Source organism: Kogia breviceps, chromosome 1, assembly GCF_026419965.1.
Source record: "Kogia breviceps isolate mKogBre1 chromosome 1, mKogBre1 haplotype 1, whole genome shotgun sequence".
In the NCBI taxonomy this organism is placed as follows: domain Eukaryota; kingdom Metazoa; phylum Chordata; class Mammalia; order Artiodactyla; family Physeteridae; genus Kogia; species Kogia breviceps.
Window position 1 is genome coordinate 83,572,114 of NC_081310.1, and position 138,568 is coordinate 83,710,681.

The 138,568-nt window shown below is 42.2% G+C and overlaps 3 protein-coding genes across 18 annotated transcripts; 2 read left to right on the top strand and 1 right to left on the bottom strand.

The window, feature by feature from the left end:
* The first annotated feature begins 1,255 nt into the window (after nucleotides 1-1,255).
* SNX27 (sorting nexin 27) lies at nucleotides 1,256-82,289 on the top strand. Of its 2 annotated transcripts, XM_059080240.2 has the most exons (12): nucleotides 1,256-1,735; nucleotides 26,068-26,299; nucleotides 51,121-51,313; nucleotides 52,929-52,993; nucleotides 54,556-54,660; nucleotides 57,606-57,684; nucleotides 59,945-60,108; nucleotides 67,814-67,903; nucleotides 76,251-76,400; nucleotides 76,725-76,853; nucleotides 77,238-77,297; nucleotides 78,415-82,289. In XM_059080240.2, exons 1-12 carry the CDS (start codon nucleotides 1,419-1,421, stop codon nucleotides 78,460-78,462), a joined length of 1,632 nt encoding a protein of 543 aa, XP_058936223.1. In that variant the 5' UTR covers nucleotides 1,256-1,418; the 3' UTR covers nucleotides 78,463-82,289. The 2 variants fall into 2 exon arrangements, with proteins under 2 accessions (XP_058936223.1, XP_066892202.1); XM_067036101.1 differs by lacking the exon at nucleotides 54,556-54,660 and having other exon boundaries at nucleotides 1,324-1,735.
* A 4,893-nt stretch (nucleotides 82,290-87,182) lies between these two features.
* On the bottom strand, nucleotides 87,183-102,132 carry CELF3 (CUGBP Elav-like family member 3). 13 transcript variants are annotated; one of them, XM_067036214.1, is made up of 15 exons: nucleotides 102,054-102,114; nucleotides 101,213-101,318; nucleotides 99,898-99,980; nucleotides 94,708-94,756; nucleotides 94,409-94,423; nucleotides 94,151-94,279; nucleotides 93,933-94,012; nucleotides 92,745-92,888; nucleotides 92,405-92,546; nucleotides 92,009-92,158; nucleotides 91,530-91,595; nucleotides 91,092-91,226; nucleotides 90,700-90,843; nucleotides 89,836-89,972; nucleotides 87,184-88,197 (listed from the first exon to the last, which is right to left on the bottom strand). In XM_067036214.1, the coding sequence occupies exons 4-14, from the start codon at nucleotides 94,754-94,756 to the stop codon at nucleotides 89,845-89,847; spliced, it is 1,182 nt and encodes a 393-aa protein (XP_066892315.1). In that variant the 5' UTR covers nucleotides 99,898-99,980; nucleotides 101,213-101,318; nucleotides 102,054-102,114; the 3' UTR covers nucleotides 87,184-88,197; nucleotides 89,836-89,844. The 13 variants fall into 13 exon arrangements, with proteins under 13 accessions (XP_058936272.2, XP_058936280.2, XP_066892270.1 ...); XM_059080289.2 differs by lacking the exon at nucleotides 94,409-94,423 and having other exon boundaries at nucleotides 87,183-88,197; nucleotides 102,054-102,126; XM_059080297.2 differs by lacking the exon at nucleotides 94,409-94,423 and having other exon boundaries at nucleotides 87,183-88,197; nucleotides 94,151-94,276; nucleotides 102,054-102,096.
* Nucleotides 98,914-129,494, top strand: RIIAD1 (regulatory subunit of type II PKA R-subunit domain containing 1). 3 transcript variants are annotated; one of them, XM_067036246.1, is made up of 5 exons: nucleotides 98,914-98,957; nucleotides 106,915-107,084; nucleotides 107,578-107,654; nucleotides 114,422-114,472; nucleotides 126,971-127,295. In XM_067036246.1, the coding sequence occupies exons 1-5, from the start codon at nucleotides 98,930-98,932 to the stop codon at nucleotides 127,020-127,022; spliced, it is 378 nt and encodes a 125-aa protein (XP_066892347.1). In that variant the 5' UTR covers nucleotides 98,914-98,929; the 3' UTR covers nucleotides 127,023-127,295. The 3 variants fall into 3 exon arrangements, with proteins under 3 accessions (XP_066892347.1, XP_066892345.1, XP_058937032.2); XM_067036244.1 differs by lacking the exon at nucleotides 126,971-127,295 and adding an exon at nucleotides 129,204-129,494 and having other exon boundaries at nucleotides 98,920-98,957; XM_059081049.2 differs by lacking the exons at nucleotides 98,914-98,957; nucleotides 114,422-114,472; nucleotides 126,971-127,295 and adding exons at nucleotides 112,382-112,428; nucleotides 113,555-113,682; nucleotides 114,292-114,400.
* The last annotated feature ends 9,074 nt before the right edge of the window (nucleotides 129,495-138,568 follow it).

Consider the following 138,568-nt stretch of genomic DNA (forward strand, 5'->3'; position numbering starts at 1 on the left):
GTAGCCAAAAAACATCAATTGCTGCCATATGCAAAGAACTCTACTGTGTTGTTGGGGGAAACAAAATGAATTTGAAATAACGGTATCTTCGAAATCATTGCTCAATACTGTATGTTATCATTTATACGTGGAGTCTAAGAAATAAATCAAAGTAGTGAATATAACAAAAAAGAAACAGACTCTCAGTTACAGAAAACAAACTAGTTGTTACCATTGGGGAGAGGGAAGGGGGGAGGAGCGTGATAGGAGTAGGGGATTAAGAGGTACAAACTACTGTGTATAAAATAAATAAGCTACAAGGATATATTGTGCAGCACAGGGAATATAGCCAATATTTTATAATAACTATAAATGGAGTATAACCTTTAAAAATTGTGAATCACTACGTTGTATACCTGAAACTTACATAATATTGTAAATCACCTATACTTCGATAAGAAAAAGAAATGGATATTTTAAAACTTAAAAAACAAAATCATTGCTCAATTGAAATTATTACTTGGCCACTCTAATATCCAGGTCTAAATCACTGAGACCATACTGTTTCCTCTACATATGCTTTTTTACATAGATGGGGCAAGTTTTTATGTAGTTGCAATATATGAAAAGAAAGTTGTGCAAAAATAACTGGGCCTTAGTTCCTGTTACTTAACAGCTGGATGACTTTGGTTCAGTTTCCCAATACGTGAAACAGAGAAGTGAATTCATGACCCAGTTGTCTCACAAGATTGTTGGGGTCATTCAATAAAATAATGTATATAGGGACTTCCCTGGTGGTCCAGTGGTTAAGACTCCCGCTTCCACTGTGGGGGGTGGGAAGGCTCCCATTCCATCCCTGGTAAGGGAACTAAGATTTCGCCTGCGAGCCCGTGGGGCCTGAAAAAAAAAAGTATGTAGACACATAAGGTACTGAGCAAATGAGTTGTTATAATTTAAGACTATGTTGAATCACAAACATCAAGTTGTCCTAATATTATTTTTTAAAGGTTATGAAATGAAAGAAAAATAAAATATGCTCCACGTCAGCAGATGAATCTGTCACCTCCACTCCAGGCTGGGTTACCTGCTCACCATCCAAAAGGACACTCCTAAGGTGAGCTTGAAAGGTGAACTACAACCCCCAGCAGGCTTTGCGCCCCAATTGCGTCATATAACCTCAGCTCCGGCCCGGGCCCAACCCTCTCCCCGCCCCCACCATTCAGAAACTACAACTCCCAGGAGGCCTCACGGCGTGTAAACCGTCCTCTTTCCCTCCGCCCCCTGTCTCCCCTTTACCCGCGCCGGCAGCTCCGTGGCCGGACTCGGGTCCCGCCGTCGGCGGACGCGCGCCGGGGGTCGCGCGGCTGCTGAGAAGGCCGAGCACGCGCGGAGGGAGTGGAGGCGTAGGGTGGTGGGAGTACGGCTTGCTCGCTCGCAAGATGGCGGATGAGGACGGGGAAGGGATTCACCCCTCAGCCCCTCACAGGAACGGAGGTGGCGGCGGCGGCGGCGGTGGGGGTTCTGGGCTCCACTGCGCCGGGAACGGCGGCGGGGGAGGCGGCGGCCCGCGGGTCGTGCGCATCGTCAAGTCCGAGTCCGGCTACGGCTTCAACGTGCGGGGCCAAGTGAGCGAGGGCGGGCAACTGCGGAGCATCAACGGGGAGCTGTACGCGCCGCTGCAGCATGTGAGCGCCGTGCTGCCCGGGGGGGCGGCCGACCGGGCCGGGGTGCGCAAGGGGGACCGCATTCTGGAGGTGTGAGTATCGGGGTTGCCCACCGCCCCACCCCTTCCCCTCTGTCTGTCCCTGCATTTCCCCTCTACCCCTGTCACCCTCAGGCCGCACCTCCCCTCAACCCCCGAACCGGCCCCCCGCCCCTCCATGGAGGTTGGCCCTTTTACCTCCCCACACCCTGGGTTTCTGGGACCCCCGCACCCTCCCTGTAATCTCCAGTGTCCCAGCGCCCCTACTGCTTTTACCCCTGCCCCCATTGCTTTGGCTTCTTTTTTGCACCCTTGCCTTCCCCTTTGGCATGCTGCTTTCTGCTCCTCGGTGCCCCTTGCTTTCCTCTTGTTGAACCTCTTTCTGCTTCTGACTGACAGCATCTCCTTTTCTGACCCAGCCACTGTGTGTCCTCCCCAAGTTCTCATCTTGAGCATCATAGTTTCTTGTTCTCCACCACTCCTTTTAGCCCCCGTGGACCGTCCCTTCTGCCCTCTAAACCAAATAGGCAGGACCTTTGATCGGCTCCTACTTTTCTTCCGGAAGCATCATCCCTCCACGCTGCACTCCTTTTTCTTTCCTTAGTTACCCTCTCATGGTTAAGCACTCCCTATATTTTTCTGTCCTACCGTGTGTCCCTTTCCTCCCCTCTTTTTTGTATTCATACTCTGAGAATACCTTCTTTTCTGACCCTTGCTTTTTTTTTTTTTGATGGTGGTGTCGTCTTTGACACGATAGTTTCTCTTCACAGTAGTCCCCTTATCACACCAGTATTTTGAATCTAGTGTCTCCATCACCACATCCCTCTGAGAGCATCCCTGTTCTGGCCCCTGTCTTCACTCCTGCACCATACTCATATTTCTTTTTAGTCGGGTTTATGGTAGAGCTCTCCTTAGCTCCTACTTCCCTCAAACTACAGCCCCTTTTGGATCTTTGACCTCCCCACTTTTTCAGGGCATGCCGTTTTCATTCTCTCTTCTAGTCTGTTCTCTTGTGATATCATGCTTGACTTTATTTTATTCTTTCTCTCTGAGGTGGTTTTCCCTTCTTTCTCTTTTTAGGCTCCTTCATGTTGAAACCCATCCTCTTTCCTTGCTGCAGTCCCTCCCGCTTCATAGTCCTTCATCCTTACTTCCTCATCGCATACCTTAAAGCTCTGGCAGGATGCTGCCCTGTCTTGCAGTTTCTTTGCAGACCTCCTCCTACTCCTTTAATCCAGGTGTTACATTTGTGTTTTTATACTTTGTATTAAGATTTGTATAGTGATTGCTGATTGACTGGTAGGTGGTGTATGCTCTCATTGTCTCCATTCTCCTCAGCAGTCTTCAATCCTGTATCTCTCTCCTGCTTACTGACTCTATCTTGTATATTCTTTTTTCACACTTTTGCCCTCTCTTTCAGTGCTAGGATTTGCCCTCATGAGTCTTTCTCTTTTTTTGGCCGCTCCGCGCGGCTTGAGGGATCTTAGTTCCTCCACCAGGGATCGAACCCAGGCCCACCGCAGTGAAAGCGCAGAGTCCTAACCACTGGACTGTCAGGGAATTCCCTCTTTCTCATTATTATACATGTTATTTTAACCATAATTTCCATAACCTTCAGTCTTTCCTCTAGTAGAACAGTAGGTTTATACAAGGTTTGATCAAGGTTTCACGGGGATAAGTATTTTGAAGAACCTATAGAGTAGTCTATCCCTTCTTATTCAGCTTATGCCTCTTACCCTTATCCTTGACATTCTTACTTTATGGTATCCATTCATTCTGTTTCCTCTTACCTTCCACCTCAAGAAAGAGTAGTTCAGGGCTTCCCTGGTGGCGCAGTGGTTGAGAGTCCGCCTGATGATGCAGGGGACACGGGTTCGTGCCCGGGTCCGCGGGGATCCCACATGCCGTGGAGCGGCTGGGCCCGTGAGCCATGGCCGCTGGGCCTGTGCGTCCGGAGCCTGTGCTCCGCAACGGGAGAGGCCACAGAAGTGAGAGGCCTGCGTAAAGTAAAAACGAAACAAACAAACAAAAGAAAGAGTAGTTCACCAAAGTAAGTGTTTGAAGCTATTATACCTTTCCTCTGTCCTTCCTGTAAATAGATGTGTCTGTTTTTCTGTTAATGTACTATGACTTTTCTGGTACTCTGGCAATATATTCTTAATTTTTTGGGTGTCAGGGCATTCAAAAACAGAATGCAGTAGTGACCTTTTGCTGTGTACCTGGGCACCTAATTCTTTCTAGATAACTCAAAATCTGTGGCTGATGTTTCCTTCTGATAGAAGCTCTTGGAATTGTCATTTTCCTTTCCCTTTGGAAGTTAACTTTGTATCCAGCTGTTTATTTTTAAATTTAAAACTGAAGTATGTATTTAAAATTATAAATTTATCATAAAGTTCTAAATCATTTACTCTTTACTGGAGTAGAGTACTGTGGTTTTTGCAGCAGAGTCCAGATATAAACTAGGTACTGTAAAGGAGACCTCAGATGATTCCCTAGACAGATAGAAGGACTTGCCTCAGGCCCAGGTTCCAGTCTAGGCCCATTTCTTCTTCTAGAGAAAAAACATTACATTTTAGTGGTGATGAGCAGACAACTTTCTTTTAGTGGGCGGGGCAAAAAGGGCACTCTTTGCTTAGAGAACCTTTTTCTGGAAGGTTGTGATGATTGGACATCTACCTGGCTTTGGATTCTCACCTTCCAACTGTATTTGGATTTCCAAATTCTTTGAAGTTTCTCTGCTACTATAGTGAAAATAGTGATAGTTGTAACACAGAGCCAAGATAGGTGGTAAATTGTTTGGGTCCTCAACTATACAGTTTCTTTCTCTTCCCTTCCCTTCTTCCAAAGTCTACATCTTTTCCTTAGGTTTTCAAGTGAGAGGAGGAAAACAGAGACCAAACACATTGTTCTTGAGGGATATCTGTATCTGCTACTTGTTTTGATCTTGGTTAGGTTTATGCTAATTTTCCTAAAGCATTCTTTAGGCAGTTTTTTCTGTCTCTCACCCAAGTTCCTTAAATTAACCTCTCTGTTGTCCCAGGTAAGCTTTGCATGTTGATGAAGTGCCAAGTAGGGTCAGAGTAGGCATAGGTAGATTATTATTGTGTAGATGTAGTTTGTATCGAGTTAGAGGTGGATGTCTGGACCTCCTTAAACAGATAATTGTTGATTAAGACTTTTCGCTATTTTAGACACTTTCCTCCAATATGCATATTATATTTTATTCCAATTTTCATATATTACAGTAGTTTGGACAACTGATAGAGGTTTGAAAGAACAGATGAGATTTACGAGAATAGAAGCTTGGACAAAAAAGAGCATTATTTTCTGTGCATTTCTTTAAAGGCTGCTTACCAAGGCCTTGTCCTGACTGAATCTTGGAGAAGTCATTAATTAAATTCAGTATGGTTTTGTTTGTCCTTTCTCCCTTCAAAACTGACTAGATTGTAACTGGTTAGGGAAAGAGTCATGTTGCAGGGCTTGGTACTGGAGTATGAACAAGCTTTCTGGGCTCTGAATTTTACTGCAGATGGAAAGTTTTCTTGAATGGCAATGTTAGTCTCCACCTTGTAATTTTTCCAGTGTAACATATATTGAGTGTCTTCCCTTTGATGTGTATACTTGTAGACTAGTGAGTGAAGGATCCTTTCAACAAATAGAACCAAAATAAATATGTCTTTGCACTAATCATATAGCATGTGAAGTAATATTAGACTTCAGGTGATTTTCTTAAGGTTAAGATAGTTTCAAGGGCTCTTGATTGATTTCTTGAGAGATGCCCTTAGGAGGGTTTAAGTGTGAGTGGATATGGATATTGTACTGTCTGTTTTTGAGAGATTAGGTTTGTCTGTTGGCTAGTTTGTTTTGTCTCTTTGGTATTTGCATAATATGGTCTTCAGTAAGCATGGACCCTAAGGTTGGCTTGTAAGCGTTCAATATCATGATATATTTATGCTAGGCAGAGAGTATATGCCTTACTTCTTTTTAAAAATAATTAATTAATTAATTAATTTTATTTTTGGCTGCATTGGGTCTTCGTTGCTGTGGACGGGCTTGCTCTAGTTGAGGCGAGCAGGGGCTACTCTACGTTGTGGAGCGCAGGCTTCTCATTACAGTGGCTTCTCTTGTTGCAGAGCACGAGCTCTAGGTGCGTGGGCTTCAGTAGTTGTGGCACGTGGGCTCTAGAACACAGGCTCAGTAGTTGTGGCTCACGGGCTTAATTGCTCCGTGGCAAGTGGGATCTTCCTGGACCAGGGCTTCTTTTTTTTTTTTTTTTTTTTTCCCTTACGCGGGCCTCTCACTGTTGTGGCCTCTCCCGTTGCGGGGCACAGGCTCCGGACGCGCAGGCTCAGCAGCCATGGCTCACGGGCCCAGCCGCTCCGCGGCATGTGGGATCTTCCCGAACCGGGGCACGAACATGTGTCCCCTGCACCGGCAGGCCGACTCTTAACCACTGCGCCACCAGGGAAGTTCTCACCTTACTTCTTGATAGCTACAAGATAATATAACTTTTCTGTATTAAAGTTAAACCATGAGAAAAAGATGTTTTTGTGTGTATATATATTTGTTTAGTGATAATTTAATTTAAAAACGTATAAATATGTCATGGGCATTCTTTTTTTTTTTTTTTTTTTTAATTTTATGTGAAAATTTGAAAATTGACTAAAAAGAGGTTGGGGCCACACGAAGTATTTTTATGAGTTAAAAAGTACCTTCTTAGGATCTGTTTTCTCAGTTGTAGGTGAATTCTATTTGGCTTAGATTCTCCAGGTAGGTTTTGGAAATGGTGTTTGAAATCATGGTTGTTGATCAAAGGAAGTTTTTATGGCAGTGATTCTCAAGCTTTAGTGAGCGTAAGAATCACTGGGTGTGCTTGTCAAAAGTATGGATTCTCAGGCTCACCCTTTAAAGGTTATGATTCAGTAGGTCTTGCACGGGGCCTAGAAATCTTTATTTTTTACTCCCTGGCTAGGTGTGGGTAATGCAGCCAACATACCCACCCCATACCTGGAGTGAAACTACAAGCCTTTAATTCTCTGTTCATTTTATTGTCATGATTATGTAGAGAGTCATTAGCTAAGACTATATGAACAAAGTGATTTGTTAGGCTCTTGAAATCCCAGCCCTTAGGAGAATCAGTTCAGTAGATAGTGGACTAACTGTTGTATCTAATCATCTACACTTTATTTATTGAATCTTGATAAGCTGTTGTAATAAAGGTGAGGGTCAAGAGGTAGAGCAAGTTAATAATAATTGTTATTATTATATCGCTTTGCAATTTGTATAGTGTTACAGTTTGCACAGTGTTTTTACATTTGATCTTCACAAGAACCTTGTGAGATAGGGAAAATATAAGCTCCTTTGTGGCAGGGACTATGTCTATGCTGTTTCCGTAGCTAAATATCTAGCAGCACATAGAAAGTACTCTTCCATAAACGCTTGCTGAATGAATGTATGAATGAATGAGTATTATCCCTATTTCATAAGAGAGGAAACTGGGTGTTGCACTAATGAATGTTAACCAGAATTAAACCCAGGTCTTTGGAAGCTAAATCCAGTGTATTTTCCATTTCTTTGTTTTCTCAGCTATTCTTGACTGTTATAGTTAGCTATTCTTGACTGAAGTCACTTAAAATTCTTAAAATTCAGTCATATCCCTATGAAGTTGGATGGCAGTTGAACTTTGGTTCTATGATTTTGAAATGTAACTGTGTTATATCTTTATTTACCCTGTCTCTCTTATTGTTAAAATTGGGTAGAAGACAGGGGACCAAAATAGGCATTCTTTGTCCTTATTTATTGCTATCTTTATTGGTTATCAGTGAAGAGAGCATGAAGATCGTAATTGCAACCCCAAGAAATAGTTTTAATTCCATAGGTAGTGGTGGCGGCAAAATAATAAAACTAAATTTGAAAATAGCATTATCTTCCCCACAGAAATGTTTTCTGCAACATTGCTGTGACCACGAAAAGATTTTTTGTTAGTAACGTGAAGATTTGTTTGGGTCATATAAGTTACTGTGAAGAACAATTCTTTTTCCAGCCACCACTTTTCCAGTTTGTTTCAGGAGAGGGTTTATTACCATGCTCTAAAGGATAATTGTTTTTTCAGATAAGTCCCGTTGGGAATAATTCTTATGATCTGGTAGATAAGCAAAGAGACTCTCAGTTGACAAGCAAACATTTACGATTTATGATCACTCTACGGTGCTTTGGGAGCATGATCTGTGTTAAGTTCATTTATTAGATGCTGACATTGCTGGCACAAAGGATATTGTAGTGGTTTAGGTTAGCGCCGGTTAGGGTCATTCTGTTCTTCGACTGTAAGCTATAGAGATGGTTTCTGTGCTTCACTTAGGCAGTCTAGTAAGAGCCAGTGTATGGGTGGTGCAATTCCAGGCCCACCTTTGGAAAAAAAAATTTAGGCAGTTTAAAACCATTTAAAAAAAAATTGAAACTCATAGATTTTATATTACACCCAGTTAAAAATAAAACCACCTGAAACAAGTTTCACAAAACTGTGTTTACTAGTATCATGCACTCTGGTATTTTTTAGTCCGTCAGTATTTTGGGTTTTTTGTTTTGTTTTTTGAATGCTGATGGTGGCCCACTGCATTAATTTCATGACTCATTAGGTTGTAATCCACTATTTGAAAAACAGTGATTTAAGGTATCAGTTTTATGATGTTGGCTAATATCACCTCATGTTCAGCCTGGTACCACAATTAAGCACAAACTATGTGTAAAGTACTGTTAGGCTTGTATGAGTCACAGAGTCCCTGCATCCCTGCCCTTGGGAAACTTACACTGCAGTGGGGAAGGTGCATGTAAACAACTTACTGTATGTAAAGCAAAATGAAATAATGGAGATAAATGAAAAACACAATGGAGTTTAGAGGTAAGAAGAGTGAATATGCTTGAGAAGATTGGAAGATTGGTGGGTGGATAGGTCATAGAAGGCTTTTAAACTGTGGTTGAAGGACAGGTGTAATTTTAGTAGGCAGAAGAGGGGGAAGGATTTTATAGGCTGAGGTAACTGTGTGACCAAAGGGAGGATCTTAGGATAACAAGGAATCTAAAGTTGCTGTTTGTTTATAGACACCTGTGCTTCAGGTTAGATCAAATGGGGTTTTGGTTGCCGTGCTAAAAAGTTTGGATTTTATTCTGTTTTTGAGGACAGAATATCGTTGTATGTGCATTAATACCCAGGACTCCCTGAGAATTTAGGTTTTTTTTTTTTTTTTTTTTTTTTTTTTTTTTTGCTGTACGCGGGCCTCTCATTGCCGTGGTCTCTCCCGTTGCAGAGCACAGGCTCTGGACACACAGGATCAGCAGCCATGGCTCACAGGCCCAGCCTCTCTGTGTCATGTGGGATCTTCCCGGATCGGGGTATGAACCTGTGTCCCCTGCATTGACAGGCGGACTCTTAACCACTGCGCCACCAGGGAAGCCCGAGAATTTAGTTTTTATTTAATTATTTACCTGAAGAGGTTGAATAACATTTCCAAGGCCAAAGAGGAAAATCACTGTTAGAAGAATTTCAGAGCATCTACTCTCTTGGGCTGTCTTGTACTATATAAAGAAGGGAACTAAAGACAACTAAGCTCTAATGCCCAGAGCTGGGAGCAGCTGGTGAGGAGCTGGTTGCCTTTAATTTGTATATGTATTTTACTCACAGCACAGTTCAGCTTCTCAAATACCTGTTTCTCTTTCTCTTATGTTTTATATTGACGGTACTTACTATTGTGTTTACAGTTGATAAGTTTGACCCTATATGCTGTAGGTCCACTTGTGCTCTGCCCTACAGATGTTCTGTTTTAGCTGTACTCCTCTGATTTGAAGATGCCTCCTTTAGTTTAAATCTTTTATTTGCATACAGCATGTTGCTGGGAGTTGAGTGGGACTGAAGACAGACGGGGAACTTAATATGTATAGTACGAAGATTTATACCTGCAGTCTACCTTCAAAATGAAAATTCTTACAAAGATCCTTCAAATAAGGTTATTTATTTATTTGGCTGTGTTGGATCTTTGTTGTTGCGCGTGGGCTTTCTCTAGTTGTGGTGAGTGGGGGGCTAGTCTTCGTTGTGGTGTGCAGGCTTCTCATTGCGGTGGCTTCTCTTGTTTCGGAGCACGGGCTCTAGGTGCGTGGGCTTCAGTAGTCGCAGCACGCCGGCTCAGTAGTTGTGGATCATGGGCTCTAGAGTGCAGGCTTAGTAGTTGTGGTACACGGGCTTAGTTGCTCCGCGGCATGTGGTATCTTTCTGGACCAGGGATTGAACTCGTGTCCCCTGCATTGGCAGGTGGATTCTTAACCACTGCGCCACCAGGGAAGCCCCAGATAAGTTTAAGAATTGGTGGTGACCATACAGTGAATTCCTCCTGTCAGTAATGTGAGGGGTACTTCAGAATTCGATTTTGTGATATGGTATCAGTCAAATGCTAGGTAGTATGTGTGTAGTCTCTTTTGTTTATTATTTATTGCTCCCTGCTAACTAATAAGGTTTTCATAGAGTTGAGGAAATACACCTATCTACAAGGTATTAAAGTTGCAGAGTAAGGTACTGCATTTGAGTACTCTTATGTGTACTTCCTTTAATGAACTTCCGTTGTTATGAAAACATCTTTTAAAAAAATAGTTTTTGCTTAAGCTATCTGAAATTGCAGATTCTTGTGTCAGACCTCAGAGCAAGACTAGAATGACAGGTCTATGTACTCTGTGGACTTGAAGCACAAGTAATTAGTTTACTTCTCTTTGGAAAAGTACAGAGCAGTCTGCAGAGTCAGCTGCTTGTGTGGATTTTCTCCCAGCTGCTTTGAAGAGGCTGATTACTCTTACAGAACTATTCAGTGCGATTAACCAGGAAGCTGTCTCTCTCCCCTCCAACCCCCTGCCCCTGACAGTACTTTTATATCTGTGGGCCTATCTAGTTTTAGTTATATTTATTTAGTATGTTTTGAAAATTGGGAGATTGATTAACTTAATATTTGGAGATGTGATGACCTCTGTGAAAGTTTTGGAAACTTCTTCCACTTCTTTTGCTGATCAGTTTTATCATGATAAAGTTTGTAATTTATAAAGTGTGTAGTTTGTCTACTGAATGTACCATGCAGGTTACTTAATTCTTTTTACCCAAAATTATGATCATTTTGATTCTGGTAGGGTTAAAAACTATTTTTTGGATCTGTTTTCTCAAGGTACGTAACTTGCATCTCTTTTCTTAGAAACGACAATGAGTTTTGTTCTCTCTACCTGGTGTTTTGAATCCAAGGAAATGTGACACTAAAATTTCCCTTTCTGAATTGTGTGCTAATAGATTATTTTAGATTTCCCTGGCCTACCAAATTATCCTTTATGTTGCTGATTTGGAAAAGGTCTTACTGTAACTTTCTTCTTATTCAGTATGCTGGAATAGACTACAACTTACAAAAACTCTACTGTAGTCTTTGTTCCTCAGCTTCCAAAAGAAACTGTGCAAATTTAATTTGGGTTAAAGGATGGTATTTGATTGCTGAAGGGCCATATCACTTAAAAAGTATCTCTCGTTATTCATTTCTAAGGGCTTTTTACATAGATGAAGGTATTTTGAACTGTTTTTTCAGTAGTAGTGATTTACATTTCTCCTCACACTCAAATACAGTACCTCTGGAGACTAATTGAATATTTAGGAAATGGGTGTTGGGATTCAGGGTGCAGTTTGTCACTGCAGAACAGACTTATTAGATCACATGAGGAATCATGTTTTTAATTGCATTATGTGGTAATTCAGAAATAGTAGTGAAATAGAACTTTAAAATATTAAGATTCCTTCTTTGATAATTTACCTGACTTGCAAACTAAGGTTGTTGATAAAGCAAGTAGATTTTATTCTTTAATTAACTTTCACTGTACACCAAACTAAAAACATTGGGGAGTTGCATTTAAATTGGCCATTTAGGCAATGGTTCAAATTATAGCAGAGCTCAAAGCCTGAGCTGATGCTGAGAAATGCTTTAGGACTGATTGTTTGTTTTGCTGGTGAATACCTGATCGAGGGGGCCTGAGAAATAGGGTAGATTGGAGGAGAATGAGTTAGTCAGTCAGGTTAGGGAAACCATTATGGCTATTAGCAACTTTCTTAACCTTTATCTAGCATTCATTATCCGGCAGGGTGAAGAAGTAACCTATTTTCACATCCAGCTTTACATTTAAATTGAACCATAGAGTTGTTATATGCTGATCAAGTTTTTGGTTCTTTTTTGTTTTGTTTTGGTTTCTTTTTTTTTTGTGGTACGCGCGCCTCTCACCGCTGTGGCCTCTCCCGCCACGGAGCACAGGCCCAGCGGTCATGGCTCACGGGCCCAGCCGCTCCGCGGCGGCATGCGGGATCCTCCCGGACCGGGGCACGAACCTGCGCGTTCCCTGCATCGGCAGGCGGACTCGCAACCACTGCGCCACCAGGGAAGCCCCTGATCAAGTTTTTAAAGACAAAAGTTGAAAAGTAAGCAAACAAAAAAATCTTATCCAAACAAGATAAATGTATACTTTTATAGCTTTAGTATTGGAAATTTCTTTAAGACTTTACTGGTAATACTTTAGCCTCTGTCGTGTGAGGAAACCCACTGTGCTTAAATTTTTTAACTAAGTGTGGTGCATTTAGTTTTTATGAGATGAAACAATATAATTATAATAGATTATTCCCAGAATTAACATAAAATAAAGGCTGCTTTTTAAATGTCAACATGTTTATTTCTTATTCCTTCTTCTTACCTCATTTTGCTATCCTTGGAATCAGTGTTTATTTTTTAAAAAATTAATAAAAACAATTAACTTTTATTTTCAGTATATTTCAGTAAAAGAAAACACAGCCTCACTTTGGAATTGCTTACACAATTGAATGTCATATTTTACTCTTAACCATTATTTTTATTGCTACCCATAATAGAAAACAAAATGATCACTAATACTAAGGCTTGAAAAATGTAGAGCTTGCATAATATTTTTAGTACTTCCCTCTAAATAGTGAAACCAGTATAAAAGTTAAAAATAAGGACTGAAATTATGGAAGTGCATAAAGGAAAACCAGTATTGAGTTTATGTGCTAATCTTATAATTTTTTTTCATTCACTCAGGGAAAACTTTTAATGAGTGCTTACTATATGACACATACAATATTAGACACTGGGGATAGGAAGCTGAATGACATGTAGTCTTTGCACTAAGGAATTTTCGGTTTGGTGGAGAAAGCGGCAGCCTTAGGTTATTTCTTAAGCCCAGTTGACCTGATTCTCATTCCTCCTCCCTAACCTCCCCCATCCTGCCTCACCACAATGGGATGAACAAGTTTAGAGCAATTCCTCCAAGCTGCCATAAGTACTTTTCTGCCCTTAGTTATCTATACTAGTAATGCAAGTGCCTAGAGACTATGTGCATATTCACAGGAGTCTTCCAGACACAAAATGTACTAAAACTAGGAGGACTGTATAATTTATTGTCCAGACCAAGACACTTGAAAATGAAAGGGGCCCATTAATTTTGCTAGGATAAAAGGTGTAAACTCGTTGTGTCCTGGCCATGTGGAGCACAGATCCAAAGCCTTAGTAATTTTAATATAGGAGGCTGTTTTAAAATTCTAAGACTAGAATTTTGTATTTTATTAGGAGGGAAATGAACAAGTTTGTTTTTATTCTTGGTGTCAAGTTGTTACATTGGCCTTACAGGTAATTATCAGATAACATGAACTTTTCTTCTGAATAGCTTGATTATAATTTTATATTGATTTTTAAAATACCTTAAAGCCTTAAGCCTTATTATACTTTTTTAAAATTGAACGACAAGATTGATTTATTTAGAAATAAGTCTACCTGTGTAGATTATATTTGTATCCTGATTGCCTTGGAACTAGAAGGTTTGAGGAATCTATTACTCCTTCCCAAGTAGTAAACCCTTGTTACTTGTGGCTGTAGGTATTATGGTCGAAAGATAGATGATGCTTATTTGTACTTTTCCTGCCTCAGGCAGCATTCTTTGTGAATAGAACACCCAGCAAAGGGTAAAAAGTCCCAGTGATGGTGAGCAGCTTATTTGACAAGTTATTTATTCTTTTTTCCCTCTTTGGGAAGACTAGATGCTGATTGACATACCTCTCAGTTTCTCAACCCTGCCAGGACCATACTTTATTGTTATTAGTACTCTCTTTTGCCCAGCATTAAATTTTTGGATGTAGGTGCTTTAAAATATTGGTATAAATATTGAATTTTGCTTTTGATACTTAAAAAAGGCTTTGGTAAGGTTTTGTGAATTAGGGCTCTCCATAGAATGCATAGCCTCCACCATTATAAACATCCCCCACCAAAGAGGTACATTTGTTAGAATTGATGAGCCTACGTTGACACATCATTGTCACTTAAAGTCCATAGTTTATTTTAGGGTTCACTCTTGGTGTTGTATATTCTATATGTTTGGACAATTTGTAATAACAGTATCTGCCATTGTAGTATACAGAGTAGTTTCACTGCCCTAAAAATCCTCTGTTCTCTGCTAATTCATTCCTCTCTCCCCCTAAGCCCTGGCAACTACTGATCTTTTTACTGTCTCCATAGTTTTGCCTCTTCCAGATTATAATACAGTTGGAATCATATAGTATGTAGCCTTGTCTTTTTTCACCTCGTAATATACATTTAAGTGTCCTTCTTGTCTTTTTATGGCTTGATAGCTCATTTCTTTTTAGTGATGAATAATATTCCATTGTCTTCTGGATCTACCACAGTTTATCCATTCCTCAACTGAAGGACATCTTGGTTGCTACCAAGTTTTGGTAATTATGAATAAAGCTGCTTATAAACATCTGTGTGCAGGTTTTTGTGTGGACAAAAGTTTTTGACTCCAAAGAGTGTAATTGCTGGATCCAGGTGGTAAGAGTATGTTATTTTTATAAGAAGCCACCAAACTGTCTTCCAAAGTATACCCTTTTGCATTTCCACCAGCAGTGAATGAGAGTTCCTGTTAAGCCATATCCTCGTCAGCATTTGGTGTTGTCAGTGTTTTGGATTTTGGTCATTCTAGTAGGTGTTTAGTGGTATAAAATTCATTTTTTAAATTATAAAAGTAATGTGTTAGTAATGTTAGAAAATTTGGAGACTAAGGGAAAAAAATCACCCATCATCTTACCATCCTAACACGACTACTTTTTTGTATTTTGGCTGTCTTCTTTTTTTTTTTTTTTTTTTTTTTTTTTTTGTGGTACGCAGGCCTCTCACTGTTGTGGCCTCTCCCGTTGTGGAGCACAGGCTCTGGATGCGCAGGCCCAGCGGCCATGGCTTACGGGCCCAGCTGCTCCGGGGTATGTGGGGTCCTCCCGGACCGGGGCACGAACCCGTGTCCCCTGCATCAGCAGGTGGACTCTCAACCACTGTGCCACCAGGGAAGCCATTGGCTGTACTTTTTTAATGTATTTGTTATGAAGTCATACTGTTACATATAATTTGTGATCTAAGTTTTAGAATTAATAGACCATTTTCTAGAATAGTTTTAGATTTACGGAAAAATTGAACAAATAGTGTAGAGTTTCCATATATACAACCCCCACTCCCACCATACAGTTTCTCCTCTTATATAAGTATGGTTATTTATTAAATGTTTAACATTTGTTAAAATAAATGAACCAATGTTGATCCATTATTACCAACTGAAACCGATAGTTTATCCTGATTTCATTAGTTTTTACCTGATGTGTTTCTATTCCGGGATCCCGTCGAAGAAACCACGTTACATTTAGTTGTCATGTCTCCTTAGACTCATATTGGCTGTGACATTTTCTCAGTCTTTCCTGTTTTTGATGACCTTGACACTTTTGAGGAGTACTGGTCAGGTATAGTATGCCTGACTATTAGAATTTGTCTGATTTTTTTTCATGATTAGATTGGAGTTTTGGTGATTTGGAGAGGACAGTCACAGAGGTAAAGTATCATTTTCATCAGTTCATATCAACGGTACATACTATCATCATGATTTATGACTGTTGATATTGACCTTGATCATCTGGCTAAAGTAGTATTTGCCAGGTTTCTCTACTTTAAAGTTATTCTCCTCCTCCTCTCCCCGCTCTTCATAGTGTACCCTTTGGATAGGAGTCACTGTATGTAGCCCACAGTTAAGGAGTGGGAAGTTATGCTTTTCTCCTTTAGTATGTAGTAACTGTATAATTTATTTGGAATTCTGCATAGGAGAAGAATGTCTCTTCTCCCCTGTGTATTAATTTATTCTGTCATTTATTTATATCAATATGGGCTCATGGATATTTATTTTATACTTTGGGTTGTATAATCTGATACTGCAACTTAATTTTGTTGCTCCAGTTGTTCCAGAATCAGCCATTGGTAGCTCTTTCAGTTGGCTTCTGTGCCCTTTTACTATACTCTCATCAATGTGTGTTTTTTTTGTTTTGTTTTGTTTTTGAGCATTTCCTTACTTTCTGGTACTACACAGTGCTCCAGGCTCATCTTATGTGTTTCCTGCCCCAGTCCTAGAATCAGCCATTTCTCCAAGAGGCACTGGTTCTTTTTACTGGAGAATGTTATTAGAAACCAAGATCTAGGCATTAGGTATGGTTCTTGCTAAGAGGGTGTACTTTCTTTCAGGCCCTCAGAGCAAAGAAATATATGTGTGTTTATTAATCCCTGTATATACATATATGTATAAATATTTCTATATGTAACCATTTGTATCTATATTAAGTTAAACATGAGTTCTTACTGATGTCTCTAGCTTTTCTTCATTACCATATGGATGATTTATCCCCCTCCCCTTGCTGATTTGTACATTTCCACTCCAACAGTGAGACACTTGGCTCCCTACATCCACCATTTATTTAATTTTTCAATTCCAGTATACATGTGTACTAATTCCAGATTTGTTAACCTGTACCCCTGTGGGAAACAACTTTATTGACTAGAATACAGTACTTATGTGCAGTCCCTTTGGCCTTTAATCTTACAGAATTCATTCATTTCCAGTTACTTAGGTCTGTACCTTTTCCCCCCTATATGCTTCCATGAGGTTTTTTGAAATAGATTTGAAATGGAGTTAGATTCTCTTGTTATAGCCTGGAATTCTCTGAACCTACTGATTTAAGAAAAAGTTGCAAATATTAAGGTTTACTCTTTGTGTGGTAAAGTTCTGTAGGTTTTGACAAGTGCATCCTATCATGTATGCAGTGTTACAGTATCATATGGAATAGTTTCACTGCCCTAAAAATCCCCTGTGCTTCACTTATTCATCCCTCCCGTCCCTCCAAGCCCCTGGCAGCACACTGATCTTTGCCTTTTCTGGAATGTCATATAATTAATTGGAGTCATACAATGTGTAGCCTTTTCAGATTGGCTTCTTTCCCTTAGCAATATGCATTTAAGATTCCCATATGTCTTTTTGTGTCTTGAGAGCTCATTTCTTTTTATAGCTGAGTAATATTCCATTATCTAGATGTACCAGTTTTGTTTATCCATTCACTTATAAAGGACATCTTGGTTGCTTCCAGTTTTTGGCAATTATGAATAAAGCTGCTATAAACATCTGTGTGCAGGTTTTTGTGTGAATATAAGTTGTCAACTCAATTGGGTAAATACCTAGGAGTGTGATTGCTGGATATTATGGTAAGACTATGTTTAGCTTTTTAAGAAACTGTCAAACTGTCTTGCAAAGTGGCTCTACCATTGAATGAATTGCTGTTGCTCCACATCTTCACCAGCATTTGATATTATTGTGTTTTTTTTAACCAATCAAATAGGTATTTAATGGTATTTGCAGTTCTCCAATGATGAATGATGTTGGGTAACTTTTATATGCTTATTTACTGTCTGTATTTCTTCTTTAAGAGGTATCTGTTCAGATCTTTTGCCCATTTAAAAAAATTTGTCTATTTATTTAGGCTGCGTTGGGTCTTCCTTGTGGCACATGGGCTTCTCTAGTTGAGGCTCATGGGCTCTAGAGTGCACAGGCTCAGTAGTTGCAGAACTCGGGCTTAGTTGTGGTATGTGGGATCTTAGTTCCCTGACCAGGTATAGAACCCGGGCCCCCTACATTGGGAGCGCAGTCTTAACCACTGGACCACCAGGGAAGTCCCTGCCCATTTTTAACTGGCTTGTTTTCTTATTGTTGAGTTTTAAGTTTTAAGGTTCTTTTATATTTTGTATACAAGTCCTTTATCAAATGTTTTCCAAATATTTTTTCCCAGTCTGTGACTTGTTTTTCTTAACAGAGTCTTTCACAGAGCAGAAGTTTTTAATTTTTATAAAATTCATCTTAGCAATTTTGTCTTTCATAGATCACATTTTTGTTGTCTAAAATCTCATTGTTATACCCATCATACCCATCACTAGATTTTCTCCTGTGTTACCTTTTAGAAGTTGCATTTTTATAATCCACTTCTTAATATAACATTGGCTCAAACATATTTATAGATTATTTTGTTCTTCATATTTACAATTTTAAATGATTGCTTTATAGTTAAATTGTTTTGCTATAATTTTCTTTACCATTCATTTCCCCTTATTGCTGACTTTTTATAAGAACAGAAATTTGGAAACAACCTAAATAATGAACATACTTGTACCTTGCTTTTTCTGTGTTCAGGATTATTTCATTTCTTTCAACAAATACTTGAGAATGGTCTACATGCCACTGTAAAGTTCTTGCCCTCATGGAGCTCATGTTTTGATGATTTCCTTAGAATAAATTCTCAGGCCATTTTGGGTTGAAAGAACATGAACATTTTTATGACTTTAGATGCATATTACCAGTGAAATTGCTTTCCGGAAGGATTTTACCTGTTTATGTAGTCATCGTCTCATTTTCCACATAAGTTAACATTAAGAGTAATTGAGATAATAGTTTTGTGCTTTTAAAATTGTTAACCAGATGGTTTATTAGAAAAAACGCAAGCATTTTAGGAACCTTTGACCATTTACTTTCTCTAGTTGTACTTCTCTTGTCCTGTCAGTAAATTAGGTGTTCTAAAATGTTATTATTTCTGAAACAAAATTCCAAAAAGTTCTTGATGTTTAGTGTTCTGGCATTGTACTTTGGTACAGACACGATCAAGCTTGACTTCCTTTGGCTATCTTTATTGCTTATGCATGTCTGAATCCCTTATCTCCAGAGTGTAAGGGCAAAGTACAGCATGATTGCTAAGACAATTAGTCAGTTATGTGACTTGATTGTTTGCCTAAGTTAGATAGCAAAGAGGCAGAGGTGGATGAAAAGGAGTCAACCTAAGCCAGCCAGATGATTTAACTGAAAAATTTAAAAGGACATGTCTTTACATTTCAGTAGAGTAGTTCCTTGTTTTTATATAGTGTCTAGTATAGATGTCCTCAACAACTGGGCAATGAACCAGTGAAAAGTCAAAGGAAGTGTCGTTCTTTTGATGAGTCAGGGGACTGTTTTTCTCCAACTTGTAAGGTCTTCACCCAGTTTCCAAGAAAATATATTGCAGAGAAGATAGGGAGTTTGTTTAAAAAGCTTTGTGTAATTGAAAAGATAGAAAAGCTATGTTAAATTTAAAAAATTACCCATAGTTCCATAGTTACCCTAACTTAGCTATTTTCATAGTTTACATACTGTGTCTATTTGGGGACAGAAATATCTTATGTGCTCATAAGATCACAATGGACGATATTTTTATATTTTAAATGCAAAAAACCTCAAACGATATTTATAGTCTTTTTTGTTTTTTGCATTTTACATACTAAAGGACTTTTCCATGTTTGCATATAGTCTTCATAAATATTTTTTGAGTTGTAAGTTCATTTGCTTGATGTACTTCAATGTCATTAAAAGTTTTTCTAATGTTAGCTATTTGGCTAGACAAATTCTTTTTCAAATACTCTGTGAGAAGAAAATGCTTTATAGCCTTGAATGCTTAAAAATCTAACAAGGGAATTCTAGGACTCCTAAAAAAGATCAATTATATTTATAATGTAATATAATAGTATTAATCAAGTGTTGAGTGAGTTTGATGTTTCTCACATTATGGCTTTAATAAACTAGACAGAGATGCTGTTGATCTCTGGCTTGACTTTATAATCATCTGTTGCTGACGTTCTTAACTACACTAGGCTTGAAATATGTGTCCTGTTGTTTTTAGGAGGTTAAGACAAAAGGCCAGAGCAGTAGTAGGGGTAAAACTAGCTCTGGCTTAATTTTCTCTTCATTATTTTGTTGAAATAGGCTTGTAAGACGTGAAAGTATTGAAGGCTTAGCTTATTTTCCACAAAGATATGGGAGGTGGAGGAAAAAGGGTGTGTTTTATCCATTAAACAGTTTTGTACTGCAGATATGTGTAGAGATTCATCTATTAGGATCTTCATAACAACATTGTCAATAACAGCAAAAAAAAATTCAGAGTAATCTAAAAGAATAGGTGCTGTTTCACTCTGATGATGGACTACTATTTTACATTTATAAATGAGGATATTATATAATTTTATTTTAAAATCAGCTTTATTGAGGTTTAATTTACATACAGTCAAATGCACACATTTTGAGAGTTTTAAATCTGAGAAAAATACAGATCCATTTAACTACCACCCCAATCAAGATATAGAGCACATATATTACTTCAGAAAGCTTCCTTGTGTCTGTTGTACCCCCTGCCCCCTCCCTGACAGACAACCACTGATCTGATAATTATCACTGTAGAATAGTTTTGTCTATTCTGAACTTCAAATAAATGAAATCAAATCAAACAGACTCTTCTCTGTCTTCTTTGCTCAGTGTAGTTTTGAGATTCATCCATATTGTGGACATCAGTAGTTTGGTCCTTTTTATTGCTGAGTAATACTCTGTGGCATGAATGTGCCACAGTTTATCTGTTTACCTCTTGATAGACATTTGGCTGTTTTCAGTTTTGGACTATGATGAATAAAGCTTCAATGAACGTTTAACTATAATTGTTTGTATGGCCATGTTTTCATTTCTCTTGGGTAGATATGTAGGAGTGGAATTGCTAGGTCATATAGTAAATGTGTTTATGTTTCACATTATAAGAAACTGCAAGGTTGTTTTTGCTTTATGCTTCCATCAGCAATGCATGAGAATTCCATCTCTTCCACATCCTTGGCAAAACTTTTTTTTTTTTTTTTTTATTATTATTATTTTTTAATCCGGTATGCGGGCCTCTCACTGTTGTGGCCTCTCCCGCTGCGGAGCACAGGCTCCAGACGCGCAGGCTCAGCGGCCATGGCTCACGGGCCCAGCCGCTCCGCGGCACGTGGGATCTTCCCGGACCGGGACACGAACCCGCGTCCCCTGCATCAGCAGGCGGACTCTCAACCACTGCGCCACCAGGGACGCCCAAAACTTTTTTTATTTTAACCTTTCTGTGAACATGTAGCCGTTGTGTTTTAACCTACGGAATTGGGAAGTGTCTCCTACTGCTTGCAGTTATAGGACTTTATTGTCTGTTTTTTACAGGCTGCCTCTGGGGGACTAACTACACTTTAATTACTTTCCTGCATGTCACAGGGGGTCAAAATAATATTCTGCTTACCACATAGAATGGCTCCTTCCTGTGGCACGTATAGTGATTGAATGTGTCATATTTCCATCCATGCCTAGTTTCATTATATACAGGTTCCTTCATAAACAGTATACAAATCCTGACTATTTAGAACTTTTATTTCCCTGCTTTTTTTTTTTTTTTTTTTTTTAATGTGGTACACGGGCCTCTCACTATTGTGGCCTCTCCCGTTGCGGAGCACAGGCTCCGGATGCACAGGCTTAGCAGCCATGGCTCACGGGCCCAGCTGCTCTGCGGCATGTGGGATCTTCCCGGACCGGGGCACGAACCCGTGTCCCCTGCATCGGCAGGCGGATTCTCAACCACTGAACCACCAGGGAAGCCCTTCCCTGCTTTTTTGGGAGTGTTTATATTAGCTTTGCAGTTTCCTCAGCTGGCTAACTTTAGTTGAATAAAAGTCTTACTTAAAGCCACTCCCATTAGCTAGCTAAAAGGCCTCTCCAGTGGGGTCAAATTTTGGTCTTATGTAAAAAATGAGGGGCATTTTATTAAAATTATCAAGTGTATCTTTACAATGCTGAAGACACAAAGTAATTGGGTAGCATAGTTGCCTAAGGAAACTAAATTTTGGTCTTAGTTGTGGATGGTTAGATTTTTTGGTTGCCTTCTTTTTTCCCCTCCACATTTTATTTATTTTTTAATTAATTAATTAATTTTATTTATTTATTTTTGGCTGCGTTGGGTCTTCCTTGCTGCGTGCGTGCTTTCTCTAGGTGTGGCGAGCACGGGCTACTCTTTGTTGCGGTGCGTGGGCTTCTCATTGTGTTGTCTTTTCTTGTTGCGGAGTATGGGCTCTAGGCACGCAGGCTTCCATAGTTGTGGCTCGCGGGCTCTAGAGTGTAGGCTCAGTAGTTGTGGCGCATGGGCTTCGTTGCTCCGCGGCATGTGGGAACTTCCAGCACCAGGGCTTGAACCCTTGTCCCCTGCATTGGCGGACGGATTCTTAACCACTGCGCCACCAGGGAAGCCCTCTTCGCATTTTATTTTGAAAAATTTCAAACATACAGAAAAGTTGAAGGAATTGCACGAGAATACCCATTTACCACCTAGATTCTATGATTAACATTTTACTGTATTTGTTTAATCACATATCTGTTGAAAATTTTTGATGGAGTGTTTAAGCCTTTCTTTGTAGAAAAAGCATTAATGCGTAGAGCCTACTGGGCAGTAGTTACTTTTGTGTGGTATAGGACTTAGTGGTTCTCTGATGCAGTAGTTCTCTTTTGAAGTTGACTGTCTTGTATTTCCTATTATCATTGGTTGAGAGCTCAGTCATTTATTTTCAAATGAATTCCATCTAGATTATGTTACAAAGACAAAAGAAAAGCAAGGGAAATTGGTCGTAGAAAGGGTTTGTTTGTATCATCAGGAGGCCAAAATACTACCAACCTGCTTGCCCAGCTGATAGAAATACTGTCACGTGAATAACTACCTTTTATTGAGTGATTACTGTATTCTAGAGCTTTATCTCATTTGAGGTCTTAAAACAACTCTGTTATATTATTAGCCCCATTTTATGAGTTAAGAAATTGAGGCTTAATGAGATTGAATCATTTGCCAAATGTCTCATCTCTTAAATGGCACAACTGGTATTCAAACGGAAGTCTCTCTGACTCCAAAACCCATGCTTTGAACCAGAAGTCTGTAGTGCTGAAGGTTCCCTTTCTGCAGAATTTATAGTTTACATTCATTTATGTCTTCAGAATCAGCCAAATTGGGCCACACCTAATATGAGCCTGGTATAGTAGCATTCTTGTGGAAAAGGGGATATCATATAAACATTTGTATGACTATGAAGGTCTCTTAATTCTTGAGGAGGGAGGGCCCTTTTTGAAATCAGGCATCCTGGGGTTTTACTAACCCATTTAATTCTCTGAAGAATGAAGGAATTTCCAGCTTGTATTAAATTGTGGAATGTATAGCATTCCTTCTCTAATTGAACCAGATAAGTATTAGCAAGTGTGTTTAGAATATGACACTGGTAGTTCTTTCCTGTTTTTGTTGTTATTTTGGGTTTTTTTAAGAGGGTTTTTGGGATGATAGCCAATTTGAAGCTTGGTCTTACTCTTAAAGAAGTGAAACCTAAGCAAGCTTCCTTGCTCCCTGGCTGCTTTTGGAGTAGGCCTCACTTAAGTTTGCTGATTTTCAGGGCTTATTTCTGTGAGTGACCCAAGGAACAGTGTATTCTAACTTGAAAACTGAATGGGTGGAGGTATGCATTGAAAACAATAGTTTTTAACCTTTCTGGAGATTACATACTCCTTTTTTGAAGCTGATGAAAGCCGTGGGCCCTCTTCCCAGAAAAAAATGCATATATGTAGACAAATACAATTTTACATACAAATTCTGTAGGGGTTCACTGACCGCCGCCCGCTCCCAAGCCTATCGACAGAGTAGTCCAGATTAAAAATCCTTTAAAATTAGGAAAAATTAGGGAGCTGAAAAATAAGATTTGAGCATCAGTTCTTAAACTTTTTTCACAAATGCTCATCTCATAAAATTGATTGTACTAACATAAAAATCATGTTTTAGTATCCAAGATGTTTACTTCAGTCTCTACAGTATTAGTTTTCCTCACTTTGTTAAAAAAAAAAAAATTAACAAGGATATTCGTGAGTTAAGCTAAGATTCCTAGGGATAGATCAAATTCTCTATGTTGATTTTTAACTTTTGCCTTTTCAATTTTATTTATTCTACCATCAAAATATTTTCCCAGAACTAGTAATTAGGTCAAATATTCAGATGAAATGGTTTACCAATCCCTAACTTTAGGTTTCCATTTATTCTTTAACCAAAATCTCTTCATAACCCATAGATACATAGTACTTCTTTCATTAATATACTTTCTGATATGAGTGTTCAGGCATTGATCTTGGCAAGTTACATGTTTTTGTTTGTTTGTTTGTTTGTTTTTTTATGGTACACGGGCCTCTCATTTGTTGTGGTCTCTCCCGTTGTGGAGCACAGGCTCCGGACGCACAGGCTCAGCGGCCATGGCTCACAGGCCCGGCCGCTCCGCGGCATGTGGGATCCTCCCAGACCGGGGCACAAACCCGTGTCCCCTGCATCGGCAGGCGGACTCTCAACCACTGTGCCACCAGGAAAGCTCCAAGTTACATGTTTTATTACATTAATCTTCACAACGACTCTGTTAGGGACTTATTACTGTCTCTCTTTTATAGACGTGGAAAGCAATGCTAAGAAAGGATAAATGACTTAAGACCAGTTCTGGCAGGGCCAGGATTTGAACCCATGTAGATCTAGCTCCAAAGCCCATTTTCTTCTATTTTATCATCCTGCTCTGTGGTCAAAGAACTGGCCACTTTTTCTGGCCACTGGTCTGACCTGATCTGAATTTTAAAAGCTCAAATTTCCATCAGTGGAGGGAGCTCTTTATTTTCTTCTATAGCTAGCCAGTTGTAAAATTGCTGTATTTTGTGTGTGTGTGTGTGTGTGTGTGTGTGTGTGTGTATGTGTGTGTGTATATTTAAGTTAGACTTTAGGTTGTGAAATGTCAAGAGCACTGTATTTACTGGCTAGATTGTTAAACCTAGAATAAGGAAGGAGGCTTAGCTGGATGATCTGCCTGTTCTGTTTATATAACTGGATGTTTCAGATATCATACTCCGACAGACAATTCCAGTGATTGAAAAGTTTGTGGAAGGCTTGTTATTAAACCTAGCATCATTTGCAGGAAGGAAAAACCCTAATGGTTTGGAACAAGAGTGAAAAAGACTTTAAAGTGTAGATAAGCTTTTATCAAATTGACTAAAGGCCAGGTGTGTATTTCCTAACCCTCTTGGGATAGCCATGGAGGGAACCTCCAGGTCAGCTAGCTGCCTAGTGGTTTTTGCTGAGATAACGGGCTGGGTCAGCATTCTGGGAAGGTAGTTCAGTTTGCTGAGTTTTGCGGGACTCAGCATCTTTCTTGACAAAATTATTGTTCTTCCAAACCTTGTACTTTTCCTAGTTTCAGCCTTTTTATACACAGTGGAACAGGAAGGAGAATGCGTAGGTTGATTTACTGTGTAAACTTAGTGGTACATTTTTTAGTTTGAACTGGTTACACAGGGCTCTAAGTGAGATAGCACGGAACAGAAAAAAAAGTAGATACTAATTGAAGTGATTGGGAGAACAAAGGAAGTTGGGTCAGATAATAAAATTTTAGAGAGGTTATCTCCTTGCTTTTTAAAAAACTGAGTGATAGAGGAAACTAGTGTGTATGAAGATATATATCATTTAATTCCCAAGGTGATGAAACTTGGTATAAAGGAAAATTAAGTTGACCGATTTTAAGATATGGGGAGAAATTAGATACAAATGTAAAAGAACTATCTTACGTCATACTTTTTGGGTCTTTACAAATTAAGGGAGCATATTTTGTGAAAAATTTCTTTTGACAGAATTCCCAATTCTAAGAAATTTGAAAAGGACAAAGAACAGTTCAAATGGCAGGATTGTTAAAAGCCACTTTATTGTATTGTATACGTGCTTAGTTAGGATGAGGAAATTGGCTTTAAAAGCTTTGTTCCCTCCTCAGCTTCACCTTCATTCCCTTGTGTTTTCCTGAGGCTGTGTGCGAGGTTCTAGCATAGAGGAAGGGTAGGTAGGTCCTTTCACCTGTTGCCATTTTTTCCCCCTGCCATAAGTTCACACACACTTTTTCACATTATGATTTGTAAAAACATAAACAGCTTTTCTGGAACCAAACTGATCTTTTTATTTTGTGGTTCATACTTCATGACACTGGAGTGGGGGCAGGAGGGTGGAGCTATAAGGTGTTTGGACCCTTCTGGTTTATGGGATTGTCTTTTTCCCTTTTTCCCCTTAGGAACGGCGTGAATGTTGAGGGGGCGACACACAAGCAGGTGGTGGACCTGATCCGAGCAGGCGAGAAGGAATTGATCTTGACAGTGTTATCTGTACCTCCTCATGAGGCAGATAACCTAGATCCCAGTGACGACTCGTTGGGACAGTCATTTTATGATTACACAGAAAAGCAAGCAGTGCCCATATCGGTCCCCACATACAAACATGTGGAGCAGAATGGTGAGAAGTTTGTGGTGAGTGTCAGCCCAACTCCATCCTCAAACACCTAGCTTTTGTTTCTCCCAATCTTATCATTTATGATATATATTAGAGCACTAGGATAAGTGACTGCCACCTAGGTCAGTTTGCCTACCAGGAATATGGGTTTACACATAAATAAAAGACACTGGCCCTGATTTATTGCAGGGGGTGAACTACAGTAATGGAAGAAGAGACATATTTCTCCTTAAGTATAATTCCATTTTATTGTAGACAGTTTTAAGTTTGCATTTGGGCCTTTTGCAATCATGTGTGAGTTTATTTTGTTTGTTCTTTTATTGGTTGTCATATCTCTTTGCTAATAGCAGTCTCTCACTTACTGTTGACTGTGTAGAGCTATAGAGCAAGATTAATTTTAAAGTGTGGTGTGTCTTCCAAAACATTTGGGTAATACAGTTTGTCCATGTCAGAACTTACAAGTGCCCTATACCCCCCTTCACATCTTGTTCTTTTTCATTTTCTTTGGAGATATCTGTGTGAAAGATTAATTCTGGTTTTCTCCAAGGTCCTCATTATATTCTGTATGCAATTCACATGGGCTATTTTATACATTTCCAGTTTCTTGCTGTTGTAGATATGCAGGAAAGCCCATCTTGAATTCTGGATGATATGTGCCAGCCCCTTTCCCAAATGCCTTTGTTTGTTCTTTAAAACCTAATTGCAACATTATAGCCCAATCTGCTTAATTTTTCCCTTGGTTGCAGTATTCTTTATTTGCCTTTGATTATTTTGGGAGTGATGGTATAATGAGAAATTCATTAATCTTTGTGGAAAATGCAGTGCATTCTGTAGGTATTGGCAAACAGACTACATGTGTTTAAAGCTGATCTGCTGTTTAATGTTGCAGTCTCTGAAACTGAGATTTTTCCCCTGTATAGGAATGAGCTACTAGGTATTTATGGTACATTTTTTTTAATGGGGAGATGAGAAAAGCAAGCAAGGAAGCCTGAAAAGTTCCAGAAGGATCAAATAATGTTTGACTGCATCTGTAATTTAGCTGGAGATGATAGCATGTAGATTTTATGTCGGTCTGGTCTATGTATTCTCCAAACCAAACACACAAAATGTAGAGTTTTGTGTTTCAGAGGTGCTATACTTTTTTTTAACCATTTTTAAAATTGAAGTATAGTTAATTTACAATGTTGTGTTAGTTTCAGGTGTACAGCAAAGTGATTCAGTTATACGTACACATATATATCTATTCTTTTTCAGATTCTTTTCCATTATAGGTTATTACAGGATTGTTCCCTGTGCTATATAGTAGGTCCTTGTTATTTATCTATTTTATATATAGTAGTATATATATGTTAATCCCAAAATCCTGATTTATCTCCCCCACCCCAACCTTCTGCCCCACTGTCCCCTTTGTTAACCATAAATTTGTTTTCTGTGTCTGTGAGTCTGTTTCTGTTTTGTAAATAAATTCATTTGTATCATTTTTTTTAGATTCTACATATAAGTGGTATCATATGTCTTTTTCTGACTTCACTTAGTATGATAATCTATAGGTCCATCCATGTTGCTGCAAATGGCATTATTTCATTCTTTTTTATGGCTGAGTAATATTCCATTCTATTCATGTACCACGTCTTCTTTATCCATTCATCTGTCAGTGGACACTTAGGTTGCTTCCATGTCTTGACTGTTGTACATAGTGCTTCTATGAACATTGGTGTGCATGTATCCTTTCAAATTAGAGTTTTCTCCCGATATATGCCCACGAGTGGATTGCTGCATCATATAACTTTATTTTTAATTTTTTAGGGAACCTCCGTACTGTTTTTCATAGCGGTGGCACCAATTTACATTCCCACCAACAGTGTAGGAAGGTTCCTTTTTCTCCACACCCTCTCCAGCATTTATTATTTGTAGATTTTTTTTAATGGTGGCCGTTTTGACTGGTGTGAGGTCATACCTCATTATAGTTTTGATTTGCATTTCTCTAATAATTAGCAATGTTGAGCATCTTTTCATGTGCCTGTATGTCTTTGGAGAATGTCTATTTAAGTCTTCTGCCCATTTTTTGATTGGGTTGTTTGGGTTTTTTTGCTATTAAGCTGTATGAACTGTTTGTGTATTTTGGAAGTTAATCCCTCATTGGTAGCATCATTTGCAAATACTTTCTCCCAGTCCATAGGTTGTCTTTTCATTTTGTTTATGATTTCCTTTGCTGTGCAAAAGCTTTTAAGTTTAATTAGGTCCCATTTGTTTATTTTGTTTTTACTTCCATTACTCTAGAAGATGCATCCAAAAAAATATTGCTGTGATTTTTTTTTTTTTTGTCAAAGAGTGTTCTGCCTATGTTTTCCTTTAGGAGTTTTATAGTATCTGGTCTTACATTTAGGTCTTTAATCCATTTTGAGTTTATTTTTGTATCTGGTGTTAGAGAATGTTGTAATTCATTCTTTTACACATAGCTGTCCAGTTTCCCCAGCACCACTTATTGAAGAGACTGCCTTTTCTCCATCATATATTTTTGCCTCATTTGTCATAGATTAATTGATCATAAGTGTGTGGGTTTTTTTCTGCACTTTCTATCCTGTTCCATTGATCTATATGTCTGTTTTTGTGCCAATACTACCCTGTTTTGATTTGTAGCTTTGTAGTATAGTCTGAAGCCAGGGAGCATGATTCTTCTAGCTCTGTTCTTCTTTCTCAAGATTGTTTTGGCTATTTAAGGTCTTTTGCGTTTCCATACAAATTAAAAATTTTTTTGTTCTAGTTTTGTGAAAAATGCCACTGGTAATTTGATAGGGATTGTGTTGAATCTGTATATTGCCTTGGGTAGTCATGGTAATTTTAACAATATTGATTATTCCAATCCAAGAACATGGTATATTTTTCCATCTGTTTGTGTCATCTTCAGTTTCTGTTATCAGTGTCTTATAGTTTTTGTAATACAGATCTTTTGCCTCCTTAGCTAGGTTTATTTCTAAGTATTTTATTCTTTTTGATATAATGGTAAATGGGGTTGTTTCCTTAATTTCTCTTTCTGATATTTCATTTTTAGCATATAGAAATGCAACAGATTTCTGTATATTAATTTTGTATCCATCAACTTTACTGAATTCATTGATGAGCTCTAGTAGTTTTATGGTAGCATCTTTTGGATTTTCTATGTGTAGCATCATGTCATCTGCAAACAGTGACAGTTCTGCTTCTTCTTTCCCAATTTGGATTCCTTTTATTTCTTTTTGTCTCTGATTGCTGTGGCTAGGGCTTCCAAAACTGTGTTGAATAAAAGTGGTGAGAGTGGGCATCCTTGTCTTGTTCCTGATCTTAGAGGAAATGCTTTCAGCTTTTCATCATTGAGTATGATGTTAGCTGTGGGTTTGTCGTATATGACCTTTATTTATTTTATTTTAAAATTTATTTATTTTATTTATTTATTTTGGGCTGCATTGGGGCTTCGTTGCTGCACATGGGCTTTTCTCTAGTTGTGGCAAGTGGGAGCTACTGTTCGTTGCAGTGTGTGTGCTTCTCATTGTGGTGGCTTCTCTTGTTGCCGAGCATGGGTCCACGGGCTTCAGTAGTTGTGGCACGCAGGCTCAGTAGTTGTGGCTCGAGGGCTGTAGAGTGTAGGGTCAGTAGTTGTGGTGCATGAGCTTAGTTGCTCTATGGCATGTGGGATCTTCCTGGACCAGGGATAGAACCCATGTCTCCTGCATTGGCAGGCTAATTCTTAACCACTGTGCCACCAGGGAAGTCCCTATATGGCCTTAATTATGTTGAAATATGTTTCCTCTGTGTCCACTTTCTGAAGAGATTTTATCATAAATGGATGTTGAATTTTATCAAAAGCTTTTTCTGCATCTATTGAAATGATCATATGGTTTTATTCTTCAGTTTGTTAGTGTGGTGTATCACATTGATTTGCAGATGTTGAAGAATACTTGCATCCCTGGAATAAATCCTACTTGGTCATGGTGTATGATCCTTTTAATGTATTGTTGGAGTCGGTTTGCTAGTATTTTTTAAAAAATTAATTTGTTATTTATTTATTTTTGGCTGTGTTGGGTCTTCGTTGCTGCGCAAGGACTTTTCTCTAGTTATGGTGAGCGGGGGCTACTCTTTGTTGCGGTGTGCGGGCTTCTCATTGCAGTGGTTTCTCTTGTTGTGGAACATGGGCTATAGGCGTGTGGGCTTCAGTAGTTGTGGCATGTGGGCTCAGTAGTTGTGGCTCATGGGCTCTAGAGCACAGGCTCAGTAGGTGTGGTGTACAGGCTTAGTTGCTTTGAGGCATGTGGGATCTTCCCGCACCAGGGCTCAAACCATGTCCTCTGTGTTGGCAGGCGGTTCCTTAACCACTGTGCCACCAGGGAAGTCCCAGTTTGCTAGTATTTTGTTGAGGATTTTTGCATCTATGTTCATCAGTGATACTGGCCTGTAATTTTCCTTTTTGTGATATCTTTGTTTGGTTTTGGTATCAGGGTGATGGTGGCCTCATAGAATGAGTTAGTAAGTGTTTGTTCCTCTGCAATTTTTTAGAATAGTTTCAGAAGGATAGGTGTTAGCTCTTCTCTAAATGTTGGTAGAATTCACCTGTGAAGCTATCTGGTCTTGGACTTTTGTTTGTTGGGAGTTTTTAAATTACTGATTCAATTTCAGTACTGGTAATTGGTCTGTTTATATTTTCTATTTCTTCCTGCTTCAGTTTTGGGAGACTGTACCATTCTAAGAATGTGTCCCATTTCTTCTAGGTTGTCCATTTTATGGATGTATTGTTGCTCGTAGCAGTCTCTTATGATCCTTTGTAGAGGTGCTGTACTTTTAATCATAAGACATGTAAGAAGTAGAAATCAAGATTGGGCCCTAAAAATGGAGCAGATTGGATATTGAGACCTTTGGGGAATTACCTAAGACCTCGAGAACCTCTGTAGACTTAGAAAAGGAATGAAACTAATTGTCCTTTTTAAAAAAATAAACTTTATTGAGCATAATTTACTAACATTAACATTCACCCAGGTTAAATGTCTAGTTTTGTGAGTTTTAATTAATGCACATAGTTTTATAATCACCACAATTAAGATATAGGACATTTTCATTGTCCCAGGAAGTTTCCTCATGCCCCTTTGTAGTTAGTCCTCTTTCCCTTCCACTGCCTCTGTCAACCACTGATCATCTTTCTGTTACTGTATTTTGCCTTTTTTAGAATGTAAATAAATGGAAGCATACAATATGTAGTCTTTCATGTCTAGCTTTGTTCACTTAGTGTAGTCCTTTAAGATTGATACATGTTGCATATATCAATAGTTTAATTCCTTTTTAATTACTGATAGTATTCTATTGGATGGATTTACTACAATTTATTTATCTGTTCACTTGTTGTTGCCCATTTGTGTTTCCAGTTTGGGGCTATTATTACTGAAGCTGCCATGAAATAACATAATGTACAGGTATTTATGTAGATTTATGTTTTCATTTCTCTTGAGTACATACACAGCTAGAAGTGGAATTGTAGGGTCAAATGAGAAATTGTCAAACTGTTTTCCAAAGAGGCTGTACTGTTTTTGTATTCTCATCTGTAGAGGAGAGTTCCAGTTGCTCCATAACCTCTTGAACACTTGTTATTTTCAGTTTTTAAAATTCTAGCCATTCTAGTGAGTATAGTGGTATTTCATTCAGATTTTAATTTTGCATTTGCCTAATGACTCATGATGAGTGTATTTTCATGTGCTTAATGGCTTTTCTTATATCTTCATTGTTAAAGTATCTGTTCTGCTCTTGCCCATTTAAAAAATTGGGCTGGGGCTTCCCTGGTGGCGCAGTGGTTGAGAATCCACCTGCCGATGCAGGAGACACGGGTTCGTGCCCTGGTCCGGGAAGATCCCACATGCTGCGGAGCAGCTAAGCCCGTGAGCCATGGCCGCTGAGCCTGTGCGTCCGGAGCCTGTGCTCCGCAACGGGAGAGGCCACAACAGTGAGAGGCCCGCATACCGCAAAAAAAAAAAAAAAAAAAAAAAATGGGCTGTTTGTCTTATTATTATTTTGTTTAGTTATTTATGTATATTGTATATAAGTCTTTTATCAGATAAATGCTTTGTAAAATATTTCTCCCAGTCTGAGACTTGCCTTTTTATTTTATTTTTAACAGTGTCTTTCAAAAAAACAAGTTTTAAACTCTGATGAAGTGTAGTTTGTCAATTTCTTTCTTTTATGGATAATGCTTTTTGTGTTCTAAGAAATCTGCCTACCCCAAGAACACAAATCTTTTATGTTTTCTTATAAAAGTTTTATAGTTTTAGCTTTCTGATTTTGTAGTAACTTTATTTTGAGATATGAATCACATACCATAAATTCACCCATTTAAAGTGTACAATTCAGTGGTTCTTAGTATGCTCACGGAATTGTGCAACTATCACCACAATTTTAGAACATTTTCATCATCTCAAAAAGAAACTCTATACCCTTTAGCCATCATTCTCCAAACTTCCTATCCCCTCTAGTCCTAGGCAACCACTTTCCATCTCTATAGATTTGCCTATTCTGGATGTTTCATATAAGTGAAGTCATATGTATTTTCAAGGTTTATCCATGTTGTAGCATGTATCAACCAAATGACACTCCATTGTATGAATATAACACATTTAATTTATCTGTTCTTCAATTGATGGACATTTGGGGTTCTTTATATTTTTTGCCTCTTGTGTATAATGCTGGTATGAGCATGTGTGTACAAGTTTTTGTGTGGATACCTGTTTTCATTTCTCTTGGAAAGAAATGCTTAGGAGTAGAATTGCTGGGTCATATGGTAACTTATGTTTAACCTTTTGAGGAAATGCCAAACCGTTTTCCAAAGTGGCTGCATCATAGTTTTATTCTTATGTTTAGGTCTGTGATCCATTTTGAGTTGACTGTTGTATATTGTATGATATAAGGGTCAAGGTTATTTTTTTTCCCCATATGGGTATCCAGTTTTAGCAACTTATGTTGAAAAGAATATTCTTTCTGTGCTGAAATACCTTGACATTGTTGTTGAAAATCAGTTGAACATATATGTGTGGTTTTATTTCTGTATACTGTTCTGTTCCATTGAGTGTAGATCTGAACATTTTAATATTTATGTCATTTTGATGTTGTTCTCTGTTTAGTGTCTTTTTCCTTGGGAATGGGTCATATCTTCTTGGTTCGTTGTGCAGTGAGTAATTTTGGATTGTATCCTGGGTATTGTGAATATTACATTGTGTAGACTCTGGATTCTGTGATATTCCTCTGAGGAATATTGATGTATATGTTTTACTTGGCAGTTAAGTGTAAGCTGTGTCAGCTTCTGTGAGTTGCACTTCAAGTCTCATTTCAATTCTTTCAGCTTTTGCTGTGCTACTTTTGAGTCTGTCTTGTGTATATATCATTTAGGGAGGGATCAGCCTGAGATGTATGTGATGTTCCTTCACAGAATTAAGGCATCCCCTTTTCTGGTTCTGTCTCTTTTGGGATTCTCCACTCATTTTGATGGCATCCATGATTGCCCAGAAGCTTTCTCTCTTTCCTCTGGCCAGAAAGATGTCACAGTTTCTCTTGGAGTTTTAGTTGCTTAAGTTATGCTAATTTGTGATTGATGCCCACTATCAGGGCAAAATCCCCTAAAAGCAGGAAGCTCCCCAACTCTGTCAATTGCTTCATGTTTTGACTCCCCTTTACAATTTTAGTGTACCATTCAGAATCCTCAGGTAATTGGTTTTTGTATTTTTTCCAGAGCCTGTAGTTGTTCACTGGGAGGGTTGGTCTATAGGGAGTTTACCTGAAGCAGAATCTTCAGTTCTATCCATTTTTTCTTTATGTATAATGAAGCCATTATGTCTTCTTGATGAATTGACACCTTAAACATCTCTTGTATTGTTCTTTGTTCTGAAGTCTTTCTCTAATATTAACATGTAGCCACTAATAGCCGCTTTAGCTCTCTTTTGGTTATTGTTTTCATTGGATATCTTTTCCATTCTTTTACTTTTAACCTATCTGTATAATTATACTTAAAATAGGTTTCTTGTAGACACCATATAGTTGTGTCTTGCTTTTTTTGTGCAATCTGGCAATCTTGGTCTTTTACTTGGAGTGTATAGTCTGCATACTTAGTGTAATTATTTTATTTTATTTTTAAAAAATTATTTATTTATTTTTGGCTGCGTGGGGTCTTTGCTGTGCGTGGGCTTTGTCTAGTTGTGGTGAGCAGGGGCTACTCTTCATCGTGGTGCGCGGGCTTCTCGTTGCAGTGGCTTTTCTTGTTGCGGAGCACAGGCTCTAGGTGCACAGGCTTCAGTAGTTGTGGCTCGCGGACTCTAGAGTGCAGGCTCAGTAGTTGTGGCACATGGGTTCAGTAGTTGTGGCTCACGGGCTCTAGAGTGCAGGCTCAGTAGTTTTGGCGCACAGGCTTAGTTGCTCCGCAGCATGTGGGATCTTCCCAGACCAGGGCTCGAACCCCGTGTCCCCTGCGTTGGCAGGTGGATTCTTAACCACTGTGCCACCAGGGAAGTCCCAGTATAATTATTGTTGTAGTTAGGTTTAAATCTATCATCTTATTCTTTGTTATCTATATCTCATCTGTTCTTTATTCCTTTTTTCTCCTTTCTTGCCTTCTTTTCGATTAATAGAGTATTTTTAACGATCCCACATTATCTCCATATAATTGTTGTTTTATTTTGTTAGTGGTTGTTCTACATTTACAGGATACATCTTTATAAGTATTATCTTTAAATAATACAATATTACTTCTCATTTAGTATAAGAATTTTATGACAGTACATTTCATTTCCACCTTCTATCCTTTGTGCTTTTGTTATACATTTTACTTCTATATGTATTATAAATTCCATGATATTTTGTTGTTGTCTTTGCTTTAAATAATTAAAGAGGGGACTTCCCTGGTGGTCCACTGGGTAGGAATCTGCACTCCCAGTGCAGGGGGCCTGGGTTCGATCCCTGGTCTGGGAACTAGATCCCACATGCATGCCACAAAAAGGAGTCTGCTTTCCGCAACTAAGAGTCCGCACACCGCAACTAAGAGTCCGCATGCACAACTAAGAGCAACTAAGAAGCCTGCATGCTGCAACTAAGAAGCCCACAGGCTGCAACTAAAGATCCCACATGCGGCAACTAAACATGCCACAATAAAGATCCCGTGTGCTGCAGCTAAGACCTGGCACAGCCTAAATAAATAAATATTAAAAAAATAATTAAAGAGATTGAAAATGAGAAGAGTTTCTTTATATTCAAGCACATATTTACCATTCCTGGTGTCCTTCATTCCTTTGTGTAACTGCAGTTTCCATCTGGTATATTCATTCTGCCTGAAGAATTTCCGTTAATATTCTTGTAGTGTAGATCTGCTGGCAATGAATTCTCTCAGCTTTTGTTGATCTGAAAAAGTCTTTATTTCACCCTTATGTTTTGTTTTTTTTTCGGAGGTTGTAAGTTGTGTTCTGACACCTTTTAAAATGTGTACTTATGTCAGGGACACAACTTGACCCAAACTAAATCTGTGGTAAGAGCTGGGTTTAAAAGGATCTAGTTTCATTTTCCCTTAGGAGGTTTTTATTTATTTATTTAAAAAATTTTATTGAAGTGTAGTTGATTTACAATGCTGTGCCAGTTTGTGCTGTACAGCAAAGTGACTCAGTTATACATACACACAAACATACACACACACAGACACACACATATATATATATATATACACTTTTTCATATTTTTAAAAATTTTTTAATTTTTTTTTTTATCCAGCAGATTCTTACTAGTCATCAATTTTATACACATCAGTGTATACATGTCAATCCCAATCACCCAATTCATCACACACCACCCCCATCCCCCCACCGCTTTCCCTGCTTGGTGTCCATACGTTTGTTCTCTACATCTGTGTCTCAATTTCTGCCCTGCAGACCGGTTCATCTGTACCATTTTTCTAGGTTCCACATATTTGCATTAATATACGATATTTGTTTTTCTCTTTCTGACTTACTTCACTCTGTATGACAGTCTCTAGATCCATCCATGTCTCAACAAATGACCCAATATCGTTCCTTTTTACAGCTGAGTAATATTCCATCGTATATATTTACCACATCTTCTTTATCCATTCGTCTGTCAGTGGGCATTTAGGTTGCTTCCATGACCTGGCTATTGTAAACAGTGCTGCAATGAACATTGGGGTGCATGTGTCTTTTTGAATTATGGTTTTCTCTGGGTATATGCCCAGTAGTGGGATTGCTGGGTCATATGATAATTCTATTTTTAGTTTTTTAAGGAACCTCCATACTGTTCTCCATAGTGGCTGTATCAATTTACATTCCCACCAACAGTGCAAGAGGGTTCCATTTTCTCCACACCCTCTCCAGCATTTGTTGTTTGTAGATTTTCTGATGATGCCCATTCTAACTGGTGTGAGTTGATACCTCATTGTAGTTTTGATTTGCATTTCTCTAATAATTAGTGATGTTGAGTAGCTTTTCATGTGCTTCTTGGCCACCTGTATGTCTTCGTTGGAGAAATATCTATTTAGGTCTTCTGCCCATTTTTGGATTGGGTTATTTGTTTTTTTAATATTGAGCTACATGAGCTGTTTGTATATTTTGGAGATTAATCCTTTGTCTGTTGATTCATTTGCAAATATTTTCTCCCATTCTGAGGGTTGTTTTTTTGTCTTGTTTATGGTTTTCTTTGCTGTGCAAAAGCTTTTAAGTTTCATTAGGTCCCATTTGTTTATTTTTGTTTTTATTTCCATTACTCTAGGAGGTGGATCAAAAAAGATCTTGTTGTGAGTTATGTCAAAGAGTGTTCTTCCTATATTTTCCTCTAAGAGTTTTATAGTGTCTGGTCTTACGTTTAGGTCTCAAATCCATTTTGAGTTTATTTTCGTGTATGGTGTTAGGGAGTTTTCTAATTTCATTCTTTTACATGTAGCTGTCCAGTTTTCCCAGCACCATTTCTCCATTGTATATCCTTGCCTCCTTTGTCATAGATTAGTTGACCATAGGTGTATGGGTTTATCTCTGGGCTTTCTATCTTGTTTCATTGATCTGTGTTTCTGTTTTTGTGCCAGTACCATATTATCTTGAATACTGTAGCTTTGTAGTATAGTCTGAAGTCAGGGAGTGTGATTCCTCCAGCTCCTTTTTTTCCCTCAAGACTGCTTTGGCTATTCAGGGTCTTTTGTGTCTCCATACAATTTTTAAGATTTTTTGTTCTAGTTCCGTAAAAAGTGACAGTGGTAATTTGATAGGGATTACATTGAATCTGTAGATTGCTTTGGGTAGTATAGTCATTTTCTCAATATTGATTCTTCCAATCTAAGAACATGGTATATCTCTTCATCTGTTGATATCATCTTTAATTTCTTTCATCACTGTCTTATAGTTCTCTGCATACAGGTCTTTTGTCTCCCTAGGTAGGTTTATTCCTAGGTATTTTATTCTTTTTGTTGCAGTGGTAAGTGGGAGTGTTTCCTTAATTTCTCTTTCAGATTTTTCATCATTAGTGTATAGGAATGCAAGAGATTTCTGTGCATTAATTTTGTATCCTGCAACTTTACAAAATTCATTGATTAGCTCTAGTGGTTTTCTGGTGGCATCTTTAGGATTCTCTATGTATAGTATCCTGTCATCTGCAAACAGTGACAGTTTTACTTCTTCTTTTCCAATTTGGATTCCTTTTATTTCTTTTTCTTCTCTGATTGCCGTGGCTAGGACTTCCAAAATTATGTTGAATAATAGTGGTGAGAGTGGACATCCTTGTCTCATTCCTGATCTTAGAGGAAATGCTTTAAGTTTTTCACCATTGAGAATGATGTTTGCTGTGGGTTTGTCGTATATGGCCTTTATTATGTTGAGATAGGTTCCCTCTATGCCCACTTTCTGTAGGGTTTTTATCATAAATGGGTGTTGAATTTTGTCAAAAGCTTTTTCTGCATCTACTGAGGTGATCATATGGTTTTTATTCTTCAGTTTGTTAATATGGTGTATCACATTGATTGATTTGCGTGTATTGAAGAATCCTTGCATCCCTGGGATAAGTCCCACTTGATCATGGTGTATGATCCTTTTAATGTGTTATTGGATTCTCTTTGCTAGTATTTTGTTGAGGATTTTTGCATCTATATTGATATTGGTGATATTGGTGTGTAGTTTTCTCTTTTTGTAGTATCTTTGTCTGGTTTTGGTATCAGGGTGATGGTGGCCTCATAGAATGAGTTTGGGAGTGTTCCTTCCTCTGCAATTTTTTGGAAGAGTTTGAGAAGGATGGGTGTTAGCTCTTCTCTAAATGTTTTGATAGAATTCAACTGTGAAGCCATCTGGTCCTGGGATTTTGTTTGTTGGAAGATTTTTAATCACAGTTTCAATTTCATTACTTGTGATTGGTCTGTTCATATTTTCTATTTCTTCCTGGTTCAGTCTTGGAAGGTTATACCTTTCGAAGAATTTGTCCATTTCTTCCAGGTTGTCCATTTTATTGGCATAGGGTTGCTTGTAGTAGTCTCTTAGGATGCTCTGTATTTCTGCGGTGTCTGTTGTAACTTCTCCTTTTTCATTTCTAATTTTATTCATTTGAGTCCTCTCCCTCTTTTTCTTGATGAGTCTGGCTGATGGTTTATCAATTTTATCTTCTCAAAGAACCAGCTTTTAGTTTTATTGATCTTTGCTATTGTTTTCTTTGTTTCTATTTCATTTTCTTCTGCTCTGATCTTTATGATTTCTTTCCTTCTACTAACTTTGGGTTTTGTTTGTTCTTCTTTCTCTAGTCCCTTTAGGTGTAAGGTTAGATTGTTTATTTGAGAGTTTTCTTGTTTCTTGATGTAGGCTTGTATAGCTATAAACTTCCCTCTTAGAACTGCTTTTGCTGCATCCCATAGGTTTTGGATCATCGTGTTTTCATTGTCATTTGTCTCTAGGTATTTTTTGATTTCCTCTTTGATTTCTTCAGTGATCTCTTGGTTATTTAGTAACGTATTGTTTAGCCTCCATGTGTTTGTGTTTTTTACTTTTTTTCCCTCTGTAATTTATCTCTAATCTCATAGTGTTGTGGTCAGAAAAGATGCTTAATATGATTTCAATTTGCTGAGGCTTGATTTGTGACCCAAGATGTGATCTATCCTGGAGAATGTTCCATGCGCACTTCAGAAGACAGTGTAATCTGCTGGTTTTGGATGGAGTGTCCTATAAATATGAATTAAATCTATCTGGTCTATTGTGTCATTTAAAGCTTCTGTTTCCTTATTTATTTTCATTTTGGATGATCTGTCCATTGGTGTAAGTGAGGTGTTAAAGTCCCCCACTATTTTTGTTTTACTGTCGATTTCCTCTTTTAGAGCTGTTAGCAGTTGCCTTATGTATTGAGGTGCTCCTGTGTTGGGTGCATATATATTTATAATTGTTATATCTTCTTCTTGAATTGATCTCTTGATCATTATGTAGTGTCCCTCCTTGTCTCTTGTAACATTCTTTATTTTAAAGTCTATTTTATCTGATATGAATATTGTTACTCCAGCTTTCTTTTGATTTCCATTTGCATGGAGTATCTTTTTCCACCCCCTCAATTTCAGTCTGTATGTGTGCCTCGGTCTGAAGTGGGTCTCTTGTAGACAGCATATATATGGGTCTTATTTTTGTCCATTCAGCAAGCCTGTGTCTTTTGGTTGGAGCATTTAATCCATTCATGTTTAAGGTAATTATCGATATGTATATTCCTGTGACCATTTTCTTAATTGTTTTGGGTTTGTTTTTGTAGGTCCTTTTCTTGTGTTTCCCACTTAGAGAAGTTCCTTTAGCATTTGTTGTAGAGCTGGTTTGGTGGTGCTGAATTCCCTTAGCTCTTGCTTCTTTGTTAAGCTTTTGATTTCTCCATCGAATCTGAATGAGATCCTTTCCTGGTAGAGTATTCTTGGTTGTAGGTTCTTCCCTTTCATCACCTTAAGTATATTATGCCACTCCCTTCTGGCTTGCAGAGTTTCTGCTGAGAAATCAGCTGTTAACCTTATGGGAGTTCCCTTGTATGTTATTTGTAGTTTTTCCCTTGCTGCTTTCAATAATTTTTCTTTGTCTTTAATTTTTGCCTATTTGATTACTATGTGTCTCGGCATGTTTCTCCTTCGGTTTATCCTGTATGGGACTCACTGCGCTTCCTGGACTTGGTTGGCTGTTTCCTTTCACATGTTAGGGAAGTTTTCGACTATAATCTCTTCAAATATTTTTTCAGGTCCTTTCTCTCTCTCTTCTCCTTCTGGGACCCCTATAATGCGAATGTTGTTGCATTTAATGTTGTCCCAGAGGTCTCTTAGGCTGTCTTCATTTCTTTTCATTCTTTTTTCTTTATTCTGTTCCATAGCAGTGAATTCCACCATTCTTTCTTCCAGGTCACTTATCCGTTCTTCTGCCTCAGTTATTCTGCTATTGATTCCTTCTAGTGTAGTTTTCATTTCAGTTATTGTATTGTTCATCTCTGTTTGCTTGTTCTTTAATTCTTCTAGGTCTTTGTTAAACATTTCTTGCATCTTCTTGATCTTTGCTTCCATTCTTTTTCCGAGGTCCTGGATCATTTTCACTATCATTATTCTGAATTCTTTTTCTGGAAGGTTGCCTATCTCCACTTAATTTAGTTGTTTTTCTGGGGTTTTATCTTGTTCCTTCATCTGGTACATTGCCCTCTGGCTTTTCATCTTGTCTGTCTTTCTGTGAGTGTGGTTTTTGTTCCACAGGCTGCAGGATTGTAGTTCTTCTTGCTTCTGCTGTCTGTCCTCTGGTCCACCCTTATGTTTGAAAGATATTTTTACAGGGCATAAAATTCTGGGATGATGGTTTTTTCTTTCAGTACTTTAAAAATGTCACACCAAGGAACCAGCTCTTAGTTTCATCAGTCTTGTCTATTGTTTTGTTGTTGTCATTGTTTTTATTTAGTCTCTGTTTCATTTATTTCTACTGTGATCTGTATGATTCCTTTCCTTCTACTAACTTTGGGTTTTGTTTGTTGTTTTTCTAGTTACTGTAGGTGTAAAATTAGCTTGTTTATTGGAGATTTTTCTTTTTTCCTGTGGTAGGCTTGTATCTCTATAAACTTCCCTCTTAGAACTGCTTTTCCTGCATCACATAGATTTTGGATCATTGTGTTTTCGTTTTCATTTGTCTCCAGGTATTTTTAAATTTCTTTGATTTCTTCAGTGACCCATTGATTGTTGAGTAGCACATTGTTTAGCCTCCATGTGTTTGTGTTTTTTGCGTTTTTTTCATGTAGTTCATTTCTTGTCTCACAGCATTGTGGTCAGAAAAGATGCTTGATATGGTTTCAATTTTTAATTTACTGAGACTTGTTTTATGACCTAGCATGTTATCCATTCTGGAGAATATTCCATGTGCACTTGAAAAGAATGAGCAATTTGCTGCTTTTGGTTGGAATGTTCTGTATATATCTGTTAAGTCTATCTGGTCTAATGTGTCATTTAAGGCTAGTGTTCCGTTATTGATCTTCTGTTTGGATCATCTGTCCATTGATGTAGGTGGGGTGTTAAAGTCCCCTACTATCATTGTGTTACTGTCAGTTTCTCCCCCTTTGTGTCTATTAATATTTGCTTTATGTATTCAGTGCTCCTATGTTGGGTGCATATATGTTTACAGTTGTTATATCTTCTTCTTGGATTGATACATTGATCTTATGTAATGTCCTTCTTTATCTCTTATTACAGACCTTGTTTTAAAGTCTGTTTGGTCTGATATAAGTATTGCTGTCCTGGCTTTCTTTACATTTTCATTTGCGTGGAGTACCTTTTTCTATTCCTTCATTTTCTGACTATGTGTGTCTTTAGATCTGAAGTAAGTCTCTTTTGGGCAGCATATATATGGTTCTTGTTTTTGTATCCATTCAGCAACTCTCTGTCTTTTGATTGGAGCATTTAGCCCATTTACATTTGAAGTAATTATTGATAGGTTTGTGCTTATTGCCATTTTATTGTTTGGGGGTTGTTTTATGACTCTTATTGTTTTTTTCTCTTTTTTTGCTCTCTTTCCATATCTTTAGTGTTATGTTTGGATTCCTTTCTCTTCTTTGTGTGTATATCTTTTATAGACTTTTGGTTTGTGATTACCATGAAGTTTATATATAGCAATCTATCTATCTGTCCATCTATTTATATGGTTATGTTAAGTTGCTGATCTCTTAATTTCAAATGCATTTTAACAATCCTGCAGTTTTACTCCTCACCACATTTACTGTTTTTAACATCATATTGTACATCCTTTTTTGGTGTGTGTATCCCTTAACTGCTTATTGTGATATTGATGATTTCAATACTTTTGTCTTAACCTTCCTACTAGCTTTATAAGTGGCTGATCAACTACCTTCACTGTATGTTTGCCTTTACCAACGAGATTTTTCCTTTCATAATTTCTTCTTTCTAGTTGTGGTCTTTTCTGCATAGAGACATCCTTTTAACATTTCTTGTAAAGTTGGTTTCATGGTGCTAAACTCTTTCAGCTTTTGCCTGTCTGTAAAACTTCTGATTTCTCCTTCAAATCTGAATGATTTGAATAATTATTCAAATTATTGAATAATTTGCCAGGTAGAGTATTCTTGGTTGCATGTTTTTTCTTTTCATCACTGTAAATATATTGTGCCACTCCCTTCTGGCCTGCAGAGTTTCTGCTGAAAAGTCAACTGATAGCCTTATGGGAGTTCCCTTGTGCATAACTAGTTGCTTTTCCCTGGCTGCTTTTAATATTCTCTCTTTATCTTTAATTTTTGCTATTTTAATTACAGTGTGTCTTGGTGTTGTCCTCTTTGGGTTGATCTTGTTTGGGACTTTCTGTGCTTCCTGTATCTGGATGTCTGCTTTCTTTCCCACGTTAGGGAAATTTTTAGCTATTATGTCTTCAAATATGTTCTGTGCACCTTTTTCTCTCTCTTCTCCTTCTGGGACTCCTGTTATATGAATGTTATAAGCTTGATGTTGTCCTAGAGGTGTCTTAAACTGTCCTCATTTTTAAAAATTATTAGTCCTTTTTTCTGTTCAACTTGAGTGATTTCCTCCACTCTGTCTTCCAGTTTTCTGATCCATTCCTCTGTGTCATCTAATCTCCTGTTGAATCCTTCTAGTGTATTTTAAATTTTAGTTATTGTATTTTTCATCTCTGTTTGGTTCTTCTTTATACTTTCTAACTCTTTGTTAGAAACTTCTAACTTCTCACTGTGTTCATCCAGTCTTCTCCAAAGTTCTTTGAACATTTTTATGATTATTACCTTGAATTCTATTGCATAAATTGCTTATCTCCATTTCACTTAGTTCTTCTGGGGTTTTGTCTTGTTTCTTTGTTTGGAACATATTCCTCTATTGCCTTATTTTGCCTAATTCTGTGTTCTTATTTCTATGTATTTGGTAGGTTGGTATGTTTCCTGATCATGGAGAAGTGGCCTTATGTAGGAAATGCCTATGGGCCAGCAGCATACTCCCCTCTGGTCACCAGACCTATATGCTTTAGGTGTGCCATCTATGTGGGCTGCATGGGCCCTTCTGTTGTGTCAGGCTGGCTACTGTGGGTGCATTGGTAAGCATGGATGGCCCCTGATCAGGTTGGTTGCCAGGCCTTGCCTAGTGCAGAAGCTGCCAGTGACTGGTGGGTGGGGCCATGTCCTGGGAAGGTTCTGGGGCTGGTGTCAGCCTGCTGGTGAGTGGGGCCAGTTCCTCACTTGGCTGGCTATGGAGCCCAGGGTTTCCCAGAGTTGATGCTGGCCCACTGGTAGGTGGGGCTGGATCCCCGGGCAGCTGGCCAATAAATATATGGAGAGGTGATGATCAGCATCATTAGTAATCATGGAAATGTAAATTAGGACCACAGTGAGAAATCTTTTCATACCCATTCCACTGGCAAAAATTAAGAGGATCTTTTTATATTATTACTGAAAGGAGTATAAATTGATGTAACTGCTTTAGTTTGCAGTTTGGCATTATCTCCTTAGGTTGAAAATTCACATACTTTATAACTCTGCAGTTCCTCTCATAGGGTATACCCAAGAGAATCTCTTATATGTGTACTACAGGGGACATATGCATAAATGTTCATAGCAGCATTGTTCATAATAGCCAAAACTAAGAAGTAGTAAAACCCAGAAACAACCTGAATACCCATCAACAGAACAGATTTTTGAAAAGCGGAACAATGAAGTGTTGTATACAACAGAGTAAACAACAAAGATATATAACACTGTGGATGAGACTAAGTGAAAAAATAAGTCTCAAAAGGTCTCATTCTGCATGATAGCCTTTTCATAAAACTAAAATACCCTTCAAAAATTAAAATAAAAAATAAAAATATAAGGATTACATATAAATGCAGGAAAAAACTATAAAAAGAAAAACAAGGGAATAATGAAACATGGTTGAGCATAATAATTTTGGGAGTTAGAGAAACAGGGAGATAGGGTGAAGGAGGCAGAGACTATATGGTTAGAAATAAGTTTTTGTCAAAGTCTTAGCTTTTAGTTTGCTTTTCACAATGTTAAAAATAACTAAATTGGGACATCCGTGGTGGTCCAGTGGTTAAGACTCCACGTTTCCACTGCAGGTGGCACAGGTTCAGTCCCTGGTTGGGGAGCTAAGATCCCACATGATGCGTGGCATGGCCAAAAAAATAAAAATAAAGTAAAATAAAAATAACTAAATTAAATATCCAAACAAAGAGTTTGCCAGAATGAGACTGTGTTATGAACCAAGGATTGTGATTAATCCAGTTCTGTACACCTGAGGTCCAAATAAAGAAAATAGCTACCATTCATGACCCACATTAGGGAAAACACACACACACACACACACACACACACACACACACACACACACACACACACACACACACACTAAACCTAAGTTCTTTAGGATCAGGTTGTTTCCTTTGCTTTTTTTCTTTCCAAGAAAAAGCCTAAATACTTCAGTATTTGGGAAGAATCCCTTAGTTAAGGATCTCACACCATTCACCCAGAAATCAGCTAAGAGTGCTGTATCTCCTTTTGCTATTATAAGCAGCTTATGAATAGCCAATAATGTGTCCTTTTGAAGATGAATTTTCAGCTAAAAACAAGATTAAATGGCAAGGTAGCATTGGAAACAATTTGTTGATCATAATGTACATTGAAGATTCATTCAGATCAGTAGCATGGACTAGATCAGGGTCTGTTTGACATTTGGAAGCAGAACTTGGGTGATGTTGTTGTGGCCAAATTGTCGTCATTCTTTTTTTCTAATCACTTTTGCATTGTATAAGGAGAGTCTTCTGTGTGTTCAGTAGCACAATTCCTGTTGGTTACTAGAGGTTTGAGAAAGTGAGAACATTTTAATATTCAGATCCTACGTAGAATGAGATGTTACCATTTAAAAGCCTTAAGAAATCTGTAGGTGGGGATTAAGGAAGCAACAAAATAAAGATCTCTGATATCTGGAATTTTGGTTTTTGCAATTGCATACAGAGCCCAGATATTACTAGAATTGCTTTCCATTCAGTGGTTTGTGCTATTGTGAGAATTTATCAGTTACTGTCTTCTGGCATTCATTCCATAGAATTAATTCATGAGGATAAAGAGAGAAATGGCATGGCATGGATTTTCAACATTTACATATTGAGAAATTTGGAAATTATTTCAAAGCTGAAGTTTGAAACTTTGACTTGCAGAATCCAGAGAGACAAAATTAGATCACTGATCAGATAAGTTGTACACTTTGCCTACTTGTAATTCATTCCTTTTCCCTTATTGGGATCTAACTCAGCAAAGAGTATCTCAAGAGGGCTGTAACTTGTTACCCTTGGAAGCTGGCTTTGCAATCTGAACATTCTAACTTTTTTAAAAAATAAATCTTTATTGGAGAATAATTGCTTCACAATGCTGTGTTAGTTTCTGTTGTACACCAGAGTGAATCAGCCATATGCATACATATGTCCCCATATCCCCTCCCTCTTGAGCCTCCCTCCAATCTTCCCTATCCCGCCCCTCTAGGTCATCGCAAACCACCGAGCTGATCTCCTTGTGCTATGTTGCTGCTTCCCATAACTGTTTTACATTCTGTAGTGTATATATGTCGATGCTAATCTCACTTCGCCCCAGCTTCCCCCTCCTACCCTGTGTCCTCAGGTCCATTCTCTATGTCTACATCTTTATTCCTGCCCTGCCACTAGGTTCATCAGTACCTTTTTTTTTTTTTTTTTTTTTTAGATTCCATATATATGTGTTAGAATATGGTATTTGATTTTCTCTTTCTGACTACTTCACTCTGTATGACAGACTCTGGGTCCATCCACCTCACTACAAATAACTCAATTTCATTTCTTTTTATGGCTGAGTAATATTCCATTGTATATATGCGCCACATCTTCTTTATCCATTCATCTTTCAATGGACATTTAGGTTGCTTCCACATCCTGGCTATTGTAAATAGTGCTGCAGTGAACATTGTGGTTACATGTCTCTTTTTGAATTATGGTTTTCTCTGGTATATGGTATATGTCTGGTATATGGTATTTTTCTCTGGTATATGGTATATGTCCAGTAGTGGGATTGCTGGGTCATATGGTAGTCTATTTTTAGTTGGTTTTTTTTAAAGTTCACTAACTTGTAGAATGTCTTAATTAATTAATTAATTAATTTTTTTGCGGTACGCGGGCTTCTCACTGTTGTGGCCTCTCCCGTTGCGGAGCACAGGCTCCGGATGCGCAGGCTCAGCGGCCATGGCTCACGGGCCCAGCCGCTTCGCGGCATGTGGGCTCTTCCCGGACCGGGGCACGAACCCACGTCCCCTGCATCGGCAGGCGGACTCTCAACCACTGCGCCACCAGGGAAGCCCATGTTTGTAGATTTTTTGATGATAGCCATTCTGACCGGCATGAGGTGATACCTCATTGTAGTTTTGATTTACATTTCTCTAATAATTGGTGATATTGAGCATCTTTTCATGAGCCTCTTGCCCATCTGTATGAATATTCTAAATTTTGAAGTTTTGTAGGATATGGTCAGTTGGAGAAGACAGTGACCAGTGATCATTAAATTCAGCATGCTTTCGCAAGCTTGACAGACATCATCTAATTCCATGTATGAGCCAGCCAGTCTGAGGGTTTACATTAGGTGGAAAAATCCTAGAAGCACTGTCCACCTGTGTATATCTTTAGTTCCTATTTGATAATCTTCCTTCAAGTCCAGAGAATATATTTTTTGACGGATGTTTTCATTTGTAATGAGACCATGGTCATTTCACATGGATCATGGACATTCATGAGTTGATTCAGCAGGGAGTCAGTCATTTTCTTTGTTTGTGTCCAAACCAGGGAAATGGATGCTAATGGATCTTGGTTAATTTTAAGGGCAGGTGAAGAACAAAGCAGTCTCTGTTGTGATCTCTTTTTGTATGTTTCTCATTTGCTAATAAGCACAGTTAGCTTAAAAACAGTTTGTGTTTCCATACGAATTGTAAAATTTTTTGTTCTAATTCTGTGAAGAATGCCATTGGTAGTTTGATAGGGATTGCATTGAATCTGTAGGTTGTTTGGGTAGTACAGTCATTTGCACAATATTGATTCTTCCAATCCAAGAGCATGGTATATTTCTCCATCTGTTTTTGTCATCTTTGATTTCTTTCGTCAGAGTTTTAGCCTGAGAAAACCATAATTCAAAAAGAGACATGTACCACAATGTTCACTGCAGCACTATTTACAATAGCCAGGACATGGAAGCAACCTAAATGTCCGTGGACAGATGAATGGTTAAAGAAGATGTGGCACATATATACAATGGAATATTACTCAGCCATAAAAAGAAATGAAATTGAGTTATTTTTAGTGAGGTGGATGGACCTAGAGTCTCATACAGAGTGAAGTAAGTCAGAAAGAGAAAAACAAATACCATATGCTAACACATATATATATGGAATTTTAAAAAAAGAAGAATGGTACTGATGAACCTAGTGGCAGGGCAGGAATAAAGATGTAGACATAGAGAATGGACTTGAGGACACAGGGCAGAGGGGGAAGCTGGGGTGAAGTGAGATTAGTATCGACATATATACACTACAGAATGTAAAATAGTTATGGGAAGCAGCAGCATAGCACAGGGAGATGAGCGTGGTGCTTTGAGATGACTTAGAGATGTGGGATAGGGAGGATGGGAGGGAGGCTCAAGAGGGAGGGGATATGGGGATATATGTATGCATATGACTGACTCACTTTGTTGTACGACAGAAACTAACACAGTATTGTGAAGCAATTATCCTCCAATAAAGGTCTATTTAAAAAAAAAAAAAACAGTTTGGCTCTTGTGGAAGCCATTCCTACCTGCATTAAAGTATTACTGAACTGTCAGGCATCCTATTTATAGTTCTGTTCCCTTTGACTTCACATTTAAGTGGGAAGAGGTGGGTGGTGAGAGGCTATTTGATGTTACTCTTCTCACCTTATAAGAAACTGAAATTTTAGGATTGAAATTGTCACAAAGGCCTCTCAAGTTGTAGGGTTCTTTCTACCCTAGGAAATGTTTTTCTAGACTTGTGATCACTCAAGTCATCATCATTGAGGAAATCCAGTCATAGTCTTTCTGTGTGTTATCAAAGACCTAGTCTACTCTTCCCTGGAAAAAGACATTGGGAAATACCTAATTCACCAATGCCACTAAAGCTAGCTTTACCTCCCTTCCTTCCTTCCTTGTGTGAGGAGCTCAGACTGATTTTTAACACCAGTAGGGTTGTGGACTTGCTTTTTAAGCAAAGGAATGATGATGTTATTGAGAAATTTGGGAAGTTTAGTTTGAGAAGTAAGTATATAAGACCAGGTTGACTGAATAAGACTTTCTTGAGACTGCCTGCCCTTCAGAGAATGTGTGGTCTTGTCTGAGGGGAAGACTGTTTTCCTTTTAATGCTTTTGTACTTAAGAAGGAATACTTGGTAATATGTGTGATTCATTACAATCAGTTATAAATATGAGTAATAATTATAAGAAGAAAACTCATTGATCAGGATCATACTCATCCCTGGACACTATTTGGTAGTGGTTAGAGGCTTTGCTTTCAAGTAGGGGAGGGATCATAGGAGGAGAGTTGTGAGTTTTTAAATTATTGTTGCATTTAATTTATACTTCCTAAATCACAGAAGCATGGAAAAGATTCTTCCTGAGATTGAAGTAAGGGCTTTGTTGTATACATTCTCAGTGACTAAGTCTTTATTTATTGATTTATTTATTAAATTGAAGTATCGTTGATTTACAGTATTGTGCTGATTACTGCTGTACAGCAAAGTGATTCAGTTATACATAAATATACTTTTTTTGGTATTCTTTTCCATTATGGTTTATCATAGGATATTGAATATAGTTCTCTGTGCTATACAGCAGGACCTTGTTGTTTATCCATTCTGTGTATAAAAGCTTACATCTGCTAACCCCCACCTCCCACTCTATCCCTCCCCCAACCCCCTCCTCCTTGGCAACCACCAGTCTGTTCTCTATGCTCACTGACTAAGTCTTGATTACATGAGTAGATGACCTATTTTGTGCACATTTAAATTTTTGAATGATTTTTGCTAAGCCAGTAAATGTGATTTGGGGCTAATTTTCCCATCTCTGCATAATTTGATGTGTTCTGAGACTACAAAGTAACTTAGATTATTTGATGTTTTTGGATTATGCATCCCACCGCTTCCCTTTATGAGGACACATATTTAAGAATTACACATACATACATTCATTTCTTCATCAAATATTTACTGAGTGCCTACTGTGTGCCAGGCCCTGTTCTAGAAGCTTGGCATGCATCTGTGAACAGTAGACAGAAATCTCTACCTATTTCTTTTTTATTTCTTAAATATTTATTTATTTATTTAGGCTGTGCTGGGTCTTAGTTGTGGCATGTGGGATCTTTGTTATGGCATATGGGGTCTTTAAGTTGTGGCATGCAGGATCTTTTAGTTGCGGCATGCGGGATCTTTAAGTTGGGGTATGCAGGATCTTTTAGTTGTGGCATGCGGGCTCATAGTTACAGCGTGTGGGTTTCTTAGTTGTGGAGTGCAGACTCCTTAGTCGTGGCATGCGGACTCTTAGTTGTGGCATGCATGCAGGATCTAGTTCCCCGACCAGGGATTGAATCCAGGGCCCCTGCATTGAGAGCTCAGAGTCTTACCCACTGGACCACCAGGGAAGTCCCTCTACCTATTTCTTTATGAGAATTATTAACTGTTTATATGAGGAGGTCCTTAGAGTACATTTATTCTTCAACTTTTTGTTAACCCTGTTTTAATGATGGAAGGGAGAAGAACAAAACTAGGGATATCTGACTTCAGGAAAGGAGCTTTTGCAAAAATGATCTATTTGGTAACAAAAATGTCACTATTGCTTACATCATTTTTAGATCTTTTCTTTGGAAGTGTGGTTCACACACAAATATGTCACATTGCTTTATAATCAATTCTAACTTTTTACTTCTCTCTCCAAATTTTCCTGCTTGTTCATTCACTATACTTACCACATTGACTTTGAATGATTTTTAACTTTCTGAAAATAAAATCTACCCTTAAAAGCTGATAATTGCCTCTGAAGATATTTAAAACAGTGTGTTGGAGGTAATTGTAATAGCAAAAATAAGATCATGGGCCCCCTGAAGGCAGTAGCCCTCTTTTGTACATATAATTTCTGGCATCTTTATTAAAAGTAAATCTCGTTTTACAGTGACCTTGAACATATATTCTCTGTTAAGTGTGTAGCAGAATATACCTAACCGGTATCAATCTGAGCCTGACTGTAGGTGATTCTGTGATTTAATTTATAGTAAGTAGGCTTTTTTTGTGTTCTTCACCCTCACCAGGTATACAATGTTTACATGGCAGGGAGGCAGTTGTGTTCTAAGCGGTACCGGGAGTTTGCCATCCTACACCAGAACCTGAAGAGAGAATTTGCCAACTTTACATTTCCCCGACTTCCAGGGAAGTGGCCATTCTCTTTATCAGAACAGCAATTAGATGCCCGACGTCGGGGGTTGGAAGAATATCTAGAGAAAGGTAAGCCAGCCTATTAAACTCTACTATCTTGAGTAAACATAGGGTCTAGGTATATATTGCAGCTCCTAAACTGCATAGCTATGTTTCCTGAAACTCAATAGTGAAGGTAAATCAGATTTTTGACTTAGGTGTTGAATGATCTGAGCTTTGAAGCCAAGAGTGAAATGTTCAGTACAGCAATTAATAGCCTATATTATTGACTCACCAAACACTTAACAACAACAGAAAAATGCATAATTATTTTTTGATGCATTAAGGACCTTTATTTATTTATAGGGTTATATTTTTGCACACAGCAAACATATACAGACTCAACAACATGCTAAATTGATTTGGGAACTAGATGGGCAATATTTAAGACATTTTTATGAAAGTGATTCTTGGTTCACTGGCATGTACTACTTGAAAATTCCTTATTCCTCTTACACATGTCTATGGATAGGTTTGATGAGTTGTAGGTAAGCTAACGTCCCCTTGTTCTAAGTAGGTTATAGGTAGAAATATTAAAACTTATTTGTTATCTCAGGACCTCCAAACAATACATTAGGAGTCTTTGGATGTGGATGCTGAAACATTTGTCTAGAAAGGCAGGGAGAAATGACACAGATCTCCTGAATAAGATGGTTCAGTTTGGGGCTCAGAGAAGAGACCTTGTTTTGCTACATTATAGAGCTACATAATTTGCTAGGCGTGCAATAGGCTTTTCTTTAAAATACTAATTTAACAGAATAATGATCTTATGTGGTATTTAATAATTCTGTGTCCTTGTAGAAGAGCTAATTGACCTAGTTGAATTTTTTTTAAAACTTTGGTAGAGAGCTTTATCCCTGAAGAAAAACTATTTCCCCCATAGAAGGTAGTTAAACTTCATCTATTTTTAGCTTTTCTTTAGCATGGAATGGCCTCCTAACACAGCCTTTGGGAAATGAGAAAGAGTACAATTTTTTTTTTAATAAAATGAAGTAAAATCAGCAGTGTAATTTATTATCCTCATGAGAATGTTAGGAAATTAACTCTCTTAGATTTAGATGATTACCTACCTACCTGCCTGTTTTCCTTTCCTTCCTTCTCCCTTTCTCTCTCTCTCTTTTTTTTAGTTGTAGTTGTTTTGAAGTTAAAGTTAGTGAGGTGAGAAGATGAGAAGATGTGCTCAGCTTATTACTTGATTACCTACCCATTTTTTTCCAAAGTGGCTTTAAATGCTTATGATTTTCTTACTGGCCTGCTCCTAGGCCAAATAGATATTTTTCTTTGTATTTTAATTTTGTGTTTATTCCTAATTGACCTTACCCTTGCTCTATTGTCTAGCTTATTAATAGTTAGCACAAGACAGCAAAGTTAGATTTACTGAACTTTTATTTCTCTTGTACAGGTAACTTCCTTTGTCTATGTTTAATATTTTTAATAAGCTACATCTTTGTACACCCGATTATTCCTCTGTTCTGGTTCATATTTATATAAATGTTTGTTGTGCCATAAATATCATGTGTCAGGGATGGCATGCTACCTCAACACCGCTTGCTAATGATGATTTATACTTAAACCTTGATATGTTCTTGACTTTATATTCTTGATTTTAGGGCCTCATGCCAGATTCTTTCTTTGTTTTCTACAGTGTGCTCAATACGAGTCATTGGTGAAAGTGACATCATGCAGGAATTCCTATCAGAATCAGATGAGGTAGGTGAATACCCACTATAGTGACTACTAACCTCTTGGCTCCTTGTGGGGGAAAATAAATTAGATATCGATGATGGATTGAATTGCCATAAATTCTCTAAATGACTGTTTTTTCAACTTCCTTTTGTTATGTGTCCTGCTTATCCTTCAAGACCTAGTGCTAGGTCCATCTTCTCTTTGAAGCCTTCCCTGATATTCAAGGGATACACATTGATTTTTCATTCCACCAAGAACTTCTGCAGTCAGTACACTTAATTATCACCTTGTTGCTATCTCAGTCTCTAATTTTTTATACATATAGTGAGATGATCACTTTATAATTTTACTTTACTAGTTCATGAGCTACCTGTAGGTAAGAGCTAAATCTTTTTTTTTTTCAGCTTTTTGAGTATAATTGTCAAATAGGAATTGTATATATTAAGATGTACAACTTGATGTTTTGATATCTGTATACATTGTGAAATGATCATCATAATCAAGTTAATTAACCTATCCATCACCTCATTACCATTTCCTCCTCCTTTTTCTCTTCTTTCCTTCCTTCCTTTCTTCACTTCAGATCTACCCCCTTAGCAAATTTCAAATATGGAAATAGTATTGTTAACTATGATCACCACGCTGTACATTAGATCTTCAGAACAAGAGCTAAATCTTGATCATCTTTATATTCCCAGTGCCTTATCACAATGTCAGGCATTTTGTAGGTGCTTAATAAATATTAATTAAATAGAAGAATGACTGTGTAATGCTGCTGTATTAAGTAGTGTGTCATCCACTAATTACTTTATATGTATATGTTTTATTTCCCCAACTAGATTATAAGTTTCTTGCAGACAAGGGCTTTTATAACAAAGTAATGCTTAGGATGGTTTTAGGCAATGAATAGTAGTTTTTTTTAAGTGGTAAATGAAGATGGACTTGTTTCTAAATAGTTGTTTCTCTGTAATAAAAATTACAAGGTCACAAATTTGTTAGAGGAATGTGTTAATTTTCAAAAGCAGTAAGAGAGAAGGACTTCTTTTGATTTAAGGAGGATAAGAATTGTTTACTCTTTGCTAGAAGAAAATTGGACATCAGACTAACTCAGATTCCTGAGTTTCATTAATTTTTCCTTTCAAAAGTGTCATGATTATTTCAGGGTTCAGAAAGGAACTTAGGATACCTCTTGAGCCAATCTAGCATGCCTAACCATTTAAAACCAGAGAATATTTGTTGAAACTACTGCTTTTGGTTGTTTTCTTTTCTCATTTGTGAGTTCTGAATGTTTGAAAGTAAGCCAAAAATCTTATCTGTGTTTGACCTAGACTGATACACACAAGTTTTCTGTTTTGAGATATGAACACGTTGGGTTCAACATAGGTTAACTTCTGCTGCAGCCTAAAGTCAGCTTTATGACTTGAAATGTATTGACTCATGTCTTTTTTCCCCTTTTCATTGGAACTCACTTTCTTTCTATCACAAGTTTATGTTGTTTAGCTAGCATGTTGCAAGGAGAATGAGGATATACTGGGTCACAAATTCTTTTTTTAAAAAAATTAATTCTTTTTCTGCCTTTTCCCCAGAACTACAATGGTGTGTCTGACGTAGAGCTGAGAGTAGCATTACCAGATGGAACAACAGTTACAGTCAGGGTTAAAAAGAACAGTACTACAGACCAAGTATATCAGGTAAATTAAACTTGAACAAGTAGGCTTGACATTGGTTGGTTTAAAACTAAGAGAGATAGATTAAATGAGTTAATACATATAAGGAGCTTGGAGTATCTGGCATGTAATAAATTTATTAAATGTTAGCTGCTGCTGTTGATGTTATGATTATTAACATGGAAGTACTTTGTCCTCCTTGAAAGAAAGGTACAATAAATATCCCCAGGTTGTAACGGTTGTGATTAGCACCCCCTCTTTTTAATTGTAAAAGACTGTCTAATGTATGTGAAAATAGAATAGTACAGTGAAGCTCCATGTACTCATCACTCATATTTAATAATCTTCAAGATTTTGCCACATTTGTGTTATATATCCTTTTTTCCTTTTCCTTTGTTTAAATATTTTAAAGCAAATTCCATGTTTTTCGACCTGTATATATTTCAGTATATGTCTCTAAAAAATGTGGATGTTCCTCTTACATTATCACAAAGCCATTATCAAACCTAAAAAATTAACTACTTCCATGGTATTAACTAATAATAAATCCATAGTCAAGTTTTCCCAATTGTCTAAAAATGATTTTTAACAGTTGGTTTGTTATAATCTGGATCTAAACAAGGTCCATATGTCCTTAAAAAACATTTGGTTTTTATGTTTGTTTTAATATGAGCAGTCTCTCTTCCCTTCCCTTCCCCAACTTTTTTCCCTTATGTTATTGTTTTATTGCAGAAATTGGGTCTGTGTCCTGTGGAATGTCCCACATTCTGAATTTATTTGTTTGCTTCTTTTGTCTATTTGTGTCATTTAATGTGTCTTTCTGTCTACTTGTATTTTCTATAAATGGAATTTTTCTCTAGAGGCTTGATTAGATTCAGGTTCAGCTTTTTGATGAGAATACTTCATAATCGGTGCTATATACTTCATATTGCTTCTCAACCGGAGGAACACAATATCTGGTTATCCACTTTTAGTGATTAATCAGTAGGTTTATGTGGTAATAACCTGATGTCTACACTGTTAAGTTCTTCACTGATCTTTTATCCAATAAGTGTATCACTGATGATTACTATCCTAACCAGTGATTTCATTAAGTGTTACAAAATGCTGATTTTCCAATTTTCTCATTTCTTCACATTTATTAACTAGAATTCTTCTGTAAAGAACTTTCCCTTATCAACTAAGGCTATTTAGTATCCTGAAATACAGTTTATAGGAAAAGGGGGATAAATACTTAATTCTTCCCTTTTATTGCAAATTTTTGGCATAAAGGATCAGTGCCCTAGCTGATTCCAGTGATGTCCAATGAGATAATAACTTTTTTAGTATCATGTGGGTTTTTAGATACTCAATATGATTTAATCAAGAACATATATTCTTTTTGATGCTCACTTTGTTCTGTCTTTGGTCAGTGGAATCTCCTTCACATCTGCTCCTGTATTTTTTTGGTGCAACCCATTTGTTTATGATAGCATCCTTGCTTTTTGGTACAACAAGATGCTCTGGTCTCATCTTTGTATATTTCCTACACTAGATCTTGAATCAGTCATTTCCCCAATGAGTCTTTCCTTTCAGTGAGGAATGGTATTTAAAGATCATTATCCGGGTGCTGGGTATAATTGTTTCTTTTAGGCCTTTTCATTGGTCTTTAATCCTGATTTGATCAAGATTTTCAGGGAGACTAGTGGGTTTCTGGATATTAGTACTTATTTCTCCTTTGTGGCAAACAAAAAATTTACCCCCAAAATATTTACTGTATACCATGGCAAAGGATATGTACAGGATATGAGGTATTTCAGAAATTATAGAATGGTGGATTGATTGCAAGGAAAACATTAATTTTATATAGCTTATTGATGTTTTGTTTCATTTTCAATACTTCTCTAGCAAGGCCCAATTTTTTTTTTCACTTCTCTCCTCACCCTGTTACTGAGACTTCTAGCTATAAGCCATTTTCCAAACCTTGAGAAGATTTCAGTTTCTATCTAGTGCAGTATAGAATGGTAACTTAGAACACTTACAGTCTCCAGTTGCTGCCTCACATCAGGGATGAACCTAGGTCTGATATGTGAGTAGATACGGGAAGAAGGATATAATCATATTTGGTTTACTGAGACACTAATACTCAATTTTCTCTTATTTAATTAACACCTTATTTATACATTTTGGGATTGATCTTGAAAAGGAATTTTGGTACTACTAGTTTGTGTTTTTTGCTTTGTGTTTTCTTGTTTTTTGTATGTAATTTCAATTTTCCTTTATTTGCATATGGAGTCTTTCAATTTCTTTTTATTTATCATGCTGGGACTTTAATTCCTAGAGAGAAGGACTGATACTTTTTAAAAATGTCTCTGTTGTCCCAACATTTTGCTATTTTCACATGGATAAGGATGATGATAATTCTTAGGTATGGAGGTCCCCAGCATGAGACATGGATCATCTGAAAAGTAAACAAGAATAATTTGTGAAGTATGAGCAGAATTGATAAACAATGTTTTAAGCTCAAGAACCAAAGATATAGATCTTGTATGTTAACAGCCTATATATTAAATGTAGGCTGAATGTGTGAGACTAGATATTTAAGAATTTATTTTCTTTTTAAAATCTGTCCTTATGTAGCACATTTTTTGTAAGTGCTATTCAAAAAGATCCTCGTGATATGAAGTCCTATTTCAGAGAGCAAAGCTGATATTTAAGGAGAGACTGTTAATCAGCTTTAATTGGAGGGGAGAAACTCATATTTAGAGATCATAGCTGTTTGGATCAAATAAAGGTATTTTTCTCTTATTTCATGCGTATGTATGCATACATACAAAAAAGAGTAGCTGTGGACCATGAATTTAGTTTATATGAAACCAAGATGGCAAAACCCTTCTCTTCTCCCCACTCCTCATGCATATACCTATCTTTTCCCACAGCACTGTCTGATTTTGTTTTCCTGAAACTAATCTATCCTGTTTACACTTTAGGCTATTGCAGCAAAGGTTGGCATGGACAGTACGACAGTGAATTACTTTGCCTTATTTGAAGTGATCAATCATTCCTTTGGTAAGTGCCAGTGACTAATATTAAGTTTTGTTTGAGGATATTTTATCCTAATACTAAGAAACTGAAGCTCCCAGAAGCTGTCAGATTGAAACTGTTTGCCTAGAGAAGAAGATCTTGAAGACAAGGGGCAATCCCACTAATTGGGACTGTTTCTAACAAGCAGACAGGACAAATCCCATTAAACATAATCCCGCTAAGTCTAGATACCTGATCACCCCTTTTTCCTCTGTTTTCAGTATCAGTTACTTACACCCAACACTGAAGCAGATACTTTCATGAGATTTTTAAAAATCAGAGTTCAAAATTAATATATTCCGATGAAACAGCCTTAAAAAGAGGGGATTTTCTACTTAGCCACAGCTTGTTTTAACGTACTTTTTGTTTTTTGTAGAAAGAATAGCTTTTTGTTTTCAGGAGTTAGAAAGAAATATGTTGATTAAAAGCCTTTGCTTTAAAAAAAAAATTAATTAATTAGTTTATTTATTTATTTTTGGCCATGTTGGGTCTTTGTTGCTGCGCACGGGCTTTCTCTAGTTGCGGCGAGTGGGGGCTTCTCTTTGTTGCAGTGGGCTGGCTTCTCATTGCGGTGGCTTCTCGTTGCCGAGCACGAGCTCTAGGCGGGTGGGCTTCAGTAGCTGTGGCACATGGGCTCAGTACTTGTGGCTCTCGGGCTCTAGAGTGCAGGCTCAGTAGTTGTGGTGCGCGGGTTCAGTTACTCCGTGGCATGTGGGATCTTCCCGGACCAGGGCTCGAACCTGTGTCCCCTGCATTGGCAGGCAGATTCTTAACCACCGTTCCACCAGAGAAGTTCTGCATACCACTTTTGACACGTTTGATCAGTCACAGCACCTTCTCCATACATTGCACAAATCTTTTTTTGCATTTCAGTTGTGTTTTTACCTTTCTTGAAATAATAAAGCATAATATGCCGAAAATGTTGCTTTTTTCTTCCATCTTCAATATTAAAATGGCTACACAAAAATTCACCAGTTTTGACAAGTTTTTTTAAATGCATGCTGATATGATAGCTGTCACAATACAATCTGTTTCGAATGAAGTTAAAGACAACTAAGCGTTACTGGAGCCATTTTATGGAAAAGACTGAACAAACTTTTTGGCCAACCCTGTGTTTAAGTTTGCGTAAACAGATATCCTCTTCCTAGGAAGTTTTATTGCATGGTGACAGAGATTTTCTCTTATATATTCTTTTATAAAAGCTAGGGATGGTTGCACTGAGACCGCAAAGGGGAGGAAGTTGGAAGGCTTACTTTAAATGACAGATTTCCTATGGTTTATGGGTCTTTTCCACATCATATATGTACAGGGCTAAGGCCAGAAACAACAGATAATATTGACTGATCAGAACTTCCTCCTCCCAGAAAGGGAGAGAGTTTGGTAGATTTGAGTTGCCTTGCCATCCCAGGTCAAGGTAGAACAATTTTGATTCCCCGTAAAGCAGCTATCTCCCAATTGTTTAGTCTTCTCAGCTCTCTACAGTCTAACTAGGCAGATATAAATATTACAAAGGATTGCTAAGGACCCAGGACACTTGGATTCTAATCTTACCTTCTTCTCTAAGCTTTAGTTAACAAATAAAATGGGAAATATTAAATCTGTCTTTTGCTCTGTTATAAAGCCAAGTAAACATCAAGAGAAGAAAACTCCACCTTTTAAAAGAAAAACAATATAGAAATTAAAAGTGGTAATGTTTTATCCTGCTTGAGCATTGTTAGGGAGAGGAAGTAAGGCTACCCAGAAGTCACTTTTCACTTCACTTTGGTGAATGTCTTAGACTTGTGGGGGGATGTGGAGAGCCTTTCAGCTCTTAACAGTAAAAGCTATTCATTGAGAACTGCCACATGAGAGACTCTGAATGCACCATAGCTGGGTAAGAGGGGAGGCTTGCTTTAAAGATGTTCAGTGGACATTGCTGTAACTTAACTCAATTATGGATCAGATATTTCAACTTTGACTTTGGAGTAGGTGATGTCTGCAAAGTCAGCATGTTAACTGAAAGGCATGTCATTCCGGTGATAGATTTCAGTTAGCTTGAGGCTCAGTTGGCCAGTCATATTAGAAGGCATAGATTTGGCTAGGCAAATTGATATTTTGTGGTCCCAAGGCAGAGCTCCTGGATGGAACTAAGCTGATGTGCTGGTTAATGATAACCTCCATTCTTGTCTGCTTTACACAGTTCATACTAGGGAGATGCCTTGTATATCTTCTCACTCTGGCTTTCTTTACTTTGTCTTCTCTGTAGTACGTAAGCTGGCACCTAATGAATTTCCTCATAAACTCTACGTCCAGAATTACACATCAGCTGTGCCAGGCACCTGCCTAACCATTCGAAAGTGGCTTTTTACGACAGAAGAAGAAATCCTCTTAAATGACAATGACCTTGCTGTTACCTACTTCTTTCATCAGGTGGGTGAACTGATCTCCCTGGAAAGGCCTGATTTCTTTTTCTGTTTGTATGTAGTGGTCATTTGCCAATCCAGTGTGAATCCTTGAGTAAGCTGTTTTGCCTCCTGGATCTTAGTTAAATTTGTAAAATGTTCTATCCCATTTTGACAACAGATAAATTTAAGAAGGTAGGGGGACTTCCCTGGTGGTGCACTGGTTAAGAATCCGCCTACCAGTGCAGGGGACACGGGTCCAAGCCCTGGTCCAGGAAGATCCCACATGCTGTGGAGCAGCTAAGCCCGTGCACCACAACTACTGAGCTTGCGCTCTAAAGCCCACAAGCCACAACTACTGAGCCTGCGTGCCACAACTACTGAAGCCCACACGCCTAAAGCCTGTGCTCCGCAACAAGAGAAGCCATCGTGATGAGAATCCCTCACACCGCAATGAAGAGTAGACCCCACTCACTGCAACTAGAGAAAGCCTGTGCACAGCAATGAAGAACCAATGCAGCCAAAAATAAACAAATAAATAAAGCCATTAAAAAAAAAGTTTAAGAAGGGGATATCCTGGAGTTCAAAATGTATTTATTATTATTTTTAAAAACAATAACAAATGAACATTATGGGGCTATGTTCTTTTTCAAAAAATTTTTCATCAAAATTATACATACATAGAGCTTAAAGTATCAAATAGTTTTTTTTTTTGTTTGTTTGTTTGTTTGTTTGTTTGTTTGTTTGTTTTTTTGCCGCTTCGGGGCATGTGGGATCTTCCCGGACCGGGGCGCGAACCCGCGTCCCCTGCATCGGCAGGCGGACTCTCAACCACTGCACCACCAGGGAAGCCCAATCAAATAGTTTTACACAGGTTATTATGAAAAATATTAGTTATTCCCACTTTTCCTCTCATAGACAACCACTTTCACCTCTTTTAGCTTGTTTTTTGTTGGTTTTATTTCATCTTTTAAAAAAATTTTATTGAAGTATAGTTTATTTATAATGTGTGTTAGTTTCTGGTGTACAGCAGAGTGATTCAGTTATACATGTATATTCTTTTTCATAGTCTTTTCCATTACAGTTTATTACAAGATATTGAATATAGTTCTGTGTGCTATATAGTAGGTCCTTGTTGGTCATCTATTTTATATATAGTAGTATTTATATGCTAATCCTAAACTCTTAATTTATCCCTCCCCCAGCCCATTTCCCCTTTGGTAACCATGAAGTTTGTTTTTTATGTCTGTGAGTCTGTTTCTGTTTTGTAAAGAAGTTCATTTGTGTCATATTTTAGATTCCACATATAAATGATATCATATGATATTTGTCTTTCTGTCTGACTTCACTTAGTATGATAATCTCTAGCTCCATCCATGTTGCTGCAAGTGACATTGTTTCATTCTTTTTTATGGTCGAGTAATATTCCATTATATATATGTGTGTGTATGTGTGTGCGCGTGCGAGTGTGTATACACACACACACACACATACCACATCTTCTTTATCCATTCATCTGTCCACGGACATTTAGGTTGCTTCCATGACTTGGCTATTGTAAATAGTGCTGCTATGAACATTGGGGCACATGTATCTTTTCAAATTAGAGTTTTCTGCAGATGTATGCCCAAGAGTGGGATTGCTGGGTCATATGGTAATTCTATTTTTAGTTTTCTGAGGAACCTCCATACTGTTTTCCATAGTGGCTACCCCAACTTACATTCCCACAAACAGGTATAGGAGGGTTCCCTTTTCTCCACACCCTCTCCACCATTTGTTATTTGTAGATTTTTTTAATGATGGCCATTCTGATTGGTGTTAAGTGGTATCTTATTGTAGTTTTGATTTGCATTTCTCTAATAATTAGCGATGTTGAGCATCTTTCCATGTGCCTATTGGCCATCTGTATGTCTTCTTTGGAGAAATGGCTGTTTAGGTCTTCTGCCCATTTTTTGATTGGGTTGTTTATTTTTTTGTTATTGAGTTGTATGAGCTGCTTGTATATTTTGGAAATTAAGCCCTTGTCAGTAGCATGGTTTGCAGATATTTTCTCCCAGTATGTAGGTTGTCTTTTTGTTTTGTTTATGGCTTCCTTTGCTGTGCAGAAGCTTAAAAGTTTGATTAGCTCCCATTTGTTTATTTTCGCTTTTATTTCTATTGCCTTGGGGAGACTGACCTAAGAACACAGTGCTACAATTTATGTCTGAGAATGTTTTGACTATGTTCTCTTCTAGGAGTTTTATGGTGTCATGTCTTATATTTAAGTCTTTAAGCCATTTTGAGTTTATTTTTGTGCATGGCGTAAGGGAGTGTTCTAACTTCATTGATTTGCACACGGCTGTCCAGCTATCCCAACACCACTTGCTAAAGAGACTGTCTTTTCTCCACTGTATATTCTTGCCTCCTTTTCAAAGATTAAGTGACCATAGGTGTGTGGGTTTATTTCTGGGCTCTCTATTCTGTTCCATTGAGCCATATATCTGTTTTTGTGCCAGTACCACACTGTTTTGATTACTGTAGCTTTGTAGTATTGTCCAAAGTCTGGGAAGATTATGCCTCCAGCTTTGTTCTTTTTCCTTTTGGATTGCTTTGGCAATTCTGGGTCTTTTATGGTTCCATATAAATTTTAGGATTATTTATTCTAGTTCTGTGAAAAATGTCATGGGTAATTTGATAGGGATCACATTAAATCTGTGGATAGCTTTGGGTAGTATGGCCTTTTTAACAATATTAATTTTTCCAATCCAAGAACATGGGATATCTATTTCATTTTAATTTACTTCCATACCTCTATTATAACTTGATTATATTACTCCTACTTGATGTTTCCGATTCAAGCAATATTGCGTAACTACCTGCTATAGAAGATGGGACTTTAGCTCCACTTCCTCCCCCATTCCACTACATATTCGTATCTTTTCATCTGTCCTGTCTTCTTACTACAGTCAAATTATAATATTTGTTAGATTAATATTTAGTGTTTATACTGCTATGACTGTAAACAATGAATTTAGCAGAGCCATATAGAGAATACTATCCTTACTTTTTACTTTCTTTTAAAATTATTTTGAAAATAATTAACCCATTTCATAACACTTTATAAAGTATCCCATTACAATTCTAATTGGATTTTTGTTAAATTTAGTTTAACTGAAGAAGAGTCACCATTTTTATTAAATGTGGTATTCCCAACTAAATGTGTGATGTTTCTGTTTTATTTATCTCATCTTTTGTTTCCCCAAATAAAGTTCTGTCATTTTATGTTTCACATATGCCCCTTTAAATTATTCCCAAGTATTTCATATTTTTATTACAGTTATGAATGGGATATTTTTTCTTTGTATTGTTGGAATGGAATAATTATTTACCAGGAGTCAGAATATCTGGTTCAAGTACAAGCTCTCCATTGGGTAAATCCTTAACATAGCTTTGCTGAGATCTGTTTTCTGATCTATTAAAGGGTAATAGTAGTACCTCACATTTTTAAAATCAGTATCAAAATATAAACAAAGCAGAGCTTATGAAATTACTTTTTGAATTATAAAACTATAAAGCAAAAATAAAATATTTAGGTATATAGAAAGAAAAGCTGTTATTTTTGTAGCAGTATCTCATATACAACAACTTTTCTGAACTCTTCTGTTTCTTCAGTTTTTTAAACAGCTTTATTGAGGTATAATTGACATACAATAAACTTCACATATTTAAAATTTATAATTTAATAAGGTATTTTTACCCTCTTAACCATTTTATTTTTTTATTTTTAAAAAAATTTTTTTAAATTTTTGTGGTACGCAGGCCTCTCACTGTTGTGGCCTCTCCCATTACGGAGCACAGGCTCTGGACGCGCAGGCTCAGTGGCCATGGCTCACAGGCCCAGCCACTCCACGGCATGTGGGATCTTCCCGGACCGGGGCACAAACCCGTGTCCCCTGCATCGGCAGGCGGATTCTCAACCACTGTGCCACCAGGGAAGCCCTCTTAACCATTTTTAAATGTACAGTTCAGTAGTGTTAAATATATTCACATTATTGTCAGTGGATCTCCAGAAATTTTTCATCTTGCAAAACTAAAACTCTCTACCCATTAAACAACTCATTTCCCCCTCCCCTACCTCTGGCAACTACCATTCTATACTCTGTGAATTTGACTACTTTAGGTATCTCATGTAAGTAGAATCATACATTATTTTTCTTTTTGTGACTTGCTTATTTCATTTAGCATAATGTCCTTTTAAGGCTTTTTCATGTTGTAGCATATGACAGGATTTCCTTCCTTATTAAGGCTGAATAATTATATTCCATTGTACATGTATATCACATTTTGTTTATTCATCTGTGGATGGACATTTAGGTTGCTTCCACCTCTTGGCTGTTATGAATAATGCTGTCATGAACATGGTTATGTAAATATCTCTTCAAACTTCTGCTTTTAATATACCCAGAATTGGGATTGCTGGATCATATGGTACTTCTATTTTTAATTTTTTGAGGAAATCACCACACTTTTCCATAGCAGCTGTACCATTTTACATTCCCAGCAGTGCACAACAGCTCAAGTGATTTTTTTGATTGACTAGGTAAACAATTGTGCCTTTTGGAAAATAATACTAAATTTTTTTCCCTCACTTAATTTTAGTTACTATTTTGTATCATATGTTGATGGTAGGAATATCTCATGCATCTCGTCAATTCTAAGATGCCATCAGTTGTAAGATGCACTAGTATTTTATGTACTGCAAAGAGAAAAAAGCTACCAATTAAACAACACACATTGATTATAAGATGCATCCCAATTTTAGGAACAATAAAATGTGAAAAAATGTGCACCTTAGAATTGATGAAATACTGGATAATAATGATAGTAATGTGCCTTTTCCTTAAAAAATTGATAAGGTCAAAATCCATAGTAGGATATATTTAATTTCTGGCTAAGACTGGCAGACTAAACATACTTTTAAACTACTTCTTCCTGAAAGTAACATTAATGGATTTTAAGAGGCGTAAACCTGCAAAGAGAAGAGGATGAGACACAGCAGATGAGAACAGTCAACATTTTTTAGAAAATGAATGTTTGAATGAATCAACATGACTTTGGTGTTTGGTTATCGTGGAAGAATTGGTGAGAGGCATGTGGAAGGTTACAAACAAACAGGCAGTTAGCCTAAGAGGAAAAAAAATGTACGAGAGAGGAAGCCCTGGTACAGTACATGATTTAGTTGTGAACGATGTTTACATGCTTACAATAATGTATAGATTACAGTAATCAATACTGATTATTGATTTAATTTTTATTGAGGTGTTGAAGGAAGAAGAGTGTAGGAGTGGTATAAGAAAGCTAAAACTTATTTATTTATTTTATTAGTTTTTTTTTGGCAACACTGCGTGGCCTGTGGGATCCTAGTTCCTTGACTAGGGATCGAACCCATGCCCTCTGCAGTGGAAGCATGGATTCTCAACCACTGGACCTCCAGGGAAGTCCCTAAAAGTTATTATTTTTAACAGGAAGTCAACATTGTCTAAAATTGGTAAGTTAGGAATTAGCAGCATAAGCATGACATTTAGAATTATGAAAGGAATGTCACAAAAAACTGTTTACAGTGCTTTAAAGTATCTGTGTAATGAGGCTGTGGAATCAGGAGACTTATTTTTATTAGGCACCTCTTAGTAATACACATTTTAAAAAATTATGTATGTCTTTTACTTTAATAAAAATATTTTAATTAAGGGAAAAAGGAATCTAGTATGGTAATATTTGTGTTTTTCATACAGGGCTAGTCAAGCAGTATAATCTTGATTAGAAATGAGTGAGGAGAGAACATTTTTACTGCCCCATGTGAAAATAGGTCACTTAGAGCTGCTGGAGTAGATGTTCACTCTGTGTAGATGACCCACCTGTGCTCTGGGGAAATGTTCATCAATATTTAAGTGCTATTACTAGTCAGACACAGTTCTAGGTATTGGGGAAACTGAATAGATAAACCAGTATTGATTTGTTTGTTTTCCCTCTTTACTTCTCTCCCAGCTTTTCAGTAACTGGTTTAAATTTGACCTGGAGCAGCTGAGTCTTTTGGTGATAAACAACAGAATGTTCAGGTTCTTCAGGACATTGGTGGCAGTTCTTATTGAGCATCGCCTCTGTGAATATAACCCTCTCTGACTAAGTGAATCCTTGCTTATACGGCTAGGACTGGGGAGACACTGGCATAATCTTTCCATTAGGCAAGTCCCAGGCAGGTTATTAATATCTTGTGTGGTTCTTAGAGGAATTTAACAGCTAAATGATACTAATATAAATGATAGTAATAGTAACTATTTATATATATTTATATACACTTTACAAAACTATTAACATCTTTTATCTCATTTTGTTGTCCACCTACAAGATGAGTGTTATTCCTGTTTTACAGACTGAGAGGGTTTAAGTGACTTACTCAAGTGCATATTGGTAGGTGACAGCTAGAATTTGAACTAGTCTCTTAACTTCAGTCCTGAATTCATTCTGTTATGCAAATATTTTCCCTTAAAAGACTATGGGGAATGATTTCTACCTTAAGGAAATCAGCACTTTTCTGATAAAGATTCAAGTGGGCCCCTGCCTGGTGTCTGTATAGAGTTGTCCTTTCAGTGACTCACTGAGGTTAGATCCTGAATGCCCTGGACAAATGGTTCTATTTGTTCTTTTTCTTTTTTTCCTCCCAAAGATGAGTTTTCCCTTCCATAAGATTTTTTAAGTTTTTCTTGGAGTGGAGGAGGAGTAGAGTAAGGTTGGAAAGGGGATGTATGTTTCATATGGCTGAACCAGGAATAGTTTAGAATTAGCATATTAGAATATTATATCTGGGTACCTTCATGCCTGTATCAAGTCCTCTCTGAAAGTTTTTCGGTTCATGGTCTCAGATTTATCACTTCCTCTCTTCCAGTTGTTACCACCCTAGATTAAGGTCTTGTTTCATTTCATGCTTACAGTACCACAACATCTTTGATCTCCCTTGTTTCATTCTCTCCTTGGCTTAAATCATTTGGGCAGTCATATACAGATCAATCTTTCTTAAAAAACAACAATAACAACAACAGTTTTTTAATTATTTATTTTAGCTCTCTACTCTCCTTAAGTCTAAATTCCTGTGCCTGCTTTTTAGGATCCTTCATACCCCATTAACCTACCCATTCAGAATTATTTTTCATTGTCACCTAACATGTACCCTTTATTCAAATCAGGCAGGTCTGTCTCCTGAATGTATTTAAGGTCAAACCCATTCCTGTTTCCTGACTTTAGCTTGTAGTTTCTTCTATTCAGCCTCTCCTTTGGGGTCCAACTGAGACTTCCTTGATAACTACGGTTAGCAATAAGCTCTCCTGTTCTGGCTTCATGTACCACTTACTATTTATGTCACACATTTTTTGCTACTTCACTGTTATCTTTAATACAGTATTGTATACTATCTTGCAGTGTTCTGTAATTCTTTCTCATGTATAAATTAACCAGAATTTAAATCTCTTAACAGGAGAAACCAGATCCCTCACGTGCCTAGAACAATCCTTGAGCACATACCAGGCACTCATTAAATGCTACTTATTCCAGTAAATATACCCATGTGGCAGAGTTCACTGGTGATAACCAGATGGATAAGAGATATTATGAAAATGAATCTATGTCTCTTTATTTTTATCAAGAATGTACTTGATACTAATTTTTACATTTCTTTCTTCCCTGCCTTGTTTTGGTGACAGGCTGTTGATGATGTGAAAAAAGGTTACATCAAAGCAGAGGAAAAATCCTACCAATTACAGAAGCTGTATGAACAAAGGAAAATGGTCATGGTAGGTTTATGTCCCCATAATCTCTTTATAAAATGCCCCTTCTTATCTCTTTTTTAAATTTAATTTAATTTTATATTGGAGTATAGTTGATTTACAAAGTTGTATTAGTTTCATATATACAGCAAAGTGACTCAGTTATACATATGTCCATTCTTTTTCAGATTCTTTTCCCATATAGGTTATTACAGAATATTGAGTAGAGTTCCCTGTGCTATACAGTATGTCCTTGTTGATTATCTATTTATCCCTATTTTACATATAGTAAAATATAGAGTGTATATGTTAGTGTGTATATGTTAATCCCAAACCTCCTAATTTAATACATATAGTGTGTATATGTTAATCCCAAACCTCCTAATTTATCCCTCCCCCCCACCATTCCCCTTTGGTAACCATAAGTTTGTTTTTGAAGTCTGTGAGTCAGTTTCTGTTTTGTATATACATTCATTTGTATTATTTTTTAGATTTCACATATGAGTGATATCATATGGTATTTGTCTTTTATCTTCTGACTTCCTTCATTTAGTATGATAATCTCTAGGTCCATCCATGTTGCTGCAAATGGTATTATTTCATTCTTTTTTATGGCTGAGTAATACTCCATTGTATATATGTACCACATCTTCTTTATCCATTCCTCTGTTGATGGACATTTAGTTGTTTCCATGTCTTGGCTATTGTGAATAGTGCTGCAGTAAACATTGGGGTGCATGTATCTTTCCAAGTTATGGTTTTCTCCAGATACATGCCCAGGAGTGGGATTGCTGTATCATATGGTAGTTCTATTTTTAGGGGTTTTTTTGTTTTTTTGTTTTTTTGCTTTTTTATTGATAGAATTTATAGCAGTTTCGTATTACAGAAAAAACTAAGGATATAGTACAGAGTTCCTATCTTACTTAATATGGTACACTTGTTATATATTAACTAAGGTCCAACAATGATTAATTTCTTTAGTTTTTTTTAATATCTATTGGAATATAATTGCTTTACAGTGTTGTGTTAGTTTCTGCTGTACATCAAAGTGAATCAGCTATATGTATACATATATCCCCATATCCCCTCCTTGTTGAGCCTCCCTCCTACCCTCCCTGTCCCACCCCTTTAGGTCGTCACAAAGCATTGAGCTGATCTCCCTGTGCTCTGCAGCAGCTTCCCATTAGCCATCCATTTTACATTTGGTAGTGTATATACGTCAATGCTACTCTCACTTCGTCCCAGCTTCCTCTCCCTTCCCATGTCCTCAAGTCCGTTCTCTATGTTTGCATCTTTATTCCTGCCCTGCCACTAGGTTCATCAGTACTGTTTTTTTAGATTCCATATACATGCGTTAGCATACAGTATTTGTTTTTCTTTTTCTGACTTACTTCACTCTGTATGACAGACTCTAGGTCCATCCACCTCATTACAAATAACTCAATTTTGTTCCTTTTTATGGCTGAGTAATATTCCATTGTATATATGTGCCACATCTTCTTTATCCATTCATCTGTTGATGGACATTTAGGTTGCTTCCATGTCCTGGCTATTGTAAATAGTGCTGCAGTGAACATTGGGGTGCATGTATATTTTTGAATTATTGTTTTCTCCGGATATATGCCCAGGAGTGGGATTGCTGGGTCATATGGTAGCTCTATTTTTAGTTTTTTAAGGAACCTCCATACTGTTCTCCAAAGTGGTTGTACCAATTTACATTCCCACCAACAGTGCAGGAGGGTTCCCTTTTCTCCATACCCTCTCCAGCATTTATTGTTTATTGATTTTATTTTTCAATATATTTTTAATTGAAGTATAGTTGATTTACAATGTTGTGTTCATTTCTGCTGCACAGCAAAGTGATTCAGCCATATATATATATGTGTGTGTGTGTATGTATATATGTGTGTGTGTGTGTGTATATATATATATATATACACACACACACACTTTTTTAAACATCTTTATTGGAGTATAATTGCTCTACAATGCTGTGTTAGTTTCTGCTTTATAACAAAGTGAATCAGCTATACATATACATGTATCCCCATATCTCCTCCCTCTTGTGTCTCCCTCCCACCCTCCCTATCCCACCCCTCTAGGTGGTCACAAAGCACTGAACTTATCTCCCTATACTATGCGGCTGCTTCCCACTAGCTATCTATTTTACATTTGGTAGTATATATTAGTCCGTGCCACTCTCTCACTTCGTCCCAGCTTACCCTTCCCCCTCCCCGTGTCCTCAAGTCCATTCTCTACATCTGTGTCATTATTCCTGTCCTGCCCCTAGGTTCTTCATAACCATTTGTTTGTTTGTTTTTAGATTCCGTATATATGTGTTAGCATACGGTATTTATTTTTCTCTTTCTGACTTACTTCACTCTGTATGACAGACCCTAGGTCCATCCACCTCACTACAAGTAACTCAATTTCGTTTCTTTTTACGGCTGAGTAATATTCCATTGTATATATATGCCACATCTTTATCCATTCATCTGTCAGTGGACACTTAGGTTGCTTCCATGTCCTGGCTATTGTAAATAGAGCTGCAATGAACATTGTGGTACATGTCTTTTTTTGAATTATGGCTTTCTCAGGGTATATGTCCAGGAGTGGGATTGCTGGGTCATATGGTAGCTCTATTTTTAGTTTTTTAAGGAACCTCCATACTGTTCTCCATAGTGGCTATACCAATTTACATTCCCACCAACAGTGAAGGAGGGTTCCCTTTTCTCCATACCCTCTCCAGCATTTATTGTTTATAAATTTTATTTTTCAATATACTTTTTATTGAAGTATAGTTGATTTACAATGTTGTGTTAATTTATATATATATATATATATATATATATATACACACTTCATTTTAATATTTTTTCATTATGATTTTTCATAGGATATTGAATATAGTTCTCTGTGCTGTACAGTAGAACCTTGTTGTTCATCCATTCTGTATATAAAAGCTTACATCTGCTAACACCAACCTCCCACTCCATTTTTCCTTCAACCTCCTCCCCCTTGACAACCACCAGTCTGTTCTCTGTGTCTGTGTTTCTGTTTCATAGATAGGTTCATTTGTGTCATACTTTAGATTCCACATATAAGTGATATCATATGGTTGTCATATTTTAGATTCCACATATAAGTGATATCATATGGTATTTGTCTTTCTCCTTCTGACTTCACTTAGTATGATAATCTCTGGTTGCATCCATGTTGCTGCAAATGGCATTATTTTGTTCTTTTTTATAGCACTGAGTAGTATTCCATTGTACGTATGACCACATCTTCTTTATCCATTCATCTGTTGGTGGACATTTAGGTTGTTTCCATGTCTTGGCTATTGTGAATAGTGCTGCTATGAACATAGGGGTGCATATTTTTTTATATAAATTTATTTGTTTTCATTTTTGGCTGTGTTGGGTCTCTGTTGCTGCGCACGGGCTTTCTCTAGTTGTGGCGAGAGGGGGCTACTCTTCATTGAGTTGCGCGGGCTTCTCATTGCAGTGGCTTCTCTCGTTGCTGAGCACAGGCTCTAGGGGCACAGGCTTCAGTAGTTGTGGCACGCCAACTCAGTAGTTGTGGCTCGCGAGCTCTAGAGCACAGGCTCAGTAGCTGTGGCGCATGGGCTTAGTTGCTCCGCTGCATGTGGGATCTTCCCAGACCAGGGCTCTAACCCATGTCCCCTGCATTGGCAGGCGGATTCTTAACCACTGCACCACCAGGGAAGCCCGCATATATCTTTTTGAATTACGGTTTTGTCTAGATATATGCCCAGGAGTGGGATTGCTGGGTCATATGGTAGTTCTATTTTTAGTTTTATTAGGAACTGCCATACTGTTTTCCACAGTGGCTGCATCAGCTTACATTTCCACCAACAGTGTAAGAGGGTTCCCTTTTCTCCACACCCTCTCCAGCATTTGTTATTTGTAGACTTTTTGATGATGGCCATTCTGACTGGTGTGAGGTGATACCTCATTGTAGTTTTGATTTGCATTTTTCTAATAATTAGTGATGTTGAGCATCTTTTCATGTGCTTTTTGAAAATGCCCCTTCTTATCTCCTAAACCTATTCTAGTCATTTTTGATAGATGTTTACAACCTGGTCAGTGGCTTAACTGATTTAAAAAGAAGGAGGGAGTTACAGACCTTGATATGAAGCCCATTGTGTTCCTCCATTTAGCACACAGAAAGCTTATTGTGGTATATATAGTTATATAACTTTATTATTAATAATAACCAAACAGTATTCTTTTTGATAATAAAAAGTCCTAAAATTAAAGATGTGCAAAACATTTAATATGATAAAAATAAGATTCTGTAAGAATTAATATTTGGATGTTTAACATTAGAAATTATTTTAGTTGTGATTTAGCAATCACAAAATCATTTGTTTTCACAACTCCCATCTGTGCAGTTGCTTAAACATTTACTCTCAGTCGTGCTTTTGGTTAGTATATCCTAGAGCTGTGCTGTTTGATTCCATAGCTGCTAGCCTCATGTGGCTATTTAAATTTAATTTTAAATTCATTTAACTTAAATAAAATTTAAAATCTAATTCTTCTGATGCAGTAGCATATTTCAGGTGTTGAGTAGTCATATGTGGCTAGTAGCTACTGTATTGGACAGCTCAGATATGGAACATTGTCATCATCACAGAAAGTTCTGTTGGAGAGGGCTACCTATGATATTCTTGGAATATTTCAAAATTAGTTTTGAATTGGTATCTGCCATAAATAGAGGGATGAAAATTGTCAAAAATAAAATTTGTAAAGAACACTTACAAAAACTTCCACACATATCATCTTAAAGCTTCTTTCTTTGCCAATTCAGAGAGTTGCAAATTTTCCAGTTATAGCTTTTCATAATAGTTTTTGTACATTTTTTATACAAGGCAGTAATTGCATTGGTAATAATTCTGATAGGCCACTTGAATTTCTTTTGTACTTTCTGAGCACTTCTTAGGAGGGAATCTTGATCCACCTTAATTAATTGTATTGGGACTTCCCTGGTGGCACAGTGGTTAAGAATCTGCCTGCCAATGCAGGGGACATGGGTTCGAGCCCTGGTCTGGGAAGATGCCACATGCCATGGAGCAGCTAAGCCCGTGCACCAAAACTGCTGAGCCTGTGCTCTAGAGCCTGTGAACCATAACTACTGAGCTGGTGTGCCACAACTACTGAAGCCCATGCAAATAGAACCTGTGCTCGGCAACAAGAGAAGCCACCGCAATGAGAAACGCGCACACTGCAATGAACAGCCAATGCAGCCAAAAATAAATAAATAAATAAATAATTTTATTTAAAAATTAATTAATTGTATTGGAATAAGAATGGAAGCCCAGCCCATAGTCTCATATCTAGGTGGAATAGTTATTTTATCACTCATGACAAAAAGGGAACTAGTCACCAATGTTCTGCATACCAACAAGCTGAAATAGACAACACAAAAATCTTTTAAATAGAATTAAGTTTTGGGACTTCCCTGGTGGTCCAGTGGTTAAGACTCCACGCTCCCAATGCAGGGTGCCTGGGTTCAATCCATGGTCAGGGCACTAGATCCCACATGCCACAGCTAACAGCCTCAACTAAAAAGATCCCGCACACGGCAACAAAGATCCCGCGTGCTGTGGTGCAGCCAAATAAATAAATATTTGAAAATAAATAAATAAAAATGTTTTTTAAAAAATAGAATAACGTCTTGGCAGAATTTTGGTTAAGGGAATTTTGCTATGTGGGAGATAGAATTTTAAAACTCAACTTCCACCTCTTCTTTAAGATAATAGTATTGTCTTCTATATATTAATGCATGATTCTGACCAACACATCCGCATCTTCTACTGAAAAGGGCTATCCACCTCTGCAATAGTTCTTTGCCTTTGTCAAAGCCAACAGAATCAAAGTAATTTCATAAGGCCTTCTGAATATGGAATACATATTGTTTCTTTGCACATATAGCACTCTAAACACACTAGCTTCCATTTATACATTTAACAAAAAATATTTGTGGAGCATCAAGTGTGTGCCAGGCACAGTGCAAAGTGCTAGAGAAATAAATAGGTTTGGGTTGTTCTGTGGCAAAATATAGAAAATCTGAGTTTAACAAGCATAATAATCTATTATGAAATTATTTTTTAGACCCAAGTTTGTATCTTGTAATCCTTAGTTAAGAACACAAGTGCAGTTAGTACATTGATAGGTTTCCCCATGGGTCATCTGAACTGAGTATAAAATATGCTTCTCTTGAAAACCTAGTGCCAGTGTACAAGTGTGTACCGGCCCCATAATACTGCAGTCCTATTTTAAAGACCTCCCTCCCCCCTGACAAAAGTTTGGGTTTTATTCAGGTATCAGTGTTCAAAGACATTAGCCTAGTCAGTGGTCATGGTCAATACATTGAAACTACCACCTCAGATGGACCCTTCAGAGCCTGTAGGTCTTGATACCATTATGTATAACAACTTAGCACAGTTGATAGGCCTGAGATTAGGCCAGATCACTACGATTAGTTGCCAGATCACTACTTAGTTGCCAGATCACTGTGAGACCTTCAGGAATTCACAAACTTGTCACTTTCAGTTTCTTTTCTGTAAATTGGGATGTTCAGTTTGCTAGCTCTCAAGTAGAATCTTGACAAAATACTCCAAAGTTAACAGATAAGTAAGCTTTGTGTAAGTTCCCTTGCTCTCCAGATACAGAGGACAGCTCATACCTTTGCCATAGTTTGGGCCCTTAGGTCTTCCCAGACAGTCCCTGGTGGCAGTAGAGACAGTCTTAGGTGCCATTCCTTGATACCAGAGCCATGGGTTGCCTAGGATCCTTTTTGTGCCTGTCTCTTCTTTTCTCTTGGTGAGACGGAAGGCAGCTCTCCAGTGTATTCTAACCTCTGTACCCATCTAGTTGAAATCAACTAGGGTGCTATACCTTTGTCTTCTCTCTAGCTCTCTGCTCACATCACCACTATGCCTTGTTCTTCCTGTGTGATATGCAGATGAGGGTGTCACACAAACTTGAGACTATTTGCTTGTTTCCCAGGCAGTCACTGAGGAAACCAGGTCAGAGTCCATGTGTCTTCTTTTTTCCTTATCATCTTTTCCCTATTTCTCTTCTGCTGTCCTTCCCATTCATTCTCTTTTACTCTCTCCCCTCTCAACTCAACATAGTGAGTTAAGTAAGAGAGAGGCCAGCCTTTAACTGTAGAAGAGAAGGGACAAAGAGTTCAGAGACCTCTCTGGATCAGTCTTGGAGCATTGTACCTGTGAGGGTTACATGTGTCACTTCTTTTTGGTCTAGATGCTTTTTTTTTTTTTTTTGTGGTATGCGGGCCTCTCACTGCTGTGGCCTCTTCCGTTGCAGAGCACAGGCTCCAGACACACAGGCACAGCGGCTATGGCCCACGGGCCCAGCCACTCCACGGCATGTGGGATCCTTCCAGACCGGGGCATGAACCCGTGTCCCCTGCATCGGCAGGCGGACTCCCAACCACTGAACCACCAGGGAAGCCCGTTCTAGATGCTTTTTAAGGAGACATATATGCTGGAGACCCAGGGGACAGTGGGGCTAAATGGGACTAGTTGGTAATAGAGAAAGGATCAGAGGCCTAGAAATTAAACCTGGCTTCTAATCCTGGTTGTGCCACTTACTATTACCTGTGACATTAAACAAGTCTCATATTATTCTGAGTTTCTGTAAAATGACTCTTTTTTTTTTGCGGTACGCAGGCCTCTCACTGTTGTGGCCTCTCCCATTGCAGAGCACGGGCTCCGGACACGCAGGCTCAGTGGCCATGGCTCACGGGCCTAGCCGCTCCGCATGTGGGATCTTCTCGGACTGGGGCACGAACCCGTGTCCCCTGCATCGGCAGGTGGACTCTCAACCACTGTGCCACCAGGGAAGCCCTAAAATGACTAACTTTTAAAGTTTCTTTCAGCTTAAACTTTTTATGAATATGAGATTTGGGAGAGCTTAATCCTCATCACTGAGATCATTCTAACTTTTGATTGGAGAAGAGATGAGAAACATTAGCTCTCTTGCCTTAATTATAAGGATAGATTTGATTCCATCCCTTAGGTACAGTGAAAATAGAGGGCTTGACTAAATGGCATTGTGAGTTCCCTCTAGTCCTCGGAGTCTTGGTTGCATATCTCTTCTGGCTTCATTTATATATAAGTAGAGAAAGAGAGCAGGGTTGGAAGTATGGAGTTGAAAGTTAGAAGGATAAAGGATCATCTAGGAGTCCTGTCCCAGCTTGGCAATGGATGTGAGACCAGAGGCAAGGTCTTCAGGTTGGTTGGTTCTTTTGTGTGCCATCTCAGCAGCTCCTGATGATGGTGTAGTTCCATAGTAACACTGTTTCTCTTTCCTCTTTTCTCTAGTACCTCAACATGCTAAGGACTTGTGAGGGCTACAATGAAATCATCTTCCCCCACTGTGCCTGCGACTCCAGGAGAAAGGGGCATGTTATCACAGCCATCAGCATCACGCACTTTAAACTGCATGCCTGCACTGAAGAAGGACAACTGGAGGTGAGAGTTCATTTAGCATGTAGATGGGAAGTCAGGGGGCGTGGTCCACGATCACCGGGAATACTTTGATACTCACTTGCTGTGTTTTAATTCCTCCTTGTGGGGGAAATGATATCAACACTGTTTTGACTGGGGTAAATAGGCTCTGGATCCACACTGCTCCTCACCTTCACTGGCTGCTAACACTGACTTTTATTCTTCTGTCACAGTCTTTTCCCTGAAATGATGTAGACATCTCTACTGATTTCTGCTGTCTGGTTCAGAACCATCTTACCTAAGCTCCCCAGCATTCTCAGACTTATGCTCTTGTTCTCGGTTGTTTAGAACCAGGTAATAGCATTTGAATGGGATGAGATGCAACGATGGGATACAGATGAAGAAGGAATGGCCTTCTGTTTTGAATATGCTCGAGGAGAGAAGAAGCCTCGATGGGTTAAAATCTTCACACCATATGTGAGTGGTAGTTGGGGAAGCATGCACGGGGAAAGTAGATTGGGCTTAAAGTTCTGCTTAAGCTAAATGCGTAAATGGAGAGAGCTGTAGAGCAGTTGTTTTGAGATCTGAACCTGTTTGAATCCTAGAGCCCCAGGTTCTTCCTGTCTTTCCTTTAGGCCTGAGTAGGATTGGCAATTTCATATCCCACTTGACTCACAGTTACCACTAGAAGGAGCCAGAGAATAGCAGATGAGCCAGGCCTGGGTTTTATGAAGCTTGTTAAGGTTTTTCTCTAGGCTGAGCAAGTTTGGAAGATGACTCTGGAAAGGAGTTCAAAGGCATGGTCCTCTGGTGCCTGGTCTTGAGAAGCCAGTGAGTGTTGCTCTGTTTTTTTTTTTTCAGTTCAATTACATGCATGAATGCTTCGAGAGGGTGTTCTGCGAGCTCAAGTGGAGAAAAGAGGTAATTCTAAACAATCTTGAATTGACCTTTTCATCTTTTTTTGTTTGTTTGTTTAAAATGTATAGTCCGGTGACCAAATACCTTGGACCCTCATCTCCATCTGTCTAGAAGTATTAGTTAGAGACTGGTTATCCCATGTGAGCCAGGATATTCTTCCAGAGAGGTTATTAGCCTTGGACGCTAAACGGACTGTGCCAAAAAGCCCTCCTTCCATTGTCTAGAGATTGGCCATTGGCTACAGGCTATTCCGTCTCTCATGACTTCATGTACCCTCCTCTGCTTGTTTTTTGTCAATCGCCCTCCATGTTCTTCCTGACCCAGAAGGGCAGCTGTCCTCAGTTTTAGCCATTCTGACTGGGTGAGACGTGAAAGAGTCTGTCTAGGCTAACCAAGAATGTGTGTGCATGAGAAGGTTTTTGCTGCTGCTTTCCTACTGTCTGTATATGCCAGTGCTGGAACAGAATTTAAAACATTCAGAATAATTAGCTATTTACTCTCAAAGAAGATGTTTCCAAGGTTCAGAGGGTAAAGTCAGGAATAAGAAAGTTTATATTCTTGGTATAGTAGAAAGAACATTGGGCTCTGGGAATCAGATCTGGATTCTCTCCCAGCTTTTTTTCTCTCTGTGATCTTGGACAAATCAGCTTCCCTGGATCTCAGTTTTCTCATCTTTCCTCATCTGTGAGACAGGAAGGCTGAACCAGATAGTTAATATCCTAGGTCCCTTCCAACTCTAAAAGGCTATGATTCTTTTTTGTGTGTGTGTGGTACGCGGACCTCTCACTGTTGTGGCCTCTCCCGTTGCGGAGCACAGGCTCCGGACGCGCAGGCTCAGCGGCCATGGCTCACAGGCCCAGCCGCTCCGCGGCATGTGGGATCTTCCCGGACCGGGGCACGAACCCGTGTCCCCTGCATCGGCAGGTGGCTTCTCAACCACTGCGCCACCAGGGGAGCCCAAGGCTATGATTCTTGATGGAAAGTTATATCAAGTGAAGAGGCCAATCAGATCAAGTCATCCATCCAGTCATACATTTTCTGTGTGAGGGGTTGTCTCTAGATGGGAGGAGATGAGGACACCTAAGGCTTCCCAGTAACTCTTTTCTTTTTTTCCTTTCAGAACATTTTCCAGATGGCGAGGTCACAGCAGAGGGATGTGGCCACCTAGCCTTTCGTTACCCTCTTCCCTTCTCTTCATCCTCATCCTCTTATCCCTTTCGTCTCCCATGTCAGACAGAGTAACCATTAACACAAAAGAAGAGAAAAAGGAAAAAAGTCATTATATTCAAAAGCCCTAAACTAAATATTATTAATAATCTCTCTGAATTTCATATCTCTGGAATTGAGCTGGTAGAGAACAACAGATGGGTCAGCACCAGGAGTCAACTGAGTTAAGACAGGAAAAGAAATAAGCCCAACCAACTCGCCAAAGGTATCTTTGTCTTTTCATCTGGGCCTCATACCAACAGACTCTCCTTGTACTATATTTTTAGAACTGGAACTATGAACTCCATCCATTTGCACTGTTCAGGCATATATATGTATGTATGTAAAAATTATATATACACAAATTAGCTGCACGTATATACATATATATATATTTCTTTTTAAATTTCATATTGATGGCAGTACCTTTTTTAGCTTGTGTTTTTACACACCTTTCACTAGAATTCATGACTTCTCTCTTGCTCTCTTTATTTTGAAACAAACTTTAAAAAGGAAAAAAAAATTTACAGGGAAAAATACCTCTCCTCATGAAGGACTCGAAAAGTTTACAACCTGCTTGGGTTTTTCCCCCTTTTTTTGTATTGAATGAAGATTCTGGATCATGGGTTGCCATAGAGTCTGAGGAGCAAGGAGCATAGTTTCTTTATCTTCCAAGAGGCTGCTGGGGAGGAGAAAGAGGTGTGTTTCTCAAGGGCAGCAAGGCTGCAGATCTGTAGCGAGAGTCTAAAGACTTGGTGTGGTCTCTCTTGATTCCAAGACAACTTTCCTGGTCCATCTCTGTCTCTTCCATTCATGGCTTTTAGCCACATTCCACATCTTCCTGCTTCCCGAGGGCCCCCTGTATGCTTTCCCTCAACAGACCTAGAGTGAAGGGGAGGGCGGGCTCAGGAGGTTGATGCCACAGACACCTGAAACACTTAGTGGTTATGATTTCCCATTTCCCTGCTCTTTCTGAAGCAGGAATGGTACTCGGGACCAGAGTTAAAGCTGATACCTTTAGGCACAAAGATTGGACTTAAGTAGGGGGAAGGAAAGAAGAAAGTCCCTATGAATATAAGCTTTTCCCTACTTCATTGCTGACCAATAACCACCCATAACTACTACATTCTCTGTGACTTCCTTAAACACCCATGTTGGGGAAGGATCTGACAGCATCCCCAAGGCCTTGGGGAAACTTGGAAGGGTCAGTGGCCCATGCCAGGCAAACCATACCCTGTCCAAGCTAGCTGAGGACCCAGGAAGGAACAGTAGTAATATGGTTGATTTGGGTTGGATCTCAGCTTTGAATTAAAAGGAACCTGAAGGAAAATCTTTTTGTCCCTCAAAGAGCTCCTCATCTGATCTTGCAGTTAGACCTTTCGAGATGTGAGAGCTACATCCCAGGGTCTGGGGCCAGGACTGACTGGGGTAGAGCAACATTCTCAACCCCCCAGCCTCCAAAGGTACTGCATTGGGAGCTCTGATGCAGTCAGGCTCTGATGCACCTGAAACATTTTGAGCTTTCTTTACTTTTTTCCTTCTCTACCTTCTAAACAGAAACCTCCATAGAATGGCATCTTTTGCTTTGTCTAACTGGGAGGCAACCATAGTTGGTTGTAGTCAACTCCACTGAGCAGTGTTGGGGTGGTTTGAAGTTTCTGTTTTTGTAACTTGTTTTGGCAGATTGTTGTGAGGCCACTTTGCTTTCTCTCTCACTCTGTTACCTTGGCAGGCGCTTGCCCCAGGGGGTGTGGGATCATATAGGACATCCTATCTTTCCTCACCTTCTCCAAACCCAGGTGGAATCACAGAGTGCAAAATGTAAGAAAGCTGAATGTTTAAAATTGCAGAGTGATCCCTAATTTGGAGGCTTTGGCACAGAAATAACTTTTTCTGGCTTAAATGAACTTAATAATGAGCCAAAGGACCCTGGAAAGAAGGTATGTTGATTGCCCACTCCAAGATGCTGAAGAGGCTTTTGGCACCAGCTTTGTTCAAACTTTAAAAATAGAAGTTTGCCCCTATTCCGTCAGGGTGGGAGAGGAACGAACAAATCCGGGAGTCCGTGGGAAGCCCAGATGCTGACCTGTGATGTGAGAGTAGCGGGGATGCCTTTAGCATGCATAGACGCTGCTCCTGTGTCGTTCTGACCTGGCGCTCACTTGGTGCTTGGAGATTGGGTGAGGACCCTGTAGGTAGTTAGCCTGTTTAGCCCCTGCTTGAGGCTGTACCACTAACAAAGCCCCAGCTACAGTGAGAAGGGGAAAGCAGGGAAGCCCTGGAGGACAGCGCCTTCTCTCCCATCCACAGCAGCGTCCTGCAGTGGAGGCAGAGGTCGCTGTGGCTGTACAGCTCCATCGGGTCAAGCTCTTCTTTGCACGAAGCAGTGTTAGTGTGATACCCTTTCCCCCTTGCTCTGCACTTCCTTTCTCTAATCCCTACCACCTTTCTCAGTCCAGGGTTCTGCCCAGGGAGGCTTTTGCTCAGTCTTTTTTTGCAGTTTGTCTCCGGGAAATAGAGAGGCTCCCCTTTCCCCCTGCTTTGCCCCAGCAGAGCCAGCAGGATCTCCCTGATCTCTTGTTGTCCTCCCTTCCCAACAGAGAGTTTCTATCCTCTTTGATAAAAACTCAGAGTTTTTATGGATCAGGAGAAAATGCAGGCCCTGAGAAACCTATCCCTGCAGAAAGGGTTCCCTTGGGCCATGCTTTGGGTTTTCTGCTCTTTACATTTTTATTTTACTCGCCATTTTTCTGCCCTCCCCTTGCCCTAGGTCTAAGCTCAGCACAGGCGAGTGCTTGGGGCAGCTCCTAGGCCTGGACACCTCTCAGGGAGGAATTAGATAAATGTTCAGCATGCCCGTGCCTGGCCCATCCAGTTTCATCCTTTAGTTACCCAGGCCAGTAGCTTCGGGTTATCCCCTCTTATATCTGCAAACCCAGTGCTTGGAGCAGCAGCATGGGGCTCTAACAGGAGGTGATACCTCTCTCTTTCATCTCAGAATTTGCCAGCTTAGGGGCCTGGCTCTGGAAGGCAGTTTTCTTAAAGGGGACTGCATCCTGGGTGACCCGAAGTCTCCAGACCTAGAGGGACAACTGTGCCCTCCCTTCTCTGCTTCATGTTCTCTGGCTGGATTGATTTAGCGGTAGAAACCATTTGGTCTTTTGCACCCCAACATACCGCTAGGTTCCTTCCAGAGTCACTGTGTCACATTATCTTCCTTTTGGAGGGAGGGTGATGTGGTTGAATACTCAGAGAGCAGAGGCAGTGGGTGTGCGTCTTTACTTCCCCATCTTCCGGTTTCACCTCCTGCCCTCCTCTTGCCCTAAACCTGAGCGCGTCATGCCAGGCCTCACTCATACAGGATGGTGTCAGCTCACTCCTCAGCAGTAATCTAGGGTGTGTGGGAAGCTTAGGGCTCTGGGGAAGAACGGAATCGAAGAGGGGATGATGTGGGTGGAGGCACTGGCCAACTAACTGCTAAACTTGGACACCAGTTTTATATCACATCCCCCTTTGTAAGCCGGTGAGCAGGGCTTCAGTTTTCCCCAGACCATGCACACTTTTAATTTATTTGAGAGAAACTCTAATTGTATTTTCACTGCAGTATCTTGTATTTTTTATTTGTGATTTAAGAAATGTGAAGAGAAAATACACAGACACATAATGGCTAACAGTGTTTCTTTCATTCCTTGTTCTAGAGCTAACCACTCTAAAATTGTTTGGTAATGTCACTTAGTGTAATTAATTGTAACATATTCTTTTAAATAAATTGATTTATTGATGAAACTATTCTTTGGTTTCCTAGACTTACAAATCCTTCGTGTTGTGTGGGAAGAAGTGAAGAAGGACGTTTGAGATTTGAGTTTGAATGATCAGTCTGAAAATGAGAAGGAACATCTAACTAGTTCTCCTGAGCAACTAACTAGTGAGGCGGTTGTCTGAGAGCAGGAGATGGGGAAGGGTGGGAAAAGGAGAAGCTGGGAGGCCCCTGGTCCAAAGTTCTATTTCCAGAAAATTCCTCCTTTGAAAATTCCTTCTTCCCCCTCAACCCTCAGGGTTGGTTGTGCCAGCTTGCACAAACTCCACATTAGACTCAAAGGACTTCTGTTCCTCAGCCTTATGCAGATAGAGCCTGGCAGAGCCCTTGGGACAGATCTTAGCACCGTCCGCCTGCCCCCAGCCACATGTATATACTTTTTCATTTTTCAAGTTACTTTGGAAGCTTCTCTCTGGAATCTGAACTGAACGGTACCTATTACCCCTAACGAATGCCAGCTCAATACCGTGTCCTCTGGGTGATTATATTCTCCCCTCTGCCCACACTCCTGAGAACAAGCGTGGTCTTGCACGTTCTTCGCTCTTGCGGAGGAATCTCAGGTGTTGTAGCCTGAGTACCTACTCTTAAGGGTACCTACTCTACTCTATGTGTTAGTTTATGGGCTGAATCTATTCTGAAAAGCTCAGCATTTGTGTTAGGTCGGATATTTTAAATTATTTTTTATAAACCTTCCTGTTTTGTTTTTCTAATCCCTAGCCATGTGCTTTTGCTCCTTGATTGGAGACCATAAGAGCAAGGAGTAGTTTGACATTTTGTTTGGCAGTTTGGGGAGAGACATTGCTGAGGGTCTCTCACTGAGCCGTCAGCATTCAAGTATTGAAAGCTGGTAAATATTACTGTGCTAATGGGGAAAAAAATTTTTTTTTCTTTAACAAGGAAAGAATCCACAGAGAAGTAGAAAGTGGAACTCCAGAGTTAGAATTATAGAAGTTAAAGTCAAACATTTATTGAATATCTACTGTGTGCAGGGTGTTGTGTTAGATACTGCAATAGATAAAAAAGTGAAGTAAGAGACACTCTGCTAACTTTCAGCCTCTCAGAGGAATGATCATATGACCTAGCTGTGGAAGGGTTAAGTGCCGGCAGGACTAGAAAAGGAGGGGAGAAAGATCTCTGGATGAAGGCAATGAAGGAAATCTTGATGAAGAAAGTGAACTGTTTAGAATGAGCAGAATTTCAACAAGAAGGCATTCAGCAAGCTTTACTGAGCCATTATGTGCCAGACACTAGTAATTGGGAATGAAAAGACATAGGTGTGGCAGGGATCAAACTTGGCCAGATGAACAGCAAATAGTCCTGTTTGATTAGAACTTAAGGTGTGTGTAGGAATAAAACAGAAGATAAGCCCCTCGAAGAGCCTTAAATGCCAGGTGAAGTGCTCTACGTTAAAAAAAAAAAAAAAGGAGGGGGGAATTCCCTGGCGGCCTAGTGGTTAGGACTCTGTGCTGTCACTCCCGATGGCCCAAGTTCAGTCCCTGGTTGGGTAACTAAGATGCCACAAGCCACAGCACAGCCAGAAAAAGAACCAGAGAAGTTTTGTTTTTCATCAGCTCTGGTTTAGAAACACTGATGTTTCAGAATACATACAGAGGGATCAATTAGGAGACTGCCATGATTAGTTAGTAAGTGGAGGCAGTGATAACTTGAAACGAGGGAAATGGGTATGAAAAAACTGTAGAGGTACAATCATTTTTGATTTAGCATTAAAGACTGAGTTGATGTGAGAGGAGTAAAAGACTCCCAAGGTTTCATGGCTAGGTGAACTTTGGGGAAGAAAATATTTTAGCTTTGGACCGATTATAATTCAGGCTTGTGTGAGAAATCTAGATACAGGTGTCCAGCAGTTATTTCTTAATTATTTGCTGAGCACCTTCTAATGTTCTGGGCACTGATGAGGATGGTGGGGGTACAGTGGTGATAAGTCAGAGTAAATACCTGTGAATGAATTCGTAGAAGACAGGTGTCTTCTCTGGAGAGCATGTTGTAGGAGAGGAGGAGGGGAAATGCAGAGGCGGGTAAGGAGGATACTGCAGGCCTCCAGTGGGCAAGGGTGACCTGGACAGTGTTGATGGCGGTGGAGATGGAGAGACAGATGTGAGTACATCACTGATGCATTTTAGAGAGAGAACCAGTAGGGCTTTGCAGTTGGGTTGGATATGAAACGTGAGAGAAAGGGTGTGATCAAACTTTTGGCCTGGGTGGATACACGGTGGTACTCTTTACGAGCAAGGAGGACTGAGGGAGGAAAGGCACTACTGTAACTGAGTTCAGGAGAAACATTAGGTTAGAAACACATAGCTGGGAGTTGTTTTCATTGAGCAGATGGGAAGATGCAACCCCATTTATGGGGAGCAAGAGGAAGCTGACTACTCAGGGAGATAGACCGAAAGAGGGGCCAGAGAAGGGAGAATCTAAGAGCCAGGAGCTTGAGCCAGGGCTGCTCAAGTTCTCAGATTTGGAGACAAGAATGAGGCTTGGCCATGAGTGGGAATTCCTTCAATCACAAATACAAGCAACCAAGGCTGTGACAGCCTTTGAAATTTTAGCAGGAGGATGAAAAGACAAAGGCAACCCTGAAAGAGAGGGTGTCAAGCTACTGAAGGGTCCAACCCTAAGGAAGCAAGACACCTTGCATTACATTCATACATTTTAAAGCTCAGAAAATACAGACGGGATGAGAATGCATTGAAGGAACGATCCAGGGCTTTTCCCCTGGCACATTCTCATCACCACAGTCCCCCCTAACTGGGGATATTTTTCTAAATGTCTGTTTTTGTTTCTAAATCTAGAAGGCTTCTCCCAATCCCTGCTATTAACCTGTCAGCTCCACTCTTCTGCCTCGAGAAGTTATTTTCCTTCTCTTCTCTTTATTCTTCCATTAACATTTGAACAGTAACTTGATTATTTTAGAAGAAACTGGTGCTGAGTTTCATCTTGTTTGGTCTGAAGTTAGGTGGACCTATTGTCATCATTTTCTGTTTCTTCTGCATTTTATTACTGAGGCCTCTTCTGCTCAGAAGAGATGTTAGTGAACTTTGGTAGTTAACAGAACTATCCCTCCTTTATACCCTTCCTACTATATTTGAAGCCAGTATGACATCTGAAAAAGTCTGTGTTCATACAAGAAACAAGTTAGGAGCTTCCTTTTCCATCTCAGATGGCATCCTATGTTTTGCTGTCAAAGGGCCTGGAGAATACCTGCCCAGATGTTGTTTTGATTGCCCAGAAGAACCCTCTGTGTCTTCTTCGTCCCCATAATTCAGCCTGACTTATCTACTGCTCCTCTGGAGAAAATCTGGCTGCTGCCTTGCAGGGAGAGGGGACAGCAATGAGCAGTGACAGACAATAAGTGTAGTCTTCAATGTTTGTGTGAAGGGCTACCACACTGAGGGGCTGCCTGAGATCTGGAAAGATGCCAGGAAGGAGGAGATTTCCTAGTCCCCCCAGGTCCCGCATCTCAGGAGAACCCACCAGTCAGTATATCACTCTGGGAGATGCCCTTTGGTTTAAACCCAACCTTCCATCTCTCTGTCCTGACCAGAAACTGTTGCAAAGCCACAGTGAGCAGCTCAAGGGAAAATTCATAGTGTTAATACTAACTCCTATTACCTTCCTCTTTGCGCACCTCTTCCCATCTCTGCACGCGCACGAGCATGCACGCACACACACGTGCACGCGCACACACACCCATATCTCTATTTAACTGAGATTTCAGATGCTGCGTACTTGGCTCAGAATCCTGACTGGATTCTTTCTTCTGAGTAAGTCCCATCCCTGATGTCTTTCCAATCCAAGAGACGTTTTTTCCTGAAACAATGTCCACAGATAGTCCCTATAGTGCTGCATGTTACTTCTGTTTTTAACTCTTCTTAGTTTGGGGCAGTTTAAGAGAAGGCAGAAGTATGGGGCAGAGGTGGGGGGTGAGTTGTGGGGATTTACTCATCCTGGCCTCAGGCCAGATCTGGGCTGGAAAGTGAGCAAGTTTATAAGCAGGACGTAATGAGGGTGGGGAAGCAGGTAGCTGCCTAGAAGCAAATGGCCCATATGTTGTGAAGTTAAAGACGATCCTGTATGAAGCCCAGCCCATCGGAAAGCAGCCGGAAAGCAATTCACAGAGAGGAATCTAGAAACTGCAGGGACCTTAGGGCTAATGCGTCCACCTTCACTGCTCCAGCCTGCTAGATACTCCTTGGGGATCTTTGCCTCAGGTCACAGAACAGGTAGTTGAAGCTATGAGACAAGCACATCATGGGCTTTGGGGCCTGGGTTCTATTCCTGCAGCCATCCCTTAGTCGCTCTGTGACACTGGGTAAGTTAACTAACCTCCAAATCCTCCGTTTCCCTGTCTGTAAAATTCTATCCTGCCTCATAGGGCTGTTGGGAGGTTAAATGAGGAAATGCACATTACGGGCCTAGAACAGAATCATGTGCAGAGCAACTGCTTCATAAACGGTGGTATAGTCAGCCCCCAGTAGCCCCACTGGCCGGGTGCTGAGACAGCTCCCTCACACGAACAAGGGAGAAGTGGAGGTCTGGAGTGTGAGGCTGCATGTCCTCAGCCTTCAGAGGGACAGGGCTGGATGCGGGAGAGAGGCCTGCTGACCTGCTTTCTTCCCTCTGTGCCCAGCTCTACAGAGCATTCCAGAATTAAGCCCAAAAGAAGGGCGGAAGAATAGGATCATGAAGCCGTGATCAGTGCCTGGACACTGCTCAAAGGCAAGGGCTGGGCCTTCCTGATAAGAGTTTTCTCTCCCAAACCTCACTCTCCTCACCTCCCTCCCACCCCGTCCCCGTCCCCGTCCCCGTGCACCATCCCCTACCTTCAACCTCCCAAGACACTTATTTGATGCTTTTAAACTTTTTCTTTATTTAGACAGAAAAGACCAACTCTTTAAAAGTAAAATGCAATAAATAAATAAGTTAAGCATAGAGAAGTGTCTGAAACGGACTCCCCACTCTCCCCGGACCACTCCCACCCCCACCCCATTTATCTTCCCTAAAACCTCTTTCTAGAGAAAATGATCAGGTAATAAACCCCTTTAGCCCGCCCCACACCCCTCCTCCCAAATACCCAATTACCCCCCAAAGCAAAGGGAGAACTCAAGAGAGAGAGAAAATCCAAGGGAAACATTGTCTAAACCCCCAGAAAGAGAAATGGCAGCGTCCGGGCTGGGCCGGGCTGGATAACGCACGGGTGGTAGTGCTATTTACACGGAGGGGCCAGCAGAGACTGTAAACATTTTTAGGGGTTTGGGGGAGGTCTTTTCCTCGTGAAAGGAGGAGGGTCTCTGTGGCTGACTGGCGGAGAGGCAGCCCTCAGGGCTCCTCCACGTTCTCCTTGGAGGGGGCCCTTGGGGGAGGCAGTGAGTTTTAGGGCTGGGAGCCCAGGGTTCAGGGATATCCTACCTCGAGCTGAGGGTGGCCACAGGGAGTGTGAGAACCAGCTTCTGAGAAACCCCGAATATGGGGGCGAGGCTGGGGCGATGGTGGGCAGGGAGCATGTGGGAGGCCCCCACTGCCCTCCCGGGCCGCACAGGTAGAACAGGCCCGCTGCTGGGGGAGGCAAGTGCGAAGGCTGGGCGCAGAAGGCCCGTCACAGGAGCCCCAGCGGAAGGCAGATACCCCAGAGCCTTCGAGCCTGTTCCTTGCTCCCTCACAAAGGCCAAAAGGGCACCTGGGAGGAAACAGGCCCTTCGGGGAGGCGGGGTGGTGGGAGTGGGCCGGTGTCCTGTGCCCCCAGGGCCATGAAGCAGCGTTTGCCCCAGAGCCCAATCAAGGGCCAGGGCGGATGTGCAGAGAGGGCTGGGGCCAGTCGTGGGGCGAGGGGGTGAGGCGCCCCTTCCTCTGGTGTCTCCAGGCCTGTGAAGGAAGGAAACGTGGGTGAAGCTGTGGAGAAGATGGCAGCTGAGGTAGGTCCCAGGCCCTGGGTGGGGAGAGGGAGCTGGGGTGGCTGAGGAAGGCAGGTCATCAGATAGGCCTCGGTCCAAACTGAACCATCCGGTCCCCCAGGCCGGTGCAGGGATGGAGGAGACGGGAGGGAGGGGCGAATGACACAAGAAACCAAAGGATATTAGGAAGGAAATACTCAAACAGCCCGTGAGAAAAGGAATGTGGAAGATAACGGAGACAGGGACTAGAGGAGGAGGGGCAAAGAAATGAGACAACAAACAGGCAGGCAGAGGTGACTCAGAGAAAGGAGGGTGCAGGGTCGGGACAGACACCTGGAAAAAGAGCAAGGGGGCATCCGCGAAAGGGCGGCAGAGCAGGCCGGGGTGGAACCAGGGCTGGACTTAGGGCTGGAGTCTCGTGGGGGCGAGCGAGACACCCCAGCCCCTAGGGGGCGCTCTCATTCCTTTTTGGAAAGGAACAAAGAAAGCGAGAGAGAAATGCACGGAACACAGACCACAGTCACCAACCACTGTTGACCAAGCACATCCCGCGAGCTGCCCCCGGCCCTGACTCTGGGCTGGGGGGCGCTTCCCTCCGCGGCCCCCTCCCCAAATAACAAACAATCGGCTCCAAAGACAACACGCTCGTTCCATGCAACTTACAGGGGCCCGGAGCAGGGGTCCGGGGATGGGGGCTTCGGCCGACAATGGACACGGGCCCTGGGCTGGGGGGCCCCCAGGGTGGGAGGAGTTAAGCAGCCAGGATTGGGGGGAAAGGGGGAAAAACAGAAAATGTGGGTATTGTTCTTGGGTTGTTTTTTTTTCAGGGGTTTGGTCCAAAGGAGATTAAACAACACAAAAGTAATGAAAGCTCACAGCTCTGTGGCCATGAGGTTGGCGGGTGGCGGGCAGTGGGGAGGAGGGGACCTGTTAAGTGAAATTCACAGGCAGTCCAGCATTCCAGCTGCCTCCACCTGAACCAAAGCTGCTCCCCAGAGCCCTGACACTCGGACTCCCCCCAGTCTGTTCTGTGTACTCTCCCCTGTCCCGTGGGTCTACTGCCACATGAGGGGAAATCACCTGGGGTCCAGGGCACCAGGACCTGATGTCCCCACTTCTCAGGACAACAGATATTCTAGGAGCCAGTGATTCTAGGACCCTCCAGTACCCTAAACCAGCCCCCTATTCCCCAAACCCTACTCCCCTAATTCCACTCCAACCTAAAGGAAAACCAGAAAAAGAGACACACAAGACACATGGACACTGACCAGACAAACGAGACCAGATATTGGGGAGGTTCTAGGGAGTGGACACAGACATATACAGACCTGGCTGTCTCTGGGGTCACAGTGTGAGTGCGTGTGTGCACGCGCACACGTTGTGTGTGTGTGTGTGTGTGAGAGAGAGAGAGAGAGAGAGAGCAAGAGAGAGAGACTTGGGTGATTGAAAAACAGCTGAGGAAGCTGCTCCAGATCCCTGCCTCAAGTGCCCAGAGTCAGGGGTGGGCATCCCTGAGGGTGGTGGGAAAGGGGGTGGGGGCAGTCCAAGTGAGGGCCCTGGCTGCCATGTGAAGGGGCTGGAGAGGTCACAGGATGGGAGCGGGACCCACCTGGGGCCCTCAGTAGGGCCGGTTGGCATCCTTAGGCCGCTTTAGCTGGACTTTGAGGCGCTTCATGCCAATCTGGAAACCGTTCATGGCCTGGATGGCAGCCTGGGCACTGGCCGGATTGTCGAAACTCACAAAGCCTGAGGTGAGAGGGGCATAAGGCCTGGCCCAGCACCAACCCCCCCACCCACCCCACCCTGCCCCACTGTCCTGTGCTTAGGCCGAGGCCTGCTCTTTGCTTTCCCGTCACCACCCTACTTCCTCCAGGTCTCCCAAATGCCCAGAAAACTGCCCAGCACACAGGAGGCTTTCGGTAAGTAGTTGTTGGTTGACAGGCTGAGTGAATGAGTCCAGTCCGGCTTCTCGCACACCCTGGGACATTCCTTTCAACATTCTTTGAGGGGCAGCAGCCCCTTCCTTGGCCTGGATAGCTCAGAACCTGCCTTTTGAAACCTCCACTCTGGACCCTAAATGACTTCTGAAGCCCAGAGGACAAGCACGTCCCCTTTCTCCCCTGAAGCAGCCTTTCAAAGAGTGAAGGCAGCTAAACCCTGCTCCCTAAGCCTTCCTTTTGACAACTGAACTTCCCCAGTTCCCGAGCCTCTTCCAATCCTCACAGAGCATGGATCTGACCAGTTCTTAAGGAGAAAAGATGTGGTTTTCTGGAGGAAGAGATGGGCCTGGGCAGCAGCTGGTATGGGATGTCAGGAGTGTAAAAACTGGTCCTTTCAGACTCTTGGACAATCTGGATTTCAACTACTGGGTCCATTGCAACCATAAGTGCCTGCAAATGCATCAGATCTTGACCTCATCTGGAGTTTGGCCAAAATGTGCTATATTTTATCTTTTAGATCATCATATTCTTACCAAAACACTTGCTCTGATTGGTGGCCCGGTCAACAAAGACTTTGGCTGAGATGACGTGGCCAAAGGGGACAAACATCTGGAGGATCTCTGAGTCAGTGAACTCCTGGGGCAGGTGGTAGATGAAGATGTTGCAGCCATCAGGGCCTGGGTGGCAGCGGAGACAGAAGGAAGAGCTCAGTGACTGGGAGATAGACTCAAGGTGCAGGGGGCTGGGGAAGGCAGCCCCCAACATGTGGGCCAGGGTGCCAGCCACCTCACCTGCCCCCCTCCCCCCAGTTTCATCCCCACACATGAGGCCAGAGCTGGCCCTGGAGCCCACGGCAAGGGCACCCCAGCCCTGAAGGCTCTTGGCTGGGACTCCCCGCCCAGGCCGCACCTTCCCCAGGCCGCACCTTCCCGTTGCTGCTGCTGCTGCTGGGCAGGAGGCGGAGGCTGCTGCTGGGCGGGAGGCGGAGGCTGCTGGGCCACCAGGGCAGGAGGCTGTGGGAACGCAGGCGCCACCAGGCTGTAGGCTGCCGGGTAGGCTGCTGCGGGGGGAGGACAGAGAGAGCTAATGGGATTCCTGAGAGGCCCCTGCCCCACCTGGCCCTCCCAGCCACCGCAGCCCCCCTCTCCCTTGCCCAGGCCGATGGAGTGGACAGGACCTAGAGGTGTCAGAGGGGGAGCTGCCTCAGACCGTGCCCGTAAAGGCGTGTCCTCACAGTTATGGCCTGCTGGGAAGTCTGACGGGGTGGCTGGCAGACAGCACGAAGCCCAGACCCAACTTCTGGGCCTCTTTTGCTCTTACCAACCCTTCCACCCAGACTGGGGCCTGCTCTGGGGCTCCTCACCTGTATAGTGCTGCATCCCCGCGTAGGCCTGCTGCAGGGGGTCCACGGGGGCCGCGGGGCTCTGGGCTGGGGAGAGCAGCACTGACCGTGAGGGTGGGGCTGGGATGCTGCTGGGAGCCCCACCAGTGCCTCTTGGAGCAGAGGCCAGGCAGGTGGGGAGGAGAGCCTCATGGGAGAGCATGGGATGTGAAATGAGAGGGTGGAAATGCACAGAGCCGTAGGGAGAGGGGAGAGCCTGGCGTTAGCAAGACTTGAGTCTGTGACTGGCTGTGCAACCCTGGACGAACTCACTTCACCTCTCTGTGCCTCAGCTTCCGTGGCTGAGACCGGGAAGGAATGTCCCTGCCCAGGGTGACAGAGCAGGAGAAAGCGCCTTATCACCCCACAGCCTGGAGAGGGAAGGTGTGTCATGCCTGCTGGCAGTGAGAGATAGCTGGGATGCTTGCTGGGGAGAGGGGTGGGTAGGCAGAGAGCCCCACCTGGGTAGGGGTGAACCCCGTTGGGATACAGAGCATCAGGGGCAGGCTGCCCAGTGGGCTGGGTGGGCACCGGGCTGTAGCCGTTGACGCCCAGGGCAGCAGGGATTGCAGAGACGGGCGTGGCAGCGATGGCAGGAGGGGTGCTGGTTCCTGGGGAAGAGAAAGCAGCAGAGACAGAACAGAGAAGCAGACACACACATACACACAAATGCAGAGAAGCAGTCAACAAGTCTGAGGACAGAGGGGAGGAAGCAGGCTACTCTCTGACCCCTGAACCCCTCCCAGCCCCCATGGCTTCCCTGAGTGATGCCCTGTGCCCCCCTCCCCTCCCCTACCACGTGGTAGCTCCCTTGACCTGCCCCACTCACACCCAGCCCAGCCCTGCCTGGACCTTACCTGAGGATGGGGTGATGGGGGTGGCGATGAGGCCATTGGCATTGATGGCGGCCATGTGCTGCATCTGCACGGCAGCCATGGTGGCCATGGGGCTGAGGTAGGCACTGTGAGCCGCTACCAGGGCCGCCTGCTGCTGCATCAGCTGGGGACAGGGGAAGAGTGGAGAGTGGGGCCAGCCCCCATGCACCCTGGCCTGGCTCCCCTCCCAACCCTGGGCCTGGGCATTGGGGCTGGGGGTGCGCGGCAGGACACTGGAGAGCGTGGGGATGGGCCCGGCCCAGGACGGGGAGGAGGGGTTGGGGGCGTGAGGGCGGGGCAGGGGGCGGCGGGCAGTGCTCACGGCCTGGGTGTAGGCGCTGTAGGCTCCGAACTGGAGGGCGATGGGGCTGAACATGCCCAGCTGGGTGGCCACCTGCTGCATCCGGCGGAGACCTCGCTCCTTCTCTGTGTCAGCAAACTTCACCACCAGGCTGGACGAGGCACCCTGGGCACCGGCCCCCCATGTGGTCAGAGGGACAGAATCGGGGTCTCTCTTCCCCAGAGCCCTCAGGACCTGGCCTCAGTTCCACCACGCATGGCTTGGCCTCTTTGGGAGGGCAGCCATCACTGTGCCTATGTCATAGCAGGGAGACTTTCATCCCACCCTCCCCCTGTGCCAGACTGTGCAAAAGACTAAAAAACGTAGAGGAATGTGCTGGGAAAGGGAAAGTGCTCCCAGAATGCAAAGGGCAGTCCTGGCTTCTCCATGAAGATTCTGAGCTGGAAATCCGCCCCAGGGTGGATCAGCCACAGCAAACGTTTAACCTCAAGCTCATCTTGCCTGGTAGCTACCCCACCCCCTTACCTCACCCCATGCTCCCACATCCCAGTCCTCACGGTGTGCTCAGGGATGCAGCCTCAAAGTTTCATACCAGCCTATGCCAAATAAAAACCAGCCTGGAACATTTGCAAGGACTGTTGTAGAATCCTAGGGTCTGGAACGCAGTTCTCTATCTGATGCTGCATCCTCTCGCCCAGGTCCCTGCTAAGTGCTCACCCAGCCTCTGCTGGAGAACCTCGAGTTATAGGAAGCTCACCTCCTTGGGAGCCAGCTAGCTCCTTTTGAGCGGTTTGTTCTGCTGGGGGAGCCCTCTGCGAGATCAGTCAGCTGACCCACTGCTAATGTGTGGGGCAGCAGGATGAATGTGCAGAGGCCACGCGGGGCCTCTAAGCAAGTGTCCCGATGCCCAGCCAGTGGGGGGTGGGGGATATGCGAAGGAGGGAGAAGAGGTGAGAGGTGACCAGGGCTGAGGGCTGGAGGAGGCAGGAGAGGAGGGGCTGGGAGATGTTATTGGAAAGGGGAAGCTGTCCCTAAGAGGTTTGATTCTTCTGCCAGAAAATTCTTTTTGAATAATAGTCATTCAATAATAGGCAGTCCATTCTGGATAGTAAAGACCCTATCCAGAACGGACTGCGCCCTCTGAGCCAGGGTCTGGCGTGGGCCCAGCCAAGCTGGAAAAGGCCTGAGGGCTGGGGCAACAGGACTTACCGGCAGGGTCCGGCTGCTGTGAAGGGTGTTGATGGCTGCCTGGGCCTCGGCGTGAGTCTGGAACTTCACGAAGGCGCAGCCTGGGGAGTTCAAGAGGGTGGAGGAAGGGATGAGTGCCCACCCTTGAGCGCCCCAACAGTCCCAATTGCCGACGGAACCAGTGGGGGAGGGGCAGGAAGGCGGAGTACCCGGCAGGGGAAGGGGTATCGGTGAGCTACCTTTGCTGGTGCCGTCTGGGCCCCGGAGCACAGTGCACTCGTCTATGGTCCCGAAAGGCTCGAACATCTTTCGGACGTCCTCATCTGTCTGCTGCTTCCCTAGCATCCCCACAAAGAGCTTCCGGTCTTCTGGCGGGTAGGGCACAGGAGAAGGGGCAGGTTCAGGGCCTCCAGGCTGCTTTCCCAGCCCTGCTCCAGCTTGGGACAGGCAGAGACCCCTCCCCTTCGCCTTCAGCTCTTCCCTGGAACTCCCCTCACCCCGGACCGATGGCTCTAGGGTGTGAAAGAAGGGATGGTTGGGGGATGGGCTGCAGATACATAGACTGGGCATCCCAGTTCTGAAGGACTGACTTGCACTCTACTCTGGGCCTCAGTTTTGCCGTCTCTGCAATGGGCTGGATCATATCCCCTCTGGCCACCCTGACTCCTATGCCCACCTTGACAGGGAACCCTTCAGAATTCTCAGACCTTCCTCAGAAAGCCTGCCCCTCAGCTACTCCAAGTCCTAGGCCTGCGGATTGAGGGAGAAGGATTGAGTCCCAAGGTACAGAACCTACCTCCTCGGCTCTCGCTGTCGGCTGGCTTGACCTGGATCGGCCTGTTCATCTAAAGGAAAGAAGAGAAAGCAACTGCTGGGGACCTCCTCTGACCACCCCAGGAGGCCTCCCCAGGCCAGGACCTGTGGAGAGGCTAGAGGGAGTAAGCCCCAGGCCCAGCCCTCTAAAGTGCTGATGGGAAGGGAGGGATGGGGCTTAATCTTGTTTAGGATTAGGACCTGAGGGGATGAGAGGTAGTGGAAGGAGAGGATGTAGAGGAGGATGCTCCTGGGGCACGAGTCTAAGCTCAGGTAGGGCCCCAGATGATTTGGCCAGGGAGAGGTGCTGCTCTCCTTAGGGGGAGAGTGGGGCTGCCCATAGGACCCGGGTCCTGAGTTAGAGCCCAACCAAGGGCTGTTCAGCAACAGCTGCCTCAGTTCTACAAAGTAAGAGCAACAGAGGCCACCCCCTCAAGCAGCCCCAAGGAAGACTCTAGACTGAGGGAGACCCCACAGATGCCCCGACTTCATTCTGACCCCTAGAGGTGTGTTTGCCTCTCTTTCTGCCCCCCTACACCCCTTGACCCCAGGGGGAAGGCACTCGGGCAGCACAAAGGGAGCAGATGCCCAGTCTCCGTGGCAACGGGAGAATGCGCGCCATGGCAACCGCCCACTCAGCCTGATTTATCCGTCCCCGTCGCCCTGGCGACCATGGTGACGTCATCATTTCTGCTGCTCCACACACCCGGAGAAGGAGTGGGGAGGGGGGTGGGAACAGGGTATGCTGGGGGTGGAGGATTTGGTGGGGGCTGGGAGGTGGGGGAGGGGCCCAGGAGAGCTTCCTGATTCTGGAGGGAGGCGCTGAGCAGGCCCTGCAGTGGCCATACTGTCCAAGCTCTTGCCTTCCTCCTCCAGATCAAATCCTTGATGTCTCACCACCAAGACAGCTCTAAAGGAGGAAATGCTGTCCTGTGCTCTTTCGCGATTCTCCGGGTACCCGGAAGTTCTCCTGAGCTCTACCCTCTCCCTACTCCTGCAGCATCTCCCTTTGTTCAGCCTCCAGTGGAAATACAGACAGTTCCCCACTCCATGTTCCTGTCTGGTAAGAGGACTTGGGAATGACTCCCGCAGGTTGATTTCCTTAACCAGTGTGGGGAGCATCTTAGGAACTGGAGAGGGAGGGAGGGACTCAGGATTTCACATCTGAAAATATTTTGCTGTTGAAGACTTTGACTGCTGGGGCCACACCTGGCCACCCCACTCATATGATGGTGGGGCAGCCCTAGTTCTAGTAACCAAAAAAATAAGTAAACAGAAGAAACCATTCATCCAAATTCTGAGGGTGGGGCAAAAGTTACCCTCAGGAAAGGCACTGGACTTCGAGGACTGGCTCTGCCACTCACTGGCTGGGTGACCTTGGACAAGTCATTTCTCTCCTCTAGGCCTCAGCTTCCTCATCTGTAAAATGAGCTGGGTCAGGCAATCTAGAGTCAGGTTCCCCTCAGCTCTAGTATGCTAGCCTTTAGGTCTTGTGTGTCAGCACTTAACATAGAGAAGTGCAGAAATGATAGTTGCCCCTGCCCCTTCTCACCATGCACCCTGTTCCCAGGTGTCATGCCATGCCAGTCAGTCTGGCTGGACTCTGCAGGTGAGGTATTTTCAGCCTGGATCAAATCTAGGCCCCACCTTAACCAATACTTCCTCCCTGTCCACCCCTCCCCCCCAATCTCTGGATCTGAGAGCAGCTGGGGGGCGTAGGGGTGGAGGGGGAACAGTCACACAAATCCTCCGGCCAATCTGCCCCAGCTTTATCCTCCACCAATCTGGGATTATCCCATCGGAGGTTCAATCTCCTCAGGAGCGCGTGTGAGCTTGTGTGTGTGAGTTTATGTGTGTGTAGCAAGGGGTGGGGGTCAGACACTCAGGACTCTTGGTCTTTCAATACCCTTTTCTCCTGTACTCTGGTCAAAGCCATCAGGAAGTCCCCTCACAGGCAGGGCAGCAGCCAGTCCCCCAGCTCCCACTACAGGAGAGGTAGGATCAGCACTCTGGAGTCACAGCTTCGGGGAATTCTTATGCTAGAGGCACTAACCCCTTCCCAACAGGCCCCTGGGGATTTGCTGCTCTAGTTGGGGGATGGGGACCCTGGGATCCAGAGCGAAAGGTTGGTGTTCCCTCCCTGCAAGGCTCCCAGGCACAAAAATAGCATATCAATAAATATCCACAGCTGATATGGATTTGCACAAAAACACACACAAGTGCGCAGACCACAGCACAGACCACGTTGACGGAAGGCTCTCCCCACTCCCTCATAGACAGACTCCTCCCTCAGTGGCCCCCAGTGCCCCGTTCCCAGCCTCTCCTTCTTGGCCCGGCACTTCCTGTGGGAAGCTCAGCCTTTGTTAGTTCAGCTTGGGCACACCTGCCCCCTCCCCTGGGTCCAGCTGGGCCCTGTTTACTGGGCAACCTGGTGCCAGGCGCCTCTCTTCCCTAGCTACCACCCGCCAGGTGATAAGCCCTCCCCAGGGCCTCCCAAAGAAGAAGGGGCTATTTATACTCCTACCAAGTATCCCTGAGACCCCTACCAATGTGGTCACTTGTAAGTAAGTCCCTCTCACCAATAGCTAAGACCCCACTTCCAAGAAGAGCTCCCCACGCCCACAGATCTAATTTTCCTGAGGGCACAGGCCTGGTGCCCTGCCACTCCCGACTCCAGACTTGCGCCCAGTGTCCCAGACCACACACAGGTCCTCTCCGTGGAGCCAGAATCCACCTGCCCAATGGCAAGATGACCAGGAGGACCCGTGTCCCCAGAGTGGGATTTTGGCCCAAGTAGAGGGGGAAGCACAGGCCAGACAGGAGTCCTTCACACTACCACCTCCAGGAGGTCACACCCTGCTCCTAGGAAGAATCCAGGGACCTGTGACAGAGCCTCTTCTGGGAACTCTTAGGGGAGAGAGAAGGAAATGGTGTTCCATGGCCATAGGCCCAGCTCCCATTCTTTCTCTCTGCAGCCTGAAGCATCACTCAAATATGGTGGCACCTTCCAGATTCTGAGCTTACAAAGATGGGGAGAAAGGAGAGTGGGTAAATGCCCCCATTAAAGAAAGAACCTGCAGTCAGAGGGCATGGAGATTAGACAATAGGAGGAACTTCTCAACACAGTTGTGCAAGAGCTGGCACACTGGACACACACACACACACACACACACACTCACACACAATGACTGTCTGAGGGGAAACACTGCTGCCGGAAAGGCAGGTGGCTGAGAAAAGACCTGGGGGCACAAAGGGTCAGTCAGAGCTTGGTGATAGACATCTGCTCTCCCAAAACCCCAGCACAGGGGGCCCCTTGGAGGATAGAACCCCTCATTTCCTACTAAAGACTCTCTCAGGTGCCTCTGGATTCCGTCCCTTGGGGCAAGGGCCAAAGTGGAGGACTCAGCCTCATCTGAGAGCTTGGGTCAGGGCTCGACAATGATTAACTGGGACTCCCCTTCTCACTCGCCTCCCACCCTGGGCCTTATTACCTCAGGAAGAGGAGGCAGCTCCTTTCCACACCCAGGGCGTAGCCCTGCCTGAGCCACACAGGCAGCTGGAGGGGGACAGAGCCAGGGCAGAAGCCCCCAGCTGGCACAGGTGGCCCTGGGGCTCCTGCCTACCCGGCGCCGTCTCTCTCACCCATGTCCCCACTGCAGTACCTCTGCTTTCTACCTTCTCCCTTGTCCCCCTCTGGTTTCCGCAGGGGCTCTGAGAGATAGGAGACAACAGAAAAAGACAGAAACGGCAATGGAAATGAAAACTGTTGATTTGTGAGGGGCCTCCCCAGAGGAAAGAGAGAGGAGAGTTGTGAGGTCATGTGATGGGACCAGGCTTCCCAGGGATTCATGTGCCCCCCCCCCCCACACACACACACGCTTCTTAGAGCCCGAGCCTGCTCACACATACACAGATCCTTAACTCTCTGGGCGATGGCTGTTCTGGGCTGCCTTGCCCCGATTGGGATAAGATAGTGGGGTGAAGGTGGGGAGCTGGCAGCGGATCTGCTTTCCTAGTGGTGTTTAGGGTTGAGGGCCACAGAGGGTCACAGAGCCATGGAGGGTGTGAAGTTGGGAGTGGTGGAGACAGTTCTAATTTTCCTAGATCCACCCCCCCCACCCCACCCCACCCCCGCCTTTCCCATCTGTTTTGTCTATTTCTCTCCCAGGAAGAGCTGGAGGATCGGGCTCCATCTCCATTCCCACATGAGAGAAGGAGAAGAGGATGTGACAGGTGTGTCTCCAGCTCTCAGACTGTGTTTAGCAAATGTTGGCTGGAGGGAAGGGTGGAGTTAGCTCTCAAGAGGTACTTTCCAGGGAAGACAACAGAAGCTGATAGATACAGAAAGGGAATGGCACATCCTTTCCCCACAGGATGGGTAACTGGGGGGCAGTCTGAGATTCTTTATTCCTGTCCGTGCCAGCCCAGGCCTGGGACGAGCTGCAAGGCTGCCTGGGAAGAAGACAAAGAGCTCTGACCTTGCAAGAGGGAGGCCACGTCAGAGGCACCCCCTGCCTCCCTGGGCACACTTGGTGGGGTCAGGCCTGATCTTCCACACTGGTGGCTGCCCCTGCCCTTGTCTGCTGCCCACTGCCCCCCTCCACAGGGCTTACTCCCAGCCCAGGCCCACCAGGCCCTGACCACCCTGATGCCCTGTGGCACTGTTCCCGCGGCTTTTCCTGGGAGACGCGAGGTGAGCCTGTTCGACCTCAGAAGTCAGCACAGAGATGCCAGGCGGGCAGGCACCAGCTGCCCATCTCGGGCCGCAGGCACCCCTCCCCCATTTCACAGCCAGATTTCCTCCCCAGAGCCAGAAAGAGTGCCTGAGTGCTTCCTGCTCACTGGGCCCTACACTTGGTGTCCAAAGTCTTCTCCCCATGCCTCCCAACCAGCTATTACCCTCCTTTAAGTGCTGCCCCAGGGCAGGTTGGGAAGTGGGGAAAGGGCTACCTCTGCTCTATGCAAGGGTTATATCTACTCTGCTCATCGCTGTTTTCCTTCTCTCTTGGTGAGAAGAAATGCGTGCATCTTCAGCAAGGAGGAGGGGTGCTACAAGAAGCTAGGGGCTTCCTGGTGATGAGAGGAGGTGGAAAATACACTCAGTGTCTTGGGAAGGTGGTGCCCCTTCTAAGGCCCTTCTCAGCCCTCAGGCCTTGAAAAGGCCGGGACTCACCCCTGGAAGCGTCTTCTGTTCGTGCAGGGCGCTCTGGGCCTTCAGGGCTGAATCGCGGGCACAGTATGTCAGGAAGGCACATCCTGAGGAGGGGCAGGGGCAGAGAGACCGGGTCGGGGGTGAGTCCCCGGTCTCCCCTCCCTAAAAGGCCCCCTACCCCCCACAAAACTGAGGACTGGGAAGCTTGTCCCTTCTTGCCACCTTCTGCCTGCTGGGGCGGGGAGGTGTCTGAGAGGGGCTGCACATTCTTCCCCGGAGTCTCTGGGCTGATGAGCACAGGGCAGAGACCCCGAGACCAGGAGGCTTACATGGTGGGGTGATGGAAGAGGGAGAACGCCTGGGCTGTGGGAGCTGGGGCTTTGTGTGGGGGGAGGAGAAGGGGCATGTGATCTCCAGACAAGTACGTGTAGTGTGGTTTTCTCTCTTCCTTAGCTGGTCTCCTTTCCCCTTTCTCCTTTGCTTCCACCTCCCTCCATCTTGGTCATCATGAGCCTTCTCCTCTCCCATTTTCCCTATTTCCTCCTCCCTCTCCAGCTCCATGGGAGGCAGGTGGAGGGTGGAGAGTGGACTAGAGAAGGAAAGGGAAGAGTGGGGAGCTGGAGTCCCTGGGCCGGTGGAGGGGGAGGCAGCGTGGCCCCTCTGACTCCCGGCGTCTGGGGCTCTCCAAGGCCTGACCCCAGGCCTGACCCTGCATAGCTGCACAGCCCTTTGGCCTGAGGCACATCCTCTTTCACCCCCAGCTCCCTTAACTTTCTAGTCCCTACGTTTCCCAGATCTTTACCAATCTCTGTCCTACACTGTTTCCCAGGTCCCCCTCTTTAGTTCTAGAGCTGCCCTGCCCACTCCACGAACATCCACTCTTTCCAGGTTGAACACCTGACCCTGTGTCCCGATCCCCATCCCAATAGTATCTGAGGCTACTAAGACTCTCAGTCTTGTGCGTGCTGTCCCCCCTCCACACACACACCCCTGCCCAGCTCCTTATCTCTCAAACCAGCTCTCTCGTTCCTCCATCCTTCCTTGAGTTCATCCACATCATCCCCCTCAACTTTGGGGTCCACATCTCTGCAGCCACCTTGACAACTCTTCCCCCAGAGAGGCTCTCCTTGGTCCTCCACCTGGGGTCCCCTGGTCACCCTAGCTGAGTTCTCTTCTAGCTCCTCCATCCACACTCCCCAGCCCGTGAACTCTTTTCCTTCCAGATCAGCCTTCTTCAGCCACTCCATCCCTCCAGCCTGGCTTCCCCACCTCCTCCCAGCCTCCCAACCTCCCAGCCCACTCCCTGAAACCTCTCCAGCCTGGCCTGACCCCTCACCCTTGTGCAGCCCGGTGTACTTGTCCTTGATGACAGTCAGCTCGAAGATCCGACCAAACTGTTCGAAGATGGGTTTCAGGTCCTTTTCCTCCAGATGCCTCGGTATCTGCCCCACAAACAGCTTGATGGCATCCGGTTCCTTCATTGGGGCGGCCCAGGAGAAGGGGCCGAGGGGAGCAGGGAGAGGCCCGAAGGCCAGGGGGAGCTGCCCAGCAAGGAGGCAAGTGGCCGGGGCTGGCTTTCCCTTTGGCCTCAACCACAGTGTTGAGCGGAGGGGCCGCTCTTCACACAAAGGAGGCCCAGGGAGTTGAGGTCTAGGGGTCAGGGGTCTAGGCAGACACTGTCAGGCCACCAGGGGGCATAGCCCAAGCAAACGATCTCCCTCCCAGAGATCTGGCAGATATCCCAGGATGGGGGGCAGTGTGGCCAAGACCTGGAGGGTTAGGGTGGTAGCAGGGGCGCTGGGAACTAGGGGTTGAGATTAGAGCTGGAGGTGGAGGAAAGGGCCTGAGGAGGGTGATGGGGTTGCAGGCTGAGGGGTTAGGGTCCTGGTATGGTTGCCAGCAGCGTTGGGGGGGGCACTCCTGATGTGGGGCAGGTGGAGCTCTCGTTGGCTTCCCTGGGAGGACACCTCCCCTGTGGCTGATCCTTCTGCTGGGTCCGAAGATCCCTGATGCCAGATGCTTGATCTCTGATGGCGGCAGGGCGCCGGGGGTCCCTTTGGCCCTGCCGCCTCCCTTCAGGTCCTCCCCTCAGCCCCCCTCCCACCCCCACCCCTGTCCCCGGGCCTGGGCTGCTGCTGGCTGCTCCCGCCGCTGGGGCTGCCTGCTTTCCCGGTCACCTGGGTCCCGGAGCTCTGCTCTCCGGCCGCGCTCTCCTCAACAAAAACCTCCCCCCTCCACACCCCCCTCCCCACTCCCACCTCCTTTCCCCTGACAGCAGTGATGTCAGTCTCAGGGGTGGAAGACAAATTCTCTACCCTGGAGAGGGACGCACAATCCAGACAAGAGCCACGCCCTCTTTCTATCTCCTTCCTCCCTGACTCCCTTCCCACCCCCAGAAGAGCAGCTGGTCCTGTTTATAATAACCCTTCCCCCATCTTGCTCCCTAATCACGAGTTGGGCAAGGCACTAAGATGGAGAATTTATAGAGGAGCCCTAAGGTGGGGTCCATTGTTCCGGGGGCTGGAGCTGTCCCCGGTGCTGGAAGAGAAGACCCAGGAGAGGGGAGCAGGGGGGAGGAAGAGAGAGGAGCTGGCATCTGGGGAGACTGAGAGTGGGGAGCCAAGGGAAGAAAACAGGGAAAAGAAGATGGCATAGAGACGGCTGGGCAGGTTCGGGGCGGGTGGGGAGAAGGGTGTAGCTGGGGAGGGAAGCAGGTCGCAGAGCCTGGGGGAAAGGGCAGAAGGGACCCAGAGAGAAAGATGGAAAGGGGGCTGTGGAAGAGAGAGCAGGGTGAGATGATTGCAGAGAGGGAACTGTGTTTTCCAGAAAGGGAACCAAGAAAAACTCGATCTTGCTGGCCTTTGCCGATGCCCCCTTCTCGCCCTCTGGGGCGTTTGTGTGTATAAGTGCGTGGGCAGGGAGGTAGCAGTGGTGACAGCGGGAACTCGCACTTGGAAGCTGCTTGAAGACCAGGACACTGTTTAATTCAGCTTTTACTGTTCACAGTGTCTAGCACAGTGTCTTGTTCACACGTAGTAGGAGCTTAACAAATACTTCTCGAATAAGTAGTCAATGCCAAGAACCTCTGATGAGAGTAGATTCCTGATTCCTTCAGTGGGCAGAATCACAGCTGGCAAGCTCCCCTTTAGGGGGCAGAGGAAACCCCAAAATTCCTTCCTTCTGCTTCTCCCCTCCCCCCCACCCCAGTTATGTTCCCTGACTGGGACTCTCTAATTGAGTCAGGTAACAAAGAGGGATGGGGGAAGCATATTTGGGGGCCATTACTCCCCTAAACAGTTCAACTTCTATAGATGATCAGTGTGCTCTGTGATGTCACAGGAGCTTGACCCCTCTGTACACTGGGCTCACTCACAGCTCCCCCTCAATGCAGGGAGTATCTGCTGACATCAAACCTCCTGGACGGGGCAGCCCTTGCCTGCCATCAGATGCTCACCGACCTGGGCTTACAGCTTTTATGGAACTCCTTGCCTCCTGTCACCCCTTCTTCACCCCAGAATGGGGCTGATGTCTCCACAGTGATGCTGGTGTCTCTGAAATCTGTCCGACCTGAATCCCAGCAGCCCTGCCTCAGCTCTCTGGACAGGCAGGCTTTTCTTCTGGAAGGGAATTAATAGTACTATCGCTTGGATGTCTCTTACGGTGTTGGTCCATGTCATAGGCATTGTTTAAGTGCTTTATATTTACTAACTTGTTTAAACCTCAGCACCACCCTATGATGTAGGTTCTATTGTTATCTTCGAGTAAAGATGAGGAAACCAAGGCATAGAGAGATTAAATGACTTGCCTAAGGTCACACACTAGAAAGAGGTATAGCTGAGAGTGGAGCCCGGACAATGTGGTTCCAAGTCCATGCATTTAACGTCACTGTCAAATCTCCTCTTGGGAATGGGGGGAGTGGTTGAGCCTGGCCTTTCTTCCTCTTGTGTCTTCATTTGAGCCCTGGGTGAGAGCTATCCTTCCTTCTACTGCTTGATTCTCCATTAACCACCATCCATCCTTCCCTAGCATCATTTCTGTGGCCTGAAGCCACTTTCTGACAGGTATGTATGTTTGAGTGTGAGTGTGAGTGAGTGTGTGTGTGTGTGTGTGTGTGTGTGTGTAGACATGATTACACTTCCTGGTACGGATGTCCAGGTCCTCCCAATAGGGTCCTCTAAAATGGGTGGGTGGGGGGAGATGGAAGAGGACCCAGTGCAGGGTGGTCAGAATATGCGATGGCAGTGCCAGGGAGTCAAGAGTGCAAATACATCTGGAAAGTAACTTTCCACCCATCTCCCCACCCCCACTGCTCCTTCCCATGCCTCCTAATCTGATCTTGGTATTTATGGAGATGCTAAACAGATCACGCCCTCTGAGGATGGAGCCTAGGAAGACCCCATGGCCCTGTTGATCTCATTACTCTGTGTCTTGTCAGCAGATCTGCCGCCCTGCTGCTCATTCAGGCTTGGGGCTAATCATATTAATTGAAATATTAAACATTCACAAAAATGAATTATAATGAACTCCCCTCACTCCTCCTCCCAGTCAGCAATTGAGGAGACAGCTGCAGGCAGTAAAACGCCTCCAATCCTTCGCTTAGTTTGTGGTCCCCAGATGGAAGGCTTCAGCCTGAGAGGAGAGGTGGGAGCTCTCTTCAGGGCGACTTGCTGGGCGACTGTGGGCACATCTCTGTTGTCCTTCAGGCTGTAGGGGAGGGAATCCCTGTGGGGTGAAGACTGGGGGGAAAAAATGACCCAGAGGCACATACCGGGGAATTGCTCTCCAGGAGGAGATGGGGCTTCCAACTAGGTTCCTCCAAGGTACTTTCTCTGCCCACCATCCCCAAGCTCACCCTCTTTCCTATTCTCTGCGCTCAGTGTTAAGATGCCCTACGTTAAAAGATTATTGACTATATAAAGAGAGAGCTCACTCCTGGTTTTAGATTCTTAGGAAACGAGACATGCTAAATAATTGGGGTACTTTTCAGAAAGGTCAAAATGTAGTGATGGTATGTGTGGGCAGAATGGTTACTCGCCAAATACTTGCTGGCCTCACTTATTGAAAACAGAGTGAAGACTTCTGTAGCAGAATCGGTGAGAGTGTACAAAGAATTGATTATATAATCTTCCTTCCCTCAAGTGGCTTCTACCTCAAGTGGAGAGGTAAGAAAGGCCAACACAATTTACAATAGTGAGAACTGAGGTGCTGTTAAAAAAAGAAAAGTAGCCTCTCTCATTTACACGTATGTGTATTTGGGGTTTGGGTCATGGGATGTGGTCAGTCAAGAAAGGCTTGACTGATTCTCAAAGCACAAGAAGATCATAGCCTAGCAGAAGGAAGACATTAATTATTTTATGCATGGGGTGGGGGATGGAGGGAATTGTGCATGTATATGCCTCTGTGTGTGTGTGTGTATGTGTGTGTAGATTTGACAGTCCAGACCAGCACCATTTACTGTAATGCAAGCTGTATATATAATTTAAAAATTTCTAGTAGCCACATTAAAAAAGTGAAAAGAAAAAGTGAAATTACTTTTAATAATATATTTTATTTAACCAGTATATTCAATATATTATTCACTGAGTGTATATGGTATATCCAAAATATTCAACATGTAATCAATGTAAGGATTATTAATGAGATACATTTTAAAATACCAAGTCTTCAAAATCCAGTGAGTGATTTACACTTACAGCTCATCTGACACTTTCAGCAAATTTCAAGTGCTTAATAGCCACAGGTGGCTCGTGGTGACCACATTGGACAGTGCAACTTAGAGGTTCCAACACTAGCTTCTCTGGGGGATGGAGGGGTGGGAAGAGACAGGTCTTGGCCAACAGGAACTATCACCTCTGATTAACCTCTGCTCCTGCCTAAAAAAATCACTTCTGACAGATGGCAGCTTATCTACCTCTCACTATAACTCTCGCTCCTAAAAAACAATCAAAATGATTACTACCCAGATGGGGTTTCTGAGAAGAGGTTTGTAGCCCACTATTTAATCTACCTCTTGAGGTTTTTTTCCTGGCTTGGGAACTGCCAACATTTTCACTTCTTTTCCTCAGTCTTTTGTTTTGGCCACGTTGAGCAGCTTGCGAGATCTTACTTCCCTGACCAGGGATTGAACCCAGCCCCAGCAGTGAAAGCACGGAGTGCTAACCACTGGACTGCCAGCGAATTCCCTCCTCAGTCTTTTCTGAGAGGCAGATCGCAGGCCATGGCCTAATGCTGGGCTTGTTAAGCTCTCTCCTTGCTCCTTGGGCAGCTTTCACAAATCTGAAAAGACTGCCTCCTTTTGGGCCCTCTTCTCTGCCTCTCAGAAGGTCTCTGCTGCTCAGGATCTCTGAGGGGGTGTAGAAATTCAGCACTTGTGTGTATTGTCAGACAGCCTCCTGCCCTTTCTAGGTGCTATTTTCAGCTCTTTGGCTTTCTGTCTCACTTTCTCTACTTAATTAGATAGCAGAAGAACACATCTTGAAGACCAACTGCCTTTCCCCTCCCCTACTCCTTTGGGAGTGGGAGACATGATTTAGACTTTATAAGGAGCAGTTAATCTACACAAGAAAGTCAGTCCAAGAGGGGAAACTTCTGGCAGCATGTCCCCAGGTCCTTTCCAGCATTTTTAGTCTGAGAACATTCCTTCCTTTGTAGAACTTGGTTCATTCCATCCTATGGGGTGCTTTCATGTTGTGTTAAGAATCCAAGACTTCAGGGTCAAGTGTCTGCACTTGAAGGATGGAGGGGCTTGGCTCCCGGGCCGCTGGAAAGGGAAGAAGCCTAGATTTTCCTTCCCCTCTACTAGGCAAGTGAGAGAGTCAGGAACCAGATTCTGGGAGACTCTGCCTTAGGAATCCCTTTTCCTTTATGCTCTAGAGCTAAAGAAAAAACTATTTGAGGTTGGGTGGGGTCAAGAAGGGCTCATTTTCATATGCAGTCAAGCTGGGAATTCAGTCCCCAAATCTGGGGAAGGGGATCCTTTAGACACCCTCCTGAGCTTACTTCTCGGCTTCAGAGTGGCCCCCTTATTGCTTCCCTCAGCCCCGCCCCCTTCTGGAGAGGGCGGGGCCATGCTGGGGCGGGTCCTCACCAGCCTCGCCTCCCGTCGCCATGACGACCGCGACAAGATGGCGACCCTGCCGGGCGGGATTCAAGGACTGTACCCCGAGGCTCTGAGCCCCGAGCAGCTGGAGAAGTTGCGCGGCTTCAAGGTGGGTGCGGCCCCCGACCCCCGCCTCCATTAGAGTGCAGCTCCCCCTGGGTAAGGGCCCCAGAGAAAAAGTACGTGGAGCCTGTTCCCAGATAAAGGGGCGGAAGGCTGGGTGGGTGGGGACACACCCGGCGGACCCCTAGGCTTCTGGGGCCCTGAACAGAGCCCGACAGGCGCCCGAAAGTGCAGAAACAAACTTAAACAGGGATGGGCCAGAGGAATGGACCGAAATGATTGCCGATACTTTAACTTAGATACAAACAAGGACTTCCCAACGGTAGAGACCCGACCTTAGTTAAAGGCCCCTAAGCCTGAGCCGGAGGCAGCATTGAAGATGTTGATCTGTAAGAAAACAGATGGCTTAAATGTTCAAACGTCCTGGGAAGAGACCCGGGTTAAGTGCGCACGTTGTTTCCCCAAGCCCCCCACACCTCCAGGGCTTGAACCCTGAAATTTCTCTTCATGAAGCATGACCTTTTGCTCTTGCCCTCCAGATTCAGACTCGGATTACTAATGAAAAGTACCTAAGGACCCACAAAGAAGTGGAGTTGCTCATAAGTGGTTTCTTCAGGTAGGTGGTTTTCAGACTGTCTTGAGCAAATAGTGGAAATCTCGTTGGGAATAGATGAGTGTGAGTGACCTCTTCCTTCTTTAAACACTACTTGTTGCTTCCTTTAGGGTCTGAAGTTTAGAAAATATCCTGAGATTGAATATTTTCTAGCGCCGGGGTCTGTGGCACCCAGGGTTTTCTTGTTATCTCTAGAGGTTTCCTTCAGTTATCTCAAAATTCTCAAAAATATTAATATGCATTCACTTTAGCTCTAAGGATAAATACATACCTTCCAACACTTGGAAGAGGGAATTTGGCATTGAGAAACTCAGCAGGCAGCCATTGGGTGTAGAACCCTATTCTCTATCAGAGGCATTTAACAAGGTCACTAGAACTTAAAAAAAATTCAGACGTCTGGCCTTTCTCTACCTGAGAACATTGGTGTGGAAAGACTCCCAAGGGTTGGAAGCCCCTCCCTTGTAAGTCATGGGGAAAAGAAAACCATTTTCCACTATGTCTTGGAGCACCGTTTTCCTTGCCCCACACTGCCTTTCAGAATGGCATTTGCTTGAATGGAAAATGTTCCTAATGGGATGAAAAGCAAAGAACTGAGGGAAGAAAAAATCATGGAGCATCAATGGATGAAAACAATAGAGCTATGTCGAATACTGTTTGGCTACAGACAGATAGGCAAGATTTAAATAATAATGGCTTCCATTTCCAGGCACTGCTGTTGGTTTCCTACATTAGCAGTTATCACATCGTATAATTGCATTGTCCATCTTTTCTTTCTCTCCCTGGACCAAAGCTCTAAGCTGGTGAAGCCATGTTTGTGTCCCCAGGGCCCACAGTGTCTGACATTTTGGTACATTTTTGCTGATTCTCCTAGCAACTCTACAAAGATAGTTTATTATCACTTCCATTTTACAGGTGAAATACCTTCCCCAAATTGCTGAACCAGGATCCAAACCCCTGGTTTTTCCACTGTGTTGCACTGTAAGCACACAGGAGCTGGGGAGCCAGAGGTAGGGCTCTCCTTTGTCTTTTTAAAAGTAGGCCTGGAGGGGTGTCTTTTTTCCATGCTTCATTGTTCTTCAAAGTGACAGCCGATTCTCAGAGGGCAGATAGGGGGAGGGGAAAGGGAAAATGGAAACCTGTCTGTGAGGTTTGGTTTTTTGGGGCCAGGGTTAAGGCTTGGGCAAAAGATAGTTTGGGGGTCCTCTGTCAGTGTCAGCACTGGAGATCAGGCCATCACTTTCTGTACCTTTTCTTCTAAAGGGAGATAAAGGATGACATCTTTCCTATCCTGGGGAGCTTGCAATCCAAGTTAGGAATGATTCCAGCAGCGAGACTGGGGATAGATGTTAAAACCTGAATTAACTCACCATTTGCAATGTTCACAAACAAAAGGATTAGAACCCTTGGGGGTGGTGAATGAAGAGGGTGTTGTTTTAGTCACATGGCAGGGGTGGCCCTGCTTCTCTGCCCAGGAACAGATTCCAGGAGGAGCTGGGTGTCTGCAAGGACAGCTCTAGGTGTCTTCCCTTTCCTTCCTTATCATCCCCCTCCCTGGGCCAGGTTGGCCACCAGGCTTCTCCTTTTGCTGTCCTGGAAGGTCCTCTCCTGAAATCCTCCTGGCCGTTTTTAGGCCTTTCTCTTTCTGAGGGGGAGGGGAGAGGGGAGAGGAAGTGTTTGAACTTTGAGGGTTTGCTTTTGGTTTTCTTTTTGGTGTGGTTGTTATTTCCTTTGGATGATACCAGAGTGAACCAGAATCAGCCCCTCATCTTCATTGGATGCTTCAGGTGGTCCTTCCTGTGAGAAAAGAGGAAGGGAGAAGAGGGGACAGAATCCTGGGTAGCATGCCTGTCCTCACCTGTCTGCAGGTCTCTGCTGTACACTCACTGCAAGCCATGAGAAGCTCCACACTGTTTTTGTTGGGAAGCAAGCTCACCACTTGGGTTTTGCAGATCCTAATGATTTATGGCCATTCAGCCACAACTCTCCAGTCTATACTCATATATACAGTATATGCAACTCTTAATGCCTTGAATTTTAGAACTGAAAAATGGAAGAAATAGGGATCTAACTTATTTTAGGCCACCAGAGATCTCAGGTTTTAGGCTGGAGATATGATAATAAAGTGTGAAATTGCAGACAGGCATTATTAGGTGTTTTTGTAAACAGCCAGGCAGATGAATCTTCCCAAACCATAGCACAGATCATATCATTCCTTGGCTGGAAAAATCTTCAGTGGATCGACAATATTGCCTTTTTTTTTTTAAACATTCTATTGAAATATAAAGTACAGACAAGTGGCATATCCTAAACTGGTTGAACTTTCACAAGCTGAGAACACACATGATACTAGCGTCCAGATCAAGAACTAGAACCTGACTAGCACCTCAGACCCTTTGTGGCCCCTTTCAGTCACTTCCTCCAAAATGTTAGCCAATATCCTGACTTCTAATCACACAGATTCATTTTGCCTTTTTGTGTACTTTATACAAATGGAATTCCACAATATGTGCTCTTTTGTGCCTGGCTTCTTTTTGCTCAGCAGTATCTTTTAGATCCTCCATTCCCATTGCTGTGTAGTATTCCACTGTGTGACTCTACCACGGTTTGTTTATCCATTCCCATTGTCTCTCTCTTTTTTAAAAAAAATAAATATATTTATTTATTTTTAGCTGCGTTGGGTCTTCGTTGCGGTGCGTGGGCTCCTCATTGCGGTGGCTTGTCTTGTTGTGGAGCACAGGCTCTAGGCCCATGGGCTTCAGTAGTTGTGGCACTCGGGCTCAGTAATTGTGGCTCACAGGCTCTAGAGCGCAGGCTCAGTAGTTGTGGCACATGGGCTTAGTTGCTCCATGGCATGTGGGATCTTCCCAGACCAGGGCTCGAACCCGTGTCCTCTGCATTGGCAGGCGGATTCTTAACCACTGCGCCACCAGGGGAGTCCCCCCATTGTCTCTCTCTTTTTTAAAAAAAGTATTTATTTTTGGCTGCGACTGGTCTACCTTGCTGCGCGTGGGCTTTCTCTAGTTGAGGTGCATGGGCTTCTCATTGCGGTGGCTTCTCTTGTTGCGCAACATAGGCTCTAGGCGCGCGGGCTTCAGTAGTTGTGACACACCGGCTCAGTAGCTGTGGCTTGCGGGCTCTAGAGCGCAGGCTCAGTAGTTGTGGCTCACGGGCTTAGTTGCTCCACAGCATGTGGGATCTTCCGGAACCAGGACTTGAACCCGTGTCCCCTGCATTGGCTGGCGGATTCTTAGCCACTGTGCCACCAGGGAAGTCCCCCCACCATTGTATCTTGAACTGAGTATGAATGTCTCTCCCTGGTCTTTAAGGCCCTCCATACTAGGGCCTCCTTCGCTTCCCACTACTCCCTGCACATGCCGCCACTCCAGCCAGACTGGAACTCTCTGATCATTCCATCGCCGTCTGCAGGGGCACTGACACTCCCTGAGTGCTCTTCTAGACCCTGGAGAAACAAAGGTGGATACGACCCAGTTCCTACCCTCTGGAGTTCACTGTCGATAGGACATGGGCGGTTCCCGTTAATTTTCGGGCCTTTATTCCTGCTGCTCCTTGGTCTGGAAGGCTCTTGTCCCTCAGCCCTTGTCCCATGTGTACCTCAAGGGTGCTCTCAAACGCCAGCTGCTCTGTGAGGATTTGGGGGTCTTGCCGTAAGGAATCACTCTTTCTCCTGTGATCTCCCAGCATACTATTTCATACCCTCCTGTAGCACTACCTGGAGGTTACTTGGCCTTTTGGACATTTGGGAACTTACCCATTTCCTTTCACTTGACTGTAATTCCTTTGAGGTGGGGCTATATTTTATCTTTTTAAAATCAATCCGTCATATCTTATATAGTGACTTACACAGAATTTGTGCTCAACAATTCTCAAATCGAATTGAAGGAGAAGGGAAGCAAAATTCTTAAAGCTTGGGAAGCAGGGGCCTCCTGGGCAGGGAGGGCCTTCCATGCTGGTGGGCAGGGCAGCCATGGCCACAAGGCCATGTTGTAGAGCACTGGCCTTGGAACCACAAGACCTAGGCCTCCTCTCCTTTATTTACTTGCTTTATGAACTTGGGCAAATGGTCAACCTTTTGAAAGCTTGCTTTCTTCATATGTAAAATGGGGCACAGTCATTGCTGTTTCATGGAGTGTAGAGTGAGATAATGTTTGTGAACGAGCTTTATGAGCTATAAAAGTCGGTGGGCTATAAGGCGGTTTCAGCTTCCCAGTGGCACCAGCACCGTGGGTTTTGTCCCAGTGTCCACTGTATGCAGGGCCAGCAACCATCTCAAGTCCGTCTTCTCGGCATGGTTTACTGTGCCCTTCCCCCAACCCGTGGCGATTCCTGGTTACACTTCCTTGGAAGGTTGTGGGTTGCACATCTGTCCCACCACACGTGAGTCCCTCGAGGATGAGGCAGCAAGCTCTTCAACTTGCCACCTGGCCCGGGCCTGGTCTCTGGTTCTGTGAAATGTTTGTGGAGTGAATGACGAGCTTCACTTGGCTGCAGCACTTGCTGTCTTGTGAGGTGAGCATTCCCTGGGCTTCTTGCCATTTAGAATGTCTTGCTCCTGGCCTCAGATCCTGACTAGAAGGAAAATCACGAAGGAAAGGGTCCTTGGCAGGAGTCCTCTGGCTTTCCGCCTGCCACGACGGGTGTGTCTCAGGTCATCTGCCCCGACAGTGCAGGACCTGCTTTACCTCCTCCCCTTATCCCTTGATGTTTTCCAGAGAAATGTTTTTGAAAAGACCAGACAACATTCAAGAATTTGCTGCAGGTGAGTAAGGCAGCATCCACTTTGGGCATTTGATAAACGAGCACCAGGAGTGTTACTGTGAATTTAGACTCGGACAAGCCCAGGATTCTCCCTGCAGAGTCTGGGGTGCTTTTTTATCCAATGTCTCCCAAGGGAGCTTTTTTCAAAAGGCTCTTTCCTCAATGTCATTTCCTCAAAATGAGGACAGATAAGAAACGAGGCAGAACTTCCTCGTGGTAAAGATTGTTAAGAATTTTGAGATTCCCTAAGGAACAGACTGGCAGCTCTTTCCCTGGGAATCTTAAAGCAGGGTTCTCAACCCTGGATGCACATTAAAATAATCTGGGGAACTTTTAAAAAATACTGATGCCCGGGCCCACCCCGAGAGGTTTTTATTTAATTAGTCTGGGGTGGGGCCGGGCATCCACAGTTTTAAAGGCTCCCCAGGTGATTCTAATGGGCTCCACTGCCCTGAGATGGCTTGAGGTCAATGGTATTTAAAGGGAAGGGGCTGGGCTCGATGATTTCTTGGGTCCTTTTAGCCCTGGGGTTATAGCCTCAAACCGTTTCTGACTGAATCTAAGTATGTCTTTGCTGCCACAGCAGATGCTGCCTCTGATTCACGTTTTATGCTGGGTATATAAAAATCCTCTTCTGTCGTCATCCTGCAAGAGCGTGGCTCTCCTCTGAGAGGATATTCTCAGAGAGGGCGTGATGTCTCAGAGACCGGAGCCAGCAGGCCGAGCTGAGACAAGAATAACACTTGGTATTTATTTGGGCCCCAAGATGGGCCTGGAGCAGAAAACCAGAAACTCCCTCAGCCCTCTGATGGCTTCCTGTGCGTCAGCAAGCTGACAGGCCAGCGCGGGGCGGTGTGGAGGGGACAGGGGCCGTCCTGTCAGCCCTTGCTGGGAATGCTGGAGCTGGAGGCTCAGAACTTGGCGGGGGTGGGGTGGGCAGGGGCGGGGAAGTCAGAGAGCGACCTTGGGATTTGCTGTGGCATCTCATATTACATTGTAAAGCAGGACCACCAGTAACAGTCCTGCTAAGACAGAGCCGTCCTGGCTTTTTAGCAGAGTGAGCTGTCTCTCTCCTAGTCTTTTTCCCTTGGGTTTAGATGATTTCTTCTTTTTCATTCTTATCCCAGACTATTTCACGGATCCAAGACTTCCCAACAAGATTCACATGCAGCTAATTAAGGAGAAGAAAGCGGCTTAATTAGCAAAATCATGATGCTCAGCTGTTGAGAGGGAACAGAAAGAATCCAGCCTCGGGGTGGGTGTTAACCTCACTTACAGTCTGAGGCTTCTTTACTCCTGTGAAAATAAGCACTGGCTCCTCGGCCCAGGGTGTGAAAGAAACGAAACAGAGATGCTGCAGAGAAGTTCCGTACAAGTGTTTCATTTTCCTGACACTACTTTGGGGAATGTGAAGAGAGGCCCAGGGTTTGTCTGGCATGTCCGTGGCAGGGAGAGACATCCGTCTTCTTAATCTAGTGACATGGATCAAGGGAATGGAAGTTGAGTAGTTCTGGAGGAAAGAGAGAGCCAGGGAAATGGGGTGGGATCCATTAGTATCCAGAGCCTGCTCTCAGGCTGCAGAATTCCCGTGTGCTCCTGCAGGTGGCCTTTTCCTTGTGTCTTTGGTGGCGGCGGGAGTAGAAGGGCTTTCCCACTGCTTCTGGAAAGGGTGGGGGCAGTTTCCCTCGTGGCATTTGGATTGGGTACTTTCCTGCCCCCTTCATCGTCAAGCCAGGCTACACCGTGAGGGCCATCGCACATTTTTCAGGCAGGATTTCTGAAATGATTTTGAAGGTTGTGTTTTTAAATGTGAGATGGGAAAGAGCCACACTTCTGATTTAGCAGCACCATTTCTGTTTTGCAGGGTCATCTGGAAGTGAGAGAGCCCTGTTGCCATCAGTGTGGGTTTCCGGGCTGTGTCTGCTGTTGCAAAGGCTTTTAAAGATGCTCATTAAAAACAGACCTCCTTGTTCTCTCTGCTTTATTTCACTTAGAAGGAAGAAGACATCCTTCATGGGAGGCTGCTCTGCCCCTACTTTGACCAGGTAGGTAGCAGGCCTGTTTCTCCGTTCGTGGCAGAGGCCTCTGAGCTAGGTCAGTGGGTGTTTCCACATGTGCCTCAACCCCATGCACTCCCTGCCCCTCCAGGCCACTCACTCCCAGAGCCAAGACCAGACAAAAGAGCAGGGGTGGGGAATCCTGAGAGGAACACAGCTGGTCGTAGTTGTACTCAAGCAGAGTCCACGCTTCCAAGGTGGCTTTTGTTTTTTATCTTACCTCCGGGGTTGCTGTACAAAGTGTACAGGTGATGATTAACTTTTATTTCCATAGAAGCAATAGTCAGAGGAATTGGGTTGGGTGGACGGCAAGAGCGAATGAGATTAGACACAGAAAACCCATTCAGGGCCATGAATATTGTGAAATAAGAGCCCCATGGGTGACTCAGAGGTGGTGGACTTTGTTCTTGAGGATTTTTAGGAACAAGCTGCCCATCCATTTGATTTTCAGCTTAGAGGCAGGAGAGTGGGCCAGTTGGCCTGGTGAAGTCTTTTCCAGGCCTAGGAGGCATGGAAGTCTTGCATGTGTGTGTGTCCTACCTCTCTGGCCTCCACAACTCACTGGCTCCACTGTAGGGAGGACCTCTCACCTGTGTGTCACTTGTCAACTTCACTATGGCAACAGAAGCAACAAATAATACAGACCAAGTGGGGGCTGTATTATTTTTATTTCCCTTTTGTCTCTGCTGTCTTGTTCCCAGCTACCATCATCTGCAGTAGTAGAAAGGGCAACAAAATGGGGCATTTAGAGAACTATTAAAGCTACGCATAGTAAGCTATGGGGTAGGAACCTGAGGAGTTATTTTAAGTGCTTTCAGAATCACACTTCAGCAGCCATGGCTCTGACAATGAGGTATCCCTGTTTAGAAAATCCAAACGAAGCCTTCAGCCAAACACACATCTACTAAGGATCTCTGATGTGAAGTGTTATGTTAGACACTCTTGTTTTTTTGTTTTTTTTTTTTTTGCGGTACGCGGGCCTCTCACTGCTGTGGCCTCTCCCGTTGCGGAGCACAGGCTCCGGACACACAGGCTCAGTGGCCATGGCTCACGGGCCCAGCCGCTCCGCGGCATGTGGGATCCTCCCGGACCGGGGCACGAACCCGTGTCTCCAGCATCGGCAGGCGGACTCTCAACCACTGCGCCACCAGGGAAGCCCGACACTCTTGGAACCTTTTGTAGGGGAAGAGACCTGCAACAGTGTGGGGAGAGAGCAGAGTGTTTTTCAAGATGCTTGAGTGCGTGATTTAATACATGAGAGTACAGTGGCTCATGCTTGGGGAGTTTCCTGGTAGAGATAAAAAATGCATTTTTAGGTCATAGTGCACCTTCTCTGTGTGAGACAGTGTGCTTGGTCCTGGGGGTAAGGCAGAGCGATCGTCCCTCCCGTGCAGTGGTTCATGGTCTGGGAGACGGGCTGCTTTTCTCCCCAAACCTTAACTGTCTGAATATCTCACTTTTTATTTTATTTATTTATTTATTTATTTTAACATCTTTATTGGAGTATAACTGTTTTACAATAGTGTGTTAGTTTCTCCTTTACAACAAAGTGAATCAGTTATACATATACATATGTTCCCATATCTCTCCCCTCTTGCGTCACCCTCCCTCCCACCCTCCCTACCCCACCCCTCTAGGTGGTCACAAAGCACAGAGGTGATCTCCCTGTGCTACGCAGCAGCTTCCCACTAGCTATCTAATTTACATTTGGTAGTGTATATATGTCCCTGCCACTCTCTCACATCGTCACAGCTTACCCTTCCCCCTCCCCATATCCTCAAGTCCATGCTCTAGTAGGTCTGTGTTTTATTCCCGTCCTATCACTAATCTCTTCATGACGTTTTTTTTTTCTTAGATTCCATGTATATGTGTTAGCATACGGTATTTGTTTTTCTCCTTCTGACTTACTTCACTCTGTATGACAGACTCCAGGTCTATCCACCTCATTACAAATAACTCAGCTTCATTTCTTTTTATGGCTGAGTAATATTCCATTGTATATATGTGCCACATCTTCTTTATCCATTCATCTGTTGATGGACACTTAGGTTGCTTCCATGTCCTGGCTATCGTAAATAGAGCTCCAATGAACATTTTGGTACATGACTCTTTTTGAATTATGGTTTTCTCAGGGTATATACCCAGTAGTGGGATTGCAGGGTCGTATGGTAGTTCTATTTTAAGGAACCTCCATACTGTTCTCCATAGTGGCTGTATCAACTTACATTCCCACCAGCAGTGCCAGAGTGTTCCCTTTTCTCCACACCCTCTCCAGCATTTATTGTTTCTAGAGTTTTTGATGATGGCCAATCTGACCGGTGTAAGATGATATCTCATTGTAGTTTTGATTTGCGTTTCTCTAATGATTAATGATGTTGAGCATTCTTTCATGTGTTTGTTGGCAATCTGTATATCTTCTTTGGAGAAATGTCTATTTAGTTCTTCTGCCCATTTTTGGATTGGGTTGTTTGTTTTTTTGTTATTGAGCTGCATGAGTTGCTTATAAATTTTGGATATTAATCCTTTATCAGTTGCTTCATTTGCAACTATTTTCTCCCATTCTGAGGGTTGTCATTTGGTCTTGTTTATGGTATCCTTTGCTGTGCAAAAGCTTTTAAGTTTCATTAGGTCCCATTTGTTTATTTTTGTTTTTATTTCCATTTCTCTAGGAGATGGGTCAAAAAGGATCTTGCTGTGATTTATGTCATAGAGTGTTCTGCCTATGTTTTCCTCTAAGAGTTTGATAGTGTCTGGTCTTACATATAGGTCTTTAACCGATTTTGAGTTTATTTTTGTGTATGGTGTTAGGGAGTGTTCTAATTTCATACTTTTACAGGTAGCTGTCCAGTTTTCCCAGCACCACTTATTGAAGAGGCTGTCTTTTCTCCACTGTATATCCTTCCCTCCTTTATCAAAGATAAGGTGACCATATGTGTGTGGGTTTATCTCTGGGCTTTCTATCCTGTTCCGTTTATCTATATTTCTGTTTTTGTGCCAGTACCATACTATCTTGATTACTGTACCCTTGTAGTATAGTCTGAAGTCAGGGAGCCTGATTCCTCCAGCTCCATTTTTCGTTCTCAAGATTGCTTTGGCTATTCAGGGTCTTTTGTGTTTCCATACAAATTGTGAAATTTTTTGTTCTAGTTCTGTAAAAGATGCCAGTGGTAATTTGATAGGGATTGCATTGAATCTGTAGATTGCTTTGGGTAGTAGAGTCATTTTCAGAATGGTGATTCTTCCAATCCAAGAACATGGTATATTTCTCCACCTATTTGTATCATCCTTAATTTCTTTCATCAGTGTCTTGTAGTTTCCTGCATACAAGTCTTTTGTCTCCTTAGGTAGGTTTATTCCTAGATATTTTCTTCTTTTTGTTGCAGTGGTAAATGGGAGTGTTTTCTTAATTTCACTCTCAGATTTTTCATCATTAGTATATAAGAATGCCAGAGATTTCTGTGCATTAATTTTGTATCCTGCTACTTTACCAAATTCATTGATTAGCTCTAGTAGTTTTCTGGTAGCATCCTTAGGATTCTCTATGTATAGTATCATGTCATCTGCAAACAGTGACAGCTTTACCTCTTCTTTTCCTCTGATTGCTGTGGCTAGATCTTCCAAAACTATGTTGAATAAGAGTGGTGAGAGTGGGCAACCTTGTCTTGTTCCTGATCTTAATGGAAATGGTTTCAGTTTTTCACCATTGAGAACAATGCTGGTTGTGGGTTTGTCATATATGGCCTTTATTATGTTGAGGAAAGTTCCCTCTATGCCTACTTTCTGCAGGGTTTTTATCATAAATGGGTGTTGAATTTTGTCAAAAGCTTTCTCTGCATCTATTGAGATGATCATATGGTTTTTCTCCTTCAGTTTGTTGATATGGTGTATCACATTGATTGATTTGCGAATATTGAAGAATCCTTGCATTCCTGGAACAAACCCCACTTGATCATGGTGTATGATCCTCTTAATGTGCTGTTGGATTCTGTTTGCTAGTATTTTGTTGAGGATTTTTGCATCTACGTTCATCAGTGATATTGGCCTGTAGTTTTCTTTCTTTGTGACGTCTTTGTCTGGTTTTGGTATCAGGGTGATGGTGGCCTCATAGAATGAGTTTGGTAGTGTTCCTCCCTCTGCTATCTTTTTGAAGAGTTTGAGAAGGATAGGTGTTAGCTCTTCTCTAAATGTTTGATAGAATTCACCTGTGAAGCCATCTGGTCCTGGTCTTTTGTTTGTTGGAAGATTTTTAATCACAGCTTCAATTTCAGTGCTTGTGATTGGTCTGTTCATATTTTCTATTTCTTCCTGGGTCTGTTTCGGCAGCCTGTGCATTTCTAAGAATTTGTCCATTTCTTCCAGGTTGTCCATTTTATTGGCATAGAGTTGCTTGTAGTAATCTCTAATAATCTTTTGTATTTCTTCAGAGTCAGCTGTTACATCTCCTTTTTCATTTCTAATTCTATTGATTTGAGTCTTCTCCCTTTTATTCTTGATGAGTCTGGCTAATGGTTTATCAATTTTATTTATCTTCTCAAAGAACCAGCTTTTAGTGTTATTGATCTTTGCTATCGTTTCCTTCGTTTCTTTTTCATTTATTTCTGATCTGATCTTTATGATTTCTTCTGCTAAATTTGGGGGTTTTTTGTTCTTCCTTCTCTAATTGCTTTAGGTGTAAAGTTAGGTTGTTTATTCGAGATGTTTCCTGTTTCTTAAGGTAGGATTGTATTGCTATAAACTTCCCCCTTAGAACTGCTTTTGCTGCATCCCATAGGTTTTGGGTCATCGTGTCTCCATTGTCATTTGTTTCTAAGTATTTTTTGATTTCCTCTTTGATTTCTTCAGTGATCACTTCGTTATTAAGTAGTGTATTGTTTAGCCTCCATGTGTTTGTATTTTTTACAGATCTTTTCCTGTAATTGATACCTAATCTCATAGCGTTGTGGTCAGAAAAGATACTTGATACAATTTCAATTTTCTTAAATTTGCCAAGGCTAGATTTGTGACCCAGTATATGATCTATCCTGGAGAATGTTCCATGAGCACTTGAGAAAAATGTGTATTCTGTTGTTTTTGGATGCAATGTTCTATAAATATCAATTAAGTCCATCTTGTGAAATGTATCATTTAAAGCTTGTGTTTTCTTATTTATTTTCATTTTGGATGATCTGTCCATTGGTGAAAGTAGGGTGTTAAAGTCCCCTACTATGATTGTGTTACTGTCGATTTCCCCTTTTATGGCTGTATTTGCCTTATGTATTGAGGTGCTCCTATGTTGGGTGCATAAATATTTACAATTGTTATATCTTCTTCATGGATCAATCCCTTGATCATTGTGTAGTGTCCTTCTTTGTCTCTTGTAATGGTTTTTATTTTAAAGTCTATTTTGTCTGATATGAGAATTGCTACTCCAGCTTTCTTCTGATTTCCATTTGCATGGAATATCTTTTTCCATCCCCTCACTTTCAGTCTGTATATGTCCCTAGATCTGAAGTGGGTCTCTTGTAGACAGCATATATATGGGTCTTGTGTTTGTATCCATTCAGCCAGTCTGTGTCTTTTGGTGGGAGCATTTAATCCATTTACATTTAAGGTAATTATTGATATGTATGTTCCTATTACCTTTTACTTAATTGTTTCGGGTTGTTCTTGTAGGTCTTTTCCTTCTCTTGTGTTTCTTGCCTAGAGAAGTTTCTTTAGCATTTGTTGTAAAGCTGGTTTGGTGGTGCTGAACTCTCTCAGCTTTTGCTTGTCTGTAAAGGTTTTAATTTCTCCATCAAATCTGAATGAGATCCTTGCTGGTAGAGTAATCTTGGTTGTAGGTGTTTTTCCTTCATCACTTTAAATATGTCCTGCCACTCCCTTCTGGCTTGTAGGGTTTCTCCTGAAAGATCTGATGTTAACCTTATGGGGATTCCCTTGTGTGTTATTTGTTGTTTTTCCCTTGCTGCTTTTAATATGTTTTCTTTGTATTTAATTTTTGACAGTTTGATTATTATGTGTCTCGGCGTGTTTCTCCTTGGGTTTATGCTGTATGGGACTCTCTGTGCTTCCTGGACTTGATTGACTATTTCCTTTCCTATATTAGGGAAGTTTTCAACTATAATCTCTTCAAATATTTTCTCAGTCCCTTTCTTTTTCTCTTCTTCTTCTGGGACCCCTATACTTTGAATGTTGGTGCGTTTAATGTTGTCCCAGGGGTCTCTGAGACTGTCCTCAGTTCTTTTCATTCTTTTTTCTTTCTTCTGCTCTGCAGTAGTTATTTCCACTATTTTATCTTCCAGGTCACTTATCCGTCCTTCTGCCTCAGTTATTCTGCTATTGATCCCATGTAGAGTATTTTTCATTTCATTTATTGTGTTGCTCATCGTTGTTTGCTTCCTCTTTATTTCTTCTAGGTCCTTGTTAACTGTTTCTTGCAATTTGTCTATTCTATTTCCCAGATTTTGAATCATCTTTACTATCATTATTCTGAATTCTTTTTCAGGTAGACTGCCTATTTCCTCTTCATTTGTTAGGTCTGGTGTGTTTTTATCTTGCTCCTTCCTCTGCTGTGTGTTTTTCTGTCTTCTCATTTTGCTTATCTTACTGTGTTTGGGGTCTGCTTTTTGCAGGCTGCAGGTTCGTAGTTCCCGTTGTTTTTGGTGGCTGTCCCCAGTGGCTAAGGTTGGTTCAGTGGGTTGAGCAGGTTTCCTGGTTTGGGGGACTAGTACCTCTGTTCTGGTGGATGAGGCTGGATCTTGTCTTTCTGGTGGGCAGGTCCACGTCTGGTGGTGTGTTTGGGGATGTTGGTAGCCTTATTATGATTTTAGGCAGCCTCTCTGCTAATGGATGGGGCTGTAGACCTGTCTTGCTCTTTGTTGGGCATAGGGTGTCCAGCACTGTTTGTTGCTGGTCCTTGAGTGAAGCTGGGTCTTGGTGTTGAGATGGAGATCTCTGGGAGATTTTCGCCATTTGATATTGTGTGGAGCTGGGAGGTCTCTTGTGGACCAGTGTCCTGAGGTTGGTTCTCCCACCTCAGAGACACAGCCCTGGTGCCTGGGTGGTGCGCCAAGAGCCTTTAATCCACACGGCTCCAAACTCCGGAACTCCACACTCTAGAGGTCCTCCTTTTGACGTGCGGCCTCTCCACTTCCTTGCGGGTCCTGCTAGTGTTGGAGGGTCCCCTGCAGAGGTGGGGGGTGGCTGTGGCTCACCATGGGGACAAGGACACTGGCAGCAGAAGTTCTGGGACGTACTCCTTGGCATGAGCCCTCTCAGAGTCTGTCTATCTCACTTTTTAGACTGAAAGCTCCACCAGGGCAGGGACCAAACCTAAAAATCGAACTTATTCACTGTTGAGTTCTGGACCCCCAGCACAGTGTCTAAATATAGCAAGTGCTTGGTATGCATTTGTGGCGAGAACGAATGATTGTATAGTTGAATGAGCAATCCCATTACGTTGACTGCTATCAAGACTGTTGTATACCTATGATGGAAGTAGGGACATGATACAGGAGGAGGTGGAAGAAGGAACACCTGGTCTTCTTGCAAAGTGAGGGAGTGAGGGTGGCCTCACGGAAACTGGCATGTGATGTGTAAGAAGGGATTTGCTAGGCAGACGTGGCAAGAGGCATGGGGTAGTCAGGGCGTCTCGGTGCTTACATTCTGCTGAGCAGGATGCTGGTGGCCTGCTGATTTTTTTTTTTTTTTAATAAATTTATTTATTTATTTATTTATTGACTGTTGAGTCTTCACTGCTGTGCACGGGCTTTCTCTAGTTGTGGCGAGCAGGGGCTACTCTTCGTTGCGGTGTGCAGGCTTCTCATTGTGGTGGCTTCTCTTTGTTGCAGAGCACAGGCTCTAGGCTTGTGGGCTTTAGTAGCTGTGGCACGTGGGCTCAGTATAGTTGTGGTGCATGGGCTCTAGAGTGCAGGCTCAGTAGTTGTGGCGCACGGGCTTAGTTGCTCCGTGGCATGTGGGATCTTCCTGGACCAGGGCTCAAAGCCATGTCCCCTGCATTGGCAGGTGGATTCTTTACCACTGTGCCACCAGGGATGTCCTGGCCTGCTGATTCTTATTACTCCTTTCTTCCTTGCTTCCAGAGCAGAAGCGGGCAAGAGAAAAGAAGAGGGGAGCAGCTGTTGGGTCAGTCCCAAATCAGTGTCTGCCGTACCCTCCCTCCCTGACTCATTCTCTACATGGTAGCTCGAATGATCTTTTAAGAAACCTAAATCAGTATGTTACTTTCCTGCCTAAACCCCTTTAGTGGTCTTCTGTGCACTTAAAGTCCAGATGGCCTTCCAGGGACTGCAAAGCTTCACGAGCCCCTCCACCTCTTGGTCGTCAGCTGTTCTTTTCCTCCCGCCTCACGGGGCTCCAGCCACACCAATCTTTTCTCTCCTCCCCGAACATGCCAAGGTAATTCCCACTTTAGGGCCTTCGAACTCTGCCTGGATTTCTCTTCCCCAGAACCTCACAGAGCTAATGGTCCAAGTTGGGATGCTGTGTGCTGGAAGCAAGAGAAGACTCTGCTAAGCAAGCAGGCCGTGCTTTCCTCACGTGGCAGACCCACAGGTGGCCGCTGCTGGCGTTGTTTCAGGGGCCGCCTCTCTGCCGTTCCTTCCCTCCCTCATGGTCAGAGGAGACGCAGGAGGACCAGGAAGGGACTGTGCCAGTGGTACTTGTCTGTCTTTTCAGGAAAGCAAAAGCTTCCTCAGGACACCCACTTCCGCCCCCCAGCTTCCACTCCCATCTCACTGGCCAGAACTGTGTACGTGGCCCCCTCTTGAAGGGAGGCTGGGAAGTTGAGGATTTAGCCATTGAACAGTGCCCTAGATAGCTTCTTGTCACTTCCTCAGAGAGTCTTTTTCTAGGGAGCAGACTGAAGTCGCTTCCCCCAGGCATTTAAACATTTAATTAGAAAGGTATTCCCCCTAGCCATTCTGTCACATCCCTCTGTCTGGTTTTCTTTACAACACCTATCACTGTCTGATATTGTCTTGTCTGCTTATTTTCCTGTTACTGTCTGTGGCCCCAGGAATGTGAGCCCCCGTGAGAGCAGGCCTTGTCAGTCGTGCTCTTCACTCCAAGGCCAGCACCCGCAGCTGTGCCTGGCACGTGTAGCTACCCAGTGCACACTTGCTGAATGGTTGCAAGGATGGGTGGGTGGTGGTTAGAAGCCTGACTGCACGATGCTTGATTGAAGCAGTGGCATGAAAACAGGAGATGAATCCTAGTTGTCTTTAGGAGGAGGAATTGGCAGGGCTTGTGATTTGAATGGGGCGGGGTTATAAGGGGGGATGTAGATTCTAGACTGACTTCCAGGTTTCTTGTGTGGACAAGGAGAAGGGATGATAGGATCATCTGCTAATGCAGAAGGGAAGTCAACAGGGGCAGGGGAAATGGGGAGATGAATTTATTTTTTAATTTTAAAAATTTTGGGGGGCTTCCCTGGTGGCGCAGTGGTTAAGAATCCGCCTGCCAATGCAGGGGACATGGGTTCGAGCCCTGGTCCCGGAAGATCCCACATGCTGTGGAACAACTAAGCCCGTGTACCACAACTACTGAGCCTGCGCTCTAGAGCCCGCGAGCCACAACTATTGAAGCCCGCGTGCCTAGAGCCTGTGCTCTGCAACAAGAGACGTCACAGTAACAGGAAGCCTGTGCACTGCAATGAAGAGGAATCCTCTCTCACCACAACTAGAGAAAGCCCGCGTGCAGCAGTGAAGATCCAACGCAGTTAAAAATAAATTAAAAAAAAAAAGTTTAAAAATTTTTAACTTATTTTTTGGCCCGTACTGTGTGGCTTGTGGGATCTCGGTTCCCCAACCAGGGATTGAAGCTGCGCTATGGCAGTGAAAGTGCCAAATTCTAACCACTAGACCACCAGGGAACTCCCTGGGGGATGAATTTAGGCCAGAAGTTTTCCACTGATTTGCAATTGGGTCGTGCGTAATATTAATATGATTAGCTTCCGTGGGGTTGACAGAAGTGAGACTGCAGTGGGCTTAGCAGCAATTGTGAGATGAGTGTGGAAGTGGATGCGTGCTGCCCGTGGAGATGACCTTCTAGGAGCAAGGCTGTGAGGCGGACGGAGGAAGGGCAGTAGCTAGAAGGGGAGGCAGTGTTGAGGACGAGCTTTTGTAATGGGAGACGCTTGAGGGGTTTGACATTTTCCATATCTTCGGGTCTATTTTACTTTTAGGCTAAAAGACATTAGGGGCTTCTTGGAAATGTTGTGCAGATTGGCCCTGATGTCCAGAAGTAATGGGAACTAATGGGCAGGCCTAACTTTGCCACCACGTGACCTAGAGTGACCTCTGTGTCAGGTTCCTGTCCTCACAGTTGGAGCAGAAACTGTCATAGGCTTGCAGCAAGGATGGCCTCCAGCTGGCTCTCACTGGGTGGGAAGGCAGGGCCAGAGCTGGAAAGCTCGTCGCTCTCATCTCCCAGGACGGGCCTCTGCTGCCCTCTCCTGGGCGAGACACCGCTCCGCTCGGAGAATGCCCGTTCCAGGCCTGAGTGGAGTGACCAGGAGGAAGAGAAACAGGGCTAGGAGTGGGAGAATGGTCACAAATTTCCAGGTTCCTGTAACAGAAAGTTTCTTCAGAAGTTGCAAAATCCAGGACCTAATCTCTGGCAGTGCTGTTTCATGAGCTCCTTAGATGTTTCCTTCTGAGAAGTGTCCGAAGAAAGAAACCTTGCAAGGTTGATTATTCATTCACTTGTTTGATCACTTATTTGCTCGTTTATTCAACAAACATTAGGGTACATTATATACTCAGGCTGCAAACTTTTGGAAGTCAGATATACTTTCCTCAAGGAACTCGTAGTCTAGTGAGTAGAGATGGATTAATAGATAATTATAATCAGTTTCAAAAGTGAAATGATAAGAGAAAAGGGCAAGCCACTACAGGGGCACAAAGGAGGGATACCTGACTGGTGCTGTAGTGGCAGGTGGGCATGATGGGGGCTTGGCCAGAAAATGTTTCCCAGCATGGGAGCTAAATGCTAACAGATGATTAGGAATTACAGGCACCAAGTTACTGTCTAATATCATATCTCCCCGTTATTAAATCTGAAGGGCAAGTCTTGCTTCTTCCAAGGAAACTTCTTCCTGAAGCCTTTCCTCACTGTTATCTTAGATATCACTGTTATCTAAAAGTCTCGTAGGGCCTTGTTTTTCATATCTGTAAAAAAAAAAAAAAAAAAAAGTGGGGCATGCTACTAGATTTTATCTTTGAGCTTTGTTGTCATCGTGAATCTGAAATCCATGAATGCTAACATTTGCTTTGTAAAAACAGCTCCCTGGGAGCAGGCTGGCACATGCATATGGACATACAAACCCAGAAATTTTTTAGCATCCATGGGAAAATTCTGCTTTAATCCAAAAGAATCAAATGTGCTTTGCATACAGTAGCTTTTCACTAAATGCTTGTTGCAAAAGAACAGGCTCCTGGCACTGTTAAAGCATTCCTGTTGTCCCCTTGGGTTGCTGAGTTTCTTCATCTATAAGGGGGGATAACATGTCCCTTGTGGACTTGTGCGGGGTGTCATTACACATGCAGGCACCATTCCCATGTCTAGCCTATGGTAGGCCTTCGTAGATAGCAGCTTTTGTTTCAGTGAGGTAGTAATTTAACCTGGCACAGGGGACAGTCACTGAGGAGAGTCACAAGGAGAAGAGGGAGTACACTAAAATTAAATGCAAGTTGATATGTTGGAGTTTAGGGCTATTTTGTGTGAGACTGAAGACTTAGCGCTTTTTCTCCAGAAAGCTTCTTCAAGGCCCAACACAACAGTTCACTAGTCACACTCCTGACCCGTCTCTCACAGGCCCCAAGTGGCCTGGAATCTGAGGCGGGTCCTTCAGGAGCAGGACTTCACAAAGTATCCTATTCTTCAGTCACTGGGCTGGATAAGTGACAGCACAGAGCCTTCAAAGAATTGCAGCGATAAGTGCATCTCAGGAGACTGGAAGAACAAACTCCTAATAGTTGTCTGGTAGCTGTAGGATAGGTTAATTGTTCAATTAAGATGTATCTGCAAACTAAATCTGATGGAAAAAGGCTAAATGGGTTACTGCGTTTTGTTTCCACTTTATGATTAGAGAAATGAAAACCAGATGCCAAAGGGGAGGACTGAAGCGTAGAATTTGTTCAAGTAGAAATTGCCTTAGAGATCAGCCAGTCCAGTCTTATTTTACAGATGAAGAAACTTACCCACAGATGACAGAGTGGCACAGGGGGCTGACACTCTCCTGATTTCCAATCTAATGTGATTCCAGTATTTCACGCTAGGAAAAAAAATACCTAGACTTGTTTAGCTTGGAGAACAAAAAACGGCTGGATGACAGTTCAGGAACATGGATGTAGTACAGCTCTGGGCAATTAATCTATCATTCTGACTGTAGGTGAGGTCAAAATCCATTAGTTTATCAAAAACAGTTTGAGTGCCAACTATCTCTCATTCAGGGTCATTTCCATCTCTATGATTTTCATTTTTCAGTTTGCTGTTCTGTATATCGACTTGCACTAGATGTTATGGGAAGATCTATTGAGTGTAAAGAAAAGTAGTCCACCCCTTAGAGAGGAAGGTAAGATGCACAGTGTATTCTTGGTTACATGTATTCAATAGTTCATAGTGATGTTAGGACTAATGTATAGTAAAATCTTAAAACAATGTCTATTTGGTTTTGGAATACACCGTTTTTCTCCCCTCGGCTGACGACCCTTCCAGTAGTAAAGTAACTGATTGTGAGACCCCACACACCAAACCATCTAAGACGGGAGAAAAGTTGTCTATAGCTGTCCTAGGTGAGAAGTATCAAAAATATAAATATATTCTACTTCTCGTACTTAAAGGTCCTATAGTGTATGCCATGGTTTGCCATCCAGATACCCCTCTTAGGACTGAAGCACTCAACCCTGTGGCCTTCCTTCCTGTGCAAGGTGTGGGTAGTTTTGGTGGCTAACATTTCTAAGCCGAGACCCCTCTAGAAATTGCCCTCAACTGAAAAATCATCCAAGGTAGTGCCCCGTCCTTAGACAGCCTGTATCACTGGTCAGTATGGGAGTTCAAAGGCCTGATTCCCTTGCCTCTATGGGGGACAGCACTGAAGGGTCACCACAGCTCCATGGCTCCTTCTGTCCAATCCTGTGGCCTTCACTTCCTCACAGGTGTTGTTGATCCTGACAGCACATCCTAGTAAACTTCCTTTACTCAAATCTCCATTTCAAAGTATGTTTCCCAGGGAACCCAGCCTGGCAACAGTTGGTGCCAAGAGTACTGAGGAAGCAGATTCCAAAATGTGACTTTAAAGCCAAATCACCTGCTGGCTGGCTGGCAATGAGGACCCAATCGCTGGTGGTGGGTAGAGCCTGGATTGGCCCCTGGCACACTGGATGGGTGCAACTGTCAAAACTTTCACTAGTGGTGCACTGGGATGGGATCCTGGTGGGAGGGAAATGCATTAGTGGGGGGAATATATCAGGTTTGAGAAGTTATAAAGACAGTGGAATTGGGTGGCTGCTGATAGAGGCCCTCAGTGCACTGGAGAAAGACAGTGAAAGGCTGAGGGTGATAGTCACTAACTGAAGCCTGTGAAAGCCAGAGGCCCTCCTTGGCAGCTTGTGAAGAGTCTTCTATTTCCTGCATCTAGAGGACCCAAAAAGCTGAGAATAAAGTCCAGGGTTTAATTATAAGAGTAGCAGAGCTCTAGATAAGTTTTTTACATTTATTTTATTTGTTTTTATTTTTGGCCACGTTGGGTCTTCATTGCTGCGTGTGGGCTTTCTTTAGTTGTGGTGAGTGGGGGCCACTTGGTATATGATGGAAGAAGGTATCAAAGGGGTCAAAAAAGTTGGCAAGTTAGCGTGAATATGCCAGTTTTATATGCTACATCAAGTCAGAAAAGTCACCAAATGATTATGTTCTATCAGAGGGCCCAAAGGATATTTTATTTACTGAAGTGAGAAAGAATGTGCTGGTGAGATGAGCACCAGTTTCAATGAGAAGCTCAGGGATGGCCTTGCTCCGTAGGCAGGACTGAACTGTCACAGAACCAGGCTCACTGATAGTAATGGGGACCATAGGACGCTGAAACGGGCAGGTGGTAGGTGCCTAGCCATTGGCATCAGAGTGGCTGAATTACTGTACTGAGCAGACATGTTGGAGAGGCAGCTAGGGTCCAACTGGCAGAGGGCTTTGGAGATCATTAATGAAATATAGCTCTCTTGGGAACAAGATAGGTGGCACTCAACAAGGATATTGCCCAATCTGTACAATTAAGAGTAATTGAGGATGCATGATCAGGAGACTGAGGGCAGCCACCCCGATAAAAAGTTGTAATTCCTTGCTGTTTCTATACCTGAGCCAGCTTAAAAAAATAAATCTTGGGCTTCCCTGGTGGCGCAGCGGTTGGGAGTCCGCCTGCCGATGCAGGAGACACGGGTTCGTGCCCCGGTCCGGGAAGATCCCACATGCCGCGGAGCGGCTGGGCCCGTGAGCCATGGCCGCTGAGCCTGCGCGTCCGGAGCCTGTGCTCCGCAACGGGAGAGGCCACAACAGTGAGAGGCCCGCGTATCGCGCAAAAAAAAACAAATAAATAAATAAAAAATAAAAAAATAAATAAATCTTTATTGAAGTATAATTTATTTACATTAAAGTTCACCAATTTAAAACATACCTTGGGCTTCCCTGGTGGCGCAGTGGTTAATTAAGAATCCGCCTGCCAATACAGGGGACACGGGTTTGAGCCCTGGTCTGGGAAGATCCCACATGCCACGGAGCAACTAAGCCCGTGCACCACAACTACTGAGCCTGCGCCCTAGAGTCCGCGAGCCACAACTACCGAAGCCTGTGCGCCTAGAGCCCGTGCTCCGCAACAAGAGAAGCCACCGCAATGAGAAGCCCACACACAGCAATGAAGAATAGCCCCCGCTCACTGCAACTAGAGAAAGCCCGTGCACAGCAATGAAGACCCAACGCAGCCAAAAATAAATAAGTAAAATAAATTTATTTTAAAAAATAACTTTAATAAGTTTTTCAAATATATACAGTTGTTTAACCATCACTACAAGATAGGTAACATTTCTGCCACCCCACAACATTCCCCTGTGCCCAGTGGTGTGCTGGAGCCAACTTACACCAATTGTGGGATCCAACTGTTAGCTAGCATTCTCTCCCCTACTCAGTGTTCAGTGATGTCATATTGGTCATGTGAAATTGACAATGAAAGAGGTATTTACACCATAGACACTGGCAAATGCCACAAACCAGGGCTCCCTTCTCACAGAAAGCTGGTGGTTAAACATTTACCAGCCCATCACTGCTCATGCCCCTTTGCAGTCAATCCCCATCCAAAACTCTTGCTAGTAGCTACTACTGATATTTTGTCACTAGATTTTGCCTTTTTAATAATTTCACATAAATGGAATCATACAGCATGTAGTGTTTTGTGTCCAACTTCTTTCATGTAGCATATATTGAGATTTATCAGTGTTGTATGTATCATTAGTTTGTTCCTTTATTTGCTGAGTAGCATTCCATTCTTTATCTATGCAGCAGTTGATGGCCACGTGGGTTATTCCATTTGGGGAAATAAAGCTCCTACAAACATTAAATATATTATTAGTAACTTTTTATTTCTCTTTAGTAAATACATGGGATTGGGACTGCTGAATTAAATGGTAAGTGTATGTTTAACTTTGTAAGGAATTGCCAAATTCTTTTTCTTTTTTTAATTAATTAATTAATTAATTTTTGGTTGCATTGGGTCTTCGTTGCTGTGCATGGGCTTTCTCTAGTTGCGGTGAGCGGGGGCTACTCTTCATTGCAGTGTGTGGGCTTCTCACTGTGGTGGCTTCTCTTCTTGTGGAGCATGGGCTCTAGGTGCACAGGCTTCAGTAGTTGTGACTCATGGGCTCTAGAGGGCAGGCTCAGTTGTGGTGCATGGGCTTAGCTGCTCCGCGGCATGTGGAATCTTCTTGGACCAGGAATCGAACCCATGTCCCCTGCATTGGCAGGCAGATTCTTAATTACTGTGCTACCAGGGAAGTCCATAAAATTCTTTTTCAAAGTGGCTACCCCATTTTGCATTCCTACCAGCAGTGTATAACCAGTTTCTCTGTATCCTCACCAGGATTTGGTGTTGTCACAATTTTTTATTTTAGCCATTCTGATAGGTATATAGTAATATTTCATTGTGGTTTTCATTTGCATTTTTCTGGATAATTATCTTGAATATCTTTTCATGTGCTTCCATTCCCTTAATAATATCCTTTTTGGTGAAATATATGTTCATGTCTTTTGCCTGTTTTCTGATTGGATTGTGGATTTTTTTACTTTGAGTATTTATTTAGATATGTTAGATATATGGTTTGCAAATATTGTTCCCCAGTAGCTTGTCTTTTCATCCTCTTCACGTGGGCTTTCCAGGAGCACAAGTTTTTAACTTTGATGAGGTCTGAATTCTTGATTTTTCCTTTTATAGAGCATGCTTTTGGTGTCAAATTTAAGAACTCTAATTCCACGTCTTGAAGATTTTCTTTTTGAAAGAAAGTTTTATAATTTTACAGTTTACATTTAAGTCTGTGGCCATTTTGAATTAATTTTTAAAAAATAAATTAATTTATGGCTGCGTTGGGTCTTTGTTGCTGTGCGCCAGCTTTCTCTAGTTGCAGCGAGTGGGGGCTACTCTTCATTGCAGTGTGTGGACTTATTGCAGTGGCTTCTCTTGTTCTGGAGCATGGGCTCTAGGCACATGGGCTCAGTAGTTATGGCTTGTGGGCTCTAGAGCACAGGCTCAGTAGTTGTGGTGCATGGGCTGTAGAGCGCAGGCTCAGTAGTTGTGGTGCCCAGGTTTGTTGCTCCATGGCATGTGGGATCTTCCCACACCAGGGCTCAAACCCATGTCCTGTGCATTGGCAGGCAGATTCTTAACCACTGTGCCACTAGGGAAGTCCTGAATTAATTTTTGAATAAGGCGTTAGACTTAGGTTGAGTTTCATTTTTTGCCTATGGCTGTCTAATTGCTTCAGCATCATTTGTTGAAAAAGCTATCTTTCCTCCATTGAATTGCTTTGGTATCTTTATCAAAAAAAAAAAAAGTTGGGCATATTTGTGTGGGTCTATTTCTGGGATCTCTATTCTGTTCCACTGATTGATGTGTCTATCCCTCCACCTATAATACACAGCATTAATTATTGTTGCTATATAATGTCTTAAAATTGGGCAGACTGATTCCTTACACTTTATTATTCTTTTTCAAAATTATTTTAGTGATTCTAGTTCCTTTGCCTTCCAAATAAATTTCGGAACAATATTGTTTATGCCAACAAAAAATGTTGGAATTTTGATAGTAAATTTCATTAAACCTGCATATCAATTTGGGGAAAAATTGACATCTTTACTAAGTTGAGTCTTTTGACCCATGAACACAGAATGTCTCTCCATTTATTTAGATCTTTATTTCATCAACATTGTATAGTTTTTAGAATATAAATTTGTATTTGTTTTGTTATTTATACCTAAGCAGTTTTTTGAGCAACTGTAAATAGTATTTTTAATTTTGGTGTCCGCATGGGATGTGTGTGTATGTGTACCATATTAATTTGTTCCTAGGAGTTTTTTGGTTAGATTCATTAAGATTTTCTACATAGAAAATTACAGCATCTGCAGATGGGGACAGTTTTATTTTTTTTCAAATCTGTATGCCTTTTTACTTCCCTTTCTTGCCTTATCACACTGTCTGGAACTGCTAGCACTATTTTGAACAAGAGGGATGAGAGCAAATATACTTGCCTTGTTCCTGATTTTAGGAGGAAAGCACTCACTCAGACTTTCACCATTAAATATAATGTTAGCTGTAGGCTTTGTAGGTGCTTTTGTCAAGTTGAAGAGGTTTCCCTGAGAGTCTTTTTTTTTTTTTTAATCATGAGTGTGTGTTAAACTGTGCCAAATAATCCTTCTGAATCAATTGATATAATCATGTGATTTTCTTCAGAGTCTTAATGGTGGATTACATGGGTTGATTTTTGAACACTGAACCAGACTTGCCTCCCTGGAATAAACTCCACTTGGGCATGTATAAATCTTTTTATACATCGCTAAAATCTATTTGCTGATAATTTGTTAAGGATTTTTTGATTTATATTCATGAGAGATATTGGTCTGTACTTATCTTTTTTTGTGTGCTGCTGTTGTCTGTCCCCTCCCCCCCACCCCCCCGGGTAATATAGCTTCATAAAATGAATTGGGAGGCAATTCTTCTATTTTGTGAAATTATATAGAATTGGTGTTAATTTTTCTTTAAACATTTGGCAGAATTCTCCAGAGAAACTATCTGGGCCTGGAGAGGTTTTTTTTTTTTTTTGGGGGGGGGGGACGAGAAGGGGGCAGTTTAAAATTATTAATTTTCTTAATTGTTACAGGTCTATTCAAATGATGTATTTCATATTGGGTTAATTGTGATAGTTTTTTGCCAAGGATTTATATGTTTTGTCTAAGTTCTCAAATTTATGTGCATAGCGTACATAGTATTCCCTTTTTTTATTTTTATTTATTTTTTACTTTTTTTCCCCCTTTTTAAAAAAAATTTATTTATTTATTTATTTCTGGCTGCATTGAGTCTTTGTTACTACATGCGGGCTTTCTCTAGTTGCAGAGAGAGGGGACTACTATTCATTGTGGTGCACAGGCTTCTTATTACGATGGCTTCTCTTGTTGTGGAGCCACGGACACTAGGGCGTGCGGGCTTCAGTAGTTGTGGCACATGGGCTCAGTAGTCATGGCTCGCGGGCTCTAGAGTGCAGGCTCAGTTGCTCTGTGGCATGTGGGATCTTCCCGGACCAGGGCTCGAACCCATGTCCCCTGCATTGGCAGGCAGATTCTTAACCACTGTGCCACCAGGGAAGCCCACCCTTATCTTTTTGATATTTGTGAGGTCTTTAATGATATGCCGTTTCATTCCTATATTTGTAATTTGTGTCTTTTTCTTGTCACTCTTCCTAGTGGTTTGTCAATTTTATTGATTTTTTTCCTCAAAGAACCAACTCTGTTTCATGGATATTCTCTATTTTTCTTTTATAAGTTTCATTGATTTCTGTTCTTTTTCTTATCTTTTTAAAATTTCCTTGTTCTTGCTTGTTATAGGTTTAGTTTGATCTTTTTCTAGGTTCTTGAGGTGGGAGTTTAGATGATTGATTTTTAGACCTTTCTTTTTTTTTTTTATTAATTTATTTTACTTATATTTATTTTTTGCTGCATTGGGTCCTCATTGCTGCACACGGGCCTCTCATTGCGGTGGCCTCTCCCGCCGCGGAGCATGGGCTCTAGGCACTCGGGCCTCAGCAGTCGTGGTGCAGAGGCTCAGTAGTTGTGGCTTGCAGGCTCTAGAGCTCAGGCTCAGCAGTTGTGGAGCACGGGCCCAGTTGCTCCACAGCATGTGGGATCCTCCCGGACCAGGGCTTGAACCCACCTCCCATGCACTGGCAGGCAGACTCTCAACCACTGCGCCACCAGGGAAGCCCTCCTTTTCTAATGTATGTGTTTAGTGCTATAATTTTCCCTTAGCACTGCTTTAGCTGTGTGCCACAAATTTTGATATGTTGTTTTCATTTTTATTCAGTTCAATGTATTAAATTTTTTTTTCTTAAAACTTCTTCATTGACCCATAGGTTATTCAGAAGTGTATTGTTCAGTGTCTATTTGGGGAATTTCCTCTTATCCTTCTATTATGATTTCTAGTTTGATTCGTGGTAGTCAGAGGACACATTGTTTGATTCACTTCTTTTAAATTAGTTGAGATTGGTTTTATGGTCCAGGATATGGCCTATGTTGGTGTATATTCTGTGGCAGAATAAAAAAATGTGAATTCTGCTGTTGTTGGTTAAGAGTGTTCTATAAATGTTGATAAGGTCCTGTTGGTTGATGGTGTTGTTGAATTCTTCTGTATCTTTGCTGATTTTCTATTTAGTTGTTCTATCACTTGTTGAGAGAGGGGTATTGAAGTCTCCAAATATAATTGTGGATTTGTCTACTTCTCTTTTTAGTTCACTTCATTTTTGCTTTACTTATTTTTCAGCTCTTTTGTTTGGGGCGTATGCATTTAGGATAGTTATGTTTTCTTGGTGGATTGGTCCCTTTATTATCATGTAATGATCTTCTTGGTGTCTGGTAATTCTTTGTTCTGAAGTTTGCTTTATCTGATACTGATAAAATGATGCCTGCTTCCCATTGCTTAATATTTGCATGGTATAACTTTTCCCATCCTTTTACTTTCAACTTGCCTGTATCATTATATATATATATATATATATATATATATATATATATATCTTCCAGTTTTATTGAGATATAATTGACATACAGCACTATAAATTTAAGATGTACAACATAATGATTTGACTTACATACATCATGAAGTGATTATCACAGTAAGCTTAGTGACCATCCATTATCTCATATACAAAATTAAAGAAATAGAAAAAAATATTTTTCCTTGTGATAAGAACTCTTAGGATTTGCTCTCTTAACTTTTATATATAACATACACCAGTGTTAATTATATTTATCATGTACATTACATCCCTACTACTTATTTATCTTAAAACTGGAAGTTTGTACTTATTGACTGTTTTCATCCAGTTCCCCTTCCTCCCACTGTATCATTATATTTAAAATGAATTTCCTGTAGACAGTATATAGTTGGGTCACATATTTTTTTCATCCACAATGTTGATCTGTCTCTAATTGGTGTATTTAGACCATTTACATTTAATGTATTTATTGGTATGGTAGAGCTTAAGTCGGCCATTTTATTTTTTATTTTTGTTTGTTCTGTTTTCTTTTTCCTGACCTCCCGAGGATTTCTTGAAAAAAAATTTTTCATTTAAAAAATTTTTTAACATCTTTATTGGAGTATAATTGCTTTACAAGGGTGTGTTAGTTTCTGCTTTATAACAAAGTCAATCAGCTATACATATACATATATCCCCATATCTCTTCCCTCTTAACGTCTCCCTCCCTATCCCACCCTCCCTATCCCACCCCTCTAGGTGGTCACAAAGCACCAAGCTAATCTCCCTGTGCTATGCGGCTGCTTCCCACTAGCTATCTGTTTTACATTTGGTAGTGTATATATGTCCATGCCACTCTCTCACTTTGTCCCAGCTTACCCTTCCCCCTCCCCGTGTCAAGTCCATTCTCTAGTAGGTCTGCATCTTTATTCCCATCTTGCTCCTAGGTTCTTCATGACTTTTTTTTTTTTTTTTTTTAGATTCCATATATATGTGTTAGCATATGGTATTTGTTTTTCTCCTTCTGACTTACTTCACTCTGTATGACAGATTCCAGGTCTATCCACCTCATTATAAATAACTCAGCTTCATTTCTTTTTATGGCTGAGTAATATTCCATTGTATATATGTGCCACATCTTCTTTATCCATTCATCTGTTGATGGACACTTAGGTTCCTTCCATGTCCTGGCTATCGTAAATAGAGCTCCAATGAACATTTTGGTACATGACTCTTTTTGAATTATGGTTTTCTCAGGGTATATGCCCAGTAGTGGGATTGCAGGGTCGTATGGTAGTTCTATTTGTAGTTTTTTAAGGAACCTCCATACTGTTCTCCATAGTGGCTGTATCAATTTACATTCCCACCAGCAGTGCAAGAGGGTTCCCTTTTCTCCACACCCTCTCCAGCATTTATTGTTTCTAGAGTTTTTGATGATGGCCAATCTGACCGGTGTGAGATGATATCTCATTGTAGTTTTGATTTGCATTTCTCTAATGATTAATGATGTTGAGCATTCTTTCATGTGTTTGTTGGCAATCTGTATATCTTCTTTGGAGAAATGTCTATTTAGTTTTTCTGCCCTTTTTTGGATTGGGTTGTTTGTTTTTTTGTTATTGAGCTGCATGAGTTGCTTATAAATTTTGGATATTAATCCTTTGTCAGTTGCTTCATTTGCAACTATTTTCTCCCATTCTGAGGGTTGTCTTTTGGTCTTGTTTATGGTATCCTTTGCTGTGCAAAAGCTTTTAAGTTTCATTAGGTCCCATTTGTTTATTTTTGTTTTTATTTCCATTTCTCTAGGAGATGGGTCAAAAAGGATCTTGCTGTGATTTATGTCATAGAGTGTTCTGCCTATGTTTTCCTCTAAGAGTTTGATAGTGTCTGGCCTTACATATAGGTCTTTAACCGATTTTGAGTTTATTTTTGTGTATGGTGTTAGGGAGTGTTCTAATTTCATACTTTTATATGTAGCTGTCCAGTTTTCCCAGCACCACTTATTGAAGAGGCTGTCTTTTCTCCACTGTATATCCTTCCCTCCTTTATCAAAGATAAGGTGACCATATGTGTGTGGGTTTATCTCTGGGCTTTCTATCCTGTTCCATTGATCTATATTTCTGTTTTTGTGCCAGTACCATACTATCTTGATTACTGTAGCCTTGTAGTATAGTCTGAAGTCAGGGAGCCTGATTCCTCCAGCTCCATTTTTCGTTCTCAAGATTGCTTTGGCTATTCAGGGTCTTTTGTGTTTCCATACAAATTGTGAAATTTTTTGTTCTAGTTCTGTAAAAGATGCCAGTGGTAATTTGATAGGGATTGCATTGAATCTGTAGATTGCTTTGGGTAGTAGAGTCATTTTCAGAATGGTGATTCTTCCAATCCAAGAACATGGTATATTTCTCCACCTATTTGTATCATCTTTAATTTCTTTCATCAGTGTCTTCTAGTTTCCTGCATACAAGTCTTTTGTCTCCTTAGGTAGGTTTATTCCTAGATATTTTCTTCTTTTTGTTGCAATGGTAAATGGGAGTTGTTTCTTAATTTCACTCTCAGATTTTTCATCATTAGTGTATAAGAATGCCAGAGATTTCTGTGCATTAATTTTGTATCCTGCAACTTTACCAAATTCATTGATTAGCTCTAGTAGTTTTCTGGTAGCATCCTTAGGATTCTCTATGTATAGTATCATGTCATCTGCAAACAGTGACAGCTTTACTTCTTCTTTTCCTATTTGGATTCCTTTTATTTCTTTTTCTTCTCTGATTGCTGTGGCTAGAACTTCCAAAACTATGTTGAATAAGAGTGGTGAGAGTGGGCAACCTTGTCTTGTTCCTGATCTTAATGGAAATGGTTTCAGTTTTTCACCATTGAGGACGATTTTGGCTGTGGGTTTGTAATATATGGCCTTTATTATGTTGAGGAAAGTTCCCTCTATGCCCACTTTCTGTAGGGTTTTTATCATAAATGAGTGTCGAATTTTGTCAAAAGCTTTCTCTGCATCTATTGAGATGATCATATGGTTTTTCTCCTTCAGTTTGTTGATATGGTGTATCACGTTGATTGATTTGCGTATATTGAAGAATCCTTGCATTCCTGGGATAAACCCCACTTGATCATGGTGTATGATCCTTTTAATGTGCTGTTGGATTCTGTTTGCTAATATTTTGTTGAGGATTTTTGCATCTATGTTCATCAGTGATATTGGCCTGTAGTTTTCTTTCTTTGTGACGTCTTTGTCTGGTTTTGGTATCGGTGATGGTGGCCTCATAGAATGAATTTGGGAGTGTTCCTCCCTCTGCTATCTTTTGGAAGAGTTTGAGAAGGATAGGTGTTAGCTCTTCTCTAAATATTTGATAGAATTCGCCTGTGAAGCCATCTGGTCCTGGGCTTTTGTTTGCTGGAAGATTTTTAATCACAGTTTCAATTTCAGTGCTTGTGATTGGTCTGTTCATATTTTCTGTTTCTTCCTGGTTCAATCTTGGCAGCTTGTGCATTTCTAAGAATTTGTCCATTTCTTCTAGGTTGTCCATTTTTTTGGCATAGAGTTGCTTGTAGTAATCTCTAATAATCTTTTGTATTTCTGCAGCGTCAGTTGTTACTTCTCCTTTTTCATTTCTAATTCTATTGATTTGAGTCTTCTCCCTTTTATTCTTGATGAGTCTGGCTAATGGTTTATCAATTTTATTTATCTTCTCAAAGAACCAGCTTTTACTTTTATTGATCTTTGCTATTGTTTCCTTCATTTCTTTTTCATTTATTTCTGATCTGATCTTTATGATTTCTTTCCTTCTGCTAAATTGGGGTTTTT

Bases quoted from the DNA above. Each gene is read 5' to 3' on its own strand.
- SNX27 (XM_059080240.2), top strand. From the start codon at position 1,419: ATGGCGGATGAGGACGGGGAAGGGATTCACCCCTCAGCCCCTCACAGG. The intron at 26,300-51,120 runs GTGAGTGTCAGC...CACCCTCACCAG, and splicing joins AGAATGGTGAGAAGTTTGTG to GTATACAATGTTTACATGGC. The intron at 67,904-76,250 runs GTAGGTTTATGT...TCTTTTCTCTAG, and splicing joins AACAAAGGAAAATGGTCATG to TACCTCAACATGCTAAGGAC.
- RIIAD1 (XM_067036244.1), top strand. From the start codon at position 98,930: ATGAGAGAAGGAGAAGAGGATGTGACAG. The intron at 107,085-107,577 runs GTGGGTGCGGCC...CTTGCCCTCCAG, and splicing joins AGAAGTTGCGCGGCTTCAAG to ATTCAGACTCGGATTACTAA. The intron at 114,473-129,203 runs GTAGGTAGCAGG...CTGCCAATACAG, and splicing joins TCTGCCCCTACTTTGACCAG to GGGACACGGGTTTGAGCCCT.
- CELF3 (XM_067036121.1), bottom strand. From the start codon at position 101,357: ATGAAGGAACCGGATGCCATCAAGCTGTTTGTGGGGCAGATACCGAGG. The intron at 92,889-93,932 runs GTAAGTCCTGTT...GCCGGTGCCCAG, and splicing joins ACAGCAGCCGGACCCTGCCG to GGTGCCTCGTCCAGCCTGGT. The intron at 92,159-92,404 runs GTAAGGTCCAGG...TCTCTTCCCCAG, and splicing joins CCCCATCACCCCATCCTCAG to GAACCAGCACCCCTCCTGCC.